At 34.2% G+C, this 103,372-nt stretch overlaps 1 protein-coding gene across 1 annotated transcript; it reads left to right on the forward strand.

Moving 5' to 3' along the window:
• The first annotated feature begins 10,929 nt into the window (after positions 1-10,929).
• On the forward strand, positions 10,930-94,899 carry LOC118200866 (glyoxylate reductase/hydroxypyruvate reductase-like). The gene is made up of 9 exons (XM_085820038.1): positions 10,930-11,109; positions 49,199-49,329; positions 68,878-68,950; positions 69,035-69,151; positions 72,503-72,594; positions 75,042-75,122; positions 87,838-87,997; positions 94,428-94,558; positions 94,654-94,899. Exons 3-9 carry the CDS (start codon positions 68,904-68,906, stop codon positions 94,770-94,772), a joined length of 747 nt encoding a protein of 248 aa, XP_085676164.1. The 5' UTR covers positions 10,930-11,109; positions 49,199-49,329; positions 68,878-68,903; the 3' UTR covers positions 94,773-94,899.
• The last annotated feature ends 8,473 nt before the right edge of the window (positions 94,900-103,372 follow it).

A 103,372-nucleotide genomic window follows, 5' to 3' on the forward strand; every position in this document is an offset into this window, starting at 1 on the left:
ACTACTATCATCTTTATTCAGTTCGGTTTCAGTTTTCTTTAATATCTTGGACACTCCGGTCCTCAATACCTTTCGTTTCGATTTCAGTTTAGCAATAAGATCTTCCATATTATATAAAAATAGAAAATACAGGCTTACCTTGGATGTCTTCGCATAAAATGATATCCAAAATTAAAAAACACAAACTTCTAAATTGGCCAAAGGTTCTCGGCACCGATGCACCATATTGCGAAAGGTGGTTCTAATTCTAAATGAAGTGAAATGCTTCAACAATCTACAAAAATAATCATTTTATTTACAAAGCAACTTTGATTGCATCGAAGGTTCACTGCTAACTAACTACGTCGCAAACTAAAAACTAACATTCCTTTTCAGAAGCGAAGCGCCCTCTAACGGCGATATATAAATCATTTGGGGGATTTTTCCACAAATACTTATTGAGAAAATCGAAGAAAACAAAAAAATTTGTCTTCGAGGGAACTAAAATCATTAAACCTCGTTTCAAATTCAGTTGTTAAATTTGCAATATTTTCTGCGTATTTTTGATACGAACAAGTATCATCTAAACTTGATTTGTTCATACTGCACGTCGGGAAGTGCGTCAAATCTTCATTTTTAAGTTGTTTTTCCCAAAGAACTAGTTGACATTTGAATGCTTTAATTATGTCAAACATGTTCGTAATGATATGATCTTTTCCTTGTAACGATAAATTTAAATCGGTTAAGTGTTTGGTTATATCAACCAAGAAAGATAAATCTTGTATCCATATTGGATCGTAAAACAAACTTACGTCTTGATTTTCGTTTTTAAAAACTGACATATTTCTTCTTTCAAATTCCAGAATTGTTTGAGAATCTTGGAGCAAGATAACCAACGTACCTCGGTATAGTAGGACAAACCCGAATATTCATTATCTAACTCACTTAAGAAAGCAGTGAATTGACGTTGATTTAAACCTCGAGATCTTATAAAATTTATAACTTTTTTTATATATGACAAAACATTCTCCATATTTATTACTTTCGTACATAGAACTTCTTGATGTATAATACAATGCATATGATGAATGTTTGAACCGTGAATTTCACTAAATTTTTTTCTTAGTGATGCTACGAAGCCCCTGTTTTTCCCGGTCATTGATGGAGCACCATCTGTAGCTACAGAAGTTAATTTTGCCAAAGGTAGATTGTATTTCTGCAGAAGTCCAAAAACACAAGTAAATATATCTTCTCCTGTGGTAGTACCAGGCATCGGTATTAGTTCCAGTAATTCCTCAAAAATGTTAAAATTCTTGTCACAAGAACGAAGAAACACTGCTAATTGAGCTTTGCCACTAATGTCCGTGCTCTCGTCACAGGCAATGGAGAAACTTTCGAAACTAGATGATTTTTGCTTTGATCTGATCACTTAAATTCGCGGCTAAATCAGTAACTCTTTCCGCAACTGTATTTCGAGACAATGAAATTGATTGAAAAGCCTTCATATTTCCAGGACAAACAATTTCTCCAGCTTTCATTAGGCATTCCTTGATGAAATCACCGTCAGTAAAAGGCTTCGAATGTTTAGCTATCAACTCGGACAAGACGTAGCTTGCATGTACTGCCGCTTCACTTTCTTGCAATACTTTACTAAACATGGACTGTTGCTTTTTCACTCCTAACTTGAGCTCTTTCAACTTTTCTTCTCTCATTAATCCTTCGTAATTGTTATATTTCGATTTGTGTTGTTCGTAATAACGTTTAACATTATATAACTTTGGTACATTAATAGTATTATTACATACCAAGCAGATTATTTTATCTTTTATTTCACAGCAAAAATATTCTAATTCCCATTTTACTTGGAATATTCTATGTTCGTCAGCGATTTTTCGTTTAATTTTACTACCACTTGGCTTTGATATAGACATACTGAATACAAAGGGCTTGAAAAACACGGTTAACGTTAAAAAATTAACAAAAAATTATTCTTTCCACAAGAGATAAATCAAAATGCTGAAATATTTCTTCAAAAATATTCTAACAATATCACAAAATGTCAAACGTTTATCAAAAATCAATTCAAAACAGAGAAACTAATTCTATCTCACAGCGAAATCGCTACGAATCAATCACAGCATTAAGTAAACAAACAGTTCGCTAGAACTACAGCTACTACTGACATGAGTTGTTTGTTCTCGGCTTTTATAAGCTTTATAATTAATTTTCACGTGTTCCCCAAAAGCCGAAGGTAGCTGAACGCAAGCTACTCACACGCATTTGTAATTTAAGTAGTGTGTGTGTCAGCTCGCTGTGAGTAATCTAACAACACTGAATAAATTATAGTTAATTACTTAGCAGTAAGCATTTCATTTTTTTCTTCGTCGATATGTTATTTTATTATTATATATTATTATTTGACGATATATTGGCCGGGCCGCAAAAATATTTGTTGTGGGACGCATGCGGCCCGCGGGCCGCGAGTTTGACACCCTTGCTGTACCACATAAAAGCTTTTAACATTGTTGTAAAAATCGCAACTTTTCCACTTGTTTTAAATTTATTGTTTTTAAAGTTTATTGATAATTATAAAAAAACTAATACTGGAAATTAGAAGAAGGTGCTTCTTTTTGCGATCTGGAAAAGAGAGTGTTGAGTGCGATTTATAAAAGTTAAAAACGTATTCATCGTAGGTTTCCTGAGTACGGAGCAAGAGCAACAAAATTGATTTATTTATGATAATAAATTGTAACACGTACTATAAGTTCCAAAGAACTTAACTTTGTTCATTACCATAAAAATTAACTGTTAAGCTTGATATCTGTTGTGAATTATTCCCACCAGAATATCGAACTATCAAATAAACGAACATAGAATTAAAACTCTTTTTTTTAATTTTTTCTCCCTCACTTACTTGGAGTGCTTAAATTGAAATATACAAACACAAATCCAAATAACTTATATATATAAGTTCCAAAGAACTTAACTTTGTTCATTACCATAAAAATTAACTGTTAAGCTTGATATCTGTTGTGAATTATTCCCACCAGAATATCGAACTATCAAATAAACGAACATAGAATTAAAACTCTTTTTTTTAATTTTTTCTCCCTCACTTACTTGGAGTGCTTAAATTGAAATATACAAACACAAATCTACCAGCAATCTCTAAGCTTCTTTTAGCAAAGGAAATAAATGTAACAGATTGAATCTAATTCGACAAGACACTACAAGACTGCCTAGCCCGCAATAGAAATTCAAATAAGCCTTTACCAAAACAAGATCTAACCCCTTCAGTCTAAAAGTATTTCCAGCAAGACCTTAGCTTCGCCAACAGACTGTTTTCTTCAGTCAGCAAACAGTGAAATGCAGGCCAACCTCTTACAATCTCGTCCGCAAACCTCTAAATTTTATAATAAAAGTGATTTCCACTCAAATCCACATAAATATGTACGAGCGAACGTTGTGGCGAAAAGGGGCAGGAAGGAAAGAAGTAAATTAAAATAACATTTCGTTAGAAAAACGTAAGCATAAATGCATAAAATCACATCAATTAAAAAATGCAAAATCCTCGATAATTTACTTTAAAAATATTCTTCTGTTTAAAAACTATCTTGCATTTCAAAAATAAATAAGAGATATCTAGCTTCGGGCTTTTGAAAAGTCTAATAGTGGTTCCTCTTGAATATTTCCGAATTCTAGAATGTGGCTCTTATTGACATGATGTTTGGCCATCCTTGCTATAAATGCAGCGTTTCTGCAATTTTTTTATTAAACAGTCGCTTTTCACATGGTTTTATTTAACTTATTTTCTTTAATTGTTTGAGTGTGAGCTGGATATTAATTTTGACCCCTTCGTATCAATCCGGTTGATACTCGATACGTTTCATACATATCATAATATGCATTTTCTGTGATAATACAAAAATTCCGCAAGAACAGTTTCTAAATTCGAGGTGGTTATTTTTACTTTCTTGTACGAAGTAAAGGAAGTATTGTCATCTCGAAAAATTTTGGGTATCGGTCTTTCAATGAAAATACCCATTTTGACCACTCTCGATTCCATTTAAACCAGATTTACGCGTTACATCTGTACGTATGGACAGAATAAAGGAATCTTTTTCCCAAAGGATTTCAAGTGCATTCAGAAGAGACCTTTTTTTCGTGCTCATATTCGCAATAGGATTACGTCATTCAAAATTATATGGCTCTAGGTACCGTTGTTTTATCACAATGCTAGAAACATACATACATTTATGCAGATTCTTCATTATTTAATTTCTTCAAATATAATACAGGGCGATAGTATTTGGTGGCAATGATTTGAAAAGTGACACAGCTTTTTAAAGTTTTCAACGCAAAACGAAAACAATAGTCCTTCAGGGATAAAGTCCCTTTGGCCTAAAAATTGTTCCTTTTAGGACTGCAAAACTCACTAATAAAAAAAAAAAAAATTGTCCTAGAGCTTTCCTGACAAAAGATGAATGTATCTCGCATAACTCAAAAACGAGTTGCCTCAGAACGTTGAAATTTTGTATACGGGTCTGCTACAACACTTAGAGGTGCACATACGTTTTTGGTTGCAATCGGCAACACCAAAAGTATATAAATATGTACAGTGGGGGGGGATGGGACAGTTCTATATCTCTCGTTCTACTGGGCCGATTGACGAAATTCAAATTGCGTTTTTCATGTCTCGAAAGCGCGACTTATATATATATTAGATTTATATATAGCTCTATTCTAACATAGTTATTTTGACACAAAATCGGACTTTTTCTAAAATAACATATAATTTTTTTCCATATTTCTATTCTACGACTCAAATTATGCCAAAATATGAATTTTGTAAAATTTGGTGCGAAATTAGCGAAGAAATTCACAAATTTATGTTGGCGCTTTTTTTCAGGTTGCGCCAAAAATAGTTCACTTGGCGAACTTCTTAATATATGGCAACCTATTTTCCTTGTCAGTGAGAGAAAAAAAAATCCCAACGTTCTTTCTTTCAAATAATGTTCTTTATATTATATTTTTGGTACTATTCGGTTTCGAGGGCCGTAAAAAATCGCCAAACTATTGTTGATGCCAATGCTGCCAAAAATAATTGCGTTAGCTCTAATAATTGCGGCAAGAAAGGAAGTATAATAGTAAATAACTAAGATTGATGTTTTAATTTAGATGAAAGGTTATTTCATATAATAATTTATTATTATTATAATTTATATGAAAAAGGCTAAGCATGACTGAATGGAAGGATAAGAGTAAATAACTATTTCAATCATTATTATAATTTATATAAAACTTGCTAAACATAACTGAATGGATGCCTGCATCGCTATTTCGTTACCGACTTATCGCTAAAGCATAATTTCATCTCGTTGGTTGTTCAAACGTAATTTTCTATAATGAATGATGCCTTTTCTTTGAAAACATTCTCGGTAAAGTGCAAAATCGCTCACTTAGTTGTTTGCCGCTTTTTACAAGGGTAAAAACAATTGTATTTTTGTCCATTTTCTTTTACTTTTTAAGTGAAAATAAGTCGATGTGTACATAGATAAAGTCAAGGGTGTGCGCAGTGCCATTTTTGTGCAATTCTGGGATTTTTTTTTAAGTGAAAATGGGTCGATGTGCACATGGATACCGAGTATGTGCAATTCTTAAAAACGCGTCAAGCAGTGGGTGATTCTGCACTTTACCCAAAAATCTATTGCCGAGTTTTCGTTATGGGCAATTCCCAAATTTTTAATCCATAGGATATCAAAAAAGGATTTAAAGTCAAAAAAGGATTTAAAAATTAAACTAGTATTTCAACGGCGTCTTAAGAAATATAGAACTATATAAATCAACTATATAACTTACGCAATCTGAAATCAGCTCGTACGCTAGATTTGGCGCGCTGTTAAATGGGCACGTTTGCTAGATTTGGCGCTTTTGCGCGTACACTTTCGCTGCAATTTTTTACGGCCCTCGGAACCGAAAAGTACCATATTTTTTTGTTATTTAAAATTTTTTTTTTTCTTTTTCGAATTTCATTTTAATATATTCAGTTTTCAGATGCATCGTAGTCTGGGACACAATGTATTCTTCCGAAAGAACCCAATTCAAATAAATAAAATAAAATCCTGGAAAATTTATATTAATAAATATATTTTAAATGCTCATTTCGAATGAAAAAATAGTAAATTTGAAGAGACAATGCAACACAAACAATTAAAATAAAAGTCTAAAAATTACCTAAAATAATAACTATGACAAAAAAATTATAAAGAAAACTATTTGAAAAAAATAAACGATGCGCCTTATATTTAAACTACGCAGTTCGAATGGGTAAATAGAAATTTTTAAAACAGTTATTCGAAAGAAACCATGCAACTTAAACAAGTAAAATGAAATTCGAAAAAGAAAAAATTACCTAAAATAATAACAATTATAATTAAAAATATAATATAAAGAACATTATTTCAAAGAAGGAACGATTGCAACTTTATTTCCGCTTACGCACGATGTAAAAATTGAAGTGAAAATAGGTTGCCACATATTAAGAAGTTGGCCAAGGGAATTTTTTTGGCGCAAACTGGAAAAAAAAAAAAAAAAAAGTGCCAACATAAATTGTTGAATTTCTCCGTAAATTTCGCACCAAATTTTACAAAATTTAATATCTAAGCATAATTTGAGTCGTAGAATCGAAATACATAAAATAATTGGTATGTTATTCCAAAAAAGTCCGATTTTGTGTCAAAATATCTATGTTAGAATAATGCTATATATAAATCTAATATATATCCTAAGTCGCGTTTTCGAGACATGAAGAACGCAATTTGAATTTCGTCAATCGGCCCTGTAGAACGGGAGGTATAAAACTGTCCCTCTCCCCCCTTTTTTTTTTCCGCATTGTAGATATATATTTCACTCTCTAAACCGGTTCGGTGAGCTAAGATTTTTTATTCTTATTTGTTGGTAAACTGTGTATTTTTTGCTTTTAAAGTGATTGAATTATATTGTTCTTATGTTCAGGTTAAGGCTTTTATGCCTTTAGTTAATCTGCATGCAACAATTATAGAATTATCAAGAATTTAACAGTTAAGTTCACTAAGCCTAAAGACGCCGCCATTTGTTTACGAGGGCTATCCAGAAAGTAGATTACGTTTTGGAATAAAAAAATAAACAAAGTATAGGAAACAAATTTTATTATATACAGATGAAAGCCACACTCAAATACTACTTTTCTACATAGTCACCATACAAATTAAGGCATTTATCGTAGCGATGTACGAGCTTGGAAATTCCTTCGTCGAAAAATTCGGCCGCCTGCGCCTTCAACCACTTCGTTACCTCTTCTTGCAGCTGTGCGTCGTCATCAAAACGCTGCATAGCCAGCCACTTCTTCATTGCTGGGAATAGGTGGAAGTCGCTCGGTGCCAGGTCGGGACTGTACGGCGGATGAGGAAACAACTCCCACTTAAAAGATTCAAGAACTTTACGAGTGACATTTGCCGTGTGGGGCCGGGCGTTGTCGTGAATCAACAAGATCTTAGAGCTCAACATTCCTCTGCGCTTGTTTTGAATTGCTCTTCTGAGTTTTTGGAGAGTTTGGCAATACCTTTGAGAGTTTATTGTAGTGCCTCTTTCCAGGAAGTCCACCAAAATTACACCTTTTCTGTCCCAAAAAGCAGTCGCCATCATCTTCCTTGCCGACACTGTTTGCATGCATTTCTTGGGTTTTTGGGGAGAACTTGTGTGCCCCCACTGCATTGATTGCAATTTCGTTTCACAGTTCACATGTTTCACCCATGTTTCGTCACCAGTAACGATGCGATCGAGTAAAGAGTCACCATCCTTATGGTAAGCGTCCAAAAAGTTCAACGCTGCAGCCATTCGCTGATTTTTGTGGTCCTCTGTCAAGATTTTTGGAATCCATCTTGCACAAAACTTGTGGTAACCAAGCTTTTCGCTGATGATTTCGTGCAACAAACTTCGCGAAATTTGTGGAAAACTCAAAGAAAGTTCCGTTATTGTGAAATTTCGATTTTCACGGACTTTAGCATCGACTTTTTCGAGAAGTTCGGCGGTCACTATGCTGGGTCTCCCACTTCGATCTTCGTCGTGAACATTGGTTCGGCCATTTTGAAATCTTATGACCCACTGACGCACTCCACCTTCAGTGATAATGTTGTCCCCATACACTTCACGAAGCTGCCGATAGATTTCTATCGGTTTACAGTTTTTTGCAGTCAGAAACCTTATTACTGAGCGCACCTCGCAGCTCGCGGGATTTTCAATTAACGCAGACATTTCAAACCGTCACAGTATCTGAACGGAGCACAGCACGAACCTCTCAATAGCACGGCTAGATGCAGACTGAGCTGCGCAACGCTCTGACCCCAAGATGGCCGCGCTAGCCCCGCCCCTAGCGGACACAGACGGAAACGTAATCTACTTCCTGGATGGCCCTCGTATATTTGAAACATAGTAGCATAGTAAATTCAGTTTCTACACCAACTTCAAGGTCTTTTTGCCGAGTGGGGCCAAAAATTTTGTGCACCGAAAAATTTGTCTTTCTGCCTGATTTTAATTGTACATTTGTTTTTAGCGATTTTTAACTCTATTTGTTTTTTAGGTTTTTTTGTATTTTACAGTTTTTAATGAAGATGCTTTGAGATTTTATGTACATTTTCTTGCCGCGACGTTGATTGAATGAGGAATATATCTCTAATGAAATTTGAGAAAATAACTTTAAATGAAATGCAGCAAAAAAAATGTGCATAGTTTAATAGGCCGTACAAGAAAGTCATGTGGTATCCAGATCAGATTTTTTCATTTAGAGTTTATTTAAGTCTAATTATCACCGAATTTTCATCTCTATACCATCGGACTTAAGCTAGAAATAGTCTTTCAAATCTATCTTTTCTGAACTTTTATATAACTTAGTTCCTTTTTTTAGTGCGGGTTAACTTTTAAAATTTACTTATGATCCCCTTTTTACGATCCTGTTATCTTGAATTTTTTTTGCACAAGCATGTTTGAAATAACAATACGATATTACACAGGGATATTTTCAAATCTTCATATGAATATTTTCTTATTAGGGTTGAATATTTCTCATAAATCCTCTTTCAACATTCAACTTAATCAACGCAGAAATTTTAGTTTTGCATCGTCTGATAGAAAGAGAAAGCGTCGCTCAAATCTTAATGTTTTTCGGAATTTCTGAGGTAATTTGCCAAAATCTCCCGGAATTTAAAACTTGTCCGATCTTTTAAACTATGATGCAGTTGTCAATAGCAACGGGTTTTTATAATCAATAGTTTAATCATTTATCTTTTGTGCTCCGAGATTTTAAGTGATGAAGTTTAGTTTATTTGGTTTATGTAATTACAGCAAAGTTTCGAGTGCTATCTGCCCTCAAAGGGGAGGGATGCTTCGTGGAGGAATTTCTCAGGAAAACTGGTTCGTATACACGTTACACATCGGGAAAACCACGGAAACGCCCATGCAAGCAGCCCGTTCGTAAGATTCGAACTTCGGACTGAACTACCAGTGTTCAGCGACTTTACCGCTCGGCCGCTAGTGGGCTCTTAAGTGATCACCTGGAAACTTAAATCTATTAAAAACTGAAATGAATTGAAGATAAATTTCAGATGTATTAGAAGGAATAATTTTATTATGTTCAGAGGCAATGATTTTCCATCTTTGTTAGTTTTCGTCATTCTTCAGACTAAAATGTATAAAACAAAATATAAAGAAAACGTTTTCAAATTTCAGTCTTAATCAAATGCGCTCTGGAGAGTAAAAAAAAAAAAAAAAAAGAAAAAGAAAAAAAAAAAAAAAGAAATACAGTATTTTAGCTATCAAAATATTCTCGGTTTTCTGTGACTTAATGTGAAATTGTGGGGCTCCCATGTATGAATTTTATGAGGATGTTACTAAAATTTCAAAGGACAATAGAATTTATTGTATAAAAATGTCATACATGAGAATGATTACAGTCAGTTCTCTTAATTTTCGGTTTTAACAGTTTTGGTTTGAAGTCAACCATTATTTTCAGCCACGTGGTTTTAATTTTTAGTCACATGTGATCAAAAATATTAGATAAGTTAAAAAAATTATTTTTTACATTTTAATAAATTTGTCTAAAACCGTATAATTAAAAAAAAATTTCCACATAGTTTATTGTTGTTCATAAATTATTGTACATGTAAATTATATGATAAATGATATATTGCTAAAATTGATATAAATTGGTATTTTTCTTTGTTTTTGAACAACATTAAATTCATTAGCATGTATGAAAAAAGGATCAAAATCGATATTCTAAATAAATATATTTTTACATTTTTACTCATTTAAATTCAGTAATGCGTTTTGCTTTAATCAGAAAATTTCAGTATTACTGTCAGAATACATAAATTACGACTATCACGTCGGTATAGCTGCATTAGGCATAGACGAAGAGACATGCGAACCCTCACGTACGCCAGGTAAAAACCGATACAGTCATTTGCCTTATAGTGAACCTTTCCCAAGTGGGGTCAAAACGAAATAAAGAAACCGTATAGCAGTCAGGAGGGGAAATTTTCCAGACACAATAGATATGACCTTTTCTTCTTCTTCTTTTTTTTTTTTTTTTTTTACTTTTTAATGCGATTTGGGCTGAAGTGTTATTACCATTCTAATGATTGCTTTCAATGAATTTACAAGTATTACGCCATTTTCACAAACTACATTTCACAAATTACGCAGGAATATTGATTTTTTCGTCATGCACTTGGTTCCGTTAGAACCATGAAAATTTCGTCATCATTTGCGGTCCTATGAGGGTAAGCTGGCGCGAAAATTGCGTAAGAAAATCCCTAATATTCCCTTGAAGGGAAAAAAGTATCCCTATTCTTTTGCGAAATGCTCCTTCTGATTTGCTTTATTTGTTATTTTTTCCCTCATCTTCAACAGGACATAACTGCTATCGCGCAGACGTGCGCATAACTTCGTTGACCGCCAAATGGTCTTGAGTAACATTGACTATCTTTTGCAAAGTTGAAGGCTGCATTCATTAAGTTGCTGATATGAGCCGACCCAGGTTTTCGTCACTAGGCCTGACGTTCCGAAAGAAGGCATAGATTTATTAAGAAAAACGTAAGTGAAATGTTTGACACTTTCCTTAATTAAGTAGTTATGTTTTAAATTGTAACACGGTGACTGATATGACAAGAGATTTTACTTAATCATCGTCGGTACCGCGGGGAAACCACGAATCTGCATTATTGCCACTTGCATTTTCCATGGATTTTTTTAGGCCGTTTTTGATGTCTCACAATATTCTAAAAAGAGAAATGCATATAAAAGAATTGTTGCGGAAAAGTTATGTTTTTAACCCAAGCCAAACATTTCCTAAATCTAGGATTTTTGCAGTTTCGTTTGTTTAGGGTTGTGTAAATGATATATGAAATGCACTTTTTTGCAACACTTTAAACAATGATATTTAACTTGTTTTAAAAATATATTTTAAAATTATTTAACCAGAAAGATTTATTTAGTTATTTATTTACACAGTTTTTATTTAATTTGTTTTCTCTCTTTGTCTTTTTCTTCCCTTTATCGAGTCGAATCTTGAAAATAATTTTTGACCTTTTTCTACCGAGATAATTTTCATGACATTGTTCAAACGTACGTTTTGCAATTACAATATTCTGCAGAAACGTATTTCGAAATTTGGATATTTGCTTCATGTGATGTTGAATTTGTCAAAGAAATCCTTATTAAAGGATCAAAGGCGTTATTGCCGAATTTAAACTTTTGCCCATGGAATAGACTGAAAAATAGTTTTTAAAATGAAGATTTTTGGAATTTGTAATATAATTTGTCAAAGTTTTGTAGTTTTTTTAAAAAGAACTTTCGCTTTTTTTATTTTAACTGTTATGCAGTTGTTAACAATAATGGGTTCTTACATCAAAAGATATAAGTTATTCATTACTAGAAGGCGATGATTTTAAGCGATACTGAAATTGGGTTACTAAAAGTCAAATACAAATTAAAATGAATATTCGAACAGCAGATTAGAGTAAATAATTTTCCTACCGTCGGATTTCCTTTCTTTATTACTTTTGGAATTAACTATTAATTATAAAATAAAATATGTAAAAAAACTTTTTAAATTTCACGATTTTATTTAAATGCATTAAAAAGTATAAAAATAACGCTATCGTCAGCTATAATCATCTTGACTATGTGTTACTACAAATAAAATGACTGGGACTTTAAAACACGAAATTTTTTAAGAAATTAACAGAATCTTGATGCACAACAGAAGTGATAGCATAGAGATAATAAGTAAGCTAAATATAATCTCTAAATAATTTTTATCAAGAGCTTTTATATTAAATACCAAGGTTATACGTAAAGATTAGCAAGCTTATAAAATACTTTATATATTTAAAGATTGTAAAATGAGGTAATGACACATATAAGATTGCTCACGTAAACCTTCTTTGCAGTGGGCGTAGCTAGGGTGGGGCAAGAGGGGACATCTGTCCAAGGGGCGACAAATTGATGCTACGAATTTTTTTTTATGAAATGTTTTCCATTTTTGGCACACAGAAAGGTGCGCAAATTCTTCAGTTGTCCCCGGGCGCTGGAAACTCTAGTTACGCCACTGTTTCTTTGATAATTTTGCGTTAAAAATCAGCTATTGTGAAAAGACCCACGATTTTGTTTTTAGTTCTACTTGCCTAAAAATATTATGGTACCTTTAAAAAAATGCTTTACACTTTCACCTTTTTATAACGTTTACTAAAACCATATAATTAATAAAAAATTTTTTAAAGTATTTTTAGTTATAACTATGGAAAACGGTTTGGAGAGTTTAGCTTTTGAAAGCACTCTTAATTTTTAGAGAAGCTATTTTATAAGGTATTCGTTTGCAATGAATCCTAGTAGATCTATAAAAATCCATGCCTCGTATGCAGTTGTTGAGCAATGCGGCTTTGAATTGCGCAGCTCGATTTATATGTCTTTTTTTTTTTTTTTTTTTTTTTTTCTCTCTCTTTTTAAATCTTTACACTGGAAAATTTTGCGTATATTTGTAGCGGTCTGACTAATAGAATATTGGAAGTACTGAAAAAAAAAAAGAAAAAAAATGCTTAGAATGCGTTGCTAGGATGTATTGAAAAGATTAAATATGGTTTGATTTATTTAATTATGGCATAGAAAACTAGGGCTCTCTGCCAAAGGGGAGAGATGCCTTCGTGGAGGACTTTCTAAGGGAAACTGGCTCGTATACACGTTACACATGAGGAAGGCCACGAAAACGCCCATGCAGCCAGCCCGTTCGCCGGATTCGAACCTCCGACCGAACTACCAGTGTTCAGCGACTTGACCGCTCAGCCGCAGTGGGCTCTGAAAAGATTAAGTATGCGTATTATGCTAGGTGTGTCAATGAATGGAGTAAAAGGCATGAAATATTAATCTATTTTATTAGGCATTGCTTATCGTAAAATGCACACATATGTATCCCTAAAAACACAATTTTTGTGGTTCCAGGGACCGACTAAGAATTACATGGATCTCAGTGCTTATGATAGTTAAGCTAACAATATCTCATATTTCAATATGAAAAATAGGTTTTTTCATGCACATTCTTCTCTTTATTAATAAAATCTGCATAGAGCCTGAAAAACTGCGAGTCATAAAATCATGTCTTTTCACAATCAAATTAAGATAATTTAACCTAGTTACGCCCTGTGTCTTCTCAATTTATTTTTACAAATTTTTGTTTAAAAATCAAAGCAGTTTGTTTCATCAGTTATGAAAAATGTAGGAAAAGCAAATAAAAGAAGGACAGCAAGCGAAATATAGAGTGCATTTTATGGACTGCACAGCTGCGCCATGCGAAAAATAACGATGGATTGGATTGGATTATTCATCTTTGGAATACTCTATCTGCACATTATTTATAAAAGAATATATGTCATCAAGTAGGATACCAAAAAATCTTCTACGTTTAAAATTAATTTATGTTTTAATTTTATAAATGCTAGTCCAGACGTCTGCTTTCCATCGTTATAACATTTACAGGGTTTCACATTATGTAACATGATGATGTTAATGGCAGACTGAAAATTCATGTGCCATTGATCCCACACCATTAGATGGTGCCGTGCTCGAGCGATATGGACGACGGAATGGCACAGGGTCGTGTTCTCAAATGAGTCGCGTTTCTGTTTCTCCAATGATACTCGCTGCCTACGAATGTGATGTCGATGTGGAGACAGATCCAATCCGGCAGCAATTGTGGAACACTCCACCGTGCGACATGCGGCATCATGGTTTGGGATGCAATTGCATACGATTCCAGGTCACCTGTATTTCGTATCCAGAGCACTATGACGGCCCAACGATGATGTGCTGCGGCCGGTGACACTTCCTTACCTTCAAGGTGACACTCCCTTACCCTGTGCCCTTTATCAGCAGGATTACGCCCGACCACACACTGCTCTCTTGAGGCAGCATGCTCTGCAAAGTGTGCAGATGCTTCCCTGGCCAGCGTTCTCTCCTGATTTCTCACCGATCGAACACTTTTGGGATGTGATTGGACGTCATTTGCAGACCCTACCATTGCCGCATTCAAAGACGAACTGTGGCAAATGGTTGACAGGGAATGGAGAGCCATTCCTCAGGACACCCATATGTAGTCTGTACCTAGACGTCCTGCTTTGTGTATCGCCATCCAAGTTGGTCCTACGGCCTACTGAGCAGACGCTGTTCTCGTTCTGTATTATGCTTATCATTTCGAAATTAAAATCACGTATTGTTCGTTGCTGTCTCTGTCTGTTTGCGGAGTTTCATCATTTTCTGGCCACTCCTTCGTGGTGTTGCATTTCCAATTTAGGGTAGGGTATTTCGTTATTGTTGCAATAATGCACACATATTATTCGATAGTTATGTTAGCGGCAAAGCTTCCCCTTCTGATTCTGAATGTCAAATTTATTCGTAGATTTTGTGACAGCGCGGGAGAGTGGCATTCGTAACTCTTGTACTGTTCAAGGTTTAGCTGTAATTTTTATTCTAGGATTACGTCTGTGTCATTCTGTTATTATATAACATTAAAATGTTACTACTGTTGTTCTACGTTAATATATAAAACTAACACTATTTCTACCGTTATTTATATTTAAAACTCTTTTCTTGTTACCATGCGATCTGATTTAAAAATAAAGGTGTGGGCATGAACGTTTATCAGTATGAAAGCAATACTTTCATTCAACATTATCTTATAAATACTTCTTGAAGTCCTTTGAAATTCTAGGTAAAGACTAAAATACTCAGAGATCAAAGATCAATAGTAAGAAATAAAAACCATTTATGCCAGTTATCTCTTCTTACGAATTCAATTTATTGTAAGATTAGAAGCCTTATCACTGTTTGGCAACGTTTTAAAATAAATAAGTAATAAAAATAAGTCTCGAAGGTAGCTGTAACATTTCCTACTTTCGAATGTTTCAAGAAGAAATTCCAGTAAACTCTTAAAAACAAAAATTATAAATTCTTATTGAAGAAATAAAAGTAAATAAAACGAATTCGTTCCCGATTCGATCGTGGTTATAAAACTGTGGAAAAAATTTCCGTTGAAAGTGTTCAAAATATTCTTTTTACAAACTAGTGTGAGATTCAATTGGCTTGTTAAATTTTTTGGGGAAAGTAATATGTGAATATTGTTTGGTATAAACTTTCTGTCTTTCGTACAAATTTTCTTCCAATACGAAATCGTAATCAACTTTCTTCCGTATTAATGCCATCTTATCCAAAAATTTAAAAACAAAGGTTTGGCATTAAAAAATTTGTCTTGTTGAATTTTGATATCATGTTCATAGCCAATGCATTCTACGTTCTTTTACAGTAAGTAGTATGCAGCATTCGTTTATGTTGAACTACTATATGAAAAAAAATACATTTTTACAAAATTAATTTATACAAACACATGTATTTTTCATATTTACCTTTTATTCATTAATATTTCCTTTCGGCTGATTACAATTTTGAATTGATAGTTTCAGTCATTGCTTCTCTTAACGTATACCAGGTTTTAACATTTGTTTCGAAAATGTTGTTTTTAAGATTTTATATGTAAGTTAAACGAGAAACTGACTGTGAATTTGTTGAAACTATTAGGGCCGTTATGTGTTATATTTTTCAGATATTTTCAGATTCTTTATCAGCCGTTCTTAAATAATCATTTTTCAGATTTTTAGGCTAAATAGTTTTCAGCTTCATAGATTGGTGCTCCAAATTAAGAACAAACGACAACGGTTGTCCACAAAGGATTCAATAAGAAACGGTTATCTTCAAAGTGAGGATATTCAGCGAATGGATTTGCATGGATTTATATCTCCAGATCTCCAAACTCAACTGAACATGACTGGATGTATTTGAAAGGACAAATGCAACTTGGCAACCGCCTTCGGAAATCATTCGGATGCTGAGAAATTTTTGGTTCAGAAATTGTTTTAGTTGCCACAGAGACTCATTAAATATCGCGTTAACAACAGAACGACTTAGTGTGCAACGTTTGTGATTAGAGGCGACCACACCCCGTACAAGCTCCATGTTAAGTACCATACTGCAGTGTCAGTTTTGGGCATTTCTGCTGTTATGAGCATTACTTAAGATAATAAGTGGGTACTTTTTCTGCTGTATGGTATAAATTGCTGACTTAGATTGCTGGTGCATTCATAGCAAATTTCATTAAATTCTGCTCCGTAAATCTTGAAATATTTGAGGAGCTTTAAGAATCCCCTTCCCCCAAAAAAATTTAAGACGTACTTTAATGAACTTTTGCTTGATGAAATGATGTGGGACGAATAAAATATATTTATCTGCCAGTTTCTTTTAGAAAGTCGTCCACGAAGGCATCCCTCTCCTTAGCCAGATAGTCCTAGTGTGCTTTGTCATAATTAAATGAACCAAACCAATCCTAAGCGTCGTGTCAGCTTTTACTGAGTGTAATAAGGCCTTTTATAGCAGTTTCTATTTTAAGTGTCCAACATTCTGAGCTCTTTATACCTCACGTATCAGAATAGAGTGGTTGAATTAAGTATACAGCTATGTGTAGTTGCTATAGTCATGTGAAGCTCCATATGTGGCCATTGAGTTGACATATATACAGTCATGTAAAGCTCCATATGTGGCCAGTGAGTTGCCATATTTAAAGTCATCTAAAGCTCCATATGTTACTAATCATTTTTGCTTTGCATATAATATGTGATTAATGAAATTCATATATTACCAACAATATACGAAAAGCAGATATTCTATGAAATGTTTAGGCAATGTATAGAATACCTGGCGTTTCGGGGTGAAGTATGTAATGTCCGAATAATTTAATATTATACAAACGTTCCCTAGGCATTTTATACAATACCTAGGTATTATATAGTTTGACAAATGCTATTTAGGCAGTGCATGAAAGGAGAGTCATAAAAAGATTTTTATTGAAAGGAAGTATATGAAAATGGTAGAAATACAAAATAAAGTATAGAACATTCTTATTGAGAAAAACAAGATAATAGTCCCGTGGTTCCATCTTAGTAGTCATTTTGCTCTTTTTTCACATTGTTTACTAGTTTTTTGTAAGTAGTTTCGGTTAGAAAAACACTGTTCTTTGCAGCTTTGGCACCCATTTTAAACAGTTCATGAAATCGTCGATGCAAATCAACATGTCATGATACCTTTTCGGACACTATGTACCTAGGTGTTCGTTCAGAACAGTACGGGCTGCTGCAATCTCTTTGAATCAAAGAAGAGTTTTTGCTAAAGGAATTTAAAGTAGTGTATTTTGTTACTTTCGAACAAAGAGTGAAATGCAAATGGTCTGAAGCAAGCTTGGAAAGAGACAAGCCTTGCCACATGACATATCTAAATAATTCCATACCTTAACATCCAGTTTTCGACATCCTTTATATTGCTTAGACATTCTCTATATGCCTACTTTCATACATTACCGGTAATACATATAATGTGAAGATTAGTGAAAGTCAGTAGAGGGGAAAAAAGGATTAGGAATGGGTTGAAACGTTAATTTTCTTGAATCTAAAACTGGATTCTAAACACTCTAAAATCTTTCGAATCTCGACTCCTACATAATAATAATATATATTTACACAATATCAAAGTTTTTTAATAAAGTAAAGCTTGAAATCTACATTTAATTGAAAATAAATTTAAGGATACAGTTTAAAATTTATTTATGTTTATTAAAAAATAGAAAGAAAAGCATAATTTAAACTGTTGAAACTGAAGGCTAGTTATTCTCTACAAAAGTTTAAAAAAATTGAGTAACAGTTAATGTTTTTACAATTTTCCGGAATTTTTTTAAATTAAAGCAAACAAAAGTTAAGAACTTTTTCAAAAAAAAAAAACAAAAAAAAAAAAAACTTGTTTATTTAAATATACTTTTCGTATGACTCTACTAGGTTGATATTGGTGAACAAGGTAGCACTGAAATCGCAATGATCGCACTTTTTTATGATTTATTTTTATTTATTTTTTAACGAAAGCTTTCATGAGACTCATAAAATTAATATTTCTAACGTTTCCAGATAACATTTTTGACACTTTTTATGGTTAGACTGCGAAAGATTCGAATAATAAAAAACGCGTGAAGGTTCGCGATTTCAAATCTTGAACTTTTTTCGATATTTTGAGATTCAAGTACTCGAATATTTTAAAATAAATACTTTAACTCATAGTACAAACTAATTACATTTTGCGTTCTTTTATACACTGCTCGAGCTTTGAATCACAATTCAGACATTTGGCAGTATCGAGTCCTGGTCAAGACTATCTAATTAGTAATCTCTTTTAAGCAATACATGGTAATCTACACTGCTAGCGATTAAAATTGCAACACCATGAAGGAAAGCAAATACAAAAATGCTATTTATTTTGCGTATCCAATATGGCATGAATGTTTGTAAGCAGTCTGGGGATTTACAGGGGTGCGAAATTAGTAGAAACATCTCCCAGCCCTGGTAGCTAAAGCGGCCCTTACCCGGTTAGGTATGGAGTCGAACTGGGCTTGGATGACAGAAACGGGCAACTCATTTCATACTGCTTCAAGTATGTACCACACTTCATTAACCGTATTAGTTGGAAAGGCGCAGCGGGCCAGTATCTCAGCAACCCATGACCAGATGTTTTCAATGGGTGACAGATCTGGAGACTATTCAGGCCAGGGCAGCAATCGAATACTCTGTGTATCTGAAATTCACCATTAGCTAAGAAAAGTATAAAGCCGTTATATTTCCAAAGCCTTCTCAAAAGATTACACGCCTGCCCAGATTTTCTATAGAAGGTAAGAAAATAAAAAATTACTGATAGCATCATATTCCTTGGCCTAATCATTGACAAGAAATTAAATTGGATTGAACATTCAAAATTCATTAGAAATATAACCTCCAAAATTGCAAACAACATCTGAAAATTGAAAGGATTAAACTGGGAACTAAGCCCATACATTTAAAAAACTCTCTTTAATATAGTTATTGAAAAACCTGTATTATATGGGGCAGAGATCTGGGTCCAACATCTTGTAGGGTTTATATTTATTTTAACTAACATTTATTTTAAGTTTAAACTATCTTTCCTGTCAAGCCTTACTTTCCCCTGGAACTGCCAATGCCAGAATAGGTAAATTTGAGTAGAACGCGCAAGCATTCAAATTATCAGCGGAAGTAGTATGATTTAAACAGAAGGAAACAAGTTCGGTGAGAGAGTTATTCTTACTTCGCGAGCGCGGAGGTAGAAATCGAGAATTAAAGAACCCCGCGTTGCGGCCTATGTGCTTGGCGGGAAGTAGTTGCAATTGTTCCAGTGAGCTTCAAGTCTGCTGAATTAGCTGCGGTATTTGTAAAACGCGGTGAGTTAGTTATTTTAGAGAGCCTCGTAGTTAGAATATTGTCTTTACTTTCTTTTCAGGTTTTTATTTTTATTTGACTGCCTAGTTGGCACAGTTGTAAGCGTCAAGAGGACGCAATTGTAATTTAGTACGTTGAATAAAAAGGGACTTAAACCCTTTATAAGACTCTGTGGTTTATACAAGCTTTCACAGTCACCTCTAGGTTGCGTGCTAATTAGAGGCGCGCAACGTTATATTGGCGCCCGAACACTTATCGAACTGAAATGGCCGAAAACTGGATGGAAGCCGCGTGACAACACCAAGAAATGACAACGCAGTTAGAAGGATTTGGATACCTGGTCCAGACTTTGAGAGCATCAATCAAGCCAAACGTCTATTTCGACGGAAAAAATTCGGTGTCCGTATTTTTAGAAGGTATAGAAAACCACTTTCAGCTCTATCCTGTGCCTGAAAGACAAAAAGTTGCTATCGCCACATCAGCACTAAGAGGACAGGCCGTGCTATGGTGGAAAAATATAGGCAAATTTCTTCTAGGTGAATTTGGAAGCTCGACGTATACATTTGAAAATTTCAAAAAATCGTTAGTAAAGGCCTTCCCCATAGTGAAAGATCGCGCACGGCTGGAAGCCGAGCTATATAGTTTCTATCAACGGGATACAGCACAATTGACGGACTTTATTTTACGAAAAATCAAGCTAACGGATATGCTGTATGGCAAGAAACCCGATGCGGAGATTATTGAAATAATATTACCAAGATTGTTACCCGCTGTTCAAGACTACTTTGAAATTAGAAACCCAACTACATTGCAAGAACTTTTCGAATTGGCGGTGAAGTTTCAAAATCGCAGAATCGCGGAAAGAGCGAGAGGGGAAACATATTCTCAAAGTACCAGAAGGAAGGAGGAAACAAAAAATGGAAATCGCTCATATGGGGGAAAGAAATATCAAGCTAACGCATCGAAACTCGAAGGTCAAGGCCCAAAAAGAAAATTTGAAAATAAGCATCCGCGTACCCAGAAGACACAGATTGAAAGGAAAGCTTTAAACGACTATAGGGGCCTGTGAAAGGGAGGGTCCAGACCCCGGAAGTTTTAGAAAAACCCTCAAATAGACATCTAAATACAGTCATCGTAAAAAACTCACAGCTACCAATTATACAAGTCCTGGTTGGCGATGTACCAGTAGAAGCCCTCATCGATACAGGGGCAGAAGGAAATTTCATGAGTGAAAAGTTCTTCAAAAAGAATTTTTTTAGGATACGACTCTTTAAAACCAGAAATACGGAAATTATAGCGGCGCAAGGAAAAACATGTCACTGCATCGGGAAAGTATCATTAAACATACAGGTAAAAGAGGAAAATCTCAAAGTATTAATTTTTGTGGTGAAACACCTCCAACACTCTCTTATTTTAGGTATGGACTTTTTAAGGGCCGCGAGGGCCAAATTAAATTTTCAAGATAGTTCCGTGGTGCTGGAGATGGACCAGAGGGTGGTGGAACCGGTGGAGACACCTGAATTGGACCTTAGCCATTTGAATGACCAGGAAAGTAAAGCAATACAGCAAGTGGTGAGTAATTTTTCTCATTTGTTTTCAGAAAAACCGGGAAACTGTCAGATCGTGACTCACAAGATTCAATTAAATGCCGGAAAACCTTGTAGGACTAAACCTTACCGCTATGACAAACAAAAAGACGTAATCATCGAAGAACATATTCAGGAGATGTTAAAGAATAAAATAATAACGCCCATAAATAGTGAATACGCGAGTCCAGTCGTACTATGTAGGAAAAAGAACGAGTTTCCTCCTTCGGATAAAAGGGCTTGGAGGTTTGCTATCGATTATAGAAAACTAAATAGCATAACTAAATTCCCAGTTTACCCTTTGCCGGTTATAGACGAGATCATTAGACAGATCAAATCGACGAGATATATGTCTACTTTGGACTTAACGTCTGGCTACTATCAAATAGCTATGAGACCCGAAGATATACATAAAACCGCGTTTATAACAAAATCGGGCACTTATGCATTTTTACACATGCCTTTTGGGTTGTGTGGGGCCCCATCAACATTCCAGAGAGCTATGGACATTGTTCTAAAGCCTGTCCTAGGAAAATCAACTTTAATTTATCTAGATGATATAATTATAACGAGTAGTACGTTGGAACAACACGTTAATGACCTCGAACAAGTTTTTAAATTATTAAAAGAGGCCGGTCTTACAATTAACGCCTCAAAATGCAAGTTCGCAACTAAAGAACTTAAATATCTCGGTTATAAAATTTCGCTAAAGGGTATAGAAACGCAAGATTCAAAAATAAAAGCTATTAAGAATTTCCCACCGCCCAACACCGCCAAGAAACTTTCGTCTTTCCTTGGACTATGTTCTTACTATCGATCTTTCATAAAAGATTTCGCTAATATTGTTGAACCACTCTTAGTAATCAAAAGAAAAAAGAGTAAATTTACGTGGACAGCGGAAGCTAACACGGCTTTTGAAAGATTAAAAGAAGCGCTTATTAATGCCCCTGTTTTAAAATTCCCTGAGGGGGGACGAAAACCTGGAAATTGCGGCAGATACATCAGACTATGCGGTGGGTGCGGTTCTTATGCAAAATAACCATCGGCTGGCATTTTTTAGTAAAACATTGAATCAAACACAAAGGAATTATACAGCTACAGAAAGAGAAACATTAGCCGTATTAATGGCTGTACACAAATTTCGAGTTTATTTCGGCAAATCGCCAGTAACAGTCTTTTCGGATCATGCGGCTGTTGGTAGACTTTACTCGGGAAAAAACCTAACGCCCAGGTTAATAAGATGGGCTTTAAAACTCCAAGAATATAATATCACAATAAAATATAAACCGGGTAAGGAAAACAATGTAGCTGACGCACTTTCTCGTATAAAACTGGACGATGAAGGTAATGAACTTAAATGCGCTGTGTTGACTTCAAAAATTTTAGATTCTAGAGATACGGTTATTACTGAACTGAAAGCTGATCCTGAATTTGGAAATATCTATGCTTATTTGAAAGACCCCGAAAGCTTTGAGCATACAGATATCGATGCGATAAGAAATAGAGCAAAAAACTATGAAATAATAGATAATTTATTATTCTATACGAAAACAACGAACGAAAATCTTGAGTATAAGCCAGTCATCCCAGCCTCGCTTCGATTAAGCATTTTGAAGGAGTTGCACGAAAAAAAAAACAGCGGGCCACCTCGGGGTCAGAAAGACTATAAAAAGGGTACGCGAGGCGGTATATTTCCCGCAATTATACAAAATAGTAACGGCGTATGTCAGGTCCTGCAATCAATGTCAGTTAATAAATGATATTAATTACAGCCCGGCCGGGTACTTAAATAGCATTCGCGCTACATTTCCGAATGAAATTTTAGGCATAGATCTCCTTGGTCCCTTCCCCCAGAGCGAGTTAAATAAAAATCGTTTTCTTTTAGTAACAGTAGATCATTTTTCAAAATGGATAGAAATTGTTCCACTTAAACGCGCGTCAGCCAAAACAGTCGCAGATGCATTCTTACACAGATACATTTTAAAATACGGTGCACCGATAAAAGTCATTAGCGATAACGGAAAACAATTCATTAGTCAAATATTTGAAAACATATGCAATGGACTTGATATACGCCATATCAAAATGGTTCCGTATAGACCACAGGCTAACATAGCAGAAAGAGTTAATAAAAACATTGTAAAAATAATTCGCAGTTACGTTAGCACACATCACAAGCGCTGGGATGGCTACATAAATGAATTAGCTTATGCTTTAAGAACGGCACATCATGATACTACGGGAAAAACTCCAGCAGAATTATTTTTAGGCAGAAAGTTAATTACGCCTTTAGATAAATTATTCTTTGTGCAACAAAGAGAGCAGGAATTCAAACAAAAGGACGTGCAAAAGCTAATTGATGAGGCGCTTAAAACCTCGGATACGGCAAGAAATAGACAAAAGTTATATTACGATAGAAAACGCCGTGAAGCAGATTTTAAAGTTGGGGATAAAGTATTGAAACGGAAATTTTCTTTATCAAGTGCCCCAGACAATTTTATGGCAAAGGTAGCTCCAAAGTTTGAAGGCCCCTATGTAATTCAGGAAATCAAAGGAGTAGTCTTATATCTTAAAAACGAGAGAGGGGAAATCTGTAAAGCAAGTCCCGACCAGGTGAAAAAATACTATAATCCAAATGATTTTGAAATCCTTAAAAGTTTCTTGCAGGACTCAAGTCTAAACGAAATAGAAGGGCCAGAGACTGCAACAACTATTCCACTACCCAAGAAACGGAGAACTGAAGAGAGACCTAGCACTTCTACAACCCGGACGTCGGTATCAAAAAGAAAAAATGAGTTTCAAACTCCGGCGTTTAAGAAAAACAAAAATACAGATGAACCGGGTAAAGAAACCGTGGTAAAGACGAAAACACCACCTACAAAAGATGGCAGGAGAAATTACACATCAAAGAGAACGCGCACACGGCCACAGAGTCAGGTGCCAGCAAGGCCGCCGTTCCGGAAACTGAAACGCCAACAGGAGGCACAGAAGTACGAGGAACAGAAGAAATTCAAGGACTCCAGACCGGAGGCCGTCAAGACCAGCCGTCCCAGGCAGAAACGCAAAGGCCAACAACCAGACGATTACTCCGTCAAGAGGCCAGCATGTAGAGGACGCAAAAGAAAGATCAACGGGGACGACACGCGGAGATCAACAAGGAGAAGATTGACATCCATGACACCTCTAACTTGGGATCAATTTTGTCAAAAACGGATGACGGAGTTTCAAGCATCGAAAACTCAAAGATAAGTTAAAACCTTCTATAATTTTTTTTCTCTTTTGTTCCGAAATGTTATGCATAAGTACGAAGTTCTATGTTTTGACGAAAGTCAATATGTCTCGGTTGAGACTTAGTTTTGTTTTACTTTATTTAGCTAAGGCAAAAGTATTATTTTCTTTAAGTGTAAAAGCTAAAAACAAGCATTTTCTGTTGGTCGAAAGACTAATTCTGTTATGTTAAAGCCAAAATTTGGCCGGAGACAAAAATAACTTCGTATTCTTGTACTAATAAGAATTTTAGTTCCAGTGCCGCCAGCTTGGCGAAGAATGAGTAAAGTAAAAATTTATTTTCTCTTATTCATTTTATGGTAAATTTTAAAAAGCATATGTATTAAACTTTTGTAAATGTATGTAAATACTTGCATGTTATGTAAAAGTAGAATTTAGTCTAGAAGCATAAAATTGTAGATGCTAAAAGTGAATGCTTAAAAGCAATGAAGTCAAAATTTAAGTAGTAAATTGTAGATAAAGTCATGCTTTAGAGCGAAAGCCTGCATGTTTAAAGATGAATGAGGGGGAAGCTAGAATGAATGTGTTTTGTAGGGTTCTCCACCTACATTTGAATTTTTAAGACTATTAAAATAGCTCATTGAGTTGTAGAATGTCGAGTAAGGTGTGTCTATTTGGTTGTTGAATTCTAACAAATCATGGTGGTTAGGGGAAGTGTTGTAAGACTAAAACACGAATATTCCCGTTTGACACCATACATGGTGGAGAGCCAGGGTAAAGTTAAATTAATGCTTGAAAAATTGAATGAATGTGAAGTAAGCAATAACTAAGAAAAACGAATCGTTAAAAACAAAAATTTATTGTGTCAAGAAAGTGTAAATTATAATGTATGTAGAAAGATACTGATACTTATTCCTTCCAGATGCTGGAAGGAAAGACCAAGATTGATTGATGAAGTCCAGGAAAAGTTGCTGTAAGAAGAAAGCTTTGTAACGACTAACAGAATTTTAATTGTTACATAAGATTTTTTTGTGTAAACGAGGCTTTCGCCAGTTAGTTCAGAATTAGATAAACTTACAACAGGTCGTTTGTAGGACCTGCTTCCAAGTTTTCCAAATTCTGGCAGCGGCAAATGTAGGGTTTATATTTATTTTAACTAACATTTATTTTAAGTTTAAACTATCTTTCCTGTCAAGCCTTACTTTCCCCTGGAACTGCCAATGCCAGAATAGGTAAATTTGAGTAGAACGCGCAAGCATTCAAATTATCAGCGGAAGTAGTATGATTTAAATAGAAGGAAACAAGTTCGGTGAGAGAGTTATTCTTACTTCGCGAGCGCGGAGGTAGAAATCGAGAATTAAAGAACCCCGCGTTGCGGCCTATGTGCTTGGCGGGAAGTAGTTGCAATTGTTCCAGTGAGCTTCAAGTCTGCTGAATTAGCTGCGGTATTTGTAAAACGCGGTGAGTTAGTTATTTTAGAGAGCCTCGTAGTTAGAATATTGTCTTTACTTTCTTTTCAGGTTTTTATTTTTATTTGACTGCCTAGTTGGCACAGTTGTAAGCGTCAAGAGGACGCAATTGTAATTTAGTACGTTGAATAAAAAGGGACTTAAACCCTTTATAAGACTCTGTGGTTTATACAAGCTTTCACAGTCACCTCTAGGTTGCGTGCTAATTAGAGGCGCGCAACGTTATAATCTTACCAAAAGAAAGAAAACACACAGTAGTCAATACAACGCCCGTTTTTAATGTGTATTACAAGGTGCTACAGAACAACATCAAATACGGCACTCTGTGTGTTGGCAGGAATACCCCCTTGCATATAATAGCTCAAATGGAACACACCAAAGGCATGGCTTTAAGGCTTAAAAGGAACGTACCAAAGGCATGGCTTAAAAGGAACTGTTCCATAAAAGATAGTTTTCGAATATTCCAATTACGAATCTCACTGTAACCCATACAGAAGGCACCCAGCAATAAATACAAAAATCAACTGTATTGCAAAAGACACACAAACTAGAGATATACCTATGCGCATATACAGATGGCTCCAAAATGGAAGAAGGAGTCGGATGTGAAAGCATTATTTATATAAATTCTCAAGTTAAAATAATACGAAAAGCTAAACTTGGAAATCAAAGGAGTGTTTTCCAAGCTGAGTTATCAGCAATAAAAGTGGCCCTAGAATATTGTTCTGAAAACGAACTCAATATATATATATATATACATACAGATAGTCAATCCACGATTCTAGCTATAAAAATATTAAACATAATTCTCCGATCATTCAAGATATCTATGACATTTCTATCTCGAATACCGATATATATATACTACTATTTCATGGGTTAAATCCCACGTAGGGATTTCTGGAAATAGAGAAGCAGATGAAGCTGCAATGCTATTGCTGACACTGACGCAGAATTAAAAAATACCTCTTGGCCAAATCTCAGCTAAAACACCAACTTAAATGCCTAAGTATGGAACAAGTATGGAAAGATAGTGATAAGGGGGGGTGAGAAGACTCTTCCAACTTTAACCTCACATCACTATGGGCAGACTTAATACGAACCATCTAATAAATTGGTTTGTGACAGGACATGGCCCCTTCCCCACGTATTTTTACGAACGAAACATAGCTCCTTCTGAGCAATGTATATGTGGGGAAAGGGGCGACCCTAACCATTACATCTTCAAATGTGCATTAACAAAAAACCATCACTTGAAACTTCCTAAGACTAACATATATCAGTGCTTGCAAATAGCATTGAAAATCAAACAACTAAGAAGAAAAATAGAACTCTCAGTCATATTCCTCGCTTTTAGAGAAGAATTGTGCAATACAAGATAAGCGAATAATAACACTCTAGAACTTTCAAAAATTTAAATTAGAATTGACAAAACGACCTACTTGACACAAAATGGACAAAAAGACTAGAGGACCATACAACACCTCTTTGCATCCAACAGAACTAAAGAAAGTCTGAAATATTCTATAAAATAATTCTTATACAAAATGATTTCTGCATGTACTAAGTATATACTCTCTGCATATACAGGCAAAAAAAATGTTTGCATTTAGGTGTGTAATCATGCTTTATATATGTTTGTAAATGTATTGTTATATGTATGCCATTATGTATTAATATGCTATATACTATATTTACCTTTGTGTTCTGTATTTACCACTATGTTCTATATTTACCAATATGTATTCGAGTACGAAAAGCACCACATGTCACAATTATATTGTAACCGTGTGTAAAAATTGTAAATATGTCAAAATTCTTCAAAGAAATAATGTTCAAATAAAGATAGATAGTGCAGTTGGAGAATACCTACATTACCAATGGTTATATTTACCAATATATATTCCAGTACAAAAAGCACCATATGTCACAATTATATTGTAACCGTGTGTAAAAATTGTAAATATGTCAAAATTCTTCAGAGAAATAATGTTCAAATAAAGATAGTGCAGTTGGAGAATACCTACATTACCAATGGTTAAAAAATGGGTGTCCGCTGAACTACAACCTGACCCTGTGTATCGAAGAAGGTCAGAACACGACGTGCAACATGTGGTCTCGCATTATCTTTGACATAAGATGTCAGAAATGTACCGATCTGCGTTCAAATTACCGTCGATCCGAACTAGAGATGTGAGTGTCGTACACCCAATGGCTGCCCAAAACATCAAAATATGTGCACGGTCCTATGTCAATATTGAATGCAGGCAGGCGACGTGCCGTCTCCTTGGAGCCTCCAGACACACATACGGCCATCAGAATACTGCACACAAAACCGGCATTCGTCGGAAAAAGACGACATTGTGCCAGTCTGGTATGCAGCTTTGTCATTCGGGGCACCAGAGTCGCCGTCTCTCTCTGTGCTGCATTGTCAATGGGAGCTGAAGTAATAGTCGCCGTGTTGATAGTCCACGCTGCTGCAAACGTCGACGAACCCTACGAGCGGATACTGGACGTGCTACAAACATGCCCATTTCCTGACTAATGGTCCGTGATGTGGTTGTACGGTTTTGCAGAGCCCATCTCGCAATATGTCTCTCCTCTTGGGCGTTAGTAATTTGAGGGCGCTGAGATCCTGCATGCTGTTCAGTATGACCCTCAGCAACCTATTGGTTCCATATTCGCATGACAGTGGTTGGATGTCGACCAGTGCGACGGGCAATCTCATGGAACGATAATCCACACTCTCTATAGGCAACAATCCTGACGCTGTGAAATTCCGACACTTGCTGGTAAGCATTTCTTATTCGAGGCATAACACGATATTCTGAGCAAACTCCGACCTTACAAAGCGCTTTCCGAATGAGCGATCCACTCTACAGCTTTTCTTTTATGCAGTGTTTCAGACGTCGTTTTTCCCTCTTGCGTCGTCTAAATGCGCTGAAATACTAATAATTTGCATATCCCAACCTCTTCTTCATTTCATGCGATTTAGACTTTCGTCAGATCATTCCTTATTGGTGCTGCAATTTTAGTGGCCAGCAGTGTGTTATTCATTCTCAAGTATACAACATGAAAGCAAAATGGAACGAATGAATCTAAAAAGTGTTTTCATTTTCATTTTTGGAATTTTCTTTTTGTTATTTTTAATAATGTTTTGTATCTAGACAGACAAGAAATCCTACAGAATTCATTCGAAATGATAGAATGATAAATTGTTTTCAAATAATATAATGCAATATAAATAACATAAAACGTTAACTGCTGACTCAGTGTGTAGATTGTTAAATTACCATTCTTTACGTTAAAGGTTGATTCTTTTTAATGCTGCCTTTGGCTTTTGTATTTTTATTAATGCGTTTGAAAATATCACGTGAACATGGTTAACAACTTAAGCAAGCTATTCTGATTTACGCAACATCGATACAGAAGAAAGGGAAAAAAATACCAATGTTAAGCAGTGAATTTTGTTTTGTTGGATTATCCAACATATGCATGCAAGCGTGAAAGGTTTATTAGCAAATGCTTTGTGCTAAAACTGGTCTTGCATATAATGTCTGATTGCTAAATTTTTTAAATAACCAAATTTTTAATATTGCTTATCTATTTTTCTGATGGAATTCATTTCAGTTTATTCTTCGGTTGAATTTAATGTATGTAATTTCATTAGTTTTAAGCATGAAAGAGATGTAGATACATCTGATCCCAAGAGTAAAATATAGTAGAAAACTAAATTTCAAATTTTTTTTTCAACTAACTTTCAAAAAACGTTTTTTCAAACTTTTTTCAAAAAAAGTAATTTTTTTATTCAAATAATACATTATTATCATATATGAGAAATGCTAGTAGAATGATTCAAATTTAACTTAAATATAGCTAAATATATTTACAGAATTTGCCGAAAGAATAAATTGGAAAACAAAATGTATAGTTGAAAAGGAATCCTTTATTCGATAGCAGCTGCAACTTCTTAAATGCTCATTTTCTGAATTTGTAGAGACATTAGATATTTTTTTTAAAGCAGGAGTCATGAAAAATGAGCAACGCCTTCGCCGGGACTTGAACGACGGGCCTCTCGAATATGCGGCGTGCGTGCTGACCACTTCACTACGAAGGCATGCTAAGAAGGCGGGAGAAATGCCTTATAAACTTTGATTCAAAGCTATCTTCAGTTACATCCCAAAATGCAAATGGAGTGGTAACGACCTGAGGCAGTAATAGTTTAATATTAGTTGAAGAGTCATTCACAGTGGGAATTATTCTCAAAACGAAGATTTACTGTCAAGTAAGTCATTTGATAGATTTATCATATGTTACCAAACGTTCAAGAGTTGAAAAGGAGACACTTTGCAACTGATCATAATCACATGGACTCATATGGAGTGAATATGATGGGTGTTTTCGTACTTCCCTTCGCTACCGTTGCAGGATGTCAGCGGCAGCGGATTATAATACCACGCATTGTCATTGAAGATGATGGAATCTGAGACATCCTCTACATTTAGCACTGAAACCAAAGCGATAACATTTATTAGTTATTGATCCCATCAAACTCTACGACAATGTACAAGGTCATGGGAGCGTTGTCACGAATCTTCTGCAACGGAGGCGATGTTAGGTTCTGGAACATTACACAGAAAACGTCACCTTTGGTTCTTCGTCAAAATTAAAAAGGTACTACGAGGAATTCATTACAACAGTTAAGGAAGTCATTTATGCTTTAGAGCAGTCGCGGTGAGGTAACGAAAGAAGTGAACTTCCTTGTGGTGCATTACGCCTTCCAGTAATTAGATTACAGGTGATAAATATGGCAAGAGAGTATACTGAGAGATTGTTAGTGTTTTTGTGCAGATACTGAGAGATTGTAAGTCTTTCTAGAACTACTCGACCTGTTACCGGTATTTTTAATCAAACCTTATATTTTGATGTTGGTATTTTCTAAATTCAAGCGACGACATCCATAACCGTGGAACTATTTTTGCTTGCTACTCATCTTAGATATTTTGTCCGTTCATTTTTAAGAAAGGATACTGTACAAGAAGAGGCTGTAAACTCATATCTTATGGTTTATGTTGAGAAAAGGTCTTATGGTTTATGTTGAGTTTTCGTGACCGAGAACGAGGGTAGCAACTCTCATCTTATACAACCACAGAATGAGTTGATTGCTACAAAGAAAAGCAAGGATTTTGATTTTAGCAGTCGTCGTTGAAGTAGTAGCATCGAAATACATGTCCATTAATACATTCAAAGCTACTGTAAATAAATGCGCTGTTCATTCCGTGATTGATTACTGTGTAGAAGCTGTGTAGATATGTTACCATGTGTAGCAGAAATTCGAGAGAATACAGACCTTCTAGAATTCCAGAACAGATGACTAGCAGTGATAATACAACCATATCAAATGAAGATTGTATAACACTCTCAAAAACTACCAGACTATGTAATAAGAGACAGACCAAACAAGTTTCACAAAGTAACACGGTTTTCCTTTTGAAGAAATTTACATTATTGAAGTAACTCAATGAGGTAACTCTTCCTCAGATAACTTAGGAAAACACTATAAATGAAAATAGCTTTTATTTATGATCTTCCTTCACCCAGATGTGAGGCTAGAGGATTGTTCCAAAAATATGAGATTATTATCCTAAAGCTCCAATACTTCAAGTTTTTACGCAGTATTCGACCATTTCTTGAGTGCAAAAATACGTGATGAAGAAAATGTGTGCTGAAAAAGAAGAAAGTTTAACACATTTCACGTCAAAAAATAAAAATCACCCATGAATAAATTATATATAGACTCTCTATAGATATCAGTGAGCCAAATCTATTAGATGGAATATGTTTCCTCATATCCATTTGACTAAGTTAAATAATTTTCTAACGAAAGTAGACATTAGGCCAAAAAACTCTCTATTTTATTACTATAGTTGCCAAGATACGATGAAAAGTGATCAAAATCCTTCTAAATTTCGAGGTGAAATTTATTGCGTTCAAACTTAAATGGATGCCGAAGCAACTTTTTGAATGTGAGTATTTGGTCAGTGGCGGATTGATTGCTTTAATGGAACAAGGCCTTTTAAATGTGTTTCAACGGAATGCATACATAATTCCAATCAATGATGGGAAGGTCAAGTGTGTGCGATATTCAAGTGTTTATTTTGAAAGTTTTTGAGTTTGCCCCTTTTTTCCTGAAGAGTGCATGCACAATAAGGAGAAAATTAGGGACAAGGTAATGGGAAACATCTTTTCAAAGTTTATACTTTTGAACACTGAAATAAAAAATAAAGAAATAAAGAGAAAACTTTATCTAGTAGCAAATTAAATAACCACTCATAAAGTTCAAAAACCATTTACATCACTTCTGGTAGAAATGCAGGTTTGAACATGTGAAGGCATGTTGCTACTGGCATGAGAAGTTATGTCCGTACTTGAAGACTTACAGCTAAGAGATTTTTTTGCTGGAAATTCTCAAGATAATACTTATATAAGAAGGCAAAGTTTCCTCTAGGAAAATTAAAAGTTGAAGGTGATGGAGTTGGTCGAAAGCGAGAAAGCAGAAAAGAAAGAAAAATCAAGCGTAAGATTATTTTCTATAATTTTTGTAATATTTACATAATTTTGGTAGTCAAGTTGTAAGGTATTTCTCCCGCCTTCTTAGCATGCCTTCGTGGTGTAGTGGTCTGCATGCTGGGCGCATGTTCCAGAGGTCCGTAGTTCGATTTCCGGCGAAGGCGTTGCTCATTTTTCATCCCCCCTGCTTTAAAAAATACCTAATGTCTCTAGAAAGTCTAAAAACTTTCACCTGATATGCTTTCTCAGCTCTGGTTTCTTCGAATACCCTGTGAGGCATTGGTCAGTATTCTTTCTAAAGGAATAAATTTCAACGTGATGTGATATCATAGTCTTCTAAACATTTCGAGTCAAAGAGAAACGTAAAAAATCAGTTGCATCACAAAGATTCGAAACGTAGATCTTCTAGTTGTTAGCTGGATTTTCTAACTGCTTACACTCCCAAGAGCTCATGGAGGAACGCATTAATTCTTTATATTCTTTCCCACTTGAGGGACGACTGAAATGAAACATAAGATCTAGCTGCCTAAATCTGGATTGCAACGATTTATTCCCACCATATTTTATTTTCGGCACTGCTATGGAGAATGAGAACTATTTGAATTGGTTAATTTAGATACCGGCAGAGCTCTTGAGGGGTGCATGCTTAAGGAAGAGATGCTGTCGTAGAGACGGTTGTTAAGCTTTTGCAGTAGACACAATCAGAAGAAATGAACTGTGTTTACGCCAGGATTTGAACCCCTGATCTTTGAACACAACTTAGCTAGGAATGTTAACCACTTACTCGCACGCATGGGGAAATGCAATAACTTTTTTAAATTTGTGATCTTTTGTGTGCTATAGTGCCAATTCTGTTGCTGCTACTGCTTGAAATGTTTTTATATAATTTGTTATTTATTTCCCTATATGCTTTTCCACTCAGTAAATTTCTCTTTTCCTCCTCGCAGAGAGATCATTTATCAAACTTCAGTGTACCCACAGTTGTCTTATTTGAATTACTTAAAACAGTCGAAGTTACAATTAGTGTTAAGCATAAAATTACATATTTCTAAAAAGTTGCGCCCGTTTTTCCCTCTTAACACGGGATCGACAGTGCTGATTATATGCATTTTTCAGTGTGTCTTATGCTTCCAATGATTTTTTACATATATTTCCCATTTATTTGACAACAGATTTTATTTCACTTATCCTAAGAGAGAAAAACAAGTGATGCGTATAATTGGAGCTTCAAATATTTGAAATCCACATAACTGGATTCTACGGCATCTTTATATAGCTGAATTTTTAATTTCTTCTGTTAGCTCACGCTCTTCTTATATCTTCCTATATCTATATTCTTGTTCAAATTTTCAATCGTTAATAAAATACTTTTTGTTCATCCACTCAAGTTCCAATACATTTTTCTTAACCTTGCAGTGGATGACAATTGATGTTAATACAGTTTTTTCTCATATTAAAGTTAATTCCTACTTATTTATTCTTGTTTATCGGAACTAAAGAACAAATAATGACCTTTTATTAGGAATTCTCACGTGCTGTAAAAATTAATTTTATTACAACTTATAAATAATAGTACATGACTGAGATAAATGAGATTGTAATATTTAACAAAAATAAGTGGCAACAGTAAGACAGACTTCTAAAGATTTTTAAAATATTTAACAAAAATAAGTGGCAACAGTAAGACAGACTTCTAAAGATCTTTAAAGTGTATGGAATTAAAGAATTATAGTTTTATAGAGTTGGATGAAGCGGATGTAATGTCCCATTATGCAGCGAAAATTCTCCCCAAATTTCTGTGTTAACGTGATAATAATATATGTTTAAAATATAACCCTTTAAAATGGGTTTCTTGCAAAACGAAAACTCTTCGCAGCAGGTCAAGCATATGTCGCCTTGAGTCGTGTGAAATCATTAGATGGAATATTAATTGAAGAACTGGACTGCTCGAAACCCAATGGAAAGGTTCCTCGCAATAATGAAGCAGTACAATAGGTGGATAGAATGAGAAATTATAGACCATGATCAGCTTCATAAATTACAAACGAAAAATATTTAATAATGTTAATAAAAAGTAACTAAAATAAAATTTTTCTTTGTTGACATAAGTAGGAATTTACTTTTAAATTTTTTATATTGCTTGTTTTAATATAAGAAGAAAATTAATTAATTTTACTGTTTTAAAATTTAGAAACAGGATGAGTAGCAAAAACAAAATAGTTTACATTTTTGATAAGGGTATACATTTTTAGTAAGCTCACATAAATGCAACTATTTTATGATTAACAGAAACAATTATTGTTTATTAAAGAGAGATATATGATTCATTTAGCAGTAAAAATGGTATTCTGTAGTGGCAGATATTTGTCTTAAGATCTGCATACACACAGCTTTCTTTTAGTCCTATATTATCTGAATTTTATTTGCATCACATCACCATTCATTGTTTTCATTGCTTGCTTTGCGAAATAATGAAAAGACCAGAATGTAAGTTATATGTTTGGTAATTTTAACAATAAATTTTTCACTGTATTGTTTAGTTTCTTTTTTGACGCAACTTCGACAGTTTATGAGTTGACACATGTATCCCTAATAAAGTGTGACGTTGTTTTCTTTTTATTTTAATTCATTTTTTACCCCCTTTCTTTCACTGTAAAATTATTTGCAAATGGTTTGGCTCAAAGTCTATTTTGATTTCCTGCTTCTAGGTTTTTTCCGTTTAATGCATTAAGTTGTAATGATTTAGACATATTTTAAGATATATTTCCACTAATCTAGGTATTGTTTGCAGCCCATAGACCATTATTCCTGTATTTTCTAAGCCCCATACGCAGCTACTTATTTTCATTAGTACTCTTTTTGATATTTTTCACTTTCGTCTTCGTTCGAGAAAAACGAATGATAACTGAATAAAAAGTCTTTAAAGTTATAGAACTTGTTAAAATCTGATTAAAATTTGGTTTTCTCTTCTAGCAGCCTAGATGCGGGTTGCTTTCTTCATATTAAAGCACTTACAAACTTTTATCAGGATGTCAGCACATTTGTGCTTTCATGTCAGCGCCCCCTTTTGTCTTGGCGATTGGCTAGTGTCCTTTAGGTTGAAAATAGGGTAGGGTACGAACTGCGCCAAATTTGATCGAAAATCCCCGTCCCCCTCTTTTTTAATCCACGAACTGCGCGACATTTCCTGTCCCCCATTTTTTTCCAAGAAGATTGGGTGCTACAAAAAGTCGTTTATCGCCATTAATGGGACATTCTATTGAGACTGCAAGCCTTTATTTTCGTTTATCAATATTGTAAAAATTGTGCATGTAAAACAAATATTAATTTAAAGTCTGGCGTGTGCTAAAAAATAAATTTCTTTTACACTCATTTTAAAGTTTTATGATGCTTAAAGGAATGATGAGCCAGATCTTTTTTATTCTCTGTAAGAATTAAAAACTTTCCAAATTGTAGATTTTAGTCGCTGATATATATATATATATCAGTTTTGAATAGTAAAATTGATAGATTAATGACATACACAAAACTGATACATAATCAACGTATCAAATATCGGATTTGTAGCTCACCTTAAATAAGTTTCTTGTCTAGATAAATATTAACAAATCTTCTTAGATAGCAGAATGGTTTTAACTTTCAAATTTACCATTTTAGGTAAACAGTTCTAATTTAATTATAAAAATTATCTTTATTAAATCTAAAAATTGGACTTCTTAAGTCGTTCTAAATTCACACTAATATTATTGCAATATATTCCCGTATTAAGCTGTCCATTTTTAATCATTGAAGTTATTTTAAGGTTATTTAACTTTGTTACAAATTCCATATTTTAATACTAGAAACGTTTAAATATTTATTCTGTTTTTCACCTGATGTACTTTGGCATACATTTAATTTCTAATACACATTTAATTAATAAATTGATAATTATGAGCGTCATCAGAATTTTTATAATTAACCAAAAAAAAAAATTTCAAACTCCCTTATATTCATATCCTGGGATTTTCAGTCTCCCTATTAATCCATTCCTTTTTCACAAATTGTTGCACTGCACTCAAGTTTTCATGTATGTAAGATTTATATAATTTGTATTGTATTTATGCCAATTTATATTTAAATGATAATTTTTACAAATTCTTGCTTCATAACTCTAGTTAATAGAAGATGTTTCTAAGACCTTGGCAAAGCTTAATCTTCAGCATGTAGCTTATTTTCTAACCTAGTTTCAGGTTGAATTATTTGTAAAATTAGTTACTTGAAATCATTTGTTAACAAAGATGGTCGCTAAATCACGCTAATAATATTTCTAACTGTTGTAATTTATAATGCAACGAGTACATACGATTTATAATATAATTCATTTATAATTTTTTCAGCAGTATTTTAATATTTTTCAGCAGTATTGAAATTAATAGCAGATACTGATAATGTTATACATTTAGATTACAATGATTTAGATTGCCATTGCCTTCTTCACTCATGCTTTTATGCTACTTCCTAATATTTCATAATGGCATACAGGTAAGTTTAACTTATTCATTAAACATGTAAATCTCTAATTCAGCCCACTTTTGTTCTTACATGTGCTGTATCTTCTATTTTCTTTAATATATTGCTCAGCCTAATTTCAAAAGGTCTTATGATCAAGCGGAAAAGTCACTAAACATTGGTAGTTGGACCCGAGTTTCTAATCCCAGTGATCCTCTAGCTCTTTTTTTTTTGTACTTATTTACTGTGTAAAAATGTAAAATAAAAATTTCAGTTCATGAAGTAAAAATACTTTTAAAATTTATTCTTTAAAAATATTGCAAAATTTTTCACCTTAGGGTATCTTTTTACAAATCCATCTAATAAGAAAAAGTAAGGAAAGAAATTAACTAGGTTTCGGTGATTGATACCTCAGTGCAAATTATGTGTAACTTTTTCCAAAAGCATAGAGTTTATATGGATATCAATAAATTATGGATTATTTCTCATCTAATTTTCTTAACATTTTTATTCCAGAATTTTCCTTTCACACTGTAGTGTTTAACTTTATGCGTTTTCTATAATAATTTACATTTGTTTATAATTTTACGCGAATGAAAGGGATTATTTAATCTTTCGCGTTTTCTATAATAATTTACATTTGTTTATAATTTTACGCGAATGAAAGTGATTATTTAATTGTATAAGCTTTGCTGAAAGATAAACGAGGAAACAAAATTCTATCACTTGCGGTCAAGAGAGTGTTTGATGTAATAATTCTTATATATTTTCTTTGATAGTTTTTATTTAATTTCTTTCATTTATGCATTACTACATAGTTCTTTTCAGAAAATATTTTTCTGTGCCGCTATGTTCATATTTCAGTTTCAAGGAATGCGTGCTCCGTGTAGGGTATGTTTAATAAACTTATGATATGAAAGAGATCTAAATTCTCTTATCATTTCTACTGTATTTTTTAAATTTCAACCCCTAAGAAATTTACTTTAGAAATCGTTTTCATGATTTAATATTTTATACTTATTTATTTATTTTATTCATACTCAAGCATTTTCTTTAAGTTTATCATGCTAACCTGTTTTTAAATATTTTTCTCATTACTCTTGTAATTTAAAATTATTACATTTATTATGATATTTCACATTAATTTGTTTGAATACAATGGATTGCAATAATTAACTTACAATTTTTGGGTAACATGAAACACGTCTTAGGAATTCTAATCGTGAAATCATTCCATACCTGCGCTTGTTAAGTAAATCCTCGATTCTTTCCTTCCTTGTTTGCGTAATTCCTGTTTGTTATTGTTTTATGCTGCTTCACACCATTTATTGCAGCGTATATATCTACCTGAATTTGACGAATTACATCTGTGAAGACAAATATATTAGGATGGGAATGATAAAAATTCGCTCTGAATTTTGAATGAAATGCTTCACATGCATTAGTTGTTCTTTCCGATGAAATATCAGCGCAAGCCCAAAGTATCGGGGGAAATTTTGCATCCTCATCTAGGTAGTTCTCGGTTATGGTGTGATTTTTGCGTCCCGTGGTTGCTCTGACATCAGATCTTCAACGAAGCTATCCGAAACTTCAGCAGCATCCAAAAAGGGTAATCCAAATACCAGTCGAAGCCATCTGCCAATTTCTGAATTACCATTCCTATATTGTTGCTGCAATCCGCACTGTTGAAGTTTTCGCCACGAAGCTTGAGTCAAGTGGAATCTACATCCTGTAATAGAACATTCAGGCCACATTTTTCTCACAGCTTCATGGATTGCATATTCAAAATCTGCCACCGCAATTTCTGGCTGAAAATTCAAATGCAAGTTAGAACAGTGTTCTTTCAGTTTTTGAAACATAGTTTCGTATATTGCCGTAGACTTTCCTGGTAGAAAAAAAAAAAAAATACAAGTGGGATATAATGTCCATTTTCCATTGTATGAAACGTAAACATCTGAAAGAAAAATTTTGGGCAAAATGTGAGAGTGCCATCAACAAAAAACTTTTTTTTGTCACATAAGATCCTTAAATTTGAATCTGTTGAAAAACAAACTATAATATTTCTATCGCCACTAATCTGAAGAAGATTTTCATGTCGATAAGATATCACTTGCATTACATTTAATGCATAATGCACATCAGAAATACATTTTGGAAGTGGAGGTAGGACTTTCCTTCTCTGTCGGTACATATTTCTCCGAATACAGTGAACATCATGGCTGCTAACAATATCTTAATGATGAGCTGCAACACTAGTCAGTTCTTTCCTGATTAATTTATGAGGTTTTTCAGATGTATCTTCCGCTGCTTTCTGTTTAACACCATTTGAAACAACTTGTCTAGAAATAGTCTTGCAACGCTCATGATTGTGACACAGATAAGATTTTGATAACACGTTATTTGTCTTATCAAGATAAAGTGTTGCTTTGCAATTTTTATTTGTACAACGCCATTTTTGGTACTCTGCTTTTCCACAGTCCTTATAAAATTTATGTCCTGAAAAAAGAACGAGAATTTTTCCTCTCTGACTGCGAATAAACTCCATCATAGGTAAATATGCTTAAATAACGCCAATTTTAATTCAAGGTTGAATTTATAACAGAAGCAAATATATTTTTCACCAAGATAGTCAAAGAATCGTTTGGAACTGATTGAAAATTTACCTATTTAAGGAATATACACTGACTTCCGGTTGTAGGGGTAAAAAAGGTCAGAGCCAATAGTTGTGCTCATGAAGAATACCTTGTAGCCCCACATGTTGTTACAAAGATGAATTTATTGCCTGCAAGAGTATTACGAAACCTTCTGCAAGTCCTCTGAAAATTTCTTTTGTGTTACAGAGCTTACAGAGCAAAAGTAAATCTAAAGCGATGTATAAAAGAAATTAAACAAACAAAAAAGAAACGATTTTTCACAGACAATTCAGTGTTTCTCATCAATTAATTCAGTTCTTACTTCACGACAAGGCAAAAATACATAAAAACTCAAAATATCTGTATTAAAAATTACGAAGTAAACCTTAAACACTCATTTCCTGGAATAAATTCCAGAAAGGATTAAGCATGACTTAATTCGCAATAATAATAAAAAAAGGCGTTATCTTTGTTGTTGCCGAAGCTTAGTTTCTCTAGATTGGCAACAAATCCACTATTCATTTATAAAAGATATATTTCTTTATTTTTATTTTCCTCTTGGCTACAGTTGGCTTCGAAAAATAAAATTGCAACCCTGTAGGCAACAGGGGAAAGAAATTTTGATTGGCCCAGTTGGACTATAGCAGGACGAGGGGGGATTTTCATCAGCGGAGTTGGAGTACACCCGAAAATAGGTACTGGCACTTCCGTTCATCGCCAAGTTTAAAACTGACCTTGTTCTAAAGGCTATTTTCAAACTATTATTTAAAAAAATTGGTTATGTTTCTGAATTTATGAGATTTTCTATTGGAATGCACTCACATTTAAATATAACAACCACAAAAGTGATAAAAAATTCATTGTTTTGTGAAATTTATGCAAAAACTTGAAAATTTTATATCGAAATTAACAAAAACTTCAACCGTCACTAACAAGGAAATAATAATGATTAAAACTTATTTTTTGACTTTATATTAACCATAAGCATACAATGAAATAGAATACTTGCAAAATATTGATTTACTAGTAATGTATGGCAAAATATTTTATCTAATTAGTTAGGCTAAATATGTTATCTAATTAGTTAGGCTAAATATGTTAGTCAACGCACAAAAAATTTTTAAAAAATGTATACGCTATTAAAGGAAAAATAATATAATTTAAATTCTATATGGCTAATTTTTGAAGTCGTAGTAAAGTGTTTAAGTGGAGTCATCATTCATAATAATATACAAACTCTGTGTGCAAAATTTCAGGTGATTCTATGAGGAACTTCTAAAGTTAGCATGTTAGCTATGAACATAAATCATTAAAAATAATTATCAAAAATCGCATTTAAAGTTTTCAGATTTACATTACATTACATATACTATATGCGCAACTATTTACGTTGCCAAACGAAAATGAAAAAACACTTTGCCAGATTTTTCAGAGTATGAAATGCTTAAAATTATTTAGTTAACAACTAAGATAAAAAAAAAGGGGAAAATTGCATTTTTAATATGTCCTCTAAACTTTTACTTCCTCTGTGGTAAACCATAACTTCCGGTATGTCGTTGCTCAGAAAACTGGTATATCTCCACTTGTATTAAACATATCAAGAATAGAAAACTTGCTTTTGATAGCTAACAGGTGCCTTTAAAAATATGAAATAAAAAATATGAAATAAAAAAAAAAGGTTTTAGCCGAAATCGGCCTTTCGAACGAGATCGGTTACCGTCAGACCTTCAATGGACCTCCTGATGCTGACAACCCCTCGCCTGATAAAGATTGCTTTCCTCACGCAACCGAAATCTATAATATTTGCCTTATGCCATGCCTTTTGCTTTTCGCCTTGATGAACAATGAGTAACTTGGAAAAAATGCGATGGCACATTTTTTAAAGCTGCTCCCACCGGTTAGACCTCAACATAGTAACAGCCCTTTTTGATATAAAGTATCTCTATATTGTATAATACGCATTGGTATTTATAAGAATCCGCAATACGTCTGTCTTCCAACATCAGCCCCTGTTTGGCAATGTAGTTTTTCTGGACAGTTACATGATCCGAACGATGCCCGAATAGTCAGTGAAAGCCGCCCGGGTGTTGGACCCTGCTCTCACCTGTCACCTGCTTATGTAATTGTTGTGTTAATAAATTATAATAATAAATTATAATAATGTAATAATTGGTTGTTGTAAGCTGTATGTTTTTAAATGCTTAATCTGTATGTTTTTGTTGTATGCTTTTAAACTTCTCAGTCATCAAGAGTAGTTAGTGGCTTGGAAAATGTGTGAAATATGTTCAGGTTAAATCCTCTGTGTGTTCTCGATAAAAATTTCAACAGACTGGGCAAAGCAACAATACTGCTAAAGTTGCCAGTAGGTCCCTTTGGCTCTCAAGAACAGTCAATCTTATATTATCATTTTTCATATATCATACAAAGCCATTTTTCATATATCATATATATATATATTTCATTTCTGAGGTTACGGCCCTCGTTACCGTCCTCATTTTTTAGCATCGTCTCTCCTGCCTTCGAGCGACCTCTTAAGTGGTGCGCTTCTCCGCCAACGTAAGAATACACTTATCCATAATTTATATGAGCCTGATCACTGGGCTAATTTTGATACGGCAATGGTGGCAGTAACGTGAAAATGAGTTTATTTAAATCTCAAAGACCGGTCTGTTATGGCATAGAGATGCAAAACGTTAAAAAGTTCTAAAAAAATCTCTAAAATGTATGAAAGAGTTCAGTTTTTTAACGCCCAAAGGAATCTTTTAAAGTTTGTTATGGTTTTTTAACAGTAGATATTATCAATAGACATGGTCCAGACAGAATAGCGAAACATTTTTTAAGATGCCATATTGAATATACATTTGGACTATTACAAGAGCTTTATGCATGTTCAGCATTTGAAAAATAAAAAAATATACACTACTCGACATTGAAAATGCAACACCAAGAAGGAGTGGTCAGAAATTTATGCAAATCTTAGAGTAGACGCACGTCACTGAGTTATGCGAATGATGTGAAATGCGCAGCTCTCCGACGCACGTGAAGTAAGATAATAAGGGAAGGAACGTGCAGAATAAGCAATATTCGTGTCGTTATTTCTGCCAGACGAATTATCGAAGAAAGTTGGTTTTTGTCTCTGAGGATACGTGTAATAGGAGAGAATGCCAGACCGCCGTCTACGAAGGCACTTCCAGGAGATAGACGATTTTACGAGGGGCATAGTGATCGGACTGAGAAGGGCGGGTTGGTCCTTGCGTGAAATCGCAGCTGATACCCGCACGGATGCGAGCACGATGCATCGGCTATGGCGAACATGGTTGGAACAAGGAAATGTGGGAAGAAAGAGGAATGCAGGTGCAGCCAGAGTGACGCCAGCACGCGTGGATCGACGCATCCGCCGACAAGCTGTGGCGGTCTCGCAAGTCACTTGTACCGCGATTCTGCAGCATGTGCAAGATACCCTGGATGTTCCTGTATCGACCAGAACCATTTCCCGTCGATTGGTTGAACATGGCCTGCACTTACGGCGTCCGTTAAGACTTCCATTGACCCCACAGCATAGACGCCAACGTTTAGAATGGTGCCGGACTGGAGCGATGTGAATGACAGAATGGCGAAACGTCGTGTTCTCAGATGAGTCATGCTTCTATTTATCCAGTGACAGTCGCCGCATACGTGTGTGGCGTCGACGTGGAGACAGATCTAATCCGGCAGTAACTGTGGAACGCCCCACCGCGCGACAGCGTAGCAAAATGGTTTGGGGCGCTATTGCCTACGATTCCAGGTCACCTCTAGTTCGTATTCAGGGCACTATGACGGCCCAATGGTACTTGGATAATGTACTGCGGCCGGTGGCAATCACCTACCTTCAGGGGCTGCCTAATGCAATTTTTCAGCAGGATAACGCCCGACCACGCAGTGCTCGCATCTGCCAACATGCTCTGCAAGGTATACAGATGCTTCCCTGGCCACCGTACTCTCCTGACCTGTCACCAATCGAACATGTGTAGGATGTGACTGGACGCCGTTTGCAGACTCTGCCCCTGTCTCGTTCAGAAGACGAACTGTGGAAAATGGTTGAAAGGGAATGGAGAGCTATCCCTCAGGACACCATCCGCACTCTTAGTGACTCTATGCCTAGACGTGTTTCTTCGTGCAATTCTGTCCGCGGTGGTATTACATCCTTCTGAGCCGACGCTGTTCTCGCTCTGTATTCTGACTATCATTTTGAAATAAAGATCACTTATTCCTGCTTACTGTCTCTTTTTTCCAAATTTCATCACTTTCTGACCACTCTTTCTTGGTGTTGCATTTTCAATGCCGAGCAGTGTATAACATAATAATACTGTAAATATATTTAATATTTTAACTAGATATATCATGAATTAAATGCATTCTTATTTAAATCAGTCAAATTAAAAAGTAAAAGAAATATTCTTAAAAAAACTATTGCTTTTAAATATCTTAGTTTGTTAATCAGTAATATACGGATTTAATTGAAAAGATAAATATCTTAGATTTCTCCGAATGGCAACAGTTTCGAATGTTGAAACAACGCAAAATCATATTTCGATACTAATTGCTGTTTTGGGCCTTGTGAACATTTATAGAAGTGATACTGAAAAATTCTAATATTTTGCGAAGCTGACCTAGCCTTAGTTCGAACCAAATACCTATACTTTCGAATCCTTGCTCAAGCGATATTCATCAATTTCTTTTTTAACGAAATATCTATACTTTCTTCATATTCTAAGTTTCTTTATTTAATTGTTTTGCGGAATTCGAATTACGGATGTTTGTTAATCAGTAATATACGGATTTAATTGAAAAGATAAATATCTTAGATTTCTCCGAATGGCAACAGTTTCGAATGTTGAAACAACGCAAAATCATATTTCGATACTAATTGCTGTTTTGGGCCTTGTGATCATTTATAGAAGTGATACTGAGAACTTTTAATATTTTGCGAAGCTGACCTAGCCTTAGTTCGAACCAAATACCTGTACTTTCGAATCCTTGCTCATGCGATATTCATCAATTTCTTTTTTAACGAAATATCTATACTTTCTTTATATTCTAAGTTTCTTTATTTACTTGTTTTGGGGAATTCGAATTACGGATGGTTAATAAATTCATAGGAATGCGGGAGTCTTTTCTCTCTCTGTCTTCTGCTGACTCTTGATATTTTTCCTTATGGGGCATAGGCTTCTGTATTCTCCAGGAAATGGAACCTGCGTCGCATATTTTGAAGGTCAGTTTGTGACTGGAATATGGTAATCATATATTCAGCTTTACCTTTTTTACGTTTATTTATTTATTTATTCATTTGTGTATGTATGTGTGTGGAATATTCGCTCTCTTTCAAGGCTTTTTTCAAAAATAACTTCTCATTTTATGAGTAAATTCTTTTAAGAACGATATGAGGTTTTTTAAAATGCGATAACCGTATGAAAGGAATGCGGACTCGTAATATTAGAGGAAGCAAAAGACTAACAAGAACTTCTGCTAAGCTAGAAAAGAATTCTGAGGAGTTTAAAAATACTGAGTTTAACATGATAAAATGCATTTTTTGCTCCGGTAGCATATCGTCTTTCTTTAGAATCATTCCGTGCTGAAGGGATCAGTATTGCTATCACTGAAACGAAGTTCGATAATGCGAGAAAATATTTTATAAGTCCGAGTTTGTCTTCTTCCAAGTTTATCTTAATGTTCTGGCTGAAAGTTTGGAATTTTTTTGAAAGCAATTCAGTTGGTGGCTCTTTCAAAAGCAATGGCATTCATTGAAATTAAATTTTGGATGCAATTTTATCTAATTTTTAAGGATGCAATATTTTATTGCTCAAACTGTAGAGACATTAAGTATTTTTGGAAGCAGGCAAGATGAAAAATATGCAACGCCTTCACCAACAGCTTCAACTTCACCAACATTCATTCAACGGAATATCGAACCGCTGACCTCTCGAATACTCGCCCTGCGTGCAGACCACCACATCAAGAAGACATGCTAAGAAGGTGGGAGAAATACCTTATATACTCCCCCTTTTTAAAGGGCAACTGGGTTTTTAGAGGATTCAATCGCCAAATCCTGGGTGTGGAAATTCATCATCCACCACCCTTTTAGTTCGGGCGGCACTGTAGAGACATTAGGTTTTTTTTTGGAAGCAGGAGTGATGGAAAGTGAGCAACGCCTTCGTCGGGAATTGAACCGTGGACCTCTGGAATACGCGCGCAGCGTGCAGACCACCACACCACGAGGCATGCTAAGAAGGCGGGAGAAATACCTTATAAAACTCATTAATGCTGTGTGTTTGTTATATACTTATGTGTTATATATTTGCTATATACATACGTTATGTTTCTCATAAATCAAGCGTTGTGAGCAATTGTACGGAATCTATTCACATTATTCTGTTTTGTGTGCAACACACTGATCCGGACGCCTGATGATTGTAGGATCGATCTACCATACAAGTTTGAGGCAATGTTTTTACTTTCGTGTACTAAGTAAAGGAAGTACTGTAATCCCTAAAAATTTTGGTTAACAGACTTCAACGGAAATACCCATTTTGACCGTTCCCGAATACATTTTGATTATTTTTTTTAAAGAAGACTAAAGAATTCTTTATTTCAAATCTGTACGTAAAATTGATTAAAAATGGACTTTTTTCGAGACGTCTGTACGTACGTATGTGTCTTGCATAACTCAAAATAGATTAGCCGTAGACTGTCGAAATTTTGTATGTAAGGCTACTGCAAGATCTAGTTATGCATCTCCTTTTTTTATTGCTATCCGCGATACTAAATACAAACACACACACACACATATATATATATATATAATTTTTACTTATACATACATACACACACATATATATATAAGTAAAAATAATTATGAGTAATTTAAAATGTCTAAAACTTGCGATAAAGCTGCTAAGTAATAAATGAACAATTTATTATTAGAAAAGGTATTTATATATTATCTACAAAGGAGCGAAATTTAATTAAAGGCATGAATTATTAGAAAAACATTAGTAAGCATTTTTAAGTAACTTTCCAGGTCAGTATCCAAAGTTATCTAGATTTTCTATTGTAGTAAAAATTATTTAAAATCTCTAAAAAAAAATCCTTTGACCGTAAAATTTCTAAATATTAAATTCAAAAGCCAAAGTACTAAAAAAGTAGGTATTGTCATTGATAACGCGCAGATTAATTGACTTGTCAAGGGGAACAAACCAGTATACTTATAGACTAGAAGAGAAACACGCTAATGTGACAATCAAAATCGTAAAAAACAACCTTGTATTTAGCGTAGGTATAATGAAACACTCAATCGATTTTGAGGGCAGCTAAAGGTCCCTCCTCATCAGGAGAAAGAAATACATAGAAAGAAGAAAATAGGAGAAGGAGTCACAGAAACACGTGGTCCTTATCAGCACTGCACGTGGTTAAAACTAGATTTGTAATCAGAGTTGCACTGGCCGCCTACTTTTACTGAGCCAGGCTATCTGATCAAGCATAAAGAAATATTAGCGAAGTTAAAATAGGGAGCGAGGGGCAAATGCATCTTACGCTCAAAATCTGAACTTCAAATAATGGAAACCACGTGTTTCTGATAAGGACCACGTGTTTCTGTGACTCCTTCTCCTATTTTCTTCTTTCTATGTATTTCTTTCTCCTGATGAGGAGGGACCTTTAGCTGCCCTCGAAATCGATTGAGTGTTTCATTATACCTACGCTAAATACAAGGTTGTTTTTTACGATTTTGACAGTATACTTATGTTTATATATATCATTATATACCCACCGCTTTTACCCGCCTGTTATTTTCGCAATTGTTGGTCGTAGTCATACATTTTCAATTACATTACAAAAGTGTTTAAAGTGACGAAAATATTCATGTGTTGACAATCTGAAATTTAAAAAAAAAAAAAAAATCTGAAATGTTTCAGATTTTAAATTACGTCCAAAGGGCCGTTTTTTTAACGTTTTGAGTGTTACCTTTATTTATTAAATATCTTGTTCTTTGCACTTAAACCATAAAATTCAGTTCAAGAGCAATATCGCAAAATAATGTTAAATTAAGCATATCTTTAGAATTTCCGATATACACAGTCTCGCGAGCTGGAGATAAAAGTATTTTTTTTCTATATAACGTTGCCATTTCTCGCTTTTAAAGCATTGAGTTTGTAAATCAAAAATTCGTTAAAGTTTTACAAAATATAAAATCTATAATAAAACAAATTCCAAATTTGGGATTTCAGATGCCCATATTCGCAGTAGGATTTCGTCATTCAAAATTCGATGGCTCTATGTACCATTGTTTTATCACAATGCGAGAAATAGACAATCATTTATGCAGATTTTTCATTATTTAATTTCTTCAAATATAATGCAGGACTCTAACATTTTGTGGCAACAGTTTGAAAAGTGAACCGACGTTTATGAGTCCGACGCAAAATCGCAAAACGAAAACAATAGTCCTTCAGGGACAAATCCCTTTTGGACTAAAAAAAATTTAATGCGATTTCCTGGTTCGTGTACTTATATTTAGGAAAGTTTTATACTCGTTATATAAAAATAAAATTAGAGAAGTTTAGCTGACGTACGACAAAAGTTGATGGGTATATTTAATTTTTAAATTTGTAATTTTTCTCTCTCAACTTGCCTTGAGGGATTGGTTTCAAATCAGGTGAAAGGTTCGGCATTACCTTGACTACCTATTCAGTTCTTGGAAACAGCTGGTTGATTCCCCTATGCTGGGCTTACGAGACATTCTATGAGTTTGACCCTCGAGAAATGCTTCGCTTTGCAATGTTTAGAAAACAATGTTTATATTTTACATTAAAGGAGTAGGAGGTACTTACTTTTATATTTTACATTAAAGGAGTACGAGGTACTTACTTTTATATATTCGAAGGCCAAATTCAAATGTATGTTTTAATGCCGTGGATCGCACAATGTTTCAGTCAGTATTGAGAAATAAGTTGTGGAATAATAAACACGAAACATTTCAGGGCATGTATTTAATACCAAGAAATAGTTTTAAAAAGCTCTCAGACATCTGTACATTACATGAAACACGTGCGCTCTGTATTGGGTTATATACGCCTTTCAGGAAAAAACACGAAAATATACACTTTTTAAGGGTACTGATCATTTATAACAATAATGATAATAGATGTGATAATAACAACAAATAATTTTTCTGAACTTTTGCCGATTGCCGCAGATAATGAACTTACAGGCTGCACGTGTCTCGTGCACCACCAGTTGTCCATCATAGTGCTCAAATATAAAAAAATGCAGAGTAGTTGAAATTTGTATTTTTTCTGAACTAGGTGTGACGTAGAAATTTACGACGAGGAGAAACCCATATCACGAGAAGCTCTCTTGAAAGGTGTTAAAGGAAAAGATGGACTGTTCTGCTTGCTAACTGATCCGATAGACAAAGAAGTATTGGACACTGCAGGTTAGTTGAAATTTCATATTCTCAAATTAGTTGCCTTGAATTAAAAGGAATCAGCTTTATAGACAAACTTTATTAACATTCTAAAACATGAAATATTCTTTAACAGAAAAATCCCTGCAGCACAGGGAAAAAACTCCATTCAACACCAAAAGAATAAACATGAACAACTGTTGCCATTCACACAAACTCAATAGCAAAACAAAACGTGTTGCCAGTATCAAGATTATTGTATAAATGATAACATAAAACTAATGAGAGATCCAAAAATAATTAAGACACAATAACACGCCGAATAAGTACTAATTCAGAAGTCAAACAACAAAAATCAGCGTTATATTTACAAAATTTTCACAGGACTAGTTTCGATGGTTTTACCGAACCACCATCTTCAGCTGCAAAACCGCAAATGAACAAGATAGGAAATAATGATTAGATGAGATAAGAAAGCCTGGACAAGAATAAGCAAGTGGCGCCATCTGTTGGCGAAACCAGAACTAAAACAAAATTTCTCTAAAAGCCGAAGGCAAATTTGGATTGGAATTAGGATCGTTAACTAGAACAGAAAGATTTTTATGAATGTGAAATGCCTCTAGAAAATCCAGTTCTCCAATGGAAGATGTTTTTTAAATAATTTTAGCAGCAGAAAAATTGAAAGTGTGATTTTTGGACCAACAATGTTGAGCAACAGAAGACTTCTGTGTTTCCTTTTTCCTAACATATGCCTCATGTTCTTTGACGCGAAATTTTAAGGCTATCTTAGTTTGGCCAATGTAAATTAAACCACACTGGCAAGGAATCCTATAAATACCCCAAGAATTCATATCCGGAATGGGGTCCTTGAGTATAGAAGTCCGAATTTTATTGATGGGAGAATAAACAACCCGAAAGTTAAATTTCTGCAAAATATGTGCAACTTTATAGCTAATTGATGGAAATAAGGGAATGACAACAGAATTTTTATAATCTCCTAAAATAAGAGTGTGGCTTTTAGTGTGTTGAGATGAGAAACTGCTTGATTAATAATGTTGGGTGAAAAGCCCCTGTCAATAGCTATTGCTTTTAAATAATTTAGTTCCTGAAATTCAATGTGAAATTCAATAATAAACCTTTGAAACCAAATCTAACTGCGAGAGAAAGAGCTACAATGCGCGAAATTCATTCTAACCCAGATATTATCATTTCAAAGGCCGACAAAGGTGGCCAGATAGTCGTCATGGATCAGAACACTTACATCGATGGTGTCACTAAACTCTTAAACAAAGGACCATATAATCCGATCCCTAAAGATCCTTCACCTTCGGACTTGTCCAAAATAAAAACTGCGATCAAATCTTCGCAAATCATTTCAAGCAACTTAAAACATTCGCTTATCCCATCTGTTGCGAGTTGTGCCAGATTATATGCTCTTCCCAAAATTCATAAAAGTGGTGTTCCTTTCCGCCCTATTGTATCAAATTTAGGTACTGCCTCGTATCCATTAGCTAAATATTTAGTTTCTAGATTTTCCACTCTATTAGAGAATAACATTTACACCATAAAAAATTCAATAGAGTTTGTAAAAAAGGTTAAAAACATTTCTCCTAGAAATTTACTCATGGTTACTTTTGATGTAAAATCGTTATTCACCAATGTCCCGGTGGAGGGTGCATTAAGATGTCTAGAAACCAGACTTCGCGAATTTCATTTCTCTTGCATCGAAATTGATGAGCTAATTTCTCTCACTCAACTCTGTTTAAAACAAACACATTTTGTTTTCCAAAATAAATATTACAAGCAAACTGAGGGATTAGCCATGGGAAGCCCCCTCAGTCCCATCCTGGTTGATATCTACATGCATTATTATGAATCAAAATAGTTTGAAACTTTAAACTTCTCGGCATGGTTCCGCTACGTAGACGATACTTTTACCCTGTTTGAAGGTAATAAAGATGATTTAAATAAAGTTCTTTCAACAATGAATTCTATTGATCCTGCTATTCAGTTCACTTTTGAACTTGAGACTTGCAATTCTCTTCCGTTTCTCGACATTCTGGTCACACGTAACACATCCAACTTCAGTACTACAGTTTACCGTAAACCTTCAGCGGTTTGCCTTCCACCACACTTTAAATCATGTCATCCGACTAAACAAAAGTTAGCTTCATTTTATTCCTATGTTTTCCGTGCTCTTCAAGTTTGCTCCTCCAAACTAGCCCTTGATGAAGAACTAAATTATTTAAAAGCAATAGCTATTGACAGGGGCTTTTCACCCAACATTATTGATCAAGCAGTTAAAAAATTCTCATCTCAACACACTAAAAGCCACACTCTTATTTTAGGAGATTATAAAAATTCTGTTGTCATTCCCTTCTTTCCATCAATTAGCTATAAAGTTGCACATATTTTGCAGAAATTTAACTTTCGGGTTGTTTATTCTCCCATCAATAAAATTCGGACTATACTCAAGGACCCCATTCCGGTTATGAATTCCTGGGGTATTTATAGGATTCCTTGCCAGTGTGGTTTAATTTACATTGGCCAAACTAAGATAGCCTTAAAATTTCGCGTCGAAGAACATGTGGCATATGTTAGAAAAAAGGAAACACAGAAGTCTTCTGGTGCTCAACATTGTTGGTCCGAAAATCACGCTTTCAATTTTTCTGCTGCTAAAATTATTCAAAAAATCATCTTCCATTGGAGAACTGGATTTTCTAGAGGCATTTCACATTCATAAAAATCTATCTGTTCTAGTTAACGATCCTAACTCCAATCCAAATTTGCCTTCGGCTTTTAGAGAAATTATTTTTTAGTTCTGGTTTCGCCAACAGATGGCACCACTTGCTTATTCTTGTCCAGGCTTTGTTATCTTATCTAATCATTATTTCCTATCTTGCTCATTTGCGGTTTTGCAGCTGAAGATGGTGGTTCGGTAAAACCATCGAAACTAGTCCTGTGAAAATTTTGTAAATATAACGCTGATTTTTGTTGTTTGAGTTCTGAATTAGATCCAAAAATGTTTTTGGATTTGTCAAGAAGGATCTGTATTCAAACACCCTTTATTTTGCCCGGTCATGGCGCTCAGAGGGTTAAATACTGAGAAAATGCAGATATTAAATATACATCCGACAAAAGAGAAAAGAAAAAAAATGCAAATATTAAATATACATCCAAACACAAATAATTCATCTTCTGTACAAATAAAGGAAAGCATATAGAGTTAAAAAGGAGCCAAGATGTTAATGTTTGGTTTATATTTGGATCTAAGGAGTAAGAATGAAAATGTCGGCTCAGATGATATCGAAATAGAAGTACTTTAATATTTAAGAAGTTCGCAGAAAAATTAACGTAAAATGATATTGAATAATATTATAATTCTAAGATTTTTTAATCGTATATGAAACATAAATTCTTAAATTAGTGTTTCCTTTAGAACCAGGGCTGTGGAGTCAGAGTCATGGAGTCGGGCAGATTTTGGGGTACTACAATCAGCAGAATTGACAGGAGGCGAGAATGGGATGTTTGTTCTTTCTGAAATGGAGGGTTTATTGCAGAAGGATTCATTTCTTCAATGAAGAAAAGAGAAACTAGTTTGCTAGGCAATGAGATCTTGCTGGGTTCAATATATGTACATCTGAAACATCGAATTTTCTTGGATGACGAACAAATTAAAAAGACAAAGAAAACCATCTATGAACTTTCATTAAGAATGAAATTATTCTCAGAACAATTGGAGAATTCGAATCAGGACAGTCAAACTGCAGGCATTGCAATTGAATCTCTATCATCCTCTTCCAGTGATGAATTAGATTTTGAGAAATATTTTAGGATAATATTGAAAAGGCGAAGGCAAAGCGAATGAAAATAAATAACCAAGAACCTTTAAATATAAAAATGAAAAAATACAAACAAGATTTCAACACGGCCTTTGAAGAAATAGAAAAATATGATTGCGCTGGCAAGACTCCTCTTTTAGAACTTATAAAAATCTAGTCTGAAAAGTTAAAAGAAGTAGCGCTAACAGTAAGTAACAGCTCTTCCTCCTACTCAAGTTAGTGTGGAAAGACTTTTTTGAGCTCTGAAGTTTATCAAGTCGGATCTATGGCCCTCCAACAAAGACTATCTTGCCGAAGCCATACTGTTTCTTAGAAATAACTAAAGCAAGTTTTTCCATTTTATAATAAATGCTAATTAATATAATAATTTGCTATTCCATCAATTTTCTTTCAATTTCCATCATCATCTGTTACTTCTTTTATATTAAAAAAATAAGCTGTAGCCCATGCGTATAAGCTTACATGTATATATATGAGGGAGTCGGAGTCTTTAAAATTCCAGGAGTCAGAGTCGGAGTCGATTATTTTCCCTACCGAGTCCACAGCCCTGTTTAGAACTTAAATATGCTATTTGTCTTATTCCTCTATGCACGGTTTTCATAACAAAGGAGATTCTGATACATAATTAGGGTTCAAGGCTTAGTGCAATAATAATGCAATAGGTTAATTCCAGCTTTCACATGATTAGATCGTTTGCACACTCCTTGTTAGTGTGTTACATTATTTTAGCTGTTAAGAAATGTTTCATGAGTGATTTTCTGCCTCAAATTTGTTCTATATGCAGCAAGAGCCTCATAATATTTATTCTAGGATTTTCTTTGCAGCCGCATTTTTCCCGCTCACTGGCAGAAGAATAACAGATATGAGCGCGAAAAGTTGTGTACAGGCAACAAGCAGTAATCTATTTTCTGTAATCCTTATCTTTATTTTGATCATCATATCGGGTCTGTCATTATCTTCATCCTGTGACCGACGTATGAACTACATTCTTAAACGGATTTTCTTTCCACTTCAATTATACCCAGTCTTTTATATGTAAGTTTCTGTGACTTAAATATTAAAGAATTACATACAGAACAAAATGTGTCTGGATGGGTTTCACATTCATAAATGAGATACAGTAATAATTAAAAAAAAGGATGACTAATTAGTTTGAAGTAACATAGATATATGCATGCTATATTGCTTGAAAATCAGTTGGAAACTGCAGTAATAAAAAATAATGTCTCTAAAATTAGTTGGAAAAATAAATATATGTATTGTTGCGCGCGTACGGGTTCGTTATGAATTGAATGCGGAAGTCCAATGAAAAGTGAATATTATCACAACAAATAAAACAAAATGCTTAAAGTTCCTCAGATATTTGTACAATATTCCAATATCTCACAGTAGTTATTTTTTAAACTACTAAAAACGTTCAATAGAGCTAATTCAAAACAGAAACGTAGAGAAAGCTAATCCGATTTCAACGCGAATTCGCTACAGTAAACAACTTTCTAAAAACTGAGCTGAGGTGTTCTATCTCTGGCTTTTATAGCTTTTTAAATCGGCCGCACGAGATTGTTCTAGCAGTTTCTCGAAATCAAAAAGAGACATTTATTTATTAAATGTTAAATGCACGCGCTCTTGTATTTTTTATTTTCCGGCTTAGCTTTCTCTTAATATTCGTCACACGCTGCACTGCACGGGGAATAAAACAATTTAATTTGTAATTCTACTAACATTAGCGATTTAAATACCAAATCCGTAACAGTATTGACAAAATCAGCACATTACGAAACGGTTGCATAAATAACACAAGGAAAACATTTGGAAATTAAGTACATTAAAAAATGTAACAAAATAGCCCGTATGCCTGTATAAAGAGAAATGCTTTCTTTCAAAAATGTGATGTGACAAATAAAAACTACATTCATTTAAGATATTTCAGAATTTTCAAAATATTTCGAATTCTAAATCTATTAAGCTTACATATTTATGTATCATATGAGTTTTGGTTGTTGACTAGTGTGATTTATAATGCAAATGTTAGTATCATCATGTATAAAGTGTTCTGATTTATGTGAATCACGCTTTTTCAATTTACAAACCGTGTATATACGTTAACATTAATTCAGTTCGAAATGCTGAATAGAATAAAAACAGTTCAATAAAAACAGTGAGAAAACAGTTCCTATTAGTATTATGAACGGAATACCGATCATATCGTTATGAGTTTTGTACATAAATAGATGATTTTAGTGAAATTATATGCGAAATTGTTAAAGATAAAGTCATCTGGACGCCATCCTGCGTTACTCTCCAGACTGTGTCTACTGAGAAAGTTGAAACTGGTGTGAAGTTAACCTTTAACATCACGTTTGGAAGTCCCGCCGACCATCACACGGCATATGTGGCAGATATTACAGATCCTTGCATATTGGACTTACTAAGAAAGTATAATATTTCCTTGTACTTGAACGAACTGCATTCTGCTTCTGAAGACATAACTGTCCATCATCGGAATGGGTCATCATATGGAAATGCTGACGCCCCGTCTAAAAGACACTTTCCAGAAAGCTGCAGATGTTGTTCCAGGTCGAAGGGAAATACGAGCTGCTTAATTGTCGTACGTCAAGTTACGAATTCAACATCGTCTGACCCAGATCTAAGAATCGGCGAAGAAGTCAGAAAAGACCAGTTTGAAGACGGTGGCAATAAATCCCTAATTGATTTAATGTAGTCTTCAATTGGAAAATCTATCTGGAAGGATATTTCGATGTATAGTCTTACAAAAATACAATATTGGGCTCTCTGGGACTCGCTTCACATTCAAAACGGCGTTTTCTACTAGAAATTCGAATTGGATGATGGAAAGGCTTCCCGATGGCAGCTGATACTTCCAAGATCCCGGATTCCGGACGTTCTTTAAGAACTATAGCAGCCCTATAGGATACTATTTCGGAATAATGAAGACTTTGCGCAGAATTCGAGAGTGCTTCTACTGCAGTAATGCAAGGGCTGACGTGCAAAAGTGGTGCCAATCATGTGATGATTTTGCGGTGGAATAGGGCCGAAGAAACGCAGCCGGGGCAAGCTGCAACGTTACAATTTAGGAACGCTTTTTAAACGTATAGCCTTTGACATTCTGGGACGTCTGCCACGAAATGCTTGATGGTAGCAAATACATCCTCGTTGTCATTGATTATTTCACCAAGTTGCCCCCTATTCCTGATCAAGAGGCTGTCACGGTAGCAGAAGTAGCGATACAACATTAGACTTTCAGGTTCGGAGTGCTTCTTCAGTTGTATTCCGATCAAGGAAGAAATTTGAACCTCGGCTGTAATTAAAAAACTCAACAAGCTGCTCGGCATCGACAAAACCCAAATGACACCTTTACAACCCCAGTCAGAGGGCATGGTAGAGAGGTTTAATCCAACCATCCCTGATAACTCTCGCTAGTGGTTTCCAGAAACCAACAAAGCGTTATCTCGTTTTTTACTGCCATTGTAGTGCTGTTCACGAGACTACAGGCTATTCCCTATCCCAGATGATCTTCTATCATGGCTTCGTATGCCTTTTGATCTCTTGTTTGGTCGCCTTTCGAATGCGCCTTCATTCAAGCACTTTGAAGTGATGTTCAGTTTTGCACGGAGCGAGTCAGCTTGGCGACGGAGAAGGTGAAGACCCGATACGACACGAGAGCTACAAGACATCGATTCAATGAAGGAAACAAGGTTTGTTTATGGAATCCGATTTCATAGAAAGGTCTTTCTCCTAAACTACAGTCACGTTGGGATGGTCCTTACACAGTCCTAATCAAACTGAACGACGCCGTAGCTTGGATCCGTAAGTTAGTGAATTCTAAGGCGAAAGTCGTTCATTGCGATAGGCTAGTTTCTTACTATGGCCATAGTACATAGTCCCCATAGTGTGGCTACATCCGGATCGTCGATGGTGTTGGCCGTTAAACTTCGTGCTCCGATTTTAGTTGATTTTAAAGGTGGAAATAGCTACAGTCGGTATTTTTCATGTTTTAAAATGTGTGCATAAAGTGTTCCTGATCAAGTAGATACCAATTTTGTGAAATTCGACCTGCAAATTTCAAAGTTATGGTGATTTTGGATACATAGTTGTGGTTTAGTGTTGCGAGATTCCAGCAATGGGGTCTTCGTTTTGTGAAGTTTTGGATCGTGTTTTGTGCCTAACAGGTGTAGAAATTATGTTCTACAGCTTCCGTGGATTGCATCGATTTGCGTCATATGTATTTTAGATAAGTATTTACTGATTTATCTTCAATTTTGTATTTGTTTACATTGTACTTTGTGTTCATAGACTGATATTAAGCTAGAGACTGTTTTCGAATTAATTAATGGTCCTTTTGGTGAAATTAATTGCAATTTTCTTTTAAATATTAATGTTTTTTATGATTTTATGACTTACAAAAAATTTTTGGACAGGTTTATCACAATTAGGATAATTAATTAAGATTTTTATACTATGGTACAAAAAAGACGCTATCTTACACCACTGTTCTTCGAAATTCTTAAGAGTCTGTAACCGGAAGTTGCCATACGCATAGAAAATATGTTCTAAATTTATATGTTGTTACTGATTATAATCTCTAGAGAAGTAATGTTTTTGAACTTGTCAAACTTACGTTCTAAGACTGTGGTTCTTTCCTGGAAAACTCCATAGACTATATGTTAAATTCATGCTTATATTACTACTTGAAGTCAAGTGATAATTGTTTTAATTTCTGTACTATAATGTTCCTTGGGGTTCTTTTTGTTAATTTAATAATTCAAATCGTACTTAATTTTAATTAGTCTTTTGTTAATTAATGATTTTTGTTTAATTGGTTCTTTTCCGCTTACCGATTTGTTTTTCATAGTGTTTTTATTTCTGTTTCACTTTTAAGTCATATGTTTAAGGGTTTTATGATTATATAGTAACTCCCTCTGCAGAAAAGCCCATTTTATAGAATTATAATAAAATGTCTCATTCTAATGTTACGCTTTCTCCGGCACATTCAGTTTCTTCAGTCTTTGAATCTTCTCCTGGCTCTGTACAAGATTTGGCTCCAGAAAAGGTAACTGGGAACCATCTATCATTTATTAATGAATCCTATGACGGTATCTTAGCATTTTTAGTTGATGCCAATGCAAAACATAAATTAAATAATAAAGATGCAGCGAAACTTAAAAAGTTTGTAAGCAATATCAGATCACATTCAAACAAACGTGAATTATACATAGCTCACCTGGAAGGTTTTAACGCCTGCTTGAAGGAAAGAGTCTCTTCATTGGAGGAAAAGAATTCTTTGTTGGAAAAAAGACTTTTGGAACTTGAGTTAAAATTTAATCAGTTAACACAGCTTGACCAAGCCACTGTCTTACCACATTCGTAAATAGCGTCCGATTTACAGTCTTGTCATTTACATAGTTTAGATGGTAAATTTGATAAAGTGAATTCGGAGTTATCTTCTGCAGAAATTGTTAGGCTTACTTCGAAGCCTTCACAGGTAAGGAAGATTCCAGCTCAACAGGATCACGTTTTGATTATCAAGGCTAAAGATACAAGTAGATCGCCAAACAGTATTAAGACGCAATTAGTTCAGAATATTAAACCGCAAAGGCTCGGAGTAAATATTTTACAAGTTCGTCCAACAAGAGCCAAAGAGTTACTTGTTCGTTGTAAAGGGGAAGAGCAATTGGTGACATTGAAAAAAGCCATTTTGGAAAACTCGGATTTGAAGGAACATTTGGACCTGAGAATTCCAAGAGTGTCTTTCATAGTTTTTGGGGTTCCTCAGGATACTACTTCTGAGGAACTGCAAATTGCTTTTCAAGAACTCTTATCATCAGGTGAGAAGAATTTTGTTTTTCCAAGGGAACCCAGATCCAGAACAGACGGTACGTGCAACTGGCTTGTTGAGGTGTCTAGAGAACAGGCACAATTGTTGAAGGACCTGAAGAGAGTCTATATTGGTTTCGCATCGTGCTTCTTTCGAGAATTTCATAAAGTGACGCGTTGTTATCACTGTCAAGCCTTTGGTCATTTAAGTCTAATTTGAAAAAATCCACCGGCCTGTGCAAAGTGCGGGAATGGCCACCTTACTCAGGAGTGCTCCGAAATCATTGCAAATTGCGTCAATTGTACTCACTCCAACGCCTCTGCAGGAACGAAGTACGAGACATCACATAAGGCTAGCTCATCACAATGTCCGCTATACAGGCAGGAGATTCTTCGCCTCAGCAACACTCAGAAGTGACAGGCTCAATGAACATACCTGTTACTCAGAGCATCTCGGGTCTGACTTGTGCACAAGTAAATTTACAGAGATCAAGGGCAGCTACTTTAAATTTTATTGATTTTATGATTAGAAATGAAATACAGCTCGCGCTCTTACAAGAACCTTATGTCAAAGATGGCAAGATCATTGGATTACCAAACTGTAGTAAGATATTCTTTTCTGGTTCTTTTAAAGCGTTGATAATATATAATGGCCCTCTAAATCCATTTTGTGTGGCGAGAACTTTAGATGCAGTGACAATTCGCTTGCAATTTATCAATAGAAGTATTAATATTACTAACGTTTATTTTCCACCGACGGCCGATTTAGATAGCAATTTAACCGAACTTTGTTCACATATTATTCATAATGATCATTTGCTTATTGCGGGTGATTTTAATGCTACGAGTCCTCTTTGGGGTGGAAATCAAGAAGATCATAGGGCTGCTAAAGTTCTTGATTTTATCCACGAAAACAGACTGTGTGTTCTTAATTCCTCCGATTCAGAGCCAACATTCTTAACTGTCAGAGCCAAGGGTTGGCCTGATATTACATTAGCTTCATCTCCTTTTGCAATTTCTATTACAAATTGGAGGGTGTTGACAGGTTTGTCTATTAGTGATCATCAAATTATTTTGTTTGAAATTGGAATCTCGGAAGACATAATTTTGAAACGTAGATTTAAAACTTCATATGGTGGACATGAAAAATTTATTGAGAAACTTCGTCCACGAATTTCTCAATTTATAAATTTATTTGAATCTAATACTTCTCGAGAGGATTTAGAAAATAACTACGACTTTTTTATTAGTTCATTGATGGATGCAGCAACAGCGTCCTATAACTCGAAAAGAGTACGGATTAAAACCTCTACATCATGGTGGTCTGACTCTCTCACAATAAAAAGGAACAAAGCTCGTGCTTTAAGGAGACGTATGCAAAAAGAAAGGGATGACAATATAAGGCATTCACTTAAAATTTCTTATAAGAAGGAACTAGCAATTTTTAAAAGATTGATTATAAAGACAAAAAGTGAATCTTGGAAGGCATTTTGTGCTGCTATTGAAAATCCTTATGGCATCACTCAAAAGATTGCAGTGGACAGAGTATTTCGACCTTTTCAGCTGCCAGTAGAGGTAGCTCCGGACTGTACTTCTCTGGGAGAGAAATATAAAAAAATTTTAGATGAGTTATTTCCATTGGATTTGGAGATTGACGATATGGATTTACATAAAGTAATGCGAGAAAAATTTAAAAATCAAACTTGGAATTCTACTTTAAGTGACTCTGCCCTCCTGGAGCTTGAGGAGTTAGAAAATACAATTCGTTCTCTACCGTCTAAGAAGGCCCCCGGACCAGACGGTCTTGATAATATTATCATAAAGATACTTTTCAAAGAATTCCCCCAATTGATGTTATCTTTATATCGAGCATGTTGGAAATTGGCTTTATTTCCACGGCAGATGAAAATTGCCGAAATAGTTTTATTTGGCAAAAAAGGTAAAGATCCTGCTATTTTGTCTTCTTATAGACCAGTGAGTCTTCTTTCTTCTTTAAATAAACTCTTTGAAAAATTAATATTGAACAGACTAAATTATTTTCTAACTGAAAATAAAGTGATCAGCGACTTTCAATTTGGATTTAAAAAGGGGGTTTCAACTGAAATGGCTGTTTTTAATCTGCTAAACACAGTAAAACGCAACAGGGATGGTAACAGGCACACGTTAATCATCTCCATTGATATACGTGGTGCATTTGACACGGTCGTCTGGTGGCCTGACATAATTGATGCATTGGATAGCGCAAACTGCCCTGTAGAAATTTTGAATTTAATTCGAAATTATTTGGAACAACGCAAAATTCAATTGACCCTGGATAATGAAATTTTAATAAAAGATATGCAAAGAGGCTGTCCACAGGGTTCCTGTTTAGGACCAACCCTGTGGAACTTAGTCGCTAATACGGCCTTTGGTATTTTTGAAAATACTGAACAAGTAATTTTGCAAGCTTATGCCGATGATTTTCTGTTAATTATCTCAGGCGTAAAGGATATTGAAGTAAGAGCTCAACAAGCGATTAATAAGTTTGTAGAGTGGGCAGACATGCATAAATTAAGAATTTCCGAAGAAAAAACTACTATGTTGTTTATCGGTAGGAAAAGAAAAATGCGTCGAAATCCGTCTATAAAAATCCATGGAAGACCAATAAAATGTGCAAACACCTTGAAATATTTAGGCTTTGTTATCAGCAATACGCTGTCTTGGTTCCCACATGTGAAACATTTTAAACAGAGATGTGCCGTTCTTACGAATGGCATGACAAAGACTATGGGCCTTAATTGGGGCACTTCCCCAAAAATCTTGCGGCTGTGGTATAAAACAATCACTGAAAGAGTTCTTTTGTACGGAGTCTCCATTTGGGGTTTTGATATGAACAAAACTATGAGCGGCTTACTGAATTCAATACAGAGGCATCAGCTATTACTTATTTGCAAAGGTTATAGAACAACGTCGACAGCCTCATTGCAGATTTTGGCGGGTATACCTCCATTAGATCTGCAGGCTCAAAGAGACTCTTTCTTAGGACGGATCCTACGATTACGATTGGATGGGGATTTATGGAACCAACATCACCTAGTAAATGATTATGAACTACGGGTTCCATCTAATCTTGGCCATCCTGCCTCTTTAAAACTCAAATCTGCAGTCAATTTATACTATACGGCTCCAGTAGCCAATGACATTGCTCTATTTACAGATGGTTCTAAAACTGAACGTGGAACAGGTTGTGCATTTTGTGTATTTAACAATACTCAAAAGGTATATACATGGACTCGAAGGCTTGATGACAGAAATACTGTTTTTCAGGCAGAACGTTTAGCGATAAACGCTGCTCTCACTTATGTTAAAAGAAATCTATCGGGCAAGACTAAGATCTTCGGTGATTCATTATCTAGTCTGCAGGCTATCTCAGACATTACGAATAGAAATCCGATTGTACAAGTTATTCAAGAGAAATTGCTAAGATTTAATTCATCTGAAAGACCACTTCTTACCTGGATGCCAGCTCATGTTGGCATACTGGGCAACGAAGAAGCAGATACTTTAGCTAAATGGGCTGCTAATGATATCAACGGAATTGAAAATCCAACGAAATTGCCTTTTTCACACTTGAAGAGCGAGACTTTAAATACACTGCTTGTGAAATGGCAGGAAAGATGGACTAATGACTCCACAGGAAGACGAGTCTTCTCTTTCTTTCCAAAAGTTTCACTCAGTCAAAGAAGCACATCGAATTTTTATACTCAATTTTTCACTGGTCATGGACCTTTTAATACATATCTCTTTCGATTTGGACTACGTACGACTGAGCTTTGTTCTTGCGGGGAGTTGGGAGACCCTGAACACTTTATCTTTCACTGTCCATTTACTAAAAACCTTCACTTGAATAAACCTTTAGATCAACACAGGCCAAAATGGGCTGAATTGATATTAAAAAACTCTAGTGAGAGTAAGAAATTTAAGGAAATTATGCTTTTCTGTCAGGAATTAAATTTTTCTGTAAATAATTCTCTCAGATCATCTCTATTGGGAGTGAGTAATTGACTTTCAGCGACTGTTAGATTTTTACTGTATAATGGTAATTGTTTAACTTTGTGTGTTTGATGCTTATTATTGTTCAGTTTTGTTGTTTCCACTACTTATGTTACTGATTTAAAATTAGAAATGGTTTTACGTAGAACAGACGTATCTGACATTGAATGCATCTATGCTCTTATAAATTGTAACGGTTACTTGTAGCCTATTACTTTCTTATATTGTACAAATAGTCGGTTTTATTTGTGATGCACATAGTATTTGTTGTATGGTACTGAAATCGTTCTTAATCATATATATATATATCATGATTATTTTGTTCAGTTTTGTAATTGTTAATTAAATTTAACAGAAAATTTTTGTGACAATTTTATTATTTTGCATATTTTAATGCGTTCTTTTGTAATTCAATTGATTCACTTTGGTGAACTTGATAGACTTGATAGGCATTAATTGTGCATTCTTTTATAAAAATTTGCATTCATGATAGTTATTTTATATTATTCTTTACTTTAATCTTGAATGCATTTTGCATTTGATTTTGAAATTCTGTAAAATTTTATGTCGGCATTTTTCTAGTATTGCATTTGTCTTAGCGATGCCAGCAAACCTGATCTAGAATAATTATTTTGTATACCTTTTTTCACTTTTCTGAATTGAATAGTTGACCTGTTTTTGTGAATTTGATTGGTTTTACCTGAGTTCTCTATTGTAAAATGTGCATTTAAGGCAGTATTTTATAATAATTTTCTTTGACTTATTTTTGAATGTTTGACTTATTTTTGAATGAATGTGGTTTTTGGAATTGGAAATTTTTCATATCTTTATGTTGGCATTATTCTTGTACTGTATTTCTATCGCGTTGCCAGCAAACCTGATGTAGAGTTTTTATATTACTTGCAGTGGTTTTGTTTTTAAACCAAATTTATGTTTTGTATTGTAATAATATCTCAGGTTCAGTGTATTTGATGATAATATTGTTCAGTTATCAAAGTTATTGGTTCTTAATTCTGAATTCATATGAAAAAATTTTATTTGGCAGTTTATTATTGTCTTAGTTTATCTTTATGTATTTTTTTTTTTCTAAATTGAATGGTTCTTCTTGAAATTGTGAATCTAATTGATATTAATTGTGTATAATACAGTGATGAATGTATTATATTTTGTTTGTACCATAGTTTTTATTTAAATTAGTTGGACTCAGTTTTGAAATTGTTTGAATGCTTATAGGTACTACTTGTAACATGCTTTCTTTAGGGTCTATTATGACTATGTTACTTATGTTCTTGTGTTCTTGAAGGCCTTGTATGCCACTGTAAACTTATTCTGCTTAGTCATAATAAATAGTTTCTGGAGGCAGGGGCTTTAATCCGTGTAAGGCAGACATCATGTCAGCTAGGTAATGGAGCCCCTGTTCTCTGGTTAACAGTCCCCATAGTGTATATAATGTAAACAGAACACTATGACCATAGTCCTGTTTGTGTATAAATTCGTAAATGTATGCATTTATTTGTTGGTTTAGCATAAGATTTGCTTTATGTCATTTATTGCAATCATTGTTTAAGTCTTGCATAGATTGCCTCAGTTGTAGTAGTTAGGTTTCCTGTCCAGGAATCAGTGTCCTGGGCGTGCAGGCCTTGGGCAGGAGGCAGGGTTACGAATTTTCTACATGGACAGATAATTTAAGTGAAATTATACGTGAAATTGTTGTATTTTTCCTGCTAATGTAACATGAAAGGCTGAGAGAAATGATGCTGTGTGGAAAAATAAGAGTATACAGGGGCAAATCTATTTAGCATTAAGTAAATTGCAATCTCGCTGATTTGGCGAGGTATCGCCAAGCTAGCAGCGGTTTTGATGACTAAGTTTTATTGCCAGATTTGGCGAAAAATCGCCAAAAGTCACCAAACTTGGTGATAATTCGGCGATACTTTTGTCCGGTCCCTTGTATCACCGTAACAGGTATTGTAATTGATCACTATATTAGCTGTAACTGTATTCGGCCCTCATATGCTTTCCAGTAATTTCGAGAAGCAGAAAGTACTAGAAATATCTCGTCAACCGGTTGAAAACTATATAGGATCGGAGAGAAAGCATTGGTAAAAGTATAGTTTACGGTACCCCTTGGAGTAACTTGGCCATTTTTGGCGGTACATGGATACCGATTTTGTGCAATTCTTTGACTAGTTATTTTGGCTTGCGAAGCGGGCTACACAAAGCCAAAATAACAAGACAAACAATTGCACAAACTCGGTATCCATGTACACATCGACTTATTTTCACTTGAAAAAAAAATCCCCGAATTGCACAAAAATGGCATTGCGCACTCCTTTGACTTTATCCATGTACGTGTCCACCTATTTTCCACTTAAATCCTATAACTGCACAAAAATTGCATTGCGCACTCTTTTAACTTTATCCATGTACACGTCGACCTATTTTCACTTAAAAAGTCAAAGGAGCACCAAATTCTACAATATAGGCAAACAAAAAATACATAATAAAATACATTTTAAACCAAGCAATAAAATAACATAAAAAAGGAAAAACATGTTATACATTTAAGCACTACCAAAAGGAAGTATTCACTTACCATGATTTTCGAGTTCGCTTCGTACACCCAGAGTCACGTAGAAATCAAAATATCAATCGTACTCAAATGACTTTTTTCAAACCAGGTGCTCTTTCTGATCGAACGCTCCACATAGTGACCATCTGAACCTTTCTTCTTACAAACCCGTTCAATTCCATCTAAACGGTTTTTACGTTCGACTAGACGCATATCCTTCCTACATACAAGACACTTATAATGGCTACTAAGTAAACCTTCATTTACACACCAGTCAATTAAAGCAATATTATTTCCCCTTTCGCTCCAAATCGTACACAAACTTCAAATCAATCTTACTATATTCCGCCATTCTACCGTCTAAAGAATCAAACCAACACACACCACGAAAACGCTTACAAATCATCCCATGATTCAAAATTTCTCAGAATCATGCACCTGATTACATCACAATAGGGTTTCCATAACATTCAACTACTCAGGCTACCATAAATGAAACAACAACTTGGCGAAAAATCAAACAACATCTTCGCCATAATACAAGGGGTACTTTAAAGTCTACTCTACCCAGAGCTTTCAGTCCATCAACTGTAGTGTTGCGTTCTTAGTTCAGCATGAGTTCGGAGTACTGCATGGAGGTAGGAAAGGGAGGAGGGGCCATTCCGCGCTAGAAGTGAAGCACTGCTTTGAAGCTTGGGTCACCAGACGGGGTGTTCTTTGTTTACATTCAGAAGCTCGCTTAACAAGATTCTGATAGTATTTCGACACACGACAGTTCCATAGAAATCGAAAAAGAGACACTCTCGCATGAAAGAAACATTCATAGTGGATATAGCAATTTGTATTCATAGTGGATATAGCAATTTGTATGGATAATAGCAATTTGTATAGTTTACTGACATTTACGCAAAAATCACATCTTGGTTATTTTTCGATAACTAACAACAGCGATTTTGATTATGAATTTGTTTTATAAAATTCTAAGCTGTTGCACTACAAAAATATAGATTTTAAGAAAATTGCTAAAAGAGATCTGCCAAAATTTATTTTCTAGAAGATTTGAAAAGTTTGAAACTTGATGGCTAAATGTAAATATAAAATTATGTATGTTAAAATATTTGTAATTAGGCACATAGGTCAGATTAAGTTTTTATTAAATAGAGTAACGCATGCAAGGGCTATCTGCCTAAAGAGAGAGATGCCATCGTGGAGGAATTTTGAAGAAAAACTGACCTTTGAGTGGGTATTAAAAATAACACTTATAATTTTCATTCAAATTATATTCATATATATTTTTTATGTAAAACTTTCTGGTGTATGCTAAATTAGTGTAAATTACGTTATACACGAAAAATATAGTGATTGCACAGAAATTAAAGATTTGCACATGCCGGAAATGATAAATAGGAAATATGTATGGGTATTTATGCATGTACTTGCAAATAGCATGTATCTGCCTTTGACAAAATACTTAAATATTCATTAAATTATTTATAAATGTATTTCAAATGAAGAATTTATTCACTTATAAACAAACAACTGTGAAAGTACTGTGAAGAAATCTAATGATTAAATGTATCTAATTTATAATGATTATAAATGTTATCTAAATATATAATAACCTTAATATTGAATTGTAAACATAAATTGAAATCCTGTTGACAAATACGTTATAAAACTATTTAAGCAAGAATTGTTCGTATTGGAAAGCAATCTGTTAAAAGGTATTGTAAAGCAAATGCTATGAGATGCGCACTTAAGAACGTAATAAAGAGTTTTGGAATATGTATTGTTGAAATGAAGGGTAAAAAAAAATCTGATAAGTATAATTAAAAGAATTATTTCCCTTACATTTTATAATAACTCGGTTATAAGTTTTAAATAATACTTAAAAAAAAAAAAACTTATTTTATTCCCTTTCAGAAATGTTCAGAGAGAGTCAAATACTATTTAATACCTATTTAATTATTAGGAATTAGCGAAATACTTATTTAAAGTATTTCGCTAATTCCTAGTAATTCTCTAATTTAAAATGAACCGAATAGAGCATTAATTATAAATTGACTTACATTTTTCGATTTAAAAGAAGCCAAAAAATCATGCCATATTTAAGAAAGTATTTTAGGAAGAAGCTCTATAAATAGAAAAGAAATAATGCATAATTTGAATATTAATAATACAATAAACTTTGATCTTAATTTTTGTACCTTAACTGAATAAAATCGAATTACCTTAATTTTTTTTTCTAATGTAATTAACGAAAACTTGTGAAAATATTTCATTCAAATTAAACCATTCTGAGAAAACTGTCCTGTGAAAAGTATAGCATTTAATTCCGTTCAGAATGAAATGTTGTTTAAAAATATGTTGTTTTCACATACTTAGGACTCTGAAGTGTTGTAGAAAAAGAAAATATATACATTTGTATGTATATTTGCGACGTAATTACAAAATATTTACACCCGAACGCGTCAAATCCCATAGAACTCAATGGTAAATGACCCAATGTTTTGGTCACCACGTAGGGATCGCCGGTGCTTCAGAGCAGGGTACGGAGAAACTTGTTTAGGGCGACTCCATCTTACTCCTACCTCCATGGAGTACTGAGATATCTGCAGATTAGCTTGGCTCTTTAGATGCGCTTTGCATTGCGTTGCGTTAAACATTCTTAATAGTTTTAAATGTGACTACTGACTGTACTCTGTGATGCTGTGTTTTTGCGGGAAGTTCGAGAACCATGAAGTGTTTCCTTTGATAAAATAAATTGTATGAACCTAGCTTTGGATCTGTGTGCGTTCAATCTACTGCGAAGCCATACGAGCGCAACAGTGTCACCAATCAGAGTTATGATAATGATGCATGTGAGGTAATTCTGTCATCAACAGCTCTTTCAAAAATAGCACTTAAACGTATATATGCATTTTACCTTCGATCGTTCAGCTCAAATACATAAAGTGTTAAAACTTCACGCAGCACACGCTAAATGCATTGTCTTCGTGATATGTTCGCATTCAGTCGGTTTTCCTTCTTGCAAACCAATATAACTTGCTAGAAGTCACATGGATAAACAAAGCATAAAATGCTCACATTCCATCAATTTACATTTTATATCAATCTATCTTGATATTAATTAGAATTGATTTTAAAGCATCACCGAAATTATAGTAACATTTCTCGCTCTCTACATTAAACAGATTTTTATAATTTTCTCAAAACGTTTCAACGTAGTTACAAGGAAAGTCTAACTGTCTAGGAAAGTATAACTCTCTAATAATATACACTTTTAATCACTTCTAGGACCTCATCTGAAAGTAATAGCAACTATGTCTGTAGGATACGACCATATTGATCTCGAAGAATGTAAGAAAAGGTATATTTTTTCTGTTCTCTGTAAGTAAACATTTATAAATAAACTATCACGCATTTTTCCTCATTTACATTTTCTCTTTTCCAGGAATATTGCTGTGAGCAACACTCCTCATGTGTCTACAGATTCCGTAGCCGAATTCACCGTTCTACTTATGCTTGCTGTTGGAAGACGTTTATTTGATTCTGCAGCAGCTATCAAAAAGTAAGGAGGGGTTGATATATTAAAAGTAACGTATTTGCTATTTAACATCTATATCATGTGCGTTTTTAAGTTTTGCTCTAGCATTGCTTTAATTATACGAAATTATTTTTGTAACCTAAAGAGTACATGTTTAAGCGAAAACAGAGGATTGAAATTTATTTTATAAATATTTAATCCATTATAAGCAGTGGTTTTCTTATGTATTGTTATGTTCTTAGTCACAAGTATTGTCTCACCATAGCACAGACCAAATAGACATTTTGCACTAAAAAAACATGAAACTTCAACTATACCTTTGTTGGGTTTGAATCTAGATTTTCCACCACATCAGTGATCGCTTACTTCCGCATAATATAAACCTTCGGCTCTAGTATAGAATTGGGGGCCCCTTCGATTAGCGACAATTTTTTTTTGGACAAATTTAAGGCAGTGCGAAATGCCTAGTTTGTGCAATTCAGGGATTTTTTTTTAAGTGAAAACAGATCGATGTGTACATGGACACACAGTTTTTGCAATTCTTCGACTTCTTATTTTGGTTTGGTGTAGCATCCACCTTGAAATTGTGCCTTCCTGGCACCGATCTTGGCGTCAAAAAAGAATCACCAAAAAATAAGGGGCACCCAATTGTAAACTTTTACCAAACCTTCTTCCTATGTATGTTCTTATCAAAAAAAAAAAAAAAAAAAAAAAAAAAAAAAAAAAAAAAAAAAGAAAAAAAAGAAAAAAAAGAAAAAAGAAAAAAAAAAAAAAGAAAAATTATCGAGAGTAAAATTCTATAAAATTTGGGAAGCTTATAAGGTATTTCTTCCGCCTTCTTAGCATGCATTCATGGTGTAGTGGTCTACACGCTGGGCGCGTATTCCAGAGGTCTGTGGTTCGATTCCCGGCGAATGCTCATTTTTCAATCTTTCTTACTTCCTAAAGAAATCCTAATGTCTCTACAAGCTTAATAACTGCATCTAATTTTGTTATGTCTTTTTTCATCACAATTCACAAACTCATTAATTCTATTGATGGCAGTTCTAGTTTTTTAGCTGCTGTTAAAGCTTCAGCGCTATTGCATTTACAATTCTTAAAAATATCTGAATGGCTTACTGATGCATTTAAAAGCTAAAATACGTATATCAATGCGCGATGGATAGCCAGGCTGTCTTAGTAGGTTTATAAAATAATCCTCGTTTCATTATACGCTCATTAATCCATCAACCTAAGAAACTCTTCTTCAACTATTCTTCACCAATTTTTATTTGCAAATGTAAATCAAGGACATCACTTGCAAAGGGGAGAAAAGGACATCATTTGCAAAATCTGGTATGCGCCATCATTGTAGATATTACAAATGACGCTGCTTAATGTGGCTTAGTGCATGCGATGCATATGAGTAACTGCTGCCAATCTGGATGTAACCGCTATTTTTCCCTCGGTACTAGGCTAAGGAGTTATAATATATAAGAAATCCACATTGATTAAATAAATTGAATATTTCTGTTGGTTATGTAATTTTCCTTTCTTCCATTTTCTGATTCTCCCGTTATTCATATGCATATATATTTGCATCAACCGCTGAAAACTGGTCGTTTGTCCGAATTCTGTTCTTGAAGAACGATCTGGTTGCATAGTTTTCTGTAGATATGTAAAATGAATGCCATCCAGTTTCCCACAGAAAGCCTTTTACGAAGGCATTCCTGCTACAACTGATAGTCCTTACTTGTTTGCTATAATCAGTTAACCAACCAACCAATTTCCTATCATTTTGTCCTTCCTAAGAAGGATTAGAGGGCTTTGTTAATTAATCAGCTAATTAAATGAATAATCATTCTTTTGGATATCATTCCTTTCATCCCAAAATGCAGCTATATTTTACATTGTTTCTCAGAAAGAAAATAAACCTCGCTTGAAGAACGTAGTTTAAGTCCTCGTGCAAATGTTTTAGAATGGAATATGCACATAATGAAGAACATGAAAAATGTGTGTTAAAGAGGGCCTATCAAGAGCAAAGTTTGACGGTAAATGTTTTAAATGGTAAATGGGAAGTACAATCCAATGAAACGCGTGCATTTAGTGGTCATGAAAGATAAAATATCATGCCAGAATACTTGTTAGAACTGTGAAAATAATTAAATGTTCATCACGTCGCTTTTCTTCATCTTCAGCCATATGACCCCGTCGATAAGGGCAGAATTCCATTCGAAGCGTTACGAGAAGACATGTTGTTATTGCTGTTCAGGAGAATTTTATTGCTTACTATTTAACCGCGAGTATCTCGATCCCGTTTAAAGTTGTACCTGCCGTGATCAGTATGAAATTGTTTTCAATTAATAATGTCGTCTTCAATAATGTACAATGGGTGATAGACGGAAATGACCAATTAGTACGTATCTGATGGTGAAGCAAAGCGCGCTCTTGAATCACCAATTTTTTATGGCGCCTGATGTCATGCGGTATGAAAAACTGGTGATTTTCATTGTGCCGACAATGTGATCAGGTTTTTGGTCGACATCTGGCCTGTTTTATCTCCATATACTATCAATGAGTTGTGTAATATATCCAAATTACGGCATGTAACTGCTTGTATCAAAACTGAAATGACACTACAGGATCCGATTTCTTCAGTTCGCCGACTGATGGCGGCTAAATGAAATATCCCATTCTACCATCTTGATTCTTCATATTTTCCTTTTGTTTTTCCAGACATTCTTTTATCTGACGCAGAGTAAAAGGGCGCTGTGGCGCGCTGTCACTCTCTTTCCATTCGACACAAGTCAAGTTGCGTGAACGATATTACTTTTAACAAATGATTTTCTTATTCACTTTATAATACCTAATGGTTAGAAATTTCTTTTCTTATTTTTATACATTATGCATAACAGCAGGTTTACAAACTTTTTCAGCATGTCTTTTTTAGTAACTTATTTCATTTGTATTTTATTTCTATACATTATATCCAACTTAAGTCACTGTGTCTGTAGATTCACCGAAAATGATGGTTCAGTTTGAGGTGTAATGAGTAGTTTATTTTCATAAATTTATTTATTGTATATTATAGTGCACTTATAGCCTGGATTTCGAAGCAGTCAAAAAATAAATATTTTGTTCAAGTAAATTTGAAATATTATATCAATAAGCTCCGTTTGTTATTTTTAGATGCGCAGAAGAATAAAACAAAACTACTGAAAACTCTCAGAATTTAAAGATTCGTTATTTAATTTGTTAATAGTTCCTAATAAGGCGTTTAATTCCTTTAATGACATTTAATCATTCAGTATAGAAGAATGAGAAAATAATAATGGTATAATAAATAGTAGCTGCTATTTTTATTCAATTTTTCAACATAATATTTTCTCTCATTAGAGGCGAATGGGTTTACAGTTGGAGCCCTTTGTGGTTATGCGGTCAAGGTCTTAAAAATGCAACTGTGGGGATAGTTGGCATGGGAAGAATAGGTGAGTATACATGTTTTTTGGATTATGCAATATTGTTTTATAATGCCATAGTGTTTATCTGATAAGATTTTCACTGCATTTACATTCAAACTTCATTTTTATAATTCACATTAATTTTACTATCTGGTTTTACAACGCTAGGATCAAATCGTCGCTGACAAGTTGTTTCGACGTGAATCAGAATTATTTATTTTAAAGATGTAAGATAGAATTTGAATAACAAAGAATGCTTACATTTAATTTATACATATAAAATTAGCTTCTAAATGACTTCATTTATTCCGTGATTTTTTGTTTTATAAAATGTTATTAGTTGAGGTTTGCGAGTTATAATCATCTTCGCTATTAGGTTAGTGTATTCTAATTTATGTTATTTAATGTTTGGAAGTGATCGCGATTCAAGCTAATCTTGATTTGAAAGAAAGTTACACTAAAAATTAAAATATACACTGCGGGAAAAAAAAAAAAAAAAAAAAAAAAAAATGGGGATAGTTCTATATTTCTTGTTCTACTGGGCCGATTGACAAAATTCAAATTGCGTTTTTCATGTCTCGAAAGCCCGACGATATATATTAGATTTTTATACAGCATTGTTATAACATAGGTATTTTGACACAAAATTGGACTTTTTCTGAAATAAGATACCAATTTTTTTTTTCATATTTCGATTCTACAACTCATATTATGTCCATATATTAAATTTTGTAAAATTTGGTGCGAAATTTAAAGAGAAATTCAAAAATTTGTCTTGGCGCAATTTTTCGGTTTGCGCCAAGAATAATTCACTTGGCGCACTTTTTAATATATGGCAACCAACTTTCCTTTCCCTTCTATTATACCGGAGCGGAAAAAAAAGCACCTCGTTCCTACCTTTTTACATTGTGCAAGAGCGGGAAAAAAAGTCACATCGTTCTTACTTTCAAATAATTTTAGCAAAGTGTCTAAACCACATTTGATGTTTTATCATTTTCAACAAATATGTCAAATTTATAATCGCGCCAATATATAAATTCACGTATATCTTAGGAAATTTTGAATAAAAAACTGTTATGTTTTGCAGGTATGCTTAGAAATACGTCTATTTTAAGATGATGGTAAAAATTCTATAGATTATAATTCAAAATTGTTTGACAAATTTATAAAAATTATTTTAAAATACAAATTTTAAAAATAAATCATAAAAAATGGGTGAATTTTATTTAGAATGAACTTGAATTTCGAAATGTGAAAGGAAGAATCAAATAAGTTTAATAAAAAAAAGAGAGATCAATAAATATATACCAAACTCAGTTAACACTGAGGAGCTAAAATTTTGAGAGTTTAATTTCTTTTTTTTTAATGGGACCGGTGGCGCAGTGATTAGCGCATCGCGCAGCAGTTGCAGTTTCTCAAAGACAAAATCAATACTTGAAGATACAGACGAAGTGAAAAATAGGTAATTATTAACCATAAGGTAGAAAATGTATTCAAAAATACATAAATTATGGTCCGGGGTTTCGACTTCCGGGCTGGGCAAGGTCGACTTAGCCTTTCATCCGTTGATTTCCATCACTTGGGTCGATAAAATCAATGCCAAGTTCGCTTGGGGACTAAACACTGGGAGTCCTGCGACAAGCTGATCACTTGTTCCGGGTATATGCTTACACACCCCGGGGCCTACGGTCAAGAAAGCAGATTTCGGGCACTGCAGGCCTTGGTCCATTAAGGCTGTTACGCCACTCAGTTTAGTTTTTTTTTTTTAATTTTTTAAAAACTACTCTTGCGATTTTTACAAAACTTGGAAGTTTGGCGTAATTTGTGTCGTAGAATTTAAATATGGGAAAAAATTGATATGTTATATCAGAAGAAGTCCGATTTTGTGTCAAAATACCATATTAGAACAATGCTATATACTATAAATCTAATACATATCCTAAGTTGCGCTTTCGGGACATGAAAAACCGAAGTTAAATTTCGTCAATTGGCCCAGTGGAACGGGAGATAACTGCCCCCTTTCTTTCTCCCCCCTTTTTTGTGTGTGCAGTGTACATTCGACACTTTAATCGGAAGGAAGTGTCTAATTCAAAAGTATTTCTTCAAATCTTTAGACTAACTAATTTCATAATTTATTTATTTTTGAATACATTTTCTACCTTATGGTTAATAATTACGTATTTTTCACTTCGTCTGTATCTTCAAGTATTGATTTTGTCTTTGAGAAAAAGTAAAACAAGTTATTTCTGATAAAACATATTATTAATTTGTTTTACCATTTCGTGAAGTACCATAAAAGTCTGATTTTTAAAAGTGTGTACAGGAAAATTTATGTTTATAATTTCGAAGCCACACAAAATACTTTCAGTTTACTTTATAAATATTTGAAAATTTACTTGAAAACTAAATAACGAATAAACTATTGTCCCTAAATTGCAACACCATAAATATAAATCTTATTTGCGCTGTTGCAGGTCAAGCTGTGTTAAAAAGGCTTTTGCCATTTGAAGTGGAAAAGGTTCTGTATTACGATGTATTTCACCCCATAAAGCCAGGTAAGATACAAACTTAGTTATGTAAAATAATTAAGTCTGGGTTCATCTATTCTTTTATGTGTGATGATATTATATGTCTAACATGCTTATTTAAATACAATTCAAGAATATTAAATGTCGGTTAAAGTCCTAAAAATAAAAAATAAAAATTAAAAAAGAGGAAACAATTATTTAGTAATAGTGTGCTGTTCTAAGTGCAGAATAATAATAATAATTTAAAAATGAACACGCTTTTTAGTCCAAAGAGACTTTGTCCCTGAAAGATTATTGTTTTCGTTTTACGATTGTGCGTTGGTTCACTATAAATGTCATTTCACTTTTCAAACTTTTGCCACCAAACGTTAGAGTCCTGCATTATATTTGAAGAAATTAAATAATGAAAAATCTGCATAAATGTATGCATATTTCTCGCACTGAGATGAAACAACGGTACCTAGAGCCATCCAATTTTGAATGGCGTAATCCTACTGCGAATATGGGCATCTGGAAACCCAAATTTGCAATTTGGAATTTGGTTTATTATCGATTTCATATTTTGTAAAACTTTAACGAATTTTTGATTAACAAACTCAAGGATTTCAAAGCGAGCAATGGCAACGTTGTACAGAAAAAACATTTTTATCTCCAACGCGCTGTATCAGAAATTCTATCGATATGCTTAATTTAAATTAATTTGCAAGACTCTGTATCAGAAATTATAAGGATATGCTTAATTTAAAACTATTTTGCGATATTGCTCTTTAACTGAATTTTATGGTTTAAGTGCAAAGAACGTGATATTTAATAAATAAAAGTAACAGACAAAATGTAAAAAAGAAAAAAACACTCCCTTTGAACATAATTTAAAATCTGAAACCTTTCAGATTTTTAAACTTTTTTCAGTTTTTACTTCCTTGTACGAAGTAAAAAGGAAGTATTGTAATCGCGAAAAGTTTCAGGCAGCATATTTCAACGAAAATATCCATTTTGACAGCTATCGAATGCAATTTAACGATGTTTTTGCGTGATATCTGTACGTAAGGACAGAATAAAATACTCTTTTCCTTAAAAAAATAAATAAATAAATAAATAAATAAATAAATAAAAATAAATCTGATGTGTACACCACATGACTTCCTTGTACGGAATATTAAAGTATACGCGTTTTTTCTTCCATTTCATTTAAACTTATTGGATTGAATTAAATCTACTTCGCCGACAGCGCATAAACCACAATAGAATAAATGCATTCTTTAAAATTCACTCTATTTGTTTACCATAGCGAAATTCTGGCGCTAGGTTCACGTAACAGTATTATATTTCGTTCATATTATAACTCAGAATGCACAAAATTTATATCATTTAAAGAATTATCTAATCGTTGCCACATGTTCTATTCAAATACTATAATAAAGCTAGAATGATGTATAAAAGAAATTAAGCAAACAAAACAAAAAAAGGACAGTTTTTCATAGACGATTGAGTACTTCTCATTCAATTAATTCAGTTCTCACTTCGCGAGAAGGCAAAAATACATAAAAAGTCAAAATATCTGTATCAAAAATTACGAAGTAACTCTTAAACACTTATTTCCTGGAAAAAATTCCACAAAGGATTAAGCATGATTTAATTCGCAATAATAAATGAAGGCGTTATCTTTGTTGTTGCGAAGCTAAGTTTCTCTAGATTGGCAACAAATCTACTATTCTGCTGTTTCAAATGTAAACAAGCAATGGCCGCCATCAAAAACATTATTAGGCTTAGCGGCACTTAAACGACTTTAAAATTGTTGATAATTCTAAAAATATTGCATACAGATTTACGAAAGGCATAAAAACCTTAACCGGAAGATAACAACAACATAATTCAATCATTTTTAAAACAAAAAATGTACAATTTACAAACATATAAGAGTAATGAAACTGAGATCACTGAGCCGGGTAACAAAGTGGATATATATATAAATATATTTATGTACGTTTAGTGCGGCCGATTGCAACCAAAATACGAGGTGCACATCTACATGTATTAGCAGTCCTACATACAAAATTTCAACGTTCTGAGGCTACTCGTTTTTGAGTTATGTGAGATACGTACGTTCGTACATACGCCACGAAAAATTCTTTTCAGAATTCATTTTAAAGCAGTTTTATAATTTTTTTGGAGGAAAAGAGTCTTTTATTCTGTTCTTACGTACAGATATCACGCAAAAACATCGTTAAATTTCATTCGATAGCGGTCAAAATGGATATTTTCGTTGAAATATGCTGCCTGAAACTTTTCGCGATTACAATACTTCCTTTTTACTTCGTACAAGGAAGTAATTTTAAAACTGCTTTAAAATGAATTCTGAAGAGAATTTTTCGTGGCGTCTGTACGAACGTATGTACGTACGTACGTATCTCGCATAACTCAAAAACGAGTAGCCTCAGAACGTTGAAATTTTGTATATAGGACTGCTATAACATGTAGATGTGCACTTCGTATTTTGGTTGCAATCGGCCGCACCAAACGTATATAAATATATTTATATACATATCCACTCTGTTACCCTGCTCACTGATCTCAGTTTCTTTACTCTTATATGTTTGTAAATTGTACATTTTTTGCTTTAAAAGTGATTGAATTATAATGTTCTTATCTTCCGGTTAAGGTTTTTATGCCTTTAGTAAATCTGTATACAATATTTTTAGAATCATCAACAATTTTAAAGTTGTTTAAGCGCCGCTAAGCCTAATAATTATTTTGATGGCGGCCATTGCTTGTTTACATTTGAAACAGCAAGATAGTGGATTTGTTGCCAATCTACAGAAACTTAGCTTCACAATAACAAAGATAAAGTCTTTATTTATTATTGCGAAGGAATTTTTTCGAGGAAATAAGTGTTTAAGGTTTACTTCGTAATTTTTAATATAGATATTTTGAGTTTTTATGTATTTTTGCCTTGTCGCGAAGTAAGAACTGAATTAATTGAATGAGAAATACCCAATCGTCTGTGAAAAACTGTTTCGTTTTTGTTTTGTTTGCTTAATTTCTTTCATGCATTGTTCTAGCTTTATTATAGTATTTGAATAGAACATGTGGCAACGATTAGATAATTCTTTAAATGATATAAATTTTGTGCAGTCTGAGTTTTAATATGAACGAAATATTATACTGTTAAGTGAACCTAGCGTTAGAGTGTCGCTATGGTAAACAAAGTGAATTTTAAAGAATGCGTTTATTCTATTGTGTTTTATGCGCTGTCGGCGAAGTAGATTTAATTCAATCCAATAAGTTTAAATGAAATGCAAGAAAAAATGCATATAATTTAATTTTCCGTACAAGGAAGTCATGTGGTGTACACATCAGATTATTTATTCTTGACTTAATGGCCTTAATGCAATAATGCATGATCAGGAGTGCTAAAAGGTGCTATCACCTCTCCGTCCGGTAATTGGTGCATACAAACCTGCATGAAAAATGCGTGGGGTTATTATTATTATCTTTTTTTTTTTTTTTTTTTTTTGGGCGGAAGAGGACTAAATATAAAATAATACATGAAGTTCACGTGTTTTAATGAAGACCAACGTTCTAATAGTGACAATCTATAAAAACGTATTTCAATATGCTAAACACGAATATTTCCAGTAGTCTTCGATTAATTGATTTTTTCCCCCCACAAAAGCGTAGATGAGGTTAATGTTTATGATAGATAGAAGGCCCACTCACCGTTTGCAAAAAATAATACGATTACATGAAATAATATTTTTTGTAATATCCGAACACTTTCTCATTTAGGAATGGATCATCAATTTATAAGCTTGATTGGACGAACTACGTTTACAGTATTATCGAGTAAATGGAGATATTACTGTGTACAACAGACTGTGACGTGGTGGATGCTTCAGTGGGAACGGAATCAACACTGGTATTGGTGATGCATGACTTTAATTACACAACATTACACAGATACAACATTTAATTAATACATTTAGAAAAACTTGAGTACATATCCGAGTTGGTGACACGATCAGAGACGTTAACGATGATAGCACTCGTCATCACTGGACAAATTTAGTCTCCACACGTCAGCTCGCTGGCGGAGCTTCCCAAACTCTCTCTCACTGACAGGCGTCTCACAGAAATCTCATCTCTTTACGCATGCGTAATTCTCAGTTAAGTCGTTGCCATTCACAGTTCTTTAAATAAGGTGTTAAAATGAATTATAGTACTCGTAGTGTGAGGAGTTTGCTAACGACGTTCTCTCTAGTCAAGAGCATCATAGGTCTTTCTAGTAGAGTTCAGGAGCGTTCTTTACAGACTAACTCCTTCCGCCTCCAGATTTTGTTTTCCTCGGACACAGAGGAAACAAAACTTTGCAGGATAAAATAGAAGTTCAGGCAGGCGTTCGCTACAAACAAACACATTCCGCCTCCAGTTTTTGTTTCTCCGGACACAGGAGAAGTAAACCTTCACAGTTCACAGTTTCTGGTTTCAATACAGATTGTTCAACATTTTACCAGTTAATTTTAAACTACACTGTTATAAAGGCTCTCCACTCTCATAACCAGGCCATCATAAAAAGAACACAATAAAAATACACATACAATATATGAAAAACCAAAACAAAAATTTTGTCTTTATGAATATATGAAGCTAACAATTTACTATATAGTATGAATTTAAAAAAAATACAATATACATAATCAAATAACAAAACAATTTAAAAGAAATGATAACTAGTCTATTTAACTGGCATGTACAGAGTTTCTACTTAAGCAGTCTACATTTAAGTTGTCACTTCCCTTTTTATGATGTATCGTAAAATTATAAGATTGCAAGGCTAAGGCCCAGCGTAATAATCGACCATTTCTACCTGCATTATCTTTTAGCCATACTAGGGGATTATGGTCCGTTTGAACTGAAAATTTAGTCTGCCCATCACCCTTTCAGTTTTTTTATTCCATACAGAATTGCGGCACACTCTTTTTCAGGGGTCGAATACTTCCGCTCACTATCAGTAAATTTTTTACTGAGATACAATATGGGATGTTCTTTTCCTTTATCATCCTTCTGGGCTAAAACAACACCATATCCTTGATCTCGGTCAAGATCCTTGATCTTGATCCTTGATTAGATCCTTGATCTGATGCGTCTGTCTGTAGTATAAATGGTTTAGAAAAATCGGGTGCATGTAGCACAGGCCTACTAGATAGCTTTTCTTTTAACGATTTGAATGATTCATTACATTCATCATTCCAAACAATTTTACCCTTTTTCTTATTCCCTTTTAACAAATCTGTCAAAGGTGCGGCTATAGCATAGGTATATATTGTATGTAGTATCCAGCTAACCCTAAGAAAGCTCTAATCTCAGTTTTAGTTGTGGGAACAGGAAAGTTTTGAACCGCTTCTATTTTTAGTTCTGCTGGAGAACGTTTTCTTCGACCTACTATGTGAACGAGATATTGCACTTCTTGTGCAAACTTGCACTTAGAGGGTTTAATAGTTAAATTGGCTTTTCTTATTCTTTCTAAAATTTCATGTAAATGTTCCTCCCACGTTTCAGAAAAAATAGCAATATCATCTAAATAAGGGGTCGCATATTTCTCACATCCGCACAATATTTCGCTCATCATTTTACTGAAATAATAAGGAGCATTTTTAAGCCCAAATGGCATGCGCAAAGGCCTATATACACCAAAATTTGTAGCAAATGCAATTTTCTGCGCTCTAGGGGTCAGCGGAATTTGCCAATAACCTTTAGTTAAGTCTATCAAGGTGATAAATTTGGCTGCTGCAACAGTTTCAACACGTTGTTCTATATTGGGGATCGGATAGAACTCAGTACGCGTTATTTCGTTTAACTTTCTGTAATCAATACACGGCCTAGGATCCCTACCTGGTGCTTCAACAAGGATCATGGGTGAAGTATACTCAGAGGGTCCTGGTTCAATAATCTTGTATTTTAACATTTTTTCGATCTCGACTTTAAGAATTTCGTTCTGTCGATTTGTCATTCTATAAGGCTTATGCTGTACGCGTTTGTCACTGATTAGTTCGATATCATGTTCGACTAAATTTGTTTTCCCTGGAATATTCGAAAATATAGCAGAAAACTTTACCAACAACTTTCCCAACTGCAGGATTTGTTCATCACTAAGTCTTTCTTTAAGATTATCTTTTGCTATTATTTCATTAAAATCAAACACATTGGGGTCGGTTAACATATAAGGAAAATCCTCCTCTAATTCCGAGGGTTCAACTCTCTCCTCGTTGTCAAGGAGCACCATATTCAAAAGTTCAGGTCTCTTATGATAAGGTTTTAACATATTGATGTGATACACTTTATTCCCTTCCTGATTCCCTTCAAAACTAACCACATAGTTTGTTTCTGATAATTTTTTCTCTATTTTCCCCGGCCCTTTCCATTGAGGAGCGAGTTTATGGGGTTGGTTCACTGCTAATACTAATACAGAATCTCCTTGCTGGAATTCCCTTTTCACGGCATTTTTGTCATACCATTTCTTCCTTTTATCTCTCACCTCTTCCATTTTCTCTGTAGCTAATTCTCTACTTTTCTTTAACCTATTGATTAATTCGAAAACATATTCTATTACGGTATCTTCTTTTTCCTGAGGATCTAACCATTTCTCATACAATAATGCGACAGGTGTTCTGAGGTTGGTCCCGTACACTAACTCAGCTGGACTAAATCCTGTACTATCATGCGTTACTGTCCGCAGGGCAAAGAGAACGGCAGGTAATTGTACTTTCCAATTTGGGGCAGCTTCAATACATAATACCTTTAAGACCCTTTTTATTGACCTATGGAACCGTTCTACAGGATTGCTCTGGGGGTGGTAAACCGAACTTCTCGAAATTTTTATACCAAACCTCTTCAAAAATTCAACGGTTAAGCGACTCATGAAAGATTTTCCTTGATCAGTTTGAACCTCCCTTGGAAAACCCATCCGACTAAATACCTGCAAGAGTGCACTTACAACAGATTTCGACGTTATATCCGGTACCGGGACGGCGTCAGGATATTTAGATGCTAAGCACATAACTGTAATAAGATATTTATTACCTTCAGTAGATGTAAGCATAGGCCCGCAAGCATCTACATTAACCTTACTAAAGACTTCCGATATCACAGGTACTATTACCAACGGTGCCTTCTTTTTGTCACTTGCTTTTCCTACACGTTGACAGGAGTCGCATGTTTTAATGAATTCCTCAATGTCTTTATAACAATTTGGCCAGAAAAAATGTCTTAGGAACCGGTCTTTTGTTTTCAGAACTCCTAAGTGACCTGAAGTTCCTTCATGACAAATTGCTTTAATTTGCTCTCTGAGGTTTTCTGGGACAACAATTAAATGTTCTTCTTCTCCTAACTTATTTACCTTCTTTTTTACTAAAACCCCATTTTTAATCCCATAACTTGTTTTACTTCCGCTTTTTACTAGTTCTAGTAAAGGCGCAAGTTCTTTACTTTTTTGTTGTTCATCAATAAAAGTGCTTGAGTCTATTTGAATCGCAGGACTTGTGGGGACACAAAGGTTGACAGGAGGTAATATCTCTCTGTTTTCAGACCTCTCATGAGCATCGTCCTCCTCTTCCAATTCTAACTCATTCTGCTCAAAATTTTGATTCGTCTCACTTAAATTTTCCGCTTCCTTAAATTGTCGTGCTTGAGATCGAGTAACGACCGCATTAACATTACCGACATACGACGAATAAGTTTTCTCAGTTCCTCTGAGAAGAGCCGCTGTCTGGTTGCCTAATATATATCGTCTTTGGTCTAAGTGGTCTCCTATAACAGCTGCTTTGGTGGTTACTGTACCCAAATCGCATTCAATATCTACTTCAGCAACAGGTAAACAAGTCATATGATCATCCAACAAATGTCGAACCCACACATGTTCCCCCTTCATTCTATCTCTGTCTACATATTTCTGACAAATAATATCTACCGTTGCTCCTGTATCTCTTAGAATAGGTACTTCAAAACCATTTATTTACTCTTCCATTTAACGTATAGGGATCTAACAGATTCTTCTCTGATCTCCCGCTTATCCGATACAAATCTGCCTTTTGGGTTTTAAAATTACGGCACTGAGGACGTAAATGGTCAAAAGATCCACATTCATAGCACTGGAGTCTTTTTCTCCTATCAAAATTCGAGTCTGACTTTTTCCCAACATTGCGTGCATCATCATCTTTTTTAAATTGTGTACCTTGAGGGTTTTTTCTATTTTTGAAAACGTTACCAGTGGACTGAAAAACACCCATTTGTCTACCTGATATTTTCGTTTTCAGTTCACCCAATTTCGTTTTCCCAACCATCGTCTTTTTCGCATCTTCAAATTCCTCTATTTTACCCAGCAACAGTTTTGGTGAAGTGATCGTAGCCCATTCATCTATAAAATGTTCCTTAAACTCATTATTAGGCGTGCGCCTTTTAATCTGATCTACCAACAGTAAATCCTTGAGTTGCTCAAATGTTTCGATTTTTAATCCCTTAAGCCACCCATCTAAAAATGTCTTAATTTCGTGATAAAAATCGTACCACGTAGAATCCGGATTTTTCTGAGTCTTAACAAGAAGTTGCCGAAACTTCTCCGCACTTAATTTAAATCTTTGAAGTAGTAATTCTTTAATATGTTGGTAATCTCTAGCCTGTTCTTCAGGTTCCTTAGCAATTATATTATTTACCTCAACCGGAAGGACACCAATGAGATATGACACCCATTGATCCGTGGGCAATTTTAGAACTTTAGCTTGCCTCTCAAAAAGTTCTAAGAATAAACTGATATCATCAGTCTTTAAATTAAACTTGGGCATTAGTTTCTGAAAATTCTGATTAAATACCGTTTCACCTCCAGGTTTAGCAGATTCAGTGTTCTGTTTTGCTTTAAGGCATTCTAGTTCTAACTGTTGCTTTTCAATTTCTTTATTTTGTTGTAGTATCTGAAATTCCCTCTCCCTAGCTTCCTGTTCTAACTGTAATTCTTTCGCTCTTGTTTGCTTCTCTAAGTTTTCCTTTTCTATCCTATCAGTCATAATACGTTCTAACAAATTTTTAACAAATTCTTCTTCATAATTTTTACTATTCGTTATTAAATGTTTTAAATCTATTACTTTCATATCTTCTAAAGCTATTTCCCCAAGTTCTGAAGCGACAAGGAATAGATCCATTTTCTTAGCTTTTCCCAAAAATGCCATTTTCGCAAAAGTACTTGTTCAAAACAAATAACTCAAATAGTTATTCACAAGTAATACACATAAAAATATATCAGAGATATAAAAACACTTTCTTCTTTCTTACAAAATTAGGCAAATAAAAATAAAAGGTTAATAAAAGCATTAATCACTGTGGATTTATTTCCATTCAAACATAAAACGAATAAACAACCTTACTGAATACTTCGTATAAAAAATTAATAACAAATTCTTTTCATTTAGTACAGCCAGACAGAAAAAAACCAGAGTGGCGCCAATAAATATAAACACCTTTAATTAACTATCGTTTTCATGACAGCCACTTCCGTTGGCAATCCACATGGCCAACGCAATTACTACGTAAATTCGATAGGCGCATGTTTAAATCAGAACACTATTAGAACATTTCTTTACTGCTCAAAGCTTTAAAATTAAAAATGAGATGATAGAATTTAACATTCTACTTATCAGAAAATACACATCATATTAAAATACAGCACTGGTGTGCTTTCATGAGAAAACCAAAGTAACAAGTTTTTAATATCTTCAACAAATTATTTCTTTCATAAGAATTTAACATAAATTTTCTTCTAATGACTTAGAAATGAAAATTGCAATATTGGACTGATGTGCTTTCACATATACACAAAATAAATAGTTCAGATTCTATCGCACCAATTGATAGCGAAACGTTAAATATAAATACACTGATGTGCTGTTTATTTACGGGAATGGATTTTTCCCATTATCATACAAAAGAAAAATATCTCGTTAGATATATAAATGCAACACTTTGATTGTTTCAAAACTTTTATGCACTGACGTGCTATAAAATGCACTGATGTGCTACGTGTTAATGGGAAAATGTTTTCCCGAATATACCACAAAAGGAAAATATCTTGTTAGATATACTATAAACCAAACACATTGAGTGTTTAAAACTCTTATGCACTGATGTGCTACTTCTGCTTTGGGAATTGATTTCCCGAATAAGTAATAAATAACTACATTATACACTTCAGGCCTGGAAATGAATATTGTGGAGAACACATACCTGGTCTCTTGTCACACAAATCTCGGTTGGAACCTCCAATTTTTTTTTTTTCTTTCCGTCTGTGACGTCGTGGATGCTTCAGTGGGAACGGAATCAACACTGGTATTGGTGATGCATGACTTTAATTACACAACATTACACAGATACAACATTTAATTAATACATTTAGAAAAACTTGAGTACATATCCGAGTTGGTGACACGATCAGAGACGTTAACGAAGATAGCACTCGTCATCACTGGACAAATTTAGTCTCCACACGTCAGCTCGCTGGCGGAGCTTCCCAAACTCTCTCTCACTGACAGGCGTCTCACAGAAATCTCATCTCTTTACGCATGCGTAATTCTCAGTTAAGTCGTTGCCATTCACAGTTCTTTACATAAGGTGTTAAAATGAATTATAGTACTCGTAGTGTGAGGAGTTTGCTAACGACGTTCTCTCTAGTCAAGAGCATCATAGGTCTTTCTAGTAGAGTTCAGGAGCGTTCTTTACAAGACCATTCGAGTCCAAGGATCCATCCTGGTAGCACATTATGAGTGGCAGTCTCATGATGGTGTGTTCATGTGTAGTGTACTAGAGTAACTAGTGGAAATTGAAATCTCTTTAAGGACATAAAAAGTAGGTGTTATTACATACCATTTGCATTTGTAACCTTTTACGTGTACTGTGATGGCATTAGCTGAACAGTTCTAACATTTTAGTTCCAAGTTCACCATATCATAGTACATGTACTCAGGTATCCAGCATTGGAGAACAGAATATCTAAGTCATGCAGTGGACGGGAAGAAGAGTCAGGCAAAACTGTGCAAGGAAAATGGGCTAACACAGTGGTTCCCAAACTGTGCGCCGCGACACCCAGGGAGCCATGGCCTCTTCACAGGGGCGCCGCGAGATATTGTAAAAGCTTCATAGTTAATTGAATCAAGACATTTGGTCTAACTAACCAAAAAACAAAGTGATAAGCTAAAAATATCTAGATTTTTTGTGTGGTTTGCTTTTACTTGACCCTGTATAAAAATAAAGTCCTCGGTGCGGAATATTCTCGCGAACTCGAAACAGTACGCTGCGCCTTCTCGATCGCGCTATACCTCACAGCAGTCTAACCTGAGAACACGTACAAGGCTAGAGCGACCTTTTCACAGCTCATTCCATAAAAAAGAAATCATGAACTTTTCTCTGTATTGTTCTAAAGTTAAGCTTATCATGTTGTTTGATTCGGGTTTGCGTGTACCGACTTTCACAAGTCGATTTTTCACCCGGAGTCGAAAATCCACCATTTTATTTCCTGTCGGATTTCATGCGATTTATGCTTGTCACAGAAAAGACCGTCAAATAGCAGCAAAAGTAACATTTTCGCTACTGGATTTATTAGGAAAATGCTCCTGTAATTTGACGAAAACATTCATAATGATAATCTTAGTGGAACTGCATAGTAGTTTTCCAACATTATGAGGTTTTGAAATTATACACATACGTCAAAGATGAAGCAAATGCTATAGCAGTTGCTTTCTTCTCTTCTTGGTTAGAGAATGAATGGTTGCTTTAATTGCTTTTCTCATCGAGAATAGGGTGAAGTCGGGGTTGCTGGACTTTGGAGTTTTGATAATAACGCGAAAAAAGGTGAGTCTTTCTATTGGTCATCAAATGGTTGACATGATATTAACGAATTTTTAAATGAATAGCTGCATGCAATGTAATCGTTTCACACGTTTTGTTTCTTTTTTCACACGTTTCAAACGTTTTCACGCTAACTGCATGTTTCCCCATCCATGAATAAGCCTCTGGTATCAGATTAATGGGTCGGGTGGCTCACTTTCACTTGATTGCAACAAGCGAGATCAAACCACCCTCATCCGCTTCCTCAGGGGGCATTGTACTAGATTTTAACATTTTTCGAAGGTTCCAGGTGTTTTGAAGTCTGCACCAAGTGTTCTTCTAAGCAAGCTTCCTCTGATCCTTATCTTGGGGAGGCCAGCACCGACCTAGCGGTAAAGTCGCTGAACACTGGTAGTTCGGTCCGAGGTTCGAATCCTGCTAACGGCCTGGCTGCATGGGTGTTTTCGTGGTTTTCCCCATGTGTAACGTGTATACGAGCCAGTTTTCCATAGAAAGTCCCCCACGAAGGTATCCCTCCCCTTAGGCAGATAGTCCTCGAGGTTTTGCCGTAATTAAATAACCTATCATAACCTTACCTTGGGCTCTCAAGGCTGATCTTATTGAAAGTCCATTGCTTGTTTTGGATTTCTTTAGAGGGTTTGAAATAGCTTTCCAAAGACTCCAATATCTTTTTGATTCTGTGTCTGGAAGAACAAACATAGTCTTGAGTTGAGCATGGTGTAATTTCACATTATTCAAGTATGTGTAAGGCTTTCAAAGATCTGTGTATAAATATGTGCTGATGCGATTGGTTTTTTTTTTTTTTTTTTTTTTTTTTCAAAATTGTTTTAAATTAAAAATTAACCTCTTTTTATTTCAGCCGAAGAACTCGGGGCAATATATACGCCATTCGAAGACCTACTGAAGCAATCTGATTACGTCGTTGCCATGTGCAATCTTTCGGATGAAACTCGTGGTATTTTTAATAAAAAGGCTTTCGAATTAATGAAGAAATCCGCCGTGTTTGTGAATACTAGCAGGTAAGGCTTTGTAATAGAAATATAGCTAATTTTCAATATTAGCAGTTTAAAATTTCTCATATCGAGGCCGCGAGTGAAAATTTATAGTTAATTTTAATCTTCTACGTATTATTTTAGCGCTGTTTCTTATTTCTGTAAAAAAAAAGTTTAGGTTCTTATTTTTGGTATTAATAGAGTCAATTTAAAATCAACTTAAAATTTAAAATGACAATATGGAAAATCTTTCATTTTGGAAAAAGACTATTAGTGTTACTTTTCCTTACGGTGATCATTTGATTAAGAAACTGATAAAGAAAGAACATGCGAGCATGCTTAGTTTAATTTAGCAAAGTGAAAAAATACTTATTAAAGAAACTTATAACGTTGTTTAAGATGAATGGGTACGCATTAATTGCTAAAAAGATATTATACTACAAAATGCATATTTTATATTTAAATTTTTTTTTTTATAAAACTAATTATAAAAGCTAACGCATTTCTTGTAAGCTTTCGAAAACGTGTTATCAGTACAACTTCTTTAAGCGTTAATTAAAGGTAAGATATTGGATAGAAATAAAATATAATTCGGTATCTTTAAAGTACTTACAAGGGAAGCGTATAATTTCAGACTCTGAATGTATTTTCCGTCAAAATGATGGAGAATTAAAAGAATGGACGATGCAGATGAAAAACAGCAGTGCCTTTAGCTATTCGAATTGAGAAATTGTCTGCAACGTCGTACGTTGCTAACAATACCGCACTTGAGAAAGAGACAGAATTTAAATAATATGAATATTACTTATAACTTTACTCATTTATAACTCTAGATTTCTATCATATGTGGGAGACTCGTCAAGTAACTATCTGGAAATGTATTCACTGAAATATTTACAAGGTTTTTCACATCAGAACCGCTACGGACCTCCACCAGAGTTTCCTCTGGCCTCATAACACTTTCTTCCTCCTTCCAGCATGCCTTCGTGGTGTAACGGTAGCGGTAACGGTTCGAGTCCCGGCGAGGGCATTGCACATTTTTCACAGCTCCTGCTTTAAAAAAAAAAAAAAAAAAAAACACTAATGTCTCTACAGTGGCGCCCGAACTAAGTGGTAGTGGATGAAGATTCTTCACCACCAGGATTTGGCGACTGGGCCCCCTAATTCCCAGTTGCCTTTTAAAAGGGGGAGTATATAGGGTATTTTGTGCCTACTTCCAGTATGCCTTCGTGGTGTAATAGTAGCACACTCAGCACGTATTCGAGAGGTCCAGGTTCGAGTCCCGGCGAGGGCATTGCTCATTTTGCATGTCTCCTGCTTTATTTAAAAAAAAAAAAAAAAAAACTAATGACCCTACATGCTATGACTATTAACTTGCAATCAACTGATATTTTTTAAGTGATAAACTTCTTTGTCTAAGAATATGTTAAATTTTATTTTCACATAAAATATTATTTTTACTAGCGATGATATAAAGTTCCCTTAAGTTATTATCTATATAAATTAAGAGATAATTTTGACCCGAAATTTTTTTCCCTCATAAGAGGTTCTATGATATCCCTCATTTCGTTCACTGTAAAACAGTAAAATCAGAAATAGAAAAGTCATTGGCAGTCACGCGACATCTTCATATGTTATCTTTCAGATTTTCAAAGAATATTATTTATCACTAAAACAGAAGAAAGTAACACGCTTCTAAATAATTCTCCATGGCATCAACACTATTAGCACAATATCTTCATTTACAGGAGTTTTATATTAGTACTTCAATTACTTTAAGTCCTCAACTACCTTTGCGTGAAATTGAAGCTAAAGAACAAAATCATTGTGCAGAAGATAACAAAGCCGACTTAGGTTGCCTGAAATAAAAAATGGCATTCTGAAATCTAAAAAATTACAACAGATTTTAACTATTTTTAGTTTTGCTATCAGACATAGTGTTCAATAGTACAGAAACCCAGTAAAATACGTACTATTTCTTTATCTATTTAACTGTCATTTTAAAATGAAAATGTTCATATTAAATTTTAGTTAAATCATTTAAGTAATAATTATAAAATGTATGATTCTTTCCGTATTTCGGTTCTTTTCTAAAATTTGCTAATGAAAGCTTTAGTTTGGGGGCTGAAAAATTATATTAAAAAATTCTTTCTAACATATGCAATATTTTGAAGCATGCTTTTAAAATTAATGGTTTTGTTTAAAAAAATTGTTATGTGCGAAATGCTAAACTTCTGGGTATATTCTGATGCTCTTACTGTTGTATGTTATTCAGAGTGTTCGAAAAAAAATGGCTGCAGAATATTTTCTTAAAAACTGATTTTAGAAATGTACTTTAAATTAAAATGTTTCTCAAAATAAAGTAGAGAAATTTATGGAAACAGTTCTAGTACTACTGGTAAAAAAAATCTGTTGTATTTTTAGAAGGTCCTTGTGTTCATAGTGTTGAATGTTTTCCATAAAACTCTCATAATAAAAATATATTACAAATCTATTTGAAAATTTTTGTTATTGGAAGACTTGGCTTGAATAAGCATTAGCCGTATCTCGAAGCAAAGTCTGTAGTCATTTTTTGCCTAAGAGCCTGCATAATAAATGCAACGTATGGCATATTTAGCATGTTTAGTGCTCTGCGGATTCCTCAGCCATACTGAGGGAAAAACCGTCTTATTAATGGAAAAAAAATATTTTCTGAAAAAATTTATTACGATATGCGTAATATTAGTTTTAATATGGTACTCGAAAGTATTAATAAATGGTTAGAAAATATTGTAGCGAAAGTTCTTTCTTTGACAAAGCACATCAGAAATATTTCCCTGGTATACACTATATCCACGCAAGTCCTCATATGGCCTTTATTTTCGCAACCATTGACTATGTACTTTCAGTTGCAAAAAGACTTTAAATGATGCAGATATTCATATATTTTAAATTTTAATTTAAATAATAAATTTTATAAAAAATTACGAAAAATTGATTTTTAGTTACGGATCCCCGGTTTCAATAATTATATTTAGGAAACTTTTAATACCCATCATAAGACATAAAATCCGAAATCTTTACATCTTTTATGTAAATAAAATTAAAATATCAGTTTAGAAAAGATTTCTGAAGTTAATAAGTGGCGAGCATTGTTATGCAAATTGTTGGAAAAGTATTAGCCAACGCATTTACTTTTAAAAAAGGAGATAATACTCACAAAACCTTACAGAATTAGTATTTTCACAAATTAAGCATCATTTGTATCCAGATACAAACAACATTCGTTTTGTCCATAAGAATCTTCTATAGGCAAACGAACAAAAATTAATTATGGTCTAAAAACAGATATAAATATAGTATTGTGTTATATAAATATACTGCATGATATTAGGGAACATTTATAATATGTTGTTAAAAAATAATGACGACCAAAAACAACAGTTGTTTTATATTGTGATTCTCAGTGTGTTTCAAAATATGCGCAGGCTTCAATGACAACACACAATCAACTCGTAACATTATTCGCATATAGGCCCACCAGCGGCCGAGTGGTAAAGTCGCTGAACACTGGTAGTTCGGTCCGAGGTTCTAATCCCGCGAACGGGCTGGCTGCACGGGCGTTTTTGTGGTTTTCCCCATGTGTACCGTGTATATAAGCCAGTTTCCCTTCGAAAGTCCTCCACGAAGGTATCCCTCCCCTTAGGAAGATAGCCGTAGTGTGCTTTGCCGTAATTAAATAAACCAAACCAAACCATTATTCGTATAAATTAAGAATGAAGAATATTTCTTATTAATGAATTTTTGCATGTTTATTAAAATATCGTTCTACAACACTAAAACTATATTAGAATTATAAGATGCAATCCAGAAAATTCACGGAAATTTCTTCTTCTAAATTAACTTCTTTGAACCCCAGACTCCGCAAAGGCAGTTATTTAATAAAGAAACATTACAAATCAACGATTCCTAAATAAAGACGTTTTTATTTGCAGCATATATTCTTCCAGGCCTCTCGGAAGAAACCAACATGCCAATACGTAAATTTTAAGAATATTCTTTTCAGAATAAGAATAAACTGAAATTAAATAAGTATTGTTTCCGCTTATAAATTATATTAATAAAATGTGTTTGCATTTACATAAACGTACTTATGTTAAAGTAAATAAATACTTGACAAGCAATCGATAACAAGAATATTAGTAACGTGTTTGATGTATTAATATCGTATTTAACTGATATATTAATAACGTATTTTGAGCATTTGAAAACTTTATTTGCGTGAACACTTCGTTCGGCATACTATATGTAACAAAACCATTAGTTAAAGAAAGTTACAAACGAATAATAAATTATGAACGAATATCATTAAATGATATTAAAGGGAAAAAATCAACCTCGAATTATTCTAAATTATTTTTAAGAGATCCTTAAAGGCAAACCGATAAAACTGGAAAAAAAATGCCAAATTTTTAAATTAAATAAATACCCGTGCGATTTTCATCGTACGATAGTCAAACATTTTACTCTTTATTTTCTGTAAATGACTACAAACATTCACTCTAAATATAACTATAAGGGCTAGGAGGCCGTAGAAAAAGTCAGATTTCGGAAATACGGAATTGAGTCTATAAATCGAAAAATGCCTTAGCATAAATATTTGCGTCATTTAAAACGCTTTTGTCATTAAAAATAGTATAAGCATTGGCTCACATTTTGATTTCGGACACGTGTGTTTCAGTTTTATTTGTAAATATCAGTTATTGAATATTAGCAAACTGACTGTATTTTTCTTTCGCATATACTATTGATAATCTGTTTTAAAACCCGTTTGTTTTGACTAATTTTTAAAGAAATAATGTTTTGAAAATAAACTCAAGTAAGTATACGAACACTTAAATAAACAGTTTATGTTTAATAAAAACATCGAAATAACGGGACATTCAGTATTTAGTTGAGTATCCTTTAGCTAAGAATGCACTTTTCATGGCTTTAGCATGGATACAACAAATGTTTCTGTGTAAGAATGTTTCATTCCTATATAAGAATTGCTTTTATTAGAGCTTTCGAGCCTCATTCTTTTCTCCAACCCACTCCATACACGTTCCATAGGATTTTAAGTCCGAAGAATGTGGAGAAGTTTTGATAACTTTAGGATAGCTGTATTTGGGCTTTATGTTTAGGATCGTTTTTTTGATAGGACTTGAATGTATTTTGCATTTCAAGTTTTCTTGCGGACGATTTCAGGTTTTCATTAATATTTATACTAATCTATATTTCGATAAACACTAATTTTCTAATTCTAAAAGCGAAAAAACATATCCAAACCGTGAGAATAAATTTTTCGAATTCAGTTCTTACTTGGGACTTACTAATTTCTACAGTTCATCTATAGCTCTTCGTATATATTTTCTGTTATCGTATAATTCACCTATTAATTCGTTTATAAGACTCAAAGGTATTAAATTGTGACTTTTTTTTTTCAAAATAAAGCATTGTTCGAATATGATAGAACTTTTCTTACTACAGATTTTGCGAACGTCAAGCGTATTTTCCTTGTCTTCTTGCTGACGAAGAATTTTCTTCTTCCTGATCGCCCATTTTATCCATGTGATGATCTTTCTAAAATGATTGTTCTAAAAGCTTCAGGGTTAACTTTCATTGCAATTTATCTTCTAAACCTGTGAACATTTTTCTCTACCTTGGTGGTTGTTTGATTTTTTATAGAATAAATCTGCAACTCCTTCATGTTACCGTGTAATGTATTCCAGAGTCCAATGCATTTTCGACAACTCCAAGCAATTTCCATCGTTTTATTAAAGTAAAGATCATTAAACGCTTTGCATCGAGGATCTTTTAGGTATTTAGAATACTTTAACCATCTTTAAAAATATGAATTATTAAATTTCTGATAGAATGGGTCGTTAATTTGTACCGTCTTCAATTCAGATATGGAAGTGTTAATATATTTTGCTAAACAAGTTATAATTTTCAAATGCAGGCGATAATTCTTGTGATGCATTTTCATTTAAAACAAAAATTTATAGCAAGGAACATTGCATACGAAAACATTTCAACAAAACATTGGAGTGCCCGAATAATTATGCGAGTTACTTATTAACAGTTTTTGAACAAATCATTTTATTACAAAAAATATTTCGATGATATTTATTTTACAACAACCACGGCTTAAAATAGAGGAAAAAAATTTAAAAAAATATTTGAAGTCTATGTTTTGATGTTTAGCTCAAGATCTATGGAAATAAATCTCAAAAATATTCAAAAACAAATGTGAGCCATTGCATTTGCGATCAACGATTAGGGGACTTTTATGGGTGCATTATATAACATCTTTTTTCTCATAAATTAGTCTCATTTCAAGTTACCATGTATAAAATATGTTTTTCCTTTGGTAACAAAATATTATCCATATTTGTATACACTTATATACGCTTGATTATTAATATAAATTTCATAGGGGTGGAGTTGTGAATCAAGATGATTTGTACGATGCTCTAAAAAATGGAGAAATAAGAGGAGCTGGTCTCGACGTTATGGTTCCTGAGCCACTGCCAAAAGATCACAAATTAACTACTTTACCAAATATAGGTAAGATTCATTTAAAAAGTTAGACTAAATTATACGTGTTATCTCTTGAATGCCTTCAAATGTTTTATGCTTGTGATCTTTCTTTTTTCTTTCAGCGCTTCTTCCTCACGTTGCCAGTGCCGAAATATCAGTTCGTGTTCTTATGTCAGAAATGGCAGCTGGCAATATTCTGAAAGCTTTAGCAGGCGAACCTTTAATTAGTCCGGTATATTAAATTACTACAAGAACGATTAAAATCTGAAAGGAAAGGATTTTATATCTGTGCGTTGAATTTGTAATGTCTTGTCGAAATATGTTGTAATATGCCCATTAAGAATAAATATTTTTGTGAATGTAACAAAGTGTGCTGTTTATTAAAAAGTAATTCTCAATTTACATGCATATGAATCAAATATATTAATATATTCTAAGAATTTATTAATTGCATATCTGAAATAAATTATTTATATCTGTAACATTACATCACACAGGAGATTTGAATAAAAAATTACTACTACGACCTTTATTTTCCTTAAATATCGATCTTTGGCATATATTTCAAAATGCATAGCTTCTTAACACAAGATGCAGAAATTTATGAAAACTCCACGCGTGAATGAGAAGGTTTTATTAAAATAAAATTTTCTATATAGCCACCATATGGTAAGCATTTTGTTTAGTAAAATATTCATTATGCTTTAATTAAAGCTAAGCAAAAGATCAGCTTAGCGTAGAATTTTTATAAAAGTCTCTTGATTTTGAAGGTGATTTTACACAGAAACACAGCAGGAATGTTTTGATTGCTTTAAATGCACTTCGAGCAACTTCCAATATTTTCATAAGATTCATGTAGTGACAGAATGCGAATGGTATGGATGGCATTTCGATTGTCGAGCATTGAAGCCTTTAGATTTAGAAACATCAACGAAAATATATTCTTTTAATTATATTGACACGTAAAACTGACCTTAATTATTCTATTATTGTAACAACATAAATTTCCTTTCCTAGAAAGAGATAAGCTCTTCCATCGATCTAGAATTTGACAACTTGGTGATTTTACTGAGTAAAATTCTAATAAGCTCTTCATCGATCTAGAATTTGACAACTTATGATTTTACTGAGTAAAATTCTAATAAAAGGGCTGACTTTCTTTTAGTCCAAAGGGGCAATTTTTTAAATTCCTTTTGGCGTTTCACTTTTTAAAGCCCTGCATTATGTTTAACAAAATTAAATAATGAAGAATCTGCATGAATGTATGTATGTTTCTCGCACTGTGAAAAAAAAAACAGTACCTAGAGACATCCCATTTTGAATAACGTAGACATCTATTCGAATATGGGCATCTGTAAGCCCAAATTTAAAATTTCTTTTTATTTATACTTTTTAAAATTTTAATGAATCTTTGATTAACAAACTCAACGATTTCAAAGCAAGCAATGGCAACATTGTACGAAAAAAAAAATATTTTTATCTCCAGCGCCCGAGACTGCGTATTGACAATTCAAAAAAATATGCTCTTTTTAAATTATTTGAGATTGCTACTGAATTGAATTTTATGGTTTAAGTGCGAAGAACATGATATGAATGAGAATATCTGTAAATTTATGAGAGATTAAAAATTGTTATTACACTGAGCATGATCTGTTGACTTTCACCTTGTAATTGATATAGCAAATGTCATGCCTTTTTTAACAGAATTTTATCTTCTTTTAATTTTTAAATAAAAACTTGACAAGTACTATCATAATCATATGCTTTTGAATTGATAACGCATTAATTAATAATTAAGAAAGAGAAATTTAATCCTTTAAAAGTAAAATTATTTTGTACGAATTGTGATATACTACACACATTACACAAAATTAAATTAAAATGTGCCCAAATCGAAGGCTGACGGAAAATATCTCATAAAATTGTTCCTAATTTAAACCGAAAGATCTGCAATGAATACCAGTTATATTATGAGAAGCATAAAGCTTGTCGAAATTTGTTGATGAGAATAATTTTGCAATTTTCTGAAGGAAGACTGAGCCTATGCGCATACACGTACTACGTACTTAATCGAAATGTACTTGAATTTGAGGCTTCTCATTTAAAGATGCAAATATCGACGGGTTTAGAGAAATTAGATTCTTCAAATACAAATACAGTATTTGTCATAATACATTGTTTGTTGAAATTGCTACACCAGAATGGAAAGCAAATAGCAGAATCATATCTATTGTACCTTTATAGTATAATGAGAGAAAGATATGACAAGTGATATATAAATAAGTCCACTATATTTACAAGTCATTTGGGATTCACAGAATGAAGAATTCAGTAACGGCAACGACGGCTATAATCCAGCTAGGCATCTAATCGAACTGAGCTCTGATGATAGATACAGATACTTCATTCCATGCAACTTCATTTCTGTGCCTGAATTTATCAATCGTAGTGTTTGGAGATTGGTCGCTTGCCAGTCTGAGAACGTGCTGGCTAAGGCAGCATTTAGACATACTCTGTATCTAGGAAGATCAGAACAGCATAGCCAACATGATGCCGTGCACTGCCTTTTGGAAAGATGACTTCACGCAGACCTCGAAGATTATTGAAACATCTTATAATATTTTCACAGACCAGATTTGCTTTGCACATTTCAGTTAAGTCAAAGGATTTTTTAATAATTATTATTCATTTGTTTCTGATGTTTTTAAAATTTTCATAATAAATACCTCTTAATCTAAAATCAACAGATTTTGTTAAAAGTTTAGGCACTTCCAGAGGATCCGGCATCCATTGGACAAACAACACCTAACGATGCTGTCAGGTTTCTTACCATCACACAAGCACAACACGACTGGACTGCATACCTATATTCTCTCTCAACAGATTATAATTCCATCTGGAGGGTTGTTTCTAGATACAAGAAAAGTTACAATAAAATTTCGACCCCTAGAGGTCCCAACAGGATCCATTGCACCGAATTTGAGAAAGCTGTTCCCTAACAGATCAGAAATGCAACGGCGGCTACACACATTACCGGTTATACGATCAAGAGGTGAATGGGATGTTTGCCCATTGGGCACCTCATGTCAGCACCTGAGGCCCTTATAACGTTGACGAATGCAAGCTGGCTTCTCTGTGCTTCCATACACGGATAAGTTCGTCATCGTGCTGTACGCAGAAATTGGTGAGATATCGCCAAGCTGGGAACGGTTTCGGCGACTAATATTTTATCACCAAACTTGGCGACATTTTGGTTTGGTCCCTGTATCACTTACCTGTAATTGAATAAATATTATTGATTACTATATTAGCTCCAAACGTATCTGTCCCTCAAGTGCCTTCCAGTAATTTCGAGAAGCAGAAAGTACTATTATATCAGAGTATCAGTTCCTTAAGTTTGTTGTTGTGAGCTGTTAGTTCAGTGTGAGTTCGGATATCTCGGTGTTAGCTTCCTCTTTAGATGGGCTTTGAATTGCGTTGTGTTTAACGTTCTTAGTAATTTGAAGTGTGGCCATTGATTGTGCTTAGTGATACTGAGAAAAGCGGTGCAGGTATTTTTGTGAAATTTCCAGAACTCTGAAGTGTTTCTTTTTTTTTTTAATGAATTGAATCTACGAAGTACACATGCAACATGATAACATGCATCAATATAAAAGATTGTGGTACATCCATATATATATATATATATATACACACAAACACACACATACGTGCTTTTCCGCAACTCTAGCAAACTTTGTTCAAACTTATCTTTAATTTTGCAACCTCCAGTTTATTAGAATGATATTTACACAGGTAAAGAAAATAAAAACAAAATACTATAAAAATAAATTAATATAGTTGATACTCATTATAATCACCTCTTGTATTCTGCTGAAAAAGGACTCTATATCTAGTGTCCATGCGGTGAAAATGGTTCTTATATACACGCCTGCTAAATAAGTAAGCAAGAAAGGAAAAACACGGGGTAAAACATAAACTATGTTATGGATATACTACGTGAAACGAATCCAAGAGGTTGGTGTGGAATTACTAGACCACATAGCAAACAATAAAGAAGAAACATACAAAAACACAAGTACTACGACCATCAAACATCGCAAATGGATCGGAAGAATGTGCAGCGCAAACATCATGCTATTAACGGGTAAGATACCCTCTAACTGAAATGCGTGCTTGGCTACGGCGTGGCAAGCTGGCAATAGCGATGTTGATAGCTTGTTGTGACAGTAGTACCTACTTCTGTACTAATACATCTTGGAGCTCGTAAAGGGAGCCTGACGATGCACTGCGACCTGCTATTCATTGTCCCAACACGTCCCACACATACGGTAGGGAATTCAGATCCGGTGATCTAGCAGGTCACAGCAGATGTGGAATGGTTACATTCTCCAGATATCTCCGCAACATTCAAGCTTCATGCGGGCGGGCGTTATCATTCATAAATGTCGCGCCAGTATTTATTGCAGCGATAAAAGGACGTACAAGAGTTTGTAGAATTTCGTCGTGATATCGGGCGGCTGTGACGGAACCAATAGGAATTATGCAGAAGGCCGTTCGTTGCTATCCCAGCCGATACAAGTAAGCCTCCACCTCTGCAATGGTCTCTTCCGACGCTATTTGGCGCCCGATAGCGTGCTGCTGGATCTCGCAATGTCATTATCCTTCGGAAATCGCTCTAGATGTGAAAACTAGACTCATCCGTAAAGAATACGTAACCCCACTGCTCTGTTGTTTAACTGCGATTTTCACGGGCAATCCTGAGCCATGCTGTGACTTACAATTGAGACACAGGAACGCAAAACACAGGTCGGGCATACAGTCCACCTTCATACAATCGACGCGACCTAGTTTGACGGAATATAGACCGTCCTGCAATAGAGAGAGATGCGATGTCAGCTGTCATGCTCATAGTGATCTACGGCGTCTTGTACAGAGCACCAGGAAGCGATCGTGTGCCTTTGAGTTAATCCTTTGGCGTCCAGACCCACGTGTTCTACAGGAGTTTTGATCCTTTTGGTAACGATTCCACAGCCTATTGATGACGATACGATGTACATTCAGCTCTTTCGCAACAGCGGATTGTCTTGCTACAACTCGCAGGCATCCCGACTACTGCGCTCCAACGCATTTCATCGTGCAAATGGTTTCCACTTTGGCTATCTCGTATTACACCGAACTAAAGCTACTTGTGATACTGACGCGCAAATTCCTCACCCCCCTTTTTAAGGTGTTATGATGTGACTGGGGGATTGCGTTTTATGCTAATTTTGGTTATCTGTTTGCATTTGGCGATGTCACCTCTACCTCATATGTAGATTGTATGTTTTAATTCCCCATTTCTCATTCATGCCTTTTCTTTTAGTGTTTGATGCTTATTTTTTTATCACGAGTTTACTTGCATAAACTGAGAACTATTTATACTGGTCATAGTAATAATTATTTGTTCAGAAAGCAATTTCAATTACTTTTACCACTACAGATATTACTTGTACTTTTAATCAGCCAATTTCATTCTAAACTGTATTATCATTACATAATTTGACAACTGACATTTGAAAGCTTATTTAAAAAAAATCCTGTTCGACTCTCTGCAGTCCTTCCCCCCCCCCAGAAGGGAAGGTTTGACAACAAAAACGAAAAATCAAAAGCAGCTGTTTCGGCATATTATTCTATCTTATTACTGAAAGGTAAGAATGCCGTGCAAGCAGGACAAAATTATGAAGCCGGTGAAGACAAAATAAAGATACTGATTGAAGCAAACCTCCAAATATCAACATGAAAAATAAAAGATTAAACATGTCAAATTCAACTGCCACATGAAATTACTTGGTTTTCTTTTTAAACTCAATATATGGGCTTCACATGCTCTCAGAGAAAGAGACATTTTCTGTCTCATAGGTATCTCTGATATTCTTATTAAATATAAAACTTATCCATTTTTGAAGCGAATCATAACTGGTGACGAAACAGGATTACTTACAAGTATAACAATGTGGAATGCAAGTAAATAATATTATGAAGTAGAAGCAATGAGCCAGCTCTAGTACTTTGAGAACCGATATTCCTAAAAAAAGATATGATTTCTTTGTGGCAGAATTGTAAGGGAATTTTTTGGGAGAGGGCTTCTGTATGAAAGTTTCGTGGTTGATTCGAAAGTGTACTACCATCAACTGGATGAACTGAAGGTATTGCATAGAAAAGGTCAGAATTTATCAACAGAAAAAGTGTAATGTTCCTTCATGGTAATGTCAGACTTTAGACAAATTTGTGGTAACTCATCAGAAGCTATTACAACTTAGCCATCATATTCGCTTGATTTGGATTATTACTTGTTTTGGTCTTTGCAGGATTTTTTAAACAGTAGCATTTACTTCATGAGGATATAAAACTTACTTGGATCAATAGTTTGTAAGCAAATGTAACAAATTTGGTGAGTGTTGAATTATGCTATAGATGGTAAAAGCTATTTAACCAAAATGGAATTCAATGAAATACTTATGTATTATAAGAATAACGTTTTTCTTACAAAAGTGAAAGAATGAAACTACTTTCTGAGCCACTTAACAGAACGATCGCTGCAGTAAAATAGGTATATACCAATGACAACAGTCATGCAGTAACATAAAATGGTCATGCCACGTAGGTTTTACAGCATGTATTATTTTTTTACTGTGTCCAATTTAAATATAATTAATTTCTAATGCCCTACAATAAGGTCAGATTCAAAACTTCTTTTATATTCATCATCGCCTGCATCCAAAATGAAATCTAATTGCCAAGGTGAAATTTTACATATAGCTCATTACTTGTATTTGATATTTTTCCGTTTGCATAAGTAAAAATTGCAGAAACAAAAGTGAAAGCTTTTAAAATTGAAATTTCTTTTTGAATTTTTTTCAGTAAAGGTTTTTAATTTTACATTTTTGTTTTAAAAAGAAAAACAAAATATATTACTTTTTATTAAAAGAAATTAAGATTTTCTGAAGTTTTCAATTGTAATCTTTAAGTTTTCGGATTTTCGAGATGAATTGTGAAACATGATGTTACATTCCATTTTATGTTGTTTAATCAATGTGCTACCTCATGTATAATGGTAATTTGTGGAGATTGTCTGCTGCGTCAGTACTTACGTTGCTCGTGGCAAGAGACTTGAGTATCATATAAGTGGTAGACTGACTAGGTTCCGGCCCCCAATTTTGAGAGAGAAGGCCCCAAGTGGACGGGTCCAAGGGCCTCCGACCCTTCTTCTCCTACCACAACCTCTCAAGAAAATTGTTGGCTCTTCAACATATTTAGACTGCCTCCACACTATACATTTTTTTCAATGTGCCACACTACACAATTACAAACATCCATACCTTCTACGGGATTCGAATCAGGGCCCTCCGGTATGGCAGTCTGAATCACTAACCACTATCCCGACTGAGCGCCTCAGAACTAATAAGCAGGCCGTACCAGTGGCCGAATGATTAAGGTCACTGAGTGTTGAGCCTGAGTTCGATCTCAGGCGAATGGGCTGGCTGGATAGATAGTTTTCATAGCGATGTAGAGTTTGTAAATATAACACAAGACATTGCTAAGGTTATGAGAAACTATTAACATTTGTGGGGGGGGGCATATAACCTTCCTCAAATCATGTAAAAAATGCATTTTTAAACTGTGGCTTTCTACAACTGGTGTCACCTGATGCGACAACGTTTGAACTTTAAATCAAAATTGAAAAATGGATAAAAATATAACATTTGAAGATTAGCATTTAATATCAATGTTAAAACCGATGTATATATATAAAAAATACTTATTTATAATTAATTTGGAACATGTAGATTACTATTTTAATACTTAGCAAACATGTTCACTAACTTAGAACTTTCCTTTCCTGGGTTTTATAAGTGCTTTTAATCACTTCATCGAATCAATCATGTGTAAATTAATTTTTGCATAAAAATATGTTTTCTGATTTTATTTACAGTATTTTTATTATCTGCTGTTGGATTGCGTGGAAGAAAGAGGAATTTCTAAGAAATTTGCAGAAAAAATGATGAAACTTTCTCAATCTTATAAATATAAACTTGACATTAAGCTCATGGGCTCATGCAAGTGATGGAATCTGTTGTAGAAAATAAAGGAAAGAAATGTAACATGTTAACTGATAAGAGAGTCAAGAAAACAATATAATCATCATTTTCCTGTGCATTTATAGCTTAAACTTTTTCATAAATATAGGAAATTAAAAAGCCTTTTAAATGATAAATGCGTGCTTGTTTAAATTGTAGTAAAGGTCAAAATTTAATTTCATGAGGCATTAATTTTTTTCTCAATTATGAAAGATAGCATGGATCACCTTTCTTCAAGAGAAGAAATTATTCAAAAATATTTATTTAAAACTAAGATGGTATATTATATCTCAAGGAAAACAAATTTAGCTCAGCTGTGTAATTAAACACCAGTGAAATTGTTAATTAACATATGTTGGCAAATGAAAAAAAAGGAAAGTCAAAGAAAATCATTCTCATCGGAAGAAAATAATGCCCTATTAAAAAGGTGAATTTTGGCATTTATTTAAAAGTAAAAAGAATTCTAATAGAATTTTTAAAAATAAATGTTTAGCCAGATGATTATTCTACCTCAAATCAAAAACTTAAACAAGGACGTTGATATCCTGAGTTCTTACTAATAATACAACGCTATTAACAAAAAACAAATAATAATAAAATAAAATAAAAATAAATAAACCATTATTTCTTCCAATGCCAACAGTCTTGTGCTTGGAATTTTTTTTTTCTGACAATGCAGGGAATTTTTTGCCTACTAATGTCACTGTACACATATAGGCCA

This window comes from Stegodyphus dumicola, chromosome 7 (genome assembly GCF_044657685.1).
Source record: "Stegodyphus dumicola isolate Sdum_Otavi_A_Nest chromosome 7, ASM4465768v1".
Taxonomy (NCBI): Eukaryota; Metazoa; Arthropoda; class Arachnida; order Araneae; family Eresidae; genus Stegodyphus; species Stegodyphus dumicola.

What these genes read in the sequence shown, in the direction of transcription:
- LOC118200866 (XM_085820038.1), top strand. Translation starts at nt 68,904, where the DNA reads ATGTCTGTAGGATACGACCATATTGATCTCGAAGAATGTAAGAAAAG. An exon ending in CTCGAAGAATGTAAGAAAAG is followed by an intron (nt 68,951 to 69,034) that starts GTATATTTTTTC and finishes TCTCTTTTCCAG; the next exon opens with GAATATTGCTGTGAGCAACA. An exon ending in AGTTGGCATGGGAAGAATAG is followed by an intron (nt 72,595 to 75,041) that starts GTGAGTATACAT and finishes GCGCTGTTGCAG; the next exon opens with GTCAAGCTGTGTTAAAAAGG.